This window comes from Solanum stenotomum, chromosome 1 (assembly GCF_019186545.1).
Source record: "Solanum stenotomum isolate F172 chromosome 1, ASM1918654v1, whole genome shotgun sequence".
In the NCBI taxonomy this organism is placed as follows: domain Eukaryota; kingdom Viridiplantae; phylum Streptophyta; class Magnoliopsida; order Solanales; family Solanaceae; genus Solanum; species Solanum stenotomum.
The window spans coordinates 97881905-98026083 of NC_064282.1; the positions used below are offsets into that span (position 1 = coordinate 97881905).

The following is a 144179-nucleotide window of genomic DNA, read 5'->3' on the forward strand; positions in this document are numbered from 1 at the left end:
ACATTGATATACAGTAGGTGTATACAAAAACGGGATTGGGTTAAAACCCAAAAACTTCCAGCGAAATTGGCCAAAAGGAGGCCCAAATTCAATTTCTCCCTTACTCTTTAATTATTTAATTTTGATTACTTATTGTTTGTTGTTTAACTCTAATTTTAAAATTGTTAGTTAACTTAATTAAATCCCCCAAAAGACGAACTATTTCTCTGTGTTGTTTTGTTTTTAACAAGTCTCATTATATCAACTCTTGTATTTTCATTTATAATCTTTAATCAAAACTTTTTTTATTAGTTTTCATATTTTGATTAACCAAAAAATGATACAAATAAAAAAACCAATTAATTTAGTTTCGTTAAAATTCTAATTACCTGTCTCTAATTCAAATGTTTCAATTAAGGTCCTATTTTCTTTAAAAAAATTTAATAATTATAATAAAAATCGCTCTTTGTTAAACTATTTTCTCAAAGTTAATCTAATAATATAAATTATTATTATAATACTTACTGAGCCATTTGCTCAAAAGGTTAGTCAAAACTTTTATTCTTTAATTAATTTAAAAATGATTTTCATGCTTTAATATATTAAATTGGTTTAAATTATTATTTTAAAACGAATTAAATAAATTCTAATTAGTCTAGTTTTATTAATTTTCTAATCACTTGTAATTTAATTAAAATGTTTCATTTTTGGGATCCCTTTTCTCTGAATAATAAAATAATATAAAATGCATAATTTATTTAATTATTTTCTCAAAGTTAATCAAATATTGTAAGTTATTATTATTTATGTTAAATCGTTATTTTCCTAAAAATAGTCAAATATATTTTAGTCAAGTCGCAGGTCAACCGCATGTTAGCGGGCACTTCGAATGCTTAAACCCTTCTCGAAGTGTAAATTGAACCCCGAACCTTCTTTGGTATTTTCAAATGATTTTTTCTGTTTAAATCTTTGAAAATTATAAGTTTTCTTAATTTCTTTAAAAAATTAAGTGGCGACTCTTTTCTAAGTATTTTTTTTAAATTGTTTTATACTTAGAACATTTCAAAAAGGTGATTTTTCTAGAGATAGTAAATTCACGGCACAACACTTATCATCCGAGCAACTCATTATTATCGTAAGACATAAATAAGGCTAAAACAATCAGATATCCCTCCTAGTTAATGTTTTCTTAAAGGACGTGTAATGATAAACACGATAATTATTTTGAGACGGAGGGAATACTAATGACTATGTAGAACAAGGACATTCTGGTCTTTGTATTAAAGTAGGGATATTTATGTCTTTGCACAAAATATAAATTTATAGAAATTAATTCTCATCAAATATCTGATGGGCCTTTGGGCTTGGGCTCAGAGTTGATTAAGTTTACTCTTTTGGGCTTCTATTTCATGATTTGGGTTTTATGCAAACTAAATAGATTAGACAATTTTGGGATTATATTGTGACGATCCAAAACGAGTCATGAATGATACCCACATTTAACCTCCTAGGTGGACGAATCAATGAATTCAACCCTAACTTATATTAATTATCCAACTTACGAAATACAAACATAATGCGGAAGCTCAAAATTTACTAATGTGAGAAACAAAATCCACTAGAGTCTATTGTATATTATACTCAAAACTTGAAAGTCATCACATCAAGGACATCTAAAACCCAAATACTAAGTCTACGAGTATCAACGACACCAAAATAAATAAATAAATAAAGTAGTTTGCGTACAAAAACTAAGGTCATAATTACTTGACCGAGAGAATCCAACACGAGCTCGAATGAATAGCTCATTTAAAGCCATAGCTATCGTGTATCTAGTTTGCAAATTTAGCTACTTCGGAACCCACTTCAGATATACACGATAAAGCTACAAAAAATTGTGTTTGATGTTTGGTATCAAAGTTTCGATATTCTTATCAGAATATATTTTTGCCTATTATGAAATTTCACTTTTATAAGATTCGATTTTTTTTTATATCGTAATGTTTGTTTAAAGTCTAACTCTCCAAAACACTATCCTTATTGTACATGTTTGGAGTTTGAACTTATAAATATTATTTTGATGTACCTTAAGTGAAATAGCCTTTATTCAACTCATATTACATATTTCATTTTTTGCATCTAAGAAAATAATTATTTAACATTATTTCACTTATATCTAGAAAAGAAACATTATTATTTCATTCTAATATTACAAATTAAAGTCAACAAATTATGGAGTTTGATGTGACATTGTTGAATAAAAATATGATAATTATAGATCCAAATCATGTGGGGAATATATGTTACTAATTAAATATTAATGAATGATGATTCTAAAAAAATATTAAATTACCTTTATTTCTGTTTAATATATAGTAAGACACGTGAATATCATAAAGTTAATGAGTCATGTGATAAAGTTTCTTATTCTTCCATTCGAACTCACTTTTTACCCCTTTTTGTCCCTTTAGCTCTATGTTTGTTGATAGTCGATATTTATAGTGGAGCTTGATAAAATTTAAATTTCTATTAGGAAGTTTTATATTGAAGGTAAAGTGTTTCTTAATAGAGATGACTATGTACTGTTAAAGATGAATGAATACTTACCACTCTATCACAATCTTTGTTGATCACTTTTTACCTATTTATTTAATTTGTCTTAACATGTTTCAATTTCGTTTTTCGTATTTAATTTTAGAATTTTTTGAAATATTCTTTTTAGTTTGTTATTTGGTGTTCGATGCTATATTGAAACTTGATTAGTTTAGATTCACATATTGTATGACTTAGTTTCTAAACATATATTTTTCATCTGAATTTAAATTCTGGACATTTAGTTGAGGATGAAGTTCATTCCACCAGGTTATTGAGATATTTATTCAAAAAAATTAACCTAACTTGGTTACTGATTTGATCGATTTATATTCCAGTCAAGCAAGGAATGATGTGTTTGTAATTGTTTGCGAAACTTTATAGCTCAGCAGTTTAATTATCTGATTTTTTTATATTGTTGATTAGAGTTCAATCTCCACCTTATAATCTCATTCTCCCATTTTCTCTTTCCTTACGCTTGATATATAATAATAATAATTAAAAAAAAAATTCAAATCTCAGATCTCAAATATAAAATGCATATCCTAGTTTGGCACCAATCAATTAAAGGTTTCTCTTAGAGACATTTCATAAATTCTTTGTTAATTATAACCAAGAAAAATTAATACACAATTAAATATTGTGAAGAGTTTAATAATCTTTTATTGAAAAAGAAAGCGTCAAAAATTAAGAAAATAAGTTGAAGCGAATTTATCATACCACTATCCAAGAATTCCAATATTTGAATCGAGGTTTCAAATGAAATTAAATGTGAAATCTTATCAAGTAATTTGTAGGGAAAAGAGTCTGAAAAATACTCTAATTTTGGTCGAAATTATTGTTACGATATGTTAAATGTTTGGCTCATCTATGTCATCCGTTAAATGTTTGGCTCATCTATGTCATTTCAGTTTGAGAAAAGACGCATTCATGTCATTATTTGTTAATGAAAATGGCCTAGATGAGCCAAACTTTTAACAGATGACATAGATGAGCTTTCTCAAAGTTCAATGGCATATCTGAGTTTTTTTTCTTTTAAATAATAATTTAATTAATGACGCGGTCGAATCATAATTGACCACGTGTGAAAAATGATTTTGCAAAATCAAACTATTTTCCGTTAACAAATAATGACATGGATGAGCCTTTTCTCGAACAAAAATGACATAGATGAGCCAAACTTTTAACGGATGACATAGATGAGCCTTTTCTCAAAGTTCGATGACATATTTGAGTCTTTTCCATTTTAATATATCTTTGGTTCTTCCTATTATTATTCGAAATAATGAACGATGTGTCAACAATTATTAAATAGTGCAGGGGGGTAAAAGGTCCTTTTCAAAGTTTGGTATCGTAACAACAACTTCGGTCAAAGTTCGGATATATTTCAAACCCTTTTTCCTAATTTTTATGATATTATTAAGGATCTTATCAATAACCTACAATAGCTTGTCAAATTAAATTTTAACAAAGAGATGATTAAACACGACATAGTGCGATTTTAACTCATCAAAATTATGACCTTAGATATGAAGACCGTAGTGCAATTTCAACTCATCAAAGTTATGACCTTAGATATGAAGACCGCATCGCGATTTCAATTCATCAAAGTTATGACCTTAGATATGAAGATTACAGAGTAAGATAAAAGCTTAGTAAGTACTAATATTAGTTTTTAGACAAAACATTGAGTATATTGTAATATTAGTTTTATACATATATTTTCCTTTCAATTATCACATTTTTATGTTGCAATTACTATTTCTTTTCTTTATAGGCTCTATGCGAACGACCTTCTTTATTAATTGACACATTTATTGTCGTATTTTTTTTTCTTTATATGCTTTGCACTACCTTTCTTATTGATCGACACGTTTTACTTTTTGTCACAATCCAGACCATCGTGATTGGCATCCAAACTAATTCTCCGGTGGGAGAACCACTACTACAACTCAAACCAGGCAACTAAACCAAAAATAAGGCATTTAAGTTACGAAATCAAGTTAAATGCTAAGGAAATAAATAGGGAGTTCTCATAAACTCCAACAAAAGTCTAACAAGAACTAACAATGCGGAAGTATAACCTAGAACTTGAAAGTCAATGTACCAAAACATCTAACAATGAACCAAGTCTAAACAAGAAGGGATGCAACCCCAATCAAATGAACTAATACACTAACTAGAACAAATGTCTAAGTCCGAAAATGGTGGACATAGACAAAAAAGAACCCATGGCTGCCAGGAAGAATTTGGCTCACCCTTGAATTCGAACGATCACTGGTCTTCTAAGTGAGGTTTGTCAATAGCCGGCAGAAGATGCCCTGTACTCAACAAAAATAAGAGCAAGTGCAGTATCAGTACACAACCATAGTGTACTGGTAGGATCACGCGGCTACCCCACTAAGTGCAACATAAACAAGTCAAGACAACATTATAATCACATGCATATATATCAACATATATAATATTATCAACATTAACGATCAACGAACAACTTCACATTTTATATCAAATCATTGATCCTCTCATGGAACCCAAACCCAAACAGTTATCATACTGGAACGTGGTACCCGATCCCAATGTTATGCCGAAACGTGGTAACTTATCCCATATTTATGTCAGAACGTGAAAACTGATCCAAGTTAGTTATGTCGGAACGTGGCAACCGATCCCATTCGCACACCATAATCACAAGTATATCCTTAAGATCATACATTTAAGTCATGATTTCATGGCAATCATCATTCATCTATTTCATTTACAATAAGTGTGATCAACATTGCAACATTCATACATATACAAGTATCATAATGAAGCAAGAACAAACATACATCACACAATCATAGAATCACAACCATCACCTACCTCGAAACAAGCTTGAAACCCTAAGAAACTTGATCCTTCCCTTTTCGGATTCGTTCCACTTGTTCTTGGTCTACAAACAATCAATAAAATACGGGAATCAATAAACAATCACTAATTACTCGAATTACTGACAATTCTATGAACCCTAGTTCAAACCCATGGTCCCAATTATCCAAATTAAGGTTGTTTCCACCATAGAATCTATAGCAAAACCCTCCCCCATCAATATTTACTCATTCTATTACGTTGTACAGATCAAAAAATGGATTTAGGGAGTGAAAAGTTTATCTTAAGCCTCAAGAATGGTGGAAAAACGAGTAGGAGTTGCCTAAGGTTTGTTCTGTTGCTCTAAAAGTCGAAAAGTGCATAATAAGGTCGTTTAGGGATTTATTAACGACCTTAAGTCGCGTCATGCCCGCCACAGCGGCCCTCACCTCGCTATAGCAGGCCTGCCAGAGCGGTAAAATCCAGCGCCAAAGCGGCTGGAACGAAACAGAGAGCTAATTTGAGGATTTCAAAATTCTCATTTCACAACACACCTCTAACCAACGACGCTCAGAAAATATCCTTAGCGCTAAGATCGATTCTGGGAGTTCTACTCACCCGAATTCAATTGCGTAAAGTCGTACGAATCCCTTAACGAGTTATCTAACTACTCATGCAATCAAAATCATAAATGATTCACCTAATTGTTACCAGATTTTCCTACACCTCAAAGACTTCAATTTCGTCCAAATCTGGACTAGGTTGGAAAAATCCAAATACTACGAAAAAGTTTTCCGGGCCTAAATTTTCCCCCATTGGCTTTTCTATAACGACGGGAACAGATCGTTACACTTTTATATTTTTTTCGCATATACTTTGATTTGACACATTCTATTATTGTATTTTTTTTCTTTATATATTTTGCACTACTTTTCTTATTGATTGACACATTTCACTTTTATATTCTCTTTTCACATATACTTTGATTTATTGTATTTTTATTAAAATAAAAATTATATAGATATATATATATATATATATATCTATCTAATTTTTAATTTATTATTTCTAAATTTCACTTATAAAATTACACTTATTATATCATTGTAATAATACCTTCTTCTTTTTTTCTTCATATTTCAAGAGTCCAAGTGTTTGTGTACCACGTGAATGAGATGTGAACTTTTAATTATAATAATATTTATTGTACCTAGTGAAAATGTGGAATAACATGCATTATTGTCCTTTTTTGTGAACAAATTTATATTATTATCACGTGGAATATCAATTATTTATTTTCACCACCTACTACCATTATTGCTTCTTCCCCCACCTACCAACCAAACCTTTTATATATTATAAAGATCTTTTTGAAATACGAGAAAATTGTTTATATTTGTTATATCGATTTAAAATTCATTTTCGTAAAGAATTTGGCCTTTTTTTTTCAGCTGACCTATTAAGTAAGTCGGTTAGAAATCGAAACGGGATACGAAAGAGATTACACTTCTAAATGTAAAACTGTATGAAAGGATATTTTATTTCAATATCTATAATTTGTATTTTTATTGATGCAAACTTAATGAAAGATACAATGAAAAGAAATTTATATATAGAAAAATATCTACTAGTTGAAAATATATTGTTATAGAAATTTTAGTATTGATTATCAGAGTTATGGTTATTTTATATATATATTAAACTTTTATTATGTAAAATGATGATAGATATGAAATAAATTTAAAAGAAAAAGTAGATTTAGATATAGGTCCTAATTTATTTGGGGTTATGGCAAAATTATTGTTATTGTTAATTTATTCTATAATTTAAATTTTAACTTGAAAATAATAATTAAAGTTTAAAAAACAGACTTAGAAGTATTTTAAGTTTTCATTCATAAAATTTCATTATTTTTCATGTTCATTCCATGGCTATAATCCGTAACTATAGATTAAATTGACTTTAAATATTTGAAAATAATGTGTCATTTACTACTACTTTTTTGTTAGATTTACGTAATTCTTTGGCTAATTTATTTTTCATTGAAATTTGTAAAATTCAATTAATTAAGAAAATGTTTTTTTTTTAAACATAACTTGTTCTAACATTGTTTGTCTGGATAATTTTTAATTGTTACAACAAAATGTTTCTAATATAAAAATATATATATATTATACTGAATAATATGAAAAATCAATTCTTAAAAAAGGTAACTATTATAGTGAAATTGTTGTGGATAATAGTTCTTTTTTTTTAATATATATATATATGCAATAATTTTAAAAATAATATGTACTTTATTGAAAAAAGATCAGACATGATCCATTAGGAATGGACTTAATTAGTCATTTTTTGAAGAAATAATATTTTATGCAAGTGGATCTATATGACATTGAATTATCTCAACTAACGCTAAAAAATTATTTTTGTATATATATAGATGGTTGATATCTCTTCATAGTACAAACACTTAATTAGTGAAAAATGGCAATTATGAAGATGCTCATGATGTTAGTGGTGGCTGCAATTTTATTTTGCAGCCACCACCAAGTGACCATGGCGAAAGAAGTCGCCTTGGTTGATGAGGGAAGTGAGTCACTAGGCTCATCCCCATTTGATTTTCTATGTCAACATTTGTCGTGGCCGTATCCTTGGCCACAACCATGCACTCATCCAAGGCCAAGGCCACGACCACGACCTAGACCACAACCGTGCTCACCACCACCTCCACCACCGAGATCGCCACCACCTCCACCACCAAGATCACCACCACCACCCGCCCCGGCAACGACTTGCTCGGCTAGTGACCAACAACAAGTGAAGACATGCATGTTCGAGACAACTTCAATCGATGCATGTTGCCCAATATTCAGGAAGATACTCGGGACTAGTTGTCCTTGCTATAAGTATGCTGAGGATTTGGACAATCAAATCTTGATCACTCTCGAAGCTTATTGTGATGTCAGTACCCCCTGCAAGGGTGTGCAAGTAAGTCATCGTCAATCATTTTTATCTATCGTTTAAGATTTTGATCCACTCTTTTATTTATGAACACATTCCTAATGTTGTATTATGTTAATTAATTTCAGGTGATTAAGCTATCCAAGAATGAGTCAAGATGAAATTTTTGATGCTTAATTGTTTCAGATCTTGTTTTAGTTTCTCTTTAAGTTGAAAAGTCTCAAGCTAATTAATTATATGTTATAATACTTTGAATTTCTAAGGGTACACTTGTAATTGCGCATGAGCAATTTTAGTAGTACAAATAAAGGTTTTTTTTTGGTTGACTTGAGTGACTAAAGATTTTAATATTGAAAATTGAATTATTAAAAATAAGTTAATAAATAATTTATATTTTTGCGATTTCACTCAAAATATTAGTTTTTCTTTCTAAGGAAATTAAAAGTCACTTTTTTGTAGTTATTTTACCCAAAAGGTCATTCATATCGAAAAATGATATATTAAATTACTTTTTAATGATGTAAGCACATCTGATTTTTAAGTAAAACATTAAATCAAACCTATTTTAATTAAAATTGAATAAATACCCTATCATTAAAATACGTTAATATGCTGAGTAAATTCTTTTTCTCTATCAACAAATAATAATTTTTTAGCAAAATGAACACGCCACGTCTTGATTTCGTGACCTAATTTTGGATCATAAAGAGTCGGAAATGAAATTTTTGATTAAAATGAATAACTTTTTTATTCTTTAATTAAAAAACCAAGTGTCAAATGTCAATATCATTAAACAATCCACACAATTCATTGCGTGCTATCCACTTTCTGCACTCTCTTAGGAGAAAAAATAAACTCCTCTAAATCAAAGGTGCTATACTCTAAAGATTTCTTCCCTTTCGCCAAATAAGCGAATTTTTTTTTATACAAAAGTAAAAACGAAAAATCAAATTTCATTCACCTATTTTCAATAATGGAATTAACAATTAAAACAATGAACTCTTGAATTGGATACGAAAATAATATGTTCAAACACAATCAGTAAAAATAGTCCATGTGATTTGAAATATTTTACATTTGTCATGGGGATTTATGCCATTTCTTTTAAAATTTGATTAATTTAAATTTACACCTAAAAGTTAGGTTAAAATTCTATAATATAAAATAAATAAATATGCCTAATCGTTTGCACGTGATAAGCCAGTACAATGTCCCTATCAAATAAATCAAATGAAAATGAGACTATGCAATAGAATTTCATGATCAAATGATCATAATAATAATGAAAAAAAATAACGAGTTTAACAATGTAAAAAGAAAATTTTAAAATGTAGAATATCAAGATTTAAATTTAATCTGTTTGACATTATAAATTTAATATTGAAGATCATATGTTGATTCGATACATTCACTTATAATTAAATAGCAAAAAAATTCAAACCAGATTTTATCATTATTATATTTTAGTTTGTCGTTATAGTAAATTAGCTGTCTTATTTTTAATATTAATAATAGCAAAAAACATGGTAAGAAAAGTAGCCAAGTGTCATTTTCTTAGCTATCTTAGTTTCAAGCGCTTACTTGAGCTTACAAGACTGTGAAAGATTAGTGAGTTAGTTGTTGAGTGCCGCACGAAACTTTAGAGAGACTCTAAGTTGGTGACACAAGACTTACCAATCTTCAAAAAGGGGGAAATAAAGTAGTTTGAAGGATATGGTTAGTTTGTTAAAAGTTACAAATAGTGGCAAAGTTAGAGTGCTGAATATGAGTTCGATCGAATTCAATAATTTAATTTAAATCTCTCTTGTATATCCAATTGATGTCTCTATGTTGAGAAATTTGAAAATAAATAGGAGAGGATTTGAGCAAAAATGAATAGAAAAAGTTAAGCTCAAATTGGAAAGAAGACCTTGCTAAGAAGATTAAGAGACCGTAGTGTGTCGGTGGAAGAGAGTAGCAAATTACATTTTAGAATAATGTTGAGTATCATGGATATCCTCTTCATTGTGACTTGATTATTTTCCGGTATTAAATTGAGAGACTTAATAATAGGTGTGCTATTACACGTAGCCTTCTTGAAGAGTATCTGTAACACCTCGGTCATAGAAAGAGCTAATTTTAGAAAAAACTAAATTCAAAAGAGCTAATTTGAGATTGGTGCAAGTTAGACTTCAATAGTGAGTTTTGGGTCAACTTCAAACGACCATAACTTCCAGCACAAGATGAGTTAGGTGGCCCAAGAGATATCAAATGAAAGATCTTTGAGTCCTCTTTCCAACACCACCGATTTGCTAAATTTTGATTTCGAATGAGGAAGATATGCCTGTTTTAGTTTAGCCTGTTCGATTAAGGAAATTAATCCAAAATAAGGAGGGGTATTTTGGTCTTTTTCTTACCCCATTAGCTTTAAATGTTTTGGTTACCCAAATAGGGGTCTAAACTGATTGAGATCAGTTTTCACAATTCCTAAACACGCTTAGGGTTTCAAAGAGAAGTTCAAGAGGAGGAAAAAGAGAAGTTCAAGCATTCATTCAAGATTCTTGTGATCTTCGAGAAATTTTGCCAAGGATTTGATCCTTATGAGGTATGTAAGCTTTCAGAGTGATGGGTTCGTTCACCCTCACACCAGTCATGAGTTTCTTGATTTAATTTTGTCCATGAAATTTGTGTATTGAAGTTTGATGAAGTGTAACTCTATCAAAGATACTTCATCCAATACTAAGCATCAACAATCGTTCAATCGTAATATAACCCAACTAGTGAGTTGGGGTCGAGTCCCAAGGGAGTGGTTCGTACTCAAGAATCAATAAAAAAGTAAGAATATGCTCTAGTCAATCATAGCTAAAAACATTTACGAATAAAAGTATGGTTTAAATTTTAGGTGACACAAGTGTCAAATATTAATAGGGGGCTTGTTCGTATTATTAACTAAAACAACAAATAACACGAAAATACGAATATGGAGACGAGATTCTTGGGATGTGATTGGATTATGGGCTAAGGTAAACAACCGGGTAATTGAAATTAATAGTAAACAACTGCAAATTAGTGAATAAGCTAGACTTTAGTGGGCGTAAACTTTCTCTCGAACAATTTACCCCGAATCAAATTGGTTTCTCTCGAACACCAATAAGTAGCAATGAAGCACAACCTTCGCTTTAGTCCATTCACTCTGTCGAGCTGAACCTATGACAACCCAATACCCATAGACCATCGATTCAGTAATTTTGGTTTTAAAACCTCTCTCTCGAGCAAGCCAAAAACACAAAGTTAAGATTGTCTTTGCAACTACAACCCATTAAATTCAACCACAATTCCTGAACGAAATCACTTTTAAACAACAAATAAACTATCAATTAACAATACCCAACAGTTAAATCAACCCATAATCACACCCCAAGAATTGGGGTTTTAGCTAGACATAGTAAAAAGGTAAAAATCGTTATTAAGTTGTGTTTCCATCAACTGGGTAGGATTGATACAGTCTTTACAAAGGTCTAAGATGAAGAATCTTCAACACCCACTTCCAATTTCTTAGAAATGGAAATCTTCAAAATTAAGGAAATATTGTCTCTCTATTCAGTTCTAAGCTCTCAACTTCAAAAACTGAAAAATATTATGATTCCCTAAAAGATCAGATACTACGCTAAAAATTTAAACAAGTATTTATAGTTGTCAAAAAGTGTGTTGCGGAGGTTCAGTCAGCACAGTTAGTCGGGATCTCCTATCCAATCGACGATCAACCCTTTGGTCATTTTCATCGCCGTTTTACTTTTGCATTCAGCATCTTCAGGTTCTGTAACTTTGGGTGATATGACACTGCATCGCGGAACCATTCGGCGACACGTCGACTGTTTCTTTCTCTCGTCGACTAGATTATCTCCTTCACGGCTTGGCACTATGGAACATTAGGCGAGACCCTGGCCGTTCGGCGACTCGCCTAATGGGTTAGACGATCCTCAGACCTTCTTTCCTTCGTTCTTTTAGCTGTCTTGTTCCTTTTTGCTCAATAGTGTCCATGTTTTATTCCTCAATCCAAATACCAGAAATTCAGGGATTTACATCAGTTATTGGTACAAAATATGCATTTGAGGACACCAAATCTATTAAAATAAAGTCCTAAATGAGTCCAAATCGTGGACTCATCAACACCCCCAACTTAAACTTTTGCTTGTCCTCAAGTAAAACTCAAGTTCAGCAGTTCAAAAAGGATGTCTCAAACAGTGCTACACAAGACTCAATCATGAATGCACACAAAAGACTCAACTTACTCATGCAAGGATCAAATGTGCACTCAAAGTTTCAAGTTGTGACTCACCATTATCAAAGAATCTCAAGCTCGCTTCAAATGCAAGTTGAAGCTCAACAAAGGTAATCAAATGCCATCGCACAAAGAATGATTTCATATTCACACACAATGGTTCACAATTTAAGCCTCTGGAATCGAATGCAACTCTCACACTCACAAAGATGAACACAATGCAGGACTTCACCCATAGGTTTGGCCGTATTTTCCAATCAACACTTGCATCAACTCACTCAAGATCAAAAAGGTTTTTTCAAGGCTTGTAACGGGGCTGAGTGCAAAGGTATGGTCATTTAGGCTCAATGACTATAGTCCTCATGAAATGTGGTGTGAACAACACTTCATTTTCTTTCTTTATCATTTGTCATTCGTGCTCACAAGTCATCCCATTATTCACTTTCCATAGACTGTTGGATACCCCATTTCTAATTACATTTTCACAACTCTTTCTTTCTTTTTATTTTTCACTCTTTTCTTCTTTTTCATTCATTTTTTTTGTATGGAAGGGTTCATTTTTCTCAAGGTATGGGTAAAAGGGGACTTTCTTGCACTTCTTGATTTACCTTGTCTTTTCACCACACCCTTGGCCTAAGTTGGCTATTCAAACTAACCACAATTCATGAGGATTATGGGTAATGGATAAAGAAAGGTCACGATTTCATCAAGTTTCTTCTAAGAAAAGGTCAAGGATCAATGGGTGTTCAAGCAAGGGTCACACACTCACAAGGTAAGCTACAAAAGAGGTATATGTCAAATTGTTTCACACTCTTCAAAGTTGCCTAAGATCATATCAAGAGATTGCATCACTTAGTCAACCAGACTAATGGGGCAATTCTAGGTGTCATCATTAATGGTTCACAGTAAGCTCATCACACAAGGCATTGACACAAATTACAAACAAAACTCCACACTTTCGCTAGTGTGCAATGTTCATCACAAGAGATTCAATTTGATACTCGACTAGTCATAACGAGATGAAAAAAGTTTACATATTGCCTATGCATCTTCATTTGGCCTTATCATAGCCGCACACTCATGTTTGTTCGATTGAGAGCACTATTCAAGTCATCGGTATTGATCAAAACTGACACTCAAATTTGTAAAAGAACAACCACATTCAACACAAACAAGATGTGGCAAAAATTTTCGGGAGGGTAAAAAAACATTTAGAATTTAAAAAACACGGAGCCACAAGCTCAAACATCCACAAAAACAGTATAAAATCACAATTATGGCTCAAAACCCAAATGTATAAACAAAACCAGAGAGTCACAAAAATATTATGATTCCCTAAACGATTAGATACTAAGCTAAAATTTTAAACAAGTATTTATAGTTATCAAAAATGTGGTGCAGAGGTTCAGTCGGCTTAGTTACTCGGGATCGCCGATCCAATCGGCGATCCGCCCTTTGGTCATTTTCATTGCCCTTTTTCTTTTGCCTTCAGCATCTTCATATTTTGTAACTTTGGGCGATATGGCATTGCATCGCAGAATCGTTCGGCGACACGCCAACTGCTTCTTTCTCTCGCCGACTAGATTATCTCCTTCACAGCTTAGCACTCTGGAACATTAGGCGAGACTCTGGCCGTTCGGCGACTCACCTAATGGGTTAGGTGATCCTCAGGCCTTATTTCCTTCGTTCTTTCAGCTGCCTTGTTCCTTTTTGCTGAATAGTGTCCATGTTTTGTTCCTCAATCCAAATACCTGAAATTCAAGGATTTACAAAAGTTATTGGTATAAAATATGCATTTGAGAGCACTATATCTATTAAGATAAAGTTCTAAATGAGTCCAAATCGTGGACTCATCAAAGTTCTTGATGAGTTTTGTTGAAAGATTCTTTCCTCAATCTTTATTATTGGAGTTTAATGAGTTCTTGAGGCGAGGGTTTGAGTATGAGGGTTGTTTTTTAGAAGATTTTGAGTAAGTTTTCATTTACTTATGTTGTGTATACTAATCAAAGAGAGATTGGAAGAAATCAATCGATTCTAGGAGAATTAGGGCAAAAAATTGAGAAGAAAAATCCATCAGATTATTCTGGGGGAGGGTGGCATTATCCGCCAGGGAGGCTGGAGCACCACGCCTGCAGTGCGCTTGAAATGGGTTGCAGTCGAGCTGGGGCTGGTGCCTTGCGCCCGGAATGCGCCAAGGTCATCTGCCCCTGTCCATTTTTTGTCGTTTGTTTTGTCTAAGTTTTTTTTAAAACATTCTTTGCTCTCTTCCTGATTTTAACTATCCAAACTACATCTAATCAATAAGAAATCATATATAACCAAATCATAATTCTTGAATTCACATTTCAAATGCAAGATAGAGTTAATAGTAAAGTTCGAGGGAGTTCTTTTGAGTCATTTTGAGAAGTCTTTTGCAAACTTTTAAAATTTGTTTTAAGACTTGATCACTTGAGTATGAGGATGAGGAGAGTTGAGTTTCGTTTTTCAAAATGAATATATGGGAACTAAGTATTCCTAAGAGTAAATGTTATACATTTAAAATGAGAAAGAAACCTTGATTTCCAAATGAATTCATGTGGAGTTTTGATCACTAATCTCTTTTAAGAGAACCTTTTAAGTAATAATCTCAAAGTTTGAGGATGAGGAAATATTTATAAGCATATAAGAATGAGTTATATTATTGGGAGTAGTATTGATCACCGATATGAAGATGAGTTCAGACAACTTAAAGTCCTAATAAACCATGTATGCCAACGTGGGTAAAAAGGGTCATACTTCTTAGATGATTCCTTATTGATTTTAAGCACAACTTAGTGGATCCACTTAGTTGAGGATGTCTTGTACTTCGGCAAGGTATATGACAGTTCTGGCAGCGTGGGGAGACGTTGTATGATCACATAGCTCATAGTCGTGGTTGTTAGTTAGAGAATCTCCCAAATAAGAGTAAAAGAGTCACTACAACAAATGTGATATTTAGCTACGAAATTTTTAGGTATGACAAAATTTCGTCACTAATTATTCAGTTTTTGTGACAAAAATTACATTTTGTATTTAAATGCACAAGCAACATATTTTTAGTGACGAAACATATAATTTCGTACTAAAATATTGTCCACTAAAGTTTTCCACCAAAAAAATAATTTGGCGCCATATATTAAGTACCGTTAGTGACAAATTTTAAATTATCAGTGACACAATATTTTATCACTAATAATTTATTCATTTTGTGACAGACTATAATTTGTCTTAAAAAAGTTATAATTTTGGTCACGAAAAAGTTTTGTCACAAAAAATAAATTATTGTAATTGTGACAAATCAGAGTTCGTAGTTAAATATTGTAAGCTTTTGCTACAAAATTTTATATTAAATTGCGACCCAAGTGTATGTCACTAATAATATAAGCAATTAGTGACGATTATTTTGTTGTCTCTGTTTAACCTACGAATTAGTGACAATATAGTTTTGTCACAAAATTTGCAATGTTTAAATAGTGACGGTTTAAATTTTGTGGCTAAATAATTTAACTATTTCTATGAAAAACATTCGTAGCTCAATATAAAATTATCTTTGATTGTGTAATAATCCATATGATCGTTTTGTTTCTTTAAACTCATTTTTTCAATTTTAAAATTTTCATAGCTTCATTGTGTTGTTTATGACTTGCGTAAATGAGTGACATGATTTTTGAGGTGATCAAATCATAATTGGTTAAAATTTCCATTATTGAAAATTTGAAAAGTTTGACCAAAGTCAACATTTCAAATTAATGTGGTCAGTTTCGTGATCTAATAGTTTACAAAAGTGTGGAGTGTTTATACGAATTTTAATTAACTATTTCCCACTAACGTCAAAAAATTAAACATAGTAAAATGAACGCACCCATTTTGAAAGAAATTAATGACTAGGATTTCAATATATTACAATAAGGCAATGTAGTGGTAAAGTATTATTCATGCTCGAATATGTGCGTGGACAGTACAGTCTCGGTACCTAATCCTTAGATAGTGTAATGATTTGTATGGTTGTTTTGTTCCTTTAAACTCAATTTTTCAATTAGAGCATTTTTATAGCTTTATTGTGTTGGTTATGACTTGCAAAAACGAGTAACACAAATTTCGAGATGATTAAATCATCACTGGTTGAGATTTTCAGTTTTAAAATTTGAAAAGTTTGACCAAAGTCAACATTTTAGATAAACGAGGTCAGTTTGTGTTCTAATACTTTTGTTAGGTCCAAAAGGTTATTTTCAACTGGTTGGATGATTATTACGGGTCCCAAGGTGTTTACGAGTGACTTGGGCCTTTGATTATGATTTTGAGTTTTCAGAAAATTAAGTTTGACCATGATCAACGTTTGGTCAATACAACATCGTTGGATGATTTGATTATTCCAACAAGTTTGAAACTTATGATATATTTGCAATATTGACTTGCATCTAGGGGCTTTCAAATGAGTTTTGGGTGCTAGTTTGAAGATTGTGTTTTAATGTAATGAACATTTAATGTACCATATGAATCAAATGAGCTTCAAATGGTGTTTGATTGGACCATTCGATTTGTAGCATAACTTTGGAACTTTAGCAAAATAAATTATTGTATTTTAAATTTGTATAAGAAATGTTGACACTCAATTTTGACCGACCTATAACCCTTTCCAAATTGTTATTTGATTAAATACGTATTTTAAAATCTGTTTCTTTTATTACATGTTTAAATTTATATTTAAATGATTATATAGTTTAATATTCATTATTGACAAAATTATTATTATTATATTTATCATTTGCTAAATTTGAAATAATTAATTGTTTATCTATTTAATTTATAATATTAAGTATGTTTATTTTATATGAATTTTATTATTATGTGTAGGATATTATTAATTAAGTAGTGAGTCATTTAATCTTCCTCCAAATTATTGTGCAGCTTATGGTATTAATTAAGTTATTAATCGAATGGAGTTTATGGTATCTTTGAGCAATCTCTTTTCTTGCCCTCTTGATTTTGGCCAAAAGATAGTATGATTTTGTGCTTAATTGAATCCTTGTTTTTACTTGATTCTTTCCTTTTATTTTTGGCCAAAAGATAGTATGATTAGTACTAATTTACCCTCTTTCGATTAAGAAAATATGGTAGTGCTAGATGTCTGTATTACTCTCTTTTGTGATATATAGATGTATTACTTATTTATTTCTTAGTAATATTTTTTAGATTGAATGAGCTGAATATGTCAGCTAAGGAAAAATCTTTTATTAAATGACTTGTAGTAGTAGTAGTCTTTGTGATGTTGTTGTTGTTGTTGTTATTGCCCAATTTGGAGAAGGTGCCTAAGTTTATGTTGCTACTACGTCCATATAAATATTGGTTGTTGTTCATGCCAAGGGTGTTCATCAAGGAGTTTGGTGAAAGGATATTTCTTGCAATTTCTTGAACCAATGCATCACAAAAGGTTCTATGTGTGATGAAGTTGTCGCGCCTGTGTAAACACGACAAAAATAATATATACGAGGTTAATTAGTTATGTACACTGACAGTATATAAGAAATATGTGTATATATGATGTAAGAAAAAAAGGAGAGTGTAAGGTGTTCATGTGTATAAATTTAATTCCAAAAATAATACAAAAAACTCAAGCTAAAAAAAAGAGGAGAATTATAGTTGTTCGATTAGTCGGTTACTCTTGAACATCTTCTAGGTGGGGGTTTGATTCCCACCTTGTAATCCTCTTTCTCCACGGATAAATTTAGTATAGAAATTAATCAAATTATGGTGCACGTGAACCTATGGTCTATATATATCTGCTAAACTTGTACATAGTTCCTAAAATTGGGTTAATATTATCAACTGACATTCATACTTCAGAAGGGTTGAATAATGCACATGATTAAACGCTAAGTTATTTATCCAAAAAAGCAACGATCTATTCCCACTAAATACATTTTTTTTTTTGTAATACACCCATATTTTAAAAATTCTAGTTCCATTTCTACTCTCCCCTCCAATTCCCCTTCTTCTCCCCAAACTATGATTTTAAAAAGGGTAAAAAGAAATAAGAAAAACAATAGATACAATTTAGATGAAGTACTTGAAATTGCAATGACCAATAAATAATTAAGAATCCAATTAAGACCCTCATGTTCAATCCAAATAAAGATAATTACACAAAATCGTTAATAATCAATGAGATTAATAACTAGAAAAATAAGATAAGTTAAAATATAGTACTAAGTTACATCCAATTCAAAATTGTCTTACACTACTATGACAATGACAATAGTATATATTTAGGACTAAAATTAACAAATTAGAGACGGTTGTAACAACAATTATACAAGAATATTGTCTTTAGCTAGTCTAAGTAAAAACTTTTTACATACTATATAATTATTCTACAATTAAATTTACCTAAACTAGACAAAGAAATTGACTTGAAAATGACTCAAATGGTCCCATTCTAGAAAAGAAAACTTGGATATAAAAAGTTAAAATGCATTTACAATATTCAATAAATTAAAATTAGTTTTTTGGCCATGTCATTATCAAATTAATGTTGTAGGGAAAATAACAAAATATACAATAAATTTCTATATATAAGGAAGATACTTTAAGTAACATTAAAATATATGATTTGTAATTATAAAAATAAAATAAATTACATATTATAAAAAGTAAAGATAAGTTGTTATAAAAATTTCTTTTCTCTTGGTCACCTTAACAAAAAAAATAGGAATTGGTTATGGAATTCGTCACTAAATAGATCGTAGCTAATAAGATTTTTCGATGATTTAATGTTAATTTGTCATTAAATAGAATTAGCTAATAATTTTTATTGTATTGTCGCGTCTATGTTGATTCTTTTTTTTTTTTGAAGTAGGGAAGTCGTCTATCTATCTTTTTAACGACTAAATTTCTGGGTGGTATCGACTTTTAGGCACAAATATTAGAATTTAGGAACCATTTTTTTCTTAAATGTTGTAATCAGTCAAACTACGTCATATAAATAACATAAGAAGGAGCATTTTTCGTTAAGTGCTCAATATTGTTTTTTTCTCAGATTTTCGATTGTGTCCTAATTAGTTTGGTAGTGTGACTGATCATCTTTTCGAACCAACTATTTATTATTTGAAATTGAATTTTGGATTTTATTACGGAAGATAAGCACAATTATATTCCAGAGAAGTCGTGAATCTAAAAGTAGAAAAGATTTTTTAACTTGTGGATCTGAACAAGCCACGTAGTAAAAAGAAGTACAAAATATCTAGGTTTGCTAAAACAATTTACCCTCAAAAATGAACAAATTTATGATATTACCCGTGGTCGTCCTATCACTTTGCTTTTCTATATAGTAGATAGAAATATTCTATATATTAATAATTTCTTGGGTTCGAGTCTTGGTTATGAAAAAAAAAACTAATAGGAAATATTTTTCTTCGAATAAAGTCCTACGTGACACGAATTTAAAATAATCAAACTTTTATGTATATATAAAACATCAAGTGAGAAATAAAAAAAAAAAGAAATCAATAATTATTACTATTGTTTTTCAAAGCACGTTTATCATGATGCTAAATTAATCATCAACTACACCTTCTATTAAAGCCACACCTACCATAATGTATCTCAAAAAAAAAAAAAAACTCTCTCTCATTTTACCTTGACATAAAATTTTAAAAAATAATAGAAGATTTAATTTTATATTATAGTCTTAGATATACCATATAGAGAGAATTAAAATTAATAATTTGACAAAAAATGAAAGAGAATTTTTTTTAAACGGATTAAAAAAGTAACACAAATAAATTAAAAGAAAGAGAGTATTATATATAGTCTATAGATACTCCATAATTTTAAATAATTACTCTCTCAAAATTTTATTATATGTTGTTTTTAGCTTTTATATTTGATCCAAAATAATTAATATATTTTTTTTACCATTATTATATAAATGATTTTTTTTACTTAACAAACAAACTATTTAATTAAGAGTAATTTAGTGAAATACATCTTACTTTATAGGTATAGATGTATTTCTTAAGAGCTACGTCCAAACTAAAGGCATCATATAATATGAACCAAATAAAATATCTAATTACTTTTCTCTCTAGCCACATAAATTTATTGTGTCATTTAAAGAAGTTATTTATTTTTTCTAGATATTAATGTGAGTTTACCTACCACTCCAACTAATTTATTTCAACAACTCTACTAGTACTACTATGCAATAATGCTGTAACACCCTAGAAATTTTTTGAGCTAAGACCCGAATCTTTCATCGTAGTGCGTGAGACTTTTGCAAGGAATGAAAAATTTCTTAATTGTTAAGGTCATTAGATGTAGCACCTTGAGTTCCAAAAAGAATTAAATTGGAAATAGCAAAATCTAAAATTTTGCAAGTTAAGCTAAGTATGAGTTTTGGGTCGACTTCAAACGACCATAACTCATAACTCAGGATGAGTTAGGTGTACTACCATATACCATAGGGAAGATATTTGAATTATCTTTCCAACGCCACCGAGTTTGCTAAGTTTCGAGGTCGGATGAGTGAGATATGGCCTTTTGAAGTTAGGCTGCCCAGTTAAGGGAAGTCAAAACCGGAAATAGTAAGGGGTATCTTGGTCTTTTCCTTATCCAAACAGATTTGATTCGTTTTTAGTAATATTTTAGAGGTCTAATCTGATTAGGTTCAGGTTTATAATCCTAGTTTACGCCTAGGGTTTTAGTTGAGAGTTCAAGAAGAGAAAAGAAGAAGAGAAAAGAGGAGAAAAGAGGAGAGGATCAAAGCGTTCGTCGAGAGTCTTGTGTTTTGTTACGGATTTTCGCCATGGGTTAATCCCTAAGAGATATGTAAGCTTCCATAGTGTTGGGTTCTTTCACCCACACTCCAATCATAATTTATTCAGCGTAATTTCGTTCTTGAAATTTAAGGATTTATGTTCTTGATGAGTTCTTGATAAGTGTTCTTGAAGTTTCATTAAGTTTTGATGTAAGATTCTACTTGGGTCAACTTCAAACGACCATATATCTTATAATATAAAGAGTTACGTGAGCCATAACCTATCCAATTAAAGGTATTTGAATCTACTTTCCAACGCCACCAATTTTGCGTCAATTCAATTTCTGAGTAAAAAGTTATGACTATTTTAGTAACCTATACAGTGCTGTTACGAATTAGCCGACGCGAAAATATTAAAAAGAGTCGTTTTTGTCTTTTTACCTCCAAGAAAACCATAAACGAATTTCTTGACTAATAAAAGGCTCAAAACAATTAGATTTTCATCTTCACTAATGAAAATCATAATTCTTGGCCATAGAGATTTCAAGAAACTAATTCAAGAATCTCAAGAAAGGTTTTCTTGATTGTTTACCTTCAAGCTAGGGTTTCAAGGCTTCTAATCAAGTTATTCTTCAAGATTCTTCAAGAATCTTGTTCTTCTAGGTATGTAAGGCTATCATAGTGTTGGACTAGTTCGTCCTCACGCCTTACATCTACTTTCATATCAGTAAAAGAGTAATCTAGGATACTTTCCCTAGATTTGAGTATTCTTGAGATAAGTTGATTTTGAGTTCTTGAATTCATGTTCCTTTTAAAAGTTCTATTCCTAATTATCAAATAGTTATATTGTTATTGAGATTTTTCATAGCATGAACCATAACTCTTGAATTCATAATTCACATTCAAGAGAGATTTAAAAGTAGAGTTCAAGAAAGTTTTGAGTTCAATTGTGAATCCTTTGAGATCCATTATCGATTTGAACTAAGTTTTGAGGAAGTAAGTCAGAGAATGAGAAGAGTCACATACATGAGTTTCATAATGTTATGTAGACCTACGAGTCAAGTCGTTCATGCCCATAAATTCCGTATGAACTCCAGAAGTTGAGTATCTTTGAGAGAAGTAGTATCTTCAAGTTCTAAGTCTTGAGTATTGAGTTCCTAATCCCCTTTGAGATTATATTTCTAAGCATGGGACTATTACATGTTACCCATAAAGTCTTTGAGTTGACTTGTTCATGCCCATAATTCCGCATGAATCCTATAAGTCGAGCAGTCTTGAGAAGAGAAGTATCTTTGAGTCCTTGAGTTGAGTCGTTCATGCTCATAATTCCGCATGAACCCTCTGAGTTGAGCATTCTTGAAATGAGTAGTATCATTGAAGTTCTTAAGTTCCAAGTATTGAGTTGTATCTATGGTTATTGAAAGCCTTGTATTGGGTCGTTTATGTTCATAATTCGGCATGAACCATATCTTAAGAAGTCTTTTACAAATGTTTAAACTTTGTTTTAAGAGTTAAAGCTTTGAGTTCAGTAAAGAGTAAAGAGTAAAGTTTGAAGTCCTTTTCTTCAAAAGTATATGGGGACTAAGTATTCCCAAAGAGTTTATAAATGTTTTCACATTTAAATAAGAACGAAAACTAAGATTTTCAAAGAGCTTTCGGGCTAGTTTTTAGAAAAGAGTAATCGCTTTCTAAATGCAGCAAGAGAGGAAACTGAGATTTCCAAGATAGCCTTTAAGCTAAGTTTTTAAGCAATTATCTCAAATCAGCAGAAAGAAGTATGTTTTTAAAACATAAGAGCTAGTATATTTTTGGGAGAAATATTGAGCACCGATATGGGGGAGAGTTCAGACAACTCACAGCCCCCATAAACCATGTAGCCATCATGAGTAGAAAAGGGTCATACTTTTTAGATGAACCTTTTTCACATAGACTAGTGGATCCATTAGTAGTTCAGGTCCTATACCTTTGGCCGGGTATAGGATGCGCTGGCAGCGTGAGGTAGATCGTTGTATCATCACTATAGCTCTTATGTGATGGTTGTCGGTTAGAGAAACTCCCACAGAAGTTATTGTATTTTTATATACATCGGTTTATTTGTATTTTTACATACATTTCAGAGTTATGTTGTATCCTTGCATACACACAGAGTTGACAACATATTTTTAAACAGTTTGTTTATTTATATTGCACTTGTTTTAAACTGTTTTATAATGAAATGAGTTCAGTTAAGTATTCATGAGTTGAGAATTCAGAGTTGAGTATTTCAATTCGAGTATCATATCTTTGAAATTGAGTATCTAATCCTTGAGTTGAGTATCTACTCTCTGAGTTGAGTATCTTATCCTTGAGTACTTCTGAGTTGAGTAAGTTTGAGTAGTTTTGAATACGCTTGAATATTCCTTGAGTTGAGTAAGTTTGAGAAGAGGTAAGTATGTTTCATTTCTATCAAGTTTCAAGCTTATGTTTATGTTTTAGAATTCCTCTTGCATGCTCGTACATTCCACGTACTGAGCCATTTGGCCTGCATCTTCTCATGATGCAGACACAGGTATTCAGGATCATCAAAACAGGAGCTTCGTTGATACATTCGAGAGTTTAAGTTAGCTATGGTGAGCCTTCTTGCTTCTGGAGTATTTCATTTACCTTTCAGTTATATCAGTTGTTAGGATGTTGTGGGTCTTGTCCCGACTTTTATCTTTATCAGCTAGAGGCTTCATAGATAGTCAGTATAGTTGAGAAGTCTGTATCATTTATTTTATTAAATGTTTTAAAGATTAAAGTTGCCTTTTTATGGCGAGTTGTATATATTTTATTATACAGAGTTTTCTTTGGACTTAAAGTTTGTATTTAAGTTTTATGAACTTTTATTTCAGTTTTTAAGCTTTGTATGCTTGAATTAGTTTTCTGCTTGTAGTCAGCCAGGACGAGGGTTCGCTTGGGACCAACAATGGTCTTCTAGTGCCGGCCACGTCCAGGGTGTAGGCTCGGGTCGTGACAAATGCAAATCATAGAGTTTACCAATTAATGTTGATTGATTTTTTTTTCAAATTTAAAAATTAAGGGGACATAATTATTTGGGATCCACATCCTATTAAAATACTCTCTCTGGCCCCACATCTTAAAGAAATAATAAATAATAAAATTAGTATTACTATATTACCGTTTAAATATATTATATTTAATATTTTGAGAAATGTAATACTTACTCCGTTTCAAAAAGAGTGACATGGTTTGACTTGGCACGGAGTTTTAGAAAATAAAAAGGACTTTTGAATCTTGTGGTCCTAAATTAAAGTTATGTCAAATGTACTAAATTGTTCTTCAATCTTGTGGCTTTAAATATTACACGTGAAAAGCTGAAATTAAAACAATACCAAAAAAGGAAAGAGGTTATTCTTTTTTAAACAGACTAAAAAGGAAGGATATCATTCTTTTTTAAACAGATGAAGTATTAGATATTGAAGGGTAATTAAAATAAACATAAAAAAATAAATTATTTCTCGATTTTTTAAACTGAACAAGTATCATAGAACAACTTTAATGTGGCTGCATAAAGAAGTACTAAAATATTACAACATCTTTAATGTGGTGCATAAAATAATAAGTGTTATTTCAAAAAGAAGTACTATCAAACAAGACCAATAAATGATGGCTGTTTTTTATATTAAATTGAAAGCATACCTACCACATGTTAATTAACCTTAATAATTTGATAGTATATATAGATGTGTTATATCTATCTTCACTATATCACACAAATCACTCACAATATGGCAACTATGAAGATGTTTATGATGTTAGTGGTGGCTGCAATTATGTTTTGCAGCCACCATCAAGCGGTCGTGGCAAGAGAAGTCGTTGTGGAAGTGGACGCGGTCGAGAATGGGAACAAGTTAAAATTATGGCCATGGGAAATTCCATGTTATTTACCATGGCCATTTCCCTTTCCACGACCATATCCATGCCCTCCTCCAAAACCACGACCAAGTCCACCACCTCCACCACCACGATCACCACCACCTCCACCACCAAGCCCTCCCCCTCCCCCTCCCGCCCCGGCAACAACTTGTTCGCCAGGTGACAAAGCAAAGGTGAAGAAGTGCATGTTCAACACAACTTCAATTGATGAATGTTGTCCAACATTCCAAAGCATACTTGGCACTAGTTGCCCTTGTTATAAGTATGCTGAGGATTTGGACAATCAAGTCTTGATCACTCTCGAAGCTTATTGTGATGTTGTTACCCCTTGTAGGGTAAGTTATCATCTTTATCTATATCATTAAAAAAATTATTTTAATATGATTATTTCTTTTTAAATAGTAAGGATAGAATTCAAGAATTAATAAAATTAAGGGAAAAGGGTCTGAAAAATACTTCAACTTTGGCCGAAATTGTTGTAACGATACCAAACTTTATGGAGGACATTTTACCTCCTGCACTATTTAATAGTGTATTAAAAAGGTATATATGTTCCCACGTGACCACATTACTATTTAAAATGATGAAATATTTATGATGTCCACATAGGCACATATATACCTTTAAAATACACTATTAAATAGTACAGGGGTAAAAGGTCCTTTCCAAAGTTTGGTATCGTAACAACAATTTCGATCAAAGTTGAAGTAATTTTCATATCCTTTTCTCTAAAATTAATATTTCTATTTTTTAAAATTCTAATTAAAAATTATTTTTCGAAGTAGTAAAATGATTCTTTCATTTATAAATACAGAGCCCACCCCCAAAACCGAGTTGCCCGGCAAGTGACCAAGAAAAAGTGAAGACTTGCATGTTCAACACAACTTCAATTGATGAATGTTGCCCCACATTTAATAGCATACTTGGCACTAGTTGCCCTTGCTATAAGTATGCTGAGGATTTAGATAATCAAGTCCTCATCACTCTCGAATCTTATTGTGACGTTAATAATCCTTGCAACAGTGTGCAAGTAAGTTACCATTTTTATATTTATTAGAAAAAATTACTATTCAAGATTATGAATAATATACATGTCTAATATTGCATTATTTTAATTAATAATTTCAGGTGATTAAGCTATCCAAGGATGATGAGTGAAGATGAATTGTTTTTAATGCTTAATTTCAGATCTTGTAATATTGTGTTTTTAGCAATAAAATTTTGACATTTTTGTCAAAAAGAAATTACATGGACTTGATAATCTTGAGAAAGGATGAGAAAAATTTGGAACATAAAAATTGGAAATCTCAATTGGATTTGGGTAGGTATACTATAAATTCACTCGTATTATTCAGTGGCGGATCCAAGATTTTCACTAAAAAAAAATTAAAAACTTAATATAATATTAAAACCTTAAGATGATTTTTAAATTCGCTTGACTCTACTCTTGTATATAAAATTATCTTATATATTTTCAAGTTTATTTATCGAGGAGGTTGGATAAACACATTCACGATTCCTAGATCCACCTTTGATTTTTTTTGGAACTCTGATTAAATTCAAATTGCACACTACTGAATTTATTCAGGGTGACGTTTCCAACAGAATATTTTTCATACCTAAGGCTCGAACCCGATATATCTAAGCAAGAGTGAAACAGTTTCACCACTACTCTACCCTCAATTTTATTATTGGCCACAACCTCAGATATTATTTTTTTCATAAAAAGACAACTCATAGGAGGAAGGCAAAAAAGTTTCTTGTATTAAACAATAGTAACTTGACAATGACAAGAAGGCAATGACTTTTTTATTTACAAGACAATGATTTTTTATCTTTATCTTTGTGGTTGAGGAATAAAAATCACTTTTAATAAACAGGATTTTATTCCTAAAGTAAAAATTTAAAATTCAAATCGAATTCAAAAGCGAATATTAAATAGTGGGAAAAAAAAGTAGCTAAATTGAAAGCCTTAATTATATGTGAGGATATTGAAGAAGGATTTAAAAGCAACCAATATAACTATAGGAAACGTTCGGCCAACGTTAACACATGGTATATCTACACATTATATGTGAGGATATTGAAGAAGGATAAAAAAAAATGCACGAATGCTCCTATTTTGAGATGGTCTTTAATTTTTATATTTATTTAATAAAAATTTATTGATCAAAGTATCTAAGTTTGCTCCGCATAAATTTAAAGACTTTTGCCCTTAGGAACTATATATATCCCTTACAGACATAATTTGTGGCTTGTGAAGTGAACTTTTGTTTTGATCGACATAGCTTTTATAGAAATCAAGAGGCATGACTTGTGTTATATTATCGTATATATATATATAAAAACTAATGTCAAGCAAAATATTATTTTAGCGTCAATCATAATTTTGATACTTATTTTTTACTTAATAAAGTTATAAAGAACAAAATTTTAAGACAATCAAATTTGAGAAAATAAATTAATGACCTCTCAAAATAGAAATATTTGTATTAATGATAAACTAATGAACTAACAAACTAATCAATCATCTATTTTCAATGTAGTCAAAAAAGTACCTTTTTTTTTATGTCTCTACATGTGTATCATGTGATATTGAAAAGTACCTCTTTTTATGTCTATATGTGTATCGTGTGGTATTGAATTAAGAAAAAATGAATAAATATACTTCTCAATTTTATAATTTAGAATAGATATATATTTCATTTAAAATATATACAAGTTTGATATAAATTAAATTATCCATTCTTTTATTCAGTCATCTGGTTAATGATTGAATAAAAGAAGAATCGAATTTTTTTTAGTTGGTCGGGTTTGAGGAGCAGGTAAAAAAAATGAGTGATGTAATATTCTAAAGTCGGGTGATATGTTTAAAATTAAAATGTCCTTTTAGGAATATATTTTTTTTTTAATCTAGTAATTATATATATCAATTAATGAAAAGAGTAAATCTACTTCGTTTGTCCGGTAATTAAATGAGTATATATATGCACTACTTTTTAATGATGAATATATTAGCTCTAAATAGTAAAAGCATAAAAATTAAATGCTACTTTTTTCTCAACTACCCCTTTGTTAAAGCCACACCTACCACATGAGTAATTTCAAAAAATTTACATATATATAGATTGGTCATATCTCTTTATTATAGGGCACAAATCATTTAATCACTCAAAAATAAGTAGAATCATGAAGATGTTTATAATGTTAATGGTGGCTACAATTTTATTTTGTAGTCTCCATCAAGTGGTCATGGCAAGAGAAGTAGTTGTGAACATGAACGATAACATGAACGACTTAATTCCATGTTGGCCAATCCAATGGCCGTGGTGCCCGTCACCGCCCCAACCACCAACCCCATCCCCTCCGCCCTCACCAACAAGTTGCTCGGCTAGTGACCAAGAAAAGATAAAGACGTGCATGTTTAACACAACTTCAATTGATGAATGTTGTCCCATATTCAAGAGTACACTAGGGACTAGTTGCCCTTGCTATAATTATGCTGACGGTTTGGATAATCAAGTCTTGATCACTCTTGATGCATATTGTGACATCGATAGCCCTTGCAAGAGTGTGCAAGTAAGTTATCATTTTTACATACCTATCATTTAAAATTTTGATAAAATTCAAGTTATCATTTTTACTTACTTATCGTTTAAAATTTTGATAAACTCCTTCACAATTTACTATCTAAAATAATTTTTATAAAGTGTATTATTATTTGAGTTATGATCATATATCTAGTTTCTTAATTTTATTAAAATGATAAATATTTTGAAACGATTTTTTTAGCTAAATAATGTGACCATTAAAAAATGACTATTTACAAATTAAGAGATGTTAATCTTAATCATTAACTTTGTATCAATTGAATGATTGTTATCGATTTTTCTATTTATTATATAAATATATATATACTACTAGTTTATAAATACATTATTTAGATAGTCATTCTGATAAAAAAAATTTATATATATATATTTCTTTTTATGAAATTTTAATTAAAATTATTTTTTTCGAATTAGTGAAAATAATTCTTGTATTTATAAATTCAGAGCTCGGCCCCTCCCGCCTTAAAATCGAGCTGCCCGGTTAGTGACCAAGAAAAGTTGAAGAAGTGCTTTTTCGAAACAACTTTACTTGACGATAGTTGTCCGATATTCATGAGCATAGTCAATACTAATTGCGCTTGCTATAAGTATGCTGAGGATTTGGACGATCAGATCTTTCTCACTCTTAATGCTTATTGCGGTATCTATAATGATTGTGACGACGTGCAAGTAAGTTATCATTTTTATCTATCGTTTAAGATTTTGACACATTTATCCAAAAAAAAAAAATTAATAATAATGATGTTTTTATTTTAATTAATAATTTCAGGTGATTAAGCTATCCAAGGAGGAGTAAAATTGAAATGTTTAATTAAGCTGCTTAATTTCATATCTTGTACAAAATAATTTGATGCTAATTAGTAATTACTCTTTATAAGAGTACACTAATTAAGTGTAATGTTGGGTTTTAGTACTACTAATATATTTGGCATATCTGTCAAAGTCTTAATCTATTATTCTATTGTTTTATTTCAATTTACGTGATATTATTTCTTTATTAGTTTATTTCAAAAGGTGGTATATTTTTTTTTATATTAAAAATAATTAACTTTAAGCTTTCTAAGACACCCCTAATGAAAAAAAATTACAATAAGACAAAAATTATAACATATTATTGAAAAAACTACTTGTTTTAATTTGAATAAATCGTTTTCAAATTTCATGCTAAATCAAATAATGGAATTGAGACGGGTATATATAATTTTCTCTTGTGTAATTCGTTAGGTTGTCCTAAATATTTAATATTATTTTCTTTCTTAAATAAATAAATATGTCTAATCGTTTGCACGTGATAAGTACGATGTCCGTATCAAATAAATCACAGATTGAAAATGAGACTATACAATAGAATTTCATGATCAAATGATCATAATAATAATGAAAAAAAAAATAATAATAATAATAATAATAATGAGTTTAACAATGTAAAAAGAATTTTTTTAAATGTAGAATATCAAGATTTAAATTTAATCTGTTTCACATGATAAATTTAATATTGAAGATCATATTTTGATTCGATACATTCACTTACAATTAAATAGCAAAAAAAATCAAACCAGCTTTTATCATTATTATATTTTAATTTGTTGTTATAGTAAATTATTTGTCTTATTTTTACTATTAATAATAGCAAAAAACATGGTAAAAAAGTAGCCAAGTGTCATTCTCTTAACGATCTTAGTTTCAAAGGCTTACTTGAGCTTATAAGACTGTAAAAAATTCGTGAGTACTGTCGAGTGTCGCACGAAGCTTTAGAGAGACTCCAAGTTGGTGACACAAGACTTAAGGGCATCTCCAACCCAATCCTCTATTTTACTCTCCAAATATAGAGTTCTCTATTTTTTCAGACAACCAACTCCAACCCAATTCTATACTTTACTCTCTAAAAAAAAATATTTTTCTCTCTCTTCAATATTATATTATTATTTCTATTTCATTCTTATTTTCTTATTTCATAATATAAATCCTTTATTTCTTTTTTCCCAAATAATTACTTTATATAATTTTTAATGTGATATGAAATTATATTTTATTCTAAATTTTTAAATAACATAAATTGCAAGAAAATATAATATAATACATAAATTAGGGAACAAATTCAAATAAAAGTGACATACAATTACATAAAAACTCAATTTTCAAAATTATTACGTTGCTCCCATAAATGATCTATTAATGCATTACGGAGTTCAAAATGAGCATTTTTGTCCTTAATTTTTTTATGTCTAGCTAAAAATTGTTCAAATCGGAGATTTTCATCTACCACCATTTCTATAGTTGGAGTTGGAGCCTCTACGCCATCTTGAATTGGTGCATTGAGATCACATTCATCCTCAATTATCATGTTGTGCAGTATAATACATGTAGTCATTATAGCATATAGCACTTCCTTTCTCCAAAAATGTGACGGTCCTATAATAATTGCAAAACGTGATAGCAAAAAGTTCGAGGACAAGGCTCTACTTTACAATCATCGGAGTCAAAGACGAAACTAAAATTTTAATGAAAAATTTAGAAACTATTAGTGATCCAAATGTTCGTGATTACCTGCAACAAGAACAACAACGAATACTTGAAAAAAGAAATCGACAATCACAACCGCAGTCACAACCGCAATCACAACCACAATCGCAACAATTCTCGGAATCATATCCTATTTTTTTTCGAATAGTGTTAAATCTGGAAACGACCTACCGGATTTCTAAATTATTGTTGTGATCAATTAATTATTATGTCATGTATTGTATTTTATCTTGTATTTTAATTATTATGTTATGTATTATATTGTATTGTTATCTTGTATTTAAATTATTATGTTATGTATTGTATTGGTATCTTGTATTTAATTATCATATCATGTATTGTATTTTTAAATTTATTTTTTTTCATCTTGCCATTTTAATTTTGCGTATTCTTTATAAATAAAATAAAATTTTATTATTCACGAAAATTAGAAAAAAAATACTATTAATTAGAAATTAAAATAGTATATATTAAATAATATTTTTTTAAAATATTATATTACATTTTAAAAAGAATTAGGAATATTAGATATTTAATTAATGGAATTATATGTAAAATAATATGTTAATTAGAAAGTAATAGAAATAATAATAAAATAATGAAAAAAATGAAATAGAGAGTGTGAATAGTAGTTCTCCAAATTTGGAGAACTACTATTCAACTCTCTAAATTTGAAGAATAGAGGGTGATTTGGAGGTGGGTTGGAGTACCCATTCTCTATTTTACTCTCCAAATGTAGAGAATGGAGAGTAAAATAAAGATGGATTGGAGATGGTCTTACCAATCTTCAAAAAGGGGAAATAAAGTAGTTTGAAGGAAATGATTAGTTTGTTAAAAGTTACAAATAGTGGCAAAGTTAGAGTGCAGTTCGATCGAATTCAATAATTTAATTTAAATTTTATATTTATTTGTCAAATTAGGTAAAAAAAATTAAAATAAATGAAGATAAATTAGTTGAATACCTCTTATTTAATACTCTTTATAAAAGAATATCCTATATATTAATAATTTCTTGAGTTTGAATTTTGGTTATGAAAAAAAAATTAATAGAAAATATTTTTCTTCGAATGGAGTTCTACGTGACACAAATTTGAAATAATCGAACTTTTATATATATATAAAACACTGAGTAAGAGACAAAAAAAAAAAAGAAATCAATAATTATTACTATTTTTTTTTTCAAAGCACGTTTATCATGATGCTAAATTAATAATCAAACTACACCTTTTATTAAAGCCACACCTACCATAATGTACCTCAAAAAAAAAAAAAACTCTCTCTCATTTTACCTTGACATAAATTTTAAAAAATAATAGAAGATTTAATTTTATAATATAGTCTTAGATATACCATATAGAGAGAATTAAAATTAATAATTTGCCAAAAAATAAAAGAGATATTTTTCTTAAACGGAAAAAAGTAAGACAAATAAATTAAAAGAAAGAGAGTATTATATATAGTCTATAGATACTCCATAATTTTAAATAATTACTCTCTCAAAATTTTATTATATGTTGTTTTTAGCTTTTATATTTGATCCAAAATAATTTTTAAAAAAAATTTACCATTATTGTATAAATGATTTTTTTACTCAACAGACAAACTATTTAATTAAGAGTAATTTAGTGAAATACATCTTACTTTATAGGTATAGATGTATTTCTTAAGAGCTACGTCCAAACTAAAGACATCATATATAATATGAACCAAATAAAATATCTAATTATTTTTCTCTCTAGCCACATAAATTTATTGTGTCATTTAAAGAAGTTTTTTATTTTTTCTAGATATTAATGTGAGTTTACCTACTACTCCAATTAATTTATTTCAACAACTCTACTAGTACTACTATGCAATAATGCAAATCATAGAGTTTACTAATTAATGTTAATTGATTTTTTTTCAAAATTTAAAAATTAAGGGGACATAATTGTTTGGGATCCACATCCTATTATTATACTCTCTCTGCCCCACATCTTAAAGAAATATTAAATAATAAAATTAGTATTATTATATTACCGTTTAAATATATTATATTTAATATTTAATATTTTGAGAAATGTAATACTCTCTCCGTTTCAAAAAGAGTGGCTTGATTTGACTAGGCACGGAGTTTTAGAAAATAAAAAAGACTTTTGAATCTTATGATCCTAAATTAAAGTTATGTCAAATGTACTAAATTGCCCTTCAATCTTGTGGCTTTAAACATTCCATGTGGAAAAATGAAATTAAAATGTCACCAAAAAAGGAAAGAGGTCATTCTTTTTTAAACAGACTAAAAATGAAAGGATGTCATTTTTTTTAAATGGAGGGAATATTAGATATTGAAGGATAATTAAAATAGATATAAAAAGATAAATTATTTCTCGATTTTCTAAACTGAACAAGTGTCATAGAACAACTTTAATGTGGTTGCATAAAGAAATATAATATTACAACATCTTTAATGTGGTGCATAAAATAATAAGTATTATGTCAAAAAGAAGAACTATCAAACAAGACCAATAAATGATGGCTATTTTTTATATTAAATTGAAAGCATACCTACCAAATGTTAATCATAATTATTTGATAGTATATATAGATGTGTTATATCTATCTTCACTATATCACACAAATCACTCACAATATGGCAACTATGAAGATGTTTATGATGTTAGTGGTGGCTGCAATTATGTTTTGCAGCCACCACCAAGTGGTCGTGGCAAGAGAAGTCGTTGTGGACGTGGACGTGGTCGAGGATGGGAATAAGTTAAAATTATGGCCATGGGAAATTCCATGTTATTTACCATGGCCATTTCCCTTTCCACGACCATATCCATGCCCTCCTCCAAAACCACGACCAAGTCCACCACCTCCACCACCACGATCACCACCACCTCCACCACCAAGCCCTCCCCCTCCCCCTCCCGCCCCGGCAACAACTTGTTCGCCAGGTGACAAAGCAAAGGTGAAGAAGTGCATGTTCAACACAACTTCAATTGATGAATGTTGTCCAACATTCCAAAGCATACTTGGCACTAGTTGCCCTTGTTATAAGTATGCTGAGGATTTGGACAATCAAGTCTTGATCACTCTCGAAGCTTATTGTGATGTTGTTACCCCTTGTAGGGTAAGTTATCATCTTTATCTATATCATTAAAAAAATTATTTTAGTATGATTATAACTTTTTAAATAGTAAGGATGGAATTCAAGAAATAATAAAATTAATATTTCTATTTTTTAAAAGGCATAATATATATGTGCCCTTTAATTTGACCTCATTTTACGTTTATGTCCTTCAACTTTGAGTATGCACAACTGGGCACTTAAACTTGTATAAAGTTGAACAAGTAGACACATGAGTCCTGCATGGCATAATATATGTAGGACACCACATAGGATAAAAAATGACATGTAGGATGTTATGTAGGACATGTGTGTCTATTTGTTCCACTTTATACAAATTTAAGTGTCTACTTGTGCACACTGAAAGTTGAAGGGCATAAATGTGATTTGAAGCCAAGTTAAAGGGCATATTTACGTACTATGCATTTTTAAAATTCTAATTAAAATTATTCTTTGAAGTAGTAAAATGATTCTTTCATTTATAAATACAGAGCCCACCCCCAAAACCGAGTTGCCCGGCAAGTGACCAAGAAAAAGTGAAGACTTGCATGTTCAACACAACTTCAATTGATGAATGTTGCCCCACATTTAATAGCATACTTGGCACTAGTTGCCCTTGCTATAAGTATGCTGAGGATTTAGATAATCAAGTCCTCATCACTCTCGAATCTTATTGTGACGTTAATAATCCTTGCAACAGTGTGCAAGTAAGTTATCATTTTTATATTTATTAGAAAAAATTACTATTCAAGATTATGAATAATATACATGTCTAATATTGCATTATTTTAATTAATAATTTCAGGTGATTAAGCTATCCAAGGATGATGAGTGAAGATGAAGTGTTTTTAATGCTTAATTTCAGATCTTGTAATATTGTGTTTTTAGCAATAAAATATTGACATTTTTGTCAAAAAAATTACATGGACTTGATAATCTTGTGAAAGGATGAGAAAATTTTGGAACATAAAAATTGGAAATCCCAATTGGATTTGGGTAGGTATACTATAAAATTCACTCGTATTATTCAGTGGCGGATCCAAGATTTTCACTAAAAAAAAATTAAAAACTTAATATAATATTAAAACCTTAAGATGATTTTTAAATTCGCTTGACTCTACTCTTGTATATAAAATTATCTTATATATTTTCAAGTTTATTTATCGAGGAGGTTGGATAAACACATTCACGACCCCTAGATCCACCTTTGGTTTTTTTTGGAACTCTGATTAAATTCAAATTGTGCACTGCAGGATTTATTCAGGGTGCTTCCAATAGAATATTTTTCATACCTAAAGCTCGAACCCGATATATTTAATCAAAAGTGAAATAGTTTCATCACTACACCACCCTCGGTTTTATTATTGGCCACAACCTCAGATATTATTTTTATTCATAAAAAGACAACTCACAGAAGGAAGACAAAAAAGTTTCTCCTATTAAACAACAATAGTAGCTTGACAATCACAAGAAGGCAATGAACTTCTTTTTTTTTTTACAAGACAATGATTTTTTATCTTTATCTTTGTGGTTGAGGAATAAAAATCACTTTTAATATAGAACGTTTTATTCCTAAAGTAAAAATTTTAAATTCAAATTAATCGAATTCAAAAGCGAATATTAAATATTGAAATTTTTTTTAGCTAAATTGAAAGCCTTCATCTTTTTTACTCGTGTGATTTAAAAGCAGCCAATATAACTATAGGAAGTGTTTGATCATAAAACGTTTTCATATTTTTTGGAGTCAAATTTCGGAAAATATATTTGATTTTAATCATAAATTTTGGAATTTAACTTTTTTTATTTTAGAGAAAGGAAAAATGGGTGAGGAAATTATAAGATGAATCGAGTTCTCGTTAACAAGGTGATGCATTAAAAAAAATTGCACCAATTACTCTTATTTTGAGATGGTCTTTAATTTTTATATTTATTATATATTTAATAAAAAAATATTGATTAAAGTACTTTTATCTGAGTTTGCCCCGCATAAATTGAAAAACTTTTGCCTTGTCCATTATTATAGTTTGGAATAAATTAAGTTATTCACTTTTTACCTAATTTGACAGAAATTCTTAAGAATTATATATATATATCCCTTTCACGATATAATTTGTGGGTTGTGAAATGAACTTTTATTTTGATCGATATAGCTTTCATAGAAATCAAGAGGCGTGACTGGTGTTATATTATCATACATATATATATAAACTAATGTCAGGCAAATATTATTTTAACGTCAATCATAATTTTAATATTTATTTTTTACTTAATAAAGTTATAAAGAACAAAATTTTAAGACGATCAAATTTGAGAACATAAATTAATAACCTCTCAAAATAGAGATATTTGTATGAATAATAAACTAATGAACTAACAAACTAATTTATGATCTATTTTCAACGTAGTAAAAAAAGTACCTTTTTTTTTTTGTCTACATGTGTATCATGTGATATTGAAAAGTACCTTTTTTTATGTCTCTATATGTGTATCACGTGATATTGAATTGAGAAAAATGAATAAATATACTTCTCAATTTTATAATTTTGAATAGATATATTCGTTAAAAAAGAAGTGTATAATATAACTTTGTCGTCTAATAAATTGTGTCTATTTATATTTTTTGTTAACAAATTCATATTTATTGAATTTTTTAAAAAAATCTTATAATTGATTTATTAATTTAAAAATCACGTGACTTAAAAATTATTTCACTCATTTTTTTACTCTCAAGACCCGACCCCGTTAGATTATTCTCAACTCCTCTTTTGTTCAGTATCACCCCATGTTCTTGATATTGTTTAGTCAAACGGGCATTTTATGTCTAAGTCATCTGGTTAATGACCGAATAAAAGAAGAATTGAGTTTCTTATAGTTGGTCAGGTTTGGGGAGCTAGTAAAAAAATGAGTGATGTAATTTTTTTAAGTCATATGATATGTTTAAAATTAAAATGTTATTTTTGGAATATGTTTTTTTAATCTAGTATATATATATATGTGTGTGTTAATGAAAAGAGTAAATCCGCTTTGTTTGTTAAACGATAAATAAGTATATATGCACTACTTTTTAATGATGAATATATTCGCTCTAAATAGTAAAAACATGAAAATTATATGCTACTTTTTCTCAACTACCCCTTTGTTAAAGCCACACCTACCACATGAGTAATTTCAAAAAAATTGCATATATATAGATTGGTCATATCTCTTTATTATAGGACACAAATCATTTAATCGCTCAAAAATAAGTAAAATCATGAAGATGTTTATGATGTTAATGGTGGCTACAATATTATTTTGATAAAATTCAAGTTATCATTTTTACCTACGTTTAAAATCATTTTTATAAAGTGTATTACTATTTGAGTTATGATCATATATTTAGTTTTTTAATTTTATTAAATTGATAAATATTTTGAAACGATTTTTTTAGCTAAATAATGTGACCAATAAAATATGACTATTTACAAATTAAGAAATGTTAATATTAACCATTAACTTTGTATCAATTGAATGATTGTTATCGAATTTTCTATTTATTTCTATTATATAGAAGAGCCATGAGAACGACGATCAATGACATTTTAGTAATTTTAACATCATTTAAGGGCAAAATAATAATTGTATAATTTATAGCCAAAAAAAAATTCTAGAAGAATCTATACCTGTCTTAACTTTTGGTATGGGTCCATAAGGATATTATTGTAATTTTATTAAAATGAAGAGTTTCTATTAGTTATTAACTTCTTATAAACAATAATAAATGTTAAGCTTGTTTTGACATATTTTAGAAAGAAAATTTTGAACTAATTAAAAAAAATGTGTTTCAGTCGTTAATATTTTGTTTCTAGAAATACTTTAAAGGATTATTGTGTAAACATATTTTTAATATTATGTTACATAATATGACCACTAAATTTGTATCTTGATTATTAAAATAGTCTTTAAAATGATGTATCAATATTTTTTAATTAATTTTTAAAAAAATATCAAATTTCATGACTAAAATAATGAACAACGTTTGACTATCAAGAAATTAATAATTTGATAATCTATTCATCGAAAGATTAAAAAATATAAATTTTCATTTCTATATAGGATATTTTCTTAATATCAAATATGATAAACTATATAACAGAGAAAATTTGACAAGGAAAAAGTTTAACATTCAAACTCTAATGAATATTAAAATACAAACTAAAGAAAAATGAGTAGTTAAAAAATAAAGAAGAACAACAAAAGAAAATGTCAATAGAAAAAGACTTTATTGAGAAATATAGAGAAAGAAAAAAACTTAAAAATAAATAAATTAGGAAAAACAACCTGAAAAAAAAAAGTATATTGGTTATTTTGTGAGGGTAAGATTTAGAGTTTTCTTTACGGCATGATATTAAGAGTGTAGTATCAAAGAAAATTAATTAATGTAATTTAGAATGTAACATTGCGATAATTGTTATTGTATATATAAATAAAATTGCTGTCATGATTGTTTTTATTGTTGTGGAGTTACAAATTAAATTTTCAATAAATACTTTCAACATTTAGAATATAACATTACAATAATTGTTATTGTATATAGAAATAAAGTTGCTTTCATGATTGTTTTTATTGTTGTGAAGTTAGAAATCAATTTTTTAAGTATTTCTATTTATCGAAGACAGTAATAAAATGTATCACAAAATTTATCGACAAAGACAATTACAAACACAATATACTTAAGTTGAAGCAATAGAGATTTGAAAGACTTTAAATCGATCTTTACGAATTGGTTGATCAATGATTAGTATTTTATCAGATGCAAAGTTTATGGTGCAAATATTACAAAATGAAATAATAACATTGTGGAAAATAGATACCACTTGTGAATATATATGAAGATCGGTGAACTTTTTCAAAGAGATCAACATTTTATATATTCCTCGAACACGAAATGTTTTAACTCATAATCTAACGCAATTCTCTATTTCCTTGCCTGCATAGAATTGTTTAGAATACAACTTTCTCAATTTAGGTTGTAAACGACACATTTATGTCGTATGAACATTTGAAATAGATTATAAATTAATATATTGAAGTTGTTTACTAAAGAAAAAAATAGTATAAAGTACAGAAATCTCATATATTTGGAGGCTAATTACATCATATCTGGAAAGTTTCCTCAATTAAAAAAATCTCAAATTTTTCATTACTCTCAAATACATTCCTTGGTTGTCCAATACATTGCAAATGACATATTACTTCAGGGGAGGGATGTATTCGAGAGGGGATAGGTATGTATCCGAGAGGGAATAGATGTATCCGAGAGAGGATTATAATATCTTAAGTTGTGAATTTGTGTAAATTTTCCAACAAAATATGTGAAATTATATTGAGCCCGCATCACGGACCTTAAATTATCTAGTTATATAAATATATATACTACTAGCTTATAAATACATTATTTGGATAGCCGTTCTGATAATTTTTTTTATACATTTCTTTCTATTTATTCGATAGTTGTCCGATATTCATTAGCGTAGTCAATATTAATTGCGCTTGCTATAAGTACAACAACAACAACAACATACCCAGTGAAAATCCCACTGAGTGGGGTCTGGGGAGGGTATAGTGTACGCAGACCTTACCACTACCTCGTGGAGGTAGAGAGGCTGTTTCCGGAGGACCCTCAGCTCAAGTACAACAACCCAAGAAAAGTAAGAGGAAACATTATATATGACATAGTATCCAATAAGAGAAAAGTGCATAGTCAACAAAGGAGACAATAACATCAAGAAAATAATGTGAAAGGTGAAACTCAGTAAACGACAAAAGACTATATGATCACAGACAAGAACTACAAGATCAAGGCTAGGACTACTACAAACGCTACCCACCAAAACCCTCGCACGGGAAGACAACACGCTAGCCCTACTAACCTTCAACCTTAATACGTGACCTCCACTCCTTCCTATCTAGAGTCATGTCCTCGGTAATGCGAAGCTGAGCTAAGTCCTGTCTAATCACCTCTCCCCAATACTTCTTAGGCCTACCTCTACCCCTCCGCGTACCCTCTACAACCAGCCCCTCGCACCTCCTCACTGGGGCGTCTGTGCACCGTCTCTTCACATGCCCAAACCATCTCAGTCTCACTTCCCTCAGCTTGTCCACCACAGAGGCCACTCCCACCTTCTCACGGATAACCTCATTCCTAATCTTATCGCTCCTAGTGTGCCCACACATCCATCTCAACATCCTCATCTCCGCAACATGCAGTTTTTGAACATGTGAGTTCCTGACTGGCCAACACTCCGCTCCATACAACAAGGCCGGTCTAACTACCACTCTGTAGAACTTACCTTTAAGTTTCGGTGGAACTTTCTTATCACACAAGACGCGCTTGCTATAAGTATCCTGAGAATTTGGACAATCAGATCTTTCTCACTCTTAATGCTTATTGCGGTATCTATAACGATTGTGACAATGTGCGAGTAAGTTATCATTTTTATCTATCGTTTAAGATTTTGACACATTTATCCAAAGAAAAATTAATACTAATGATGTTTTTATTTTAATTAATAATTTCAGGTGATTAAGCTATCCAAGGAGGAGTAAAATTGAAGTGTTTAATTACGCTGCTTAATTTCATATCTTGTACTAAATAATTTGATGTTAATTAGTAATTTATCTTTATAAGAGTACACTAATTAAGTGTAATGTTGGGTTTTAGTACTACTAATATATTTGGCAGATCTGTCAAAGTCTTAATATATTATTCTATGTGATATTATTTATTTATTAGTTTATTTCAAAAGAACGGTATATTTTTATATTCAGAAATATTTAACTTTAAACTTTCTATGACACTCCTAATGAAAACAAATTTATAATCACACAGAAGTTATAACATATTATTCAAAACTCCTTTTTACTTAATCAAACTATAGAATTAAGACAGAGGGGTATATATAATTTTCCTAAATGTTTTATATTATTTTCTTCTTAAATTTCGTATAAAAAATTATATCACAAATTAGAAGGAATAAAAATAATATACACTCATGTGATTGTTAGGTCACACTCTCGAATGCAACATATATGTTTTTCATTATTTTTCCACTTCTATTTCAAGATAAAAAGGAAAAAACAATAAATAAAAAAGGAAGAAAAATGTTGTTACTTCGTTCATTTCACTATATTCGTCATATTTTAACTTGACGCAAAATTTAAAAAGCTTTTGAAATGTCGTGAAAGAAGCACATTGAACTGATGTTCTTCAGTCGTATCTCCAAAGAACAATTTAATGTAGATATCATGAACGTGAGGTGCAGAATATCAGGTTAAAAACTCAACAACCATAAGGGGGGCCTCGACCTGGAAAGAGGAGTGTTGCCGAGTAAAATGTACTAAAATGTCATTTAGTCTTTAATTTGAAATATATCATGTGGAAAGTTATTACATTAACAAATTATTCAAAATAAAAAATATTATTTTTTAAATGACTTAAAAAAAAATTTAAATGACTTAAAAAATAAGACTAATAAATTAAAACGAATATTGATTATTTCACAATAGTACTTGACAAGGACAAGAAGACAATGACTTCTTTGGGTCACAAGATAATGAGTTGTTATTTTCTTGGCAAGTTCAATGAATACAAAATATTACAGTAAGTTGATTGACAAAGTTCAAACTCGGAAAATAAATATTATCTTTGATAACAAGTGTTTTACCTCTCAAAATCAAACTTTTAAAATTCAAATTAACTAAATTCTAAAGTGAATAACGAACACCGAATATAAGAGCACAAAATAAAAGTAGAACTAAACATAGTAAACTGAGTTATCTAACAAAAATCTGTCTCCAAAAATATTGATATACTCGTTTTAGATTATATAATAATGTATTATTTTTGAAGAATTTGACACTACTCATGTAACATCTCTCTAATTGAAAGAACTAGAAAGATATAGAATTGGGAATAGTCATTTTAGGATAGAATGAAAAATCTAGAAAATTGGTTAAGTTTGAGTTTTTGGTCAACTTCAAACGACCATAACTCCTAGCTCAGGATGAGTTAGGTGTGCTTCCAGATACTGTAGGAAAGATCTTGGAATTATATTTCCAACGCCACCAAGTTTGCGCGATTCTGAGTTCGTATGAGTGAGGTATGACCATTTGAAATTGGGTTGTTCAAATAAGGAAAGTCTAATCCGGATTTTGGAAGGGTACTTTAGTCTTTTCCTTACCCAATTAATTTATTTTGATTTTAGGAGTTTAATTGGGGTCTAATCAAAATTAGATCAGTTTAGACAATTGGAATTTCACGCTAGGGCTTGAAGAAAAGAGAAAAGAGGAGAAAGGAGAAAAAAGTCAAGATTCGTCGATTTCTTGGAGAATTTCATGTGGATTTCGCCAAGGGTTAATCCCTACGAGGTATGTGAGATCACATAGCGTTGGGTTAGTTCACCCACGCGCCAATCATGATTCAATTCAGCAAAATTATATTGTTTTGAAAGCAAATCTTATGAGTTTTTGGTGATAATTCGTTTGAAATCTTGTGGGTTCTTGTTGTTGAAGTTTCTTGAGATTGATTCACAAATTTAGGTGTGTTTTCGAGTAGAATCTTACGTATTTTGAACATATAGTCGATTCTAAGTGTTTGGGAAAAGAACCAAGTGAAATTAGAGGGTTTAGAGTTGAAAAACGAAAGAGGAATTTCGTCGAAAATCTAGGGAACGCGCCGCGCCAGAGCGCCCCAAGTCATTCTCTGAAATTTTAGGGTTGGCGCCATGCGCCTCTCAGAGCGCCAGGGACGCTAGTTCTTCCACTTTTTCCCCTTCTTTTCGTACTAGTTCCTTAGCAATGTACCTATGTTTTTTAGTCGATTTCTATACTCTAAGGTACATCTAAACATCATGAAAACATCCATAAACATGAGATCATGAACCTTGAATCCATAATTCAATTCAAGGAAAGTTAAGAGTCAAGTCAAGAGGTTAAGAATTAAGTCAAGATAAGTTCATAGAGTTTTTCGAAAGTTTTTCACAAACGTTTTAACTTTGTTTTAAGACTTAAGCCTTGAGTTGAGTAAAAAGTAAGAGTAAAGTTGATTTCTTCAAAGATTATACGGGAACTAAGTAATCCCAAGAGTTAAAATGTTCTTCACGTTTGAGCAAGAAATGAAACACTGATTTCCAAGAGAACCTTTGAGCTAGTTGTTGAGTAATTATCTCAAATCATAGAAAGAGTTTTGTTTTTAAAACATATGAACTGAGTATATTTTGGGAGTAGTATTGAGCATCGATATGGGGACGCGAATTCATAATAACTCAAGTCTCCATAAACCATGTAGCCATCATGGGTAGAAAGGATCAAACTTTTTAGATGATTCCTTAGTGCTTTTTAGCATAGACTAGTGGATCCACTTAGTTAAGGCGTTCTATATGACGGCAAAGTATAGGATAGTTTTGGCAGCGTGGGCGAGACGTTGTATCATCACTTAGGCTCATAGTGGTGGTTGTCGGTTAGAGAAACTTCCACAGTATTATATTACTTTGCATGTAAACTGAGTTGTTATTGCATTTCTTTAACAAATTGAGTTGCTATCTCCTGTTTTAAATGCTTTGTATAATTGCACCATTATTGTTGTTTACTTTGCATTTGAGTTGAGTTATTCATGAATTGAGTGAAGCCAAGGTTCTTTTCAAATTCCTTTCAAGCTTATGTCTTGTTTAGTATTCCCCTCGCATACTCGTACATTCAATGTACTGATATCATTTAGCCTACATCGTTTCATGATCCAGACACAGGTAACCAGGATCAGCCTTCAGCACCTCGTTGATCCAGTTGAACACTCAGAGTCAGTTGGTGAGCCTCCTTGCTTTCTGGATGGCTCCTTTTACATTGCTTTAGTACTTTAGTTGTTAGAATGATCGGGGGTCTTGTCCCGACATCCCTCTTTGTTTTAGAGGCTTCATAGACAGTTAGTAGTTCAATTGTCTTTACATTGTTATTTCTTATGTTAAGACTTGAGTTGCCATTTTTGGCTATTTGAATGTTTTATCCTTAAACGTTCTGGAGTTTAATTTGAGACAGTTGTTTAATAAGTGCATTTGATAATTGTAATAATGCTTAGAGTCTTCCGTTGAGAGTCTAGCCAGGCTAAGGGTTCGCTTGGGGCCAGAAATGGTTCTCGAGTGACAATCCCGTCCAGGGTGTAGGCTCGGGGCGTGACAACTCAGTGACATTTTTAAAGAGTCGTATCAATATTCTTAAGAATAAATAATTTTTGGACGATCTGATATACAACTAATAACATTTTTTGAGATATTATTCTTTTAGAACAAACTTACTTAATTACATGTTTGAAGTATATTTGTCAAATTGAGTAATTTTATTAATTGTTAAAAATTGAGAGGTATAAATCATATTTAGAAAACTTACATTCAAATTTTAAATATGTGATGAAATCTTACTATTAAAGTGTCTTACATTTCTCTTTTTTGAAATACTAATTAAAATTATTTTTTAAAACAATGAAGTACTTATTTCATTTATTAATACAATGCCTATTAAAAAAAATTGTTAATTAAAAATTTCAGGTGATTAAACTATCCATGGAGGAGGAGTAAAAAAAATGAATTGTTTAAATGCTTAATTCCAGATCTTGTATTAAGATAATTTGTTGTTAATTACCATTGTAATGTTGTGTTTAGCAATAATAAATTTGACATATCTGTCAAAATCTTAGTACTTGTAAAAGAATATTATAGTACTCTACTTTTACTTATTATTTTTATTATAGTAATTATATTTGGATCAACTTATATATAGTTTAACTAGTATTTTGTCACACATAAACTTTATATTTATCCTTACATAACAATAATTTTAATCTTTGAAAGTCTTATAACATTACAGACAATTTCAACAAAAATAAATTGTTTCTTATATTTTGATATTGGATCAAATTATATCATGAAAAAATAATACTGAGAAAGTACAATTTCATTAGTGTTATTTAGGGGCAGAACTAGCATTGTGGTTATCGATAACTCATAAATTAAAAAAAAAATTATGATTCAAAACTCAAAAGTAAAAAATTCCGACACTATTAAAAACAAAGGGTTTTTCCACCACAGATCAATGAGAAATTGTGCTATAAAACATGATTTTTTTTATTCATTTTTCATCGAACCAGTTCATTGAAAAAATGCATAATGAAAAATCGTTTCTAATTGAAATAGTAATAAACTTTCTAATTATCCATATAAAAACATTACAATTTTTTGTGCACCCCCGGGATTAGTCGGGGCTCAAAGAGACTCGGACACCCGGTGCAAATCAAAAAAAAAAAAAAAAACATTACAATTTTTTAAAAGTTTTCTCACTAATTTAATCAAAATATATGTGAAAATAACCCTCAAACATCTTTTAGTGAAAAAATTAGTTTTTTTGAAAAGGTGATTTTTTAATGATGTGACTCTGACTATGATATTATTGTTAGGTCCACATCCTCCTCAAATGCTTTGTACTCTTTTTCTATTATTTCTTATTATAATATAAGATAAGATTAAAAGATGATTCATAGAAAAAAAGTTCTATGTTTTTTCTAGTACTGGACATTAATACTTGACAACTATAAGAAAATGTTTATTTTTTCTTTTGACAAGTCAATATAATGAATACTATAAAAGATTATAATATTCATACAGTTAGATTCAGAATTCGTAATCTAGACAATTCGTGTGACTAGGTTTTGAATTCGAATTCTGAAAATAGAAAAAATTATGATAAGGAATGGTTCCTCCTTAGATGGACATGTGTGGCATAAATCTAAACTACTCGAGTTCAAAAACGAATATCAAATGGAAGCAAGGAGAAAAAAAACAGCAAGTACACTGAAATCCTTCATCTTATCTATTCACGTGATTTACAGAGCAGTTTGATGCACAAAATATCTGCACTCATGTGGGGTCACACTGCAAGGAGGTATAATGTAGAAAGGCTACTCTAAGACAACCATTAGTCGTTGATTTTACGACTTCAACCTGTTACCTATAAATGGAGCAGAAACAACTTTACCGTTCCTCCACGGAACAATAAATAATGGAGCAGTTTGGTGCACAAAAAAATGAATTGTTTAAATGCTTAATTCCAGATCTTGTATTAAGATAATTTGTTGTTAATTACCATTGTAATGTTGTGTTTAGCAATAATAAATTTGACATATCTGTCAAAATCTTGGTAGTGTAAAAGAATATTATAGTACTCTACTTTTACTTCTTATTATTTTTATCATAGTAATTATATTTGGATCAACTTATATATAGTTTAACTAGTATTTTGTCACACATAAACTTTACGGAAAAGGGTCAAAATTGCCCCTGAACTATGCGAAATAGACCACTTATACCCTCCGTTACATTTTGAGATCAAAAATACCCCCGTTATTATCCCTAGAGACCACAAATACCCCTCAAAAGTTAACAATCCAAATTGTTAATGACATGGCAAGCCATGTGGGACTGATCTCGCCACCTAAGCTGCCAACTAGGATTTCCAACAATTAGAAATCCTTCTAAAATTAGAAATAAATCTTTTATTTTTAATTACATAAAAAGTATTTATATTTTTAATTAAAAACCTTTTATTTTTAATTACGTAAATATTTACCACTCTTTATTAATATTTATATTTATTGCCGTTAAAAGTTATTTTTTCATCATAGTTTAACTATTAACCAAGTTTATTTCCACTTCATAAATAACTAATATATAATATATCTAACTTGATAGGATGATTTTTTGTATAACATACCTGTATCTTCTGTATGTATGAGGGAAAATTTACGGCTCGATAATATTAACTTTGTTCTTGTTTTTTTTTGTTGGATTAATACAATTTTAGGAGATTTAGATTTTTTTAAAAAGTTAGTGGTAATCCTAGTTGGCAGCTTAGGTGGAAGGATCAGTCACACATGGCTTGCCATGTCATTAAAAATTTGGGTTGTTAACTTTTGAGGGATATTTGTGGTCTCTAGAGATAAGAGTGAGGGTATTTTTGAGCTCAAAATGTAACAGAGGGTATAAGTGGTCTATTTCACATAGTTCAGGGGTAATTTTGACCCTTTTCCGTAAACTTTATATTTATCCTTACGTAACAATAATTTTAACCTTTGAAAGTCTTGTAACAATACAGACAATTTCAACAAAAATAAATTATTTCTTATATTTTGATATTGGATCAAATTATACCATGAAAATATAATACTGAGAAAGTACAATTTCATTTGTGTTATTTAGGAGCAGAACTAGCATGGTTCGATAAAAAATGAATAAAAAAATTCATGTTTTATAGCACAATTTCTCATTGATCTGTGGTGGAAAAAACCCTTTGTTTTTAATAGTGGACCAACAAAATCCTCAGCTATCATCATCAATAAGACCCTACATTCTAAGAGCAAAGATCTCAGAATCAAATAGATAGAAATCAACAAATGTGAGGTAAAAAATGCCATGTGGTTGGGACTTTTCGAAAATTATCACATCTGTGTCATAATCCTCCAAAAATGCACTACTTCTAAGGATTTGACACGCATGCATCCAATGCGACATATTTGAAGAGTCATGTTGAATTCTCTAAAAATACAGTACTTTCCGAAAATCCAACACACATCAAATGACATTTTTGAAGAGTCTGAGTAACATAGGTTAGAAACCATTTTAAGAATCACATATTCTCTTACTTCCTAACAAAACAAACTTGAGAGCATCATTGCCACACTATACCAAAACCCTTCGAGAAAAGTTGTCTTTGATGTGCCTTTTTTTGTTTTGAACATTAAATGGTCCCTAATAATTTCAAACATGAAAGTGACATTGGGTAAAGCCAGCTAGGGAGGACACATACTTGACAAAATTATGAGATATTGGGAGGTGGCAGGTATCCCATAGAATTACTCAAGGTGCGCGAAAGTTGATCTAGATACCACAGTCATAAAAAAAAATGAAAAAATAACCAAAAAATAATATATATATATATATTGGGATTGTTCGGAGGACGGAAGTCATATTTTGGTGTTTGATTATCATAACACAATTTTCATCAAAATGGGGAAAATAACTTTCCTCGCTTATATGGGCGAAAATCATTTTTTACAACAATCTTAAATTTTCACTTTGTATTACTTACTTTAACTCTTATTTTGATATGTTTTACTTGAGCTAAGGATTTATCGGAAACAACTTCTCTACCTTCACAAGGTATGAGGTAAGACTGCGTACACATCACCTTCCCCAGATCCCACTTGTGAGATTAGAAAGTGTATGTTGTTGTATTACTGTCTTCCTGAACTTTTGACTGAAGTCAACCATTCAAGTTTTAAAGGCTCCAAAACACAGAAACTTACACAAAACTCAAATGAACGACCTGACGACCGAACTGTTAGTCCCAGCAAGTCATGTTGTTGTTGTATTACTTACTTTAACTAACCCTTAGACATTACAATTAATCTTTAGTACTCAAAATTTCGTCTTAACGCTCTTCGATTGTTAATGTTGTTATTAATTTTAATACTATGTATTTTTTGAGAAAATATTTTCCAGTCACAAACAAAACACTAAAAAACATTTTTCATGGAAAATGGCTTCCTTCATACCGAAGACATACCTATTCTTGAAAAGCTTTTCCCATAGTATAATGTAGAAAAAGTTCCTAGCTTTAGGCTAAACTATCCAGAAACTAAACTTCGTATCAGCTAAACAACATCTATATCGTTCCAATTTTATCGGATGTCCTCGAAGGGATATCTAAACAACAATATGTTGCTACAATCTAAAGATATTAAACAGAAGCTCGGAACGAAAAGGACTAACCTTGAATTTTGCTGAAATTGAGTAGACACATTGAAGCTAAAACCTTATGCTCAATCAGATCACCATGTTGTAAGCATTCTATCAGCTGAGTGATAACAGCTAAAAATGCAGATAGCTCAAATTCCGAGTCGTTCAGTAAAGCAAGTGCTGAGCTCAGCCACGCGACCGTTGTTAGACAGATTCGGACCATTTCCGAGTTTCCTGAACCTAAGCACTTTGAGAGAGCCTCCACAAATGACTTCTTGCCACTGCCAATGAGTAAAGCTGATGCATCTAACAACCACTTTTCCCTGGCTTCTTGTTCTTCATCCTCCATCTGATAATTTATTGTGTTTTAGTCATGTACACTTTAGACATGGAAAAACAGTATGTAAAGTTCATAATGGTTACAGAATGAGTGAAAATGTAATGAGAATTAGAGTATTATGTGACGACTATAAGTGCAATAAAAGAAAGGTTCATATTGCAGGACATTGGCACACTTGGAAACGAACGAAAGAAAGCAGTATCGTGATGACGAGATGTTTCCTAAACTGACTGAAGCAAAGGCTCATTTTGTTCCTCACAAGATGTGGTATTGAGTATTTTGGGTGGTCCGTCAAGTTTTTGCTAATATTAGTATACACACCGGTTTGACACAGGTATGTCAAGGTAATGATGAATCTGTGTAACAGTCTTGGGTTAAGACATGACGGAAGAGCCGTGTCTTGCTAGACAGAAGCTGGGCTTTTCATTGATGAGGAAGACTGTTTGCACCATGAATGACATGCTTTACACTAGCTAGATTGCGTTCTACGCCATGATCATGCATTGCTAGTAACTATGTTTGACTTCTTGCGTCACAGCTCTAAATTTGCTTCCATTTCCAAGAAAAAAGAAAATTTATTTCCTATGTGAATCCAGGTTTGAGCTTGGTCGACTGAGTTTGGGACGGTTAATGTCATCACAGATGTTATTAGCAGTGATGGACACAGGATTTTCACCAATGGGGTTCATCTACTACGTATACATAAAAAAAATTGATATTGCTTCTCCTGGAAGGTCTGAAGGGACATTCCAAGGGGCTTTTTGATGTCAAAAGTTGCTACAGTATGGTGGAATTAAGCAAATAACAGGGAGATACTGCCTTGGGAAAAAATCTCATTCAATTTGGCACTTTTTAAGGTCTCTTGCCTCTCGTGGATTGTGGCTAGGGAGGCATGTCTCACGGTCTCACCCAAACCAACCTCCAGGAAATGAAATTCATGCAAGTTTGCAACAACAACCACACCTCAATCCCAACCGAGTTAGGGTTGCCTATATAATTTTGCATTCCAATAAAGTCACTTCTTATATGAATTCAGTCAGGACAAAAGACGAACACGTACTTTCATAACAGTTGCATCAGCAAGCACATTATTCTGCTCCTCAACGGTATATTCTACTCCAAAGCCTTCAAGAAACCCTGCTTGCTTTAGGATCCAATCCTCTGTCATAATCTTACCCGAGAACGAAAAATGCCCTCCCAGAATAAGGAGTGCTTTGCAACATATTTCTCTGCTCCTTCCATCTGATAAGCTTCTTTCCAAGGCCAAAGTCATAGCATCAACAGCATCATCTCTGTATGTGCTGGGCATATCTGTTTCGGCCTGAAAGATTCAAATCCTGTCATAAACTTGCTTGAAATAACAGTGACCTTAAATGGTATGCATGCCTCTTAAGCAAGTAACAAAAGCTACAACAACTATTCCTCGATCACGAACATAGTAATTATCGGCTATATGATATTAGGTTCAAGCTTTCCCAAGCCCCTTCTCATCAATGGACTCCTGACATATACAAAGGAGTGTGGTTCATTTGAGAAATTTCTACCTCTTCATCTATCTTTGAGATGTTTGGATTTTTCAAAACTCCATGGACGTGCAGAAGAGAAATGATATCCCCATGCGGACCATTTAATTGTTCAAATAGCAACTAAAGTGAAGCAAGGTCAGGAACGGCGCATTCTTTATGATAAACAGACCCATTTCGCAAGTTTGTTATTACGGGGATTTCCTACAAAAGGATCAGACGAATGACGTGTATAATACATCTCAATGTAGATGCTACATAGTTGGTTCTCATCCTTCAAAGACTACGAGTGTAATAAGAGTATCATCACCCTAAGAATTTCATCACGTGGCTATTGGGAACGAATTATAATCTATATCCATTGAACTTTATTCAAACAAATTTCAGTCCAGTACTGGTACATAGTTTTTTTTTTAATGATAAAATATGAGCTCTCTAAAACTAGTGATTCCCCGTATCTCATGTTTATCCCTATACGGACCTAACGTAAATTATAAGAACAACAATTAAGGCATGAGGTCAGCAATTAAAAGTAACTTCATGGGAGATAAGCAGCACTGTGGACGAACCATGAAAAAGTTCATGAACTTTCTTTAGAGAAAACTTCAAATTTGAAACCTACCAGAAGATTGAAGTGCAAGAGCAGCAGAGCAACCATGATTTTCTGTTCACATGGACAATCCTGGAGATACATCTGCAAATCATGCATCGCTTTGACTATGTTATCTTTATGAAGACTTTTAAGGAAGAACTTTGCATCTTTTCTCCTGAAATATGGGAGCACGGCTCAGAGTTAATGAAAATATCATTAACCCCTAAAACTGCATCATAATCCAGCAAATATAGAATATTTCGGCATCTTAATTGCAAAGCAAGCTTCATCTCGATATAAAAAGGGTAGTCTAGTGCACAAAGCACCCCACATTCACGCAGGGTCTACGGGAGGGCCACACCCAGAGGGAGTGTAATGTGTACAGCCTACCCTGACACAAGCATCAGTGGCTATTTCACTGCTCGGACCTGTAACTTGGATTCATTTGGATACATGAATCCAAATAAGCTAATATTCAATTTTCCGAAAAAGAAGTAACAGTTTTCTTGTGAAGTGTATATAGTGACTACATTTCCACTCATGCCATTGCAAAAAAGAAGCATCAGAATATATTCAAATGTGTTTGTTGACAAAGTAGGCAGATCGTTTCATTTTAACAAAGAATGTAAAACATATTAGTGATCATGCTCGATGTGAGGACATTAACAAGTAAAAGAATCACTTTTTCTTTAAAAGNCACCACGGTTAATTCAGGTTTTACCCAGTCCGATGGCCCTCAGAAATTGTTTGCACCTAGTGGGTTTCATCAGAATATATTCAAATGTGTTTGTTGACAAAGTAGCCAGATCATTTCATTTTAACAAAGACTGTAAAACATATTAGTGATCATGCTCGATGCGAGGACATTAACAAGTAAAAGAATCACTTTTTCTTTAAAAGTAAAATCTGCATATCACATTGTTTAGATTTTTCACTGTGCATCTGCTAAAAAGAGCTCTTGAGCTTCAACTTGATGTGCTCTAAATCTCTATTGATGGACTTCGAATTTCTCCATGCAAATTCGCCTGACCAAATATGAAAGTTCAGAACTAATTTTTTATCTTTCAGTGACGTATGACTTACTCAGCTGCTTTTCTATTTTTTGCCAAAATAGAACATACTATGCATGCCACAAGGCGAATAAATGAGAATCCAGTGTGTAATAGAGAATACATTTGAAAAAACAAGTACCTGTTAAGGCATATGAGTTCAGTCAGGAGTAAAAAGGCGTTTCTCCTTAATACCAACTCTTCTCTTTGAAGAAGACTAAGCAGCCGTATCTTATCAACATTTCTAGCAACTACATTTCTGCAATTAGTGTCAGCTTCAATGCAAGAGCAAAGTAATACAGAAACACATATCTTCTCCCTTGCGTTTCCACGATTAAATCTCTCGATGAGAAACTGTAAGCTTCCGAGGGATAGAAGCTGCACTAAAGCTGCTTTTCTTTGATCCTGATTTAAAGCATTAAGTAGTTGTTCCAACACGGAAACGGCTATTTCGTTCTTCAACCAACCGTGTCCCCCTGAATTTCCAGCTAACTTAGAGAAATAAGCCAGAAGTTGCCTCCAATGTTCTGACTTCCAATTGGTGATGACACGCTTCAAAATGAAGTTACTGCAGGGCACATTTTGACATTCTAACGATCTTCGTGTTACTGGGCATGTTTTGTTTCCTTTCGAAATCCAGCTTTTAATAGATGCTCTCTCAAAGGTTTGGCCAGTTTCAAGGGTAACTGGATCTTCAAAAATAAGTCCAGTCAAAGGGCAGATAAATTCCTGTGGAATGTTTGTGGAAGTTCTTCCCACATAATTGACTCCTACACATTTTCAAAACATCATCATAACTAATTGATTACTCAACAAAAAGGGAAGTAGGGAACACTCTCAAAGATGACTTTCACCTACCTTGAGCAGGAAGCACTACCTCCTCAGTCTCCTGCTCAAGAGCTGCTTTTGTTATCCTGATGAATATGAACTTGGTCAGATCTGCAGGTGCAAATGAATCCAGTATGTTGGTCTTTAATGGAGCTGTTTCCTTCATATCAGAGTTTCCAAATATTTCCATGAAAAATTTTTCTTCTGGAGAATCAATTCCAAATACCCCCGCCGCATCCCAAGCGGTTGATGCACCATACTACACATCAGAACGCCCCCAGGATGTAACTTGTCTTATGTAATGCAAAATCTGAAGAGGGAATAATAATGTTTGCAAGCATAGATCCTAACTCACTAGATTTAGAGCTGCATAGAGTACTAGTACAGAGATTTGACAAGTTTTATTTACTTTCTTCATCGTAAACACTATTTAAAAAGTACAATCAAGCTGCATGTCTTAATTCGGTAACTCCAACTTCAAAAGAAAAGGCACATATGTTCAACTCTGCAAGCTTCTCATCAGTGTTGTCAAAGGCAAAAAGCTTTTAGTGCTATAGGTCTATTGGGGCTTTAAGCAAAAGGTACAAAGGAAGTGTGAGCTTTTAGTGAAAAAAAGGCCTACGGAGAAAAAAAGAAGTAAAAATATATATGTAATGCAAGAAAAAAGTAACAAATTCATTCAAAATATCAACAATTAATTTATCTCTTGTTGACTATATTTATAGTTCAGGCTTGACTCAAGTAGGACTTACGGGCAATGAGGCGCACACCTTAATGCCTTGCATACCGTGAAACACAGCTTAAGCAAGGCGAGGCGCCCTCCCTGATCATTTGGGCATAAAAGCGCCTTTGACAAGACTGCTTATCATCCATTTCAAGTTAAATGACACTGTCGTAGTGACTTCATAAGAGCTTAAGTTATGAGGTACAGCCATACCTAAACGGAGCATTTAAGAAATAACATCAACAGCTGAAAGAACAATGACATGCAGGTGACTGAAATTTAAAAGTATTCACAAAAGTACAAGTTGGTTTACAAAATAGATTTTGAAGAATCCAGGGGTAAGTTGGAATACAGGAGCTAAAGTATCTAGATCCTTCAAACATCCCCTATTTATCGTCTAAAATGGACCATGTAGAATTTCATTTGCTTCAAATCTCACCAGCCAAAATGTTGCAGAAACTTAGCCAGGATTTTAACCAACAATTTACACATACTGATCCATGTTCTTTGAAGTAATGTATTCAACACTTACTGAATCAACTGTAGCACCAGGCACAGCATCTTGATCTATACACTTAATCACTTCAGCGGAGTATGTCAATGCTACCAGATTTTTAGCAGCAAACCTAGCAGGCTTCCTCACACTAATTTCATAGCTTTCTTCCTGGAGCTCTTCTGATTCAGCTCCTAGTTTATGTGAACGACGGAATACTTCATCATACAACTTTTTGCTGACAACAGGCTGAGGTGAGAAACCGCCAACACCACTACTTAAGTGGGAAGAGTTGCTAAAGGAACCTTCACGCGAAACAGATATTGGAGGAATTTGAATATAAGGAACTAAAGGAATCTCAGCCCCTTCGGTTAGCCAATCCTTGTAGTAAACTGAAAACTGATAAGTACCTTTGTCCAGATTTTCACTGTATAATTTGTCAAGCAGCTTCAGTTTCCTTGACTTATTACGTAGGTCACCAAGAAAATTAGCTTCTGAATCATGCCAGACCTTCAAATGTGAAAGCTGAGGAAGAAACATGCGATCCCACAAATCAGGCAACAAACTAGTCCTTGCTTGAAAGGGTGAATCGCAGAAAACTTGCAGGAGGTGTTTTGCAGCGATACGGTCCTTCTTCTGTATCTTATATATGACACTGAGATACAGATGTGCACAAGCTGCCAATTTAGAATTGGGAATTCCGGACGTAAATCGATCCCGTAACTCGTCTGAATTCAACCCTGTGATTACACTAAGCTGCAGTGAGGCTTTCTTAAGCTCTTTCTCATTTGCACAATCCTCTGCAGCTCTTTCTACTATTTCTATAGCTTGTTCAAGAGTGGCTATGATCTTGCTTTCAGTATTCAGACCTTCTTCAAATCCAATAAAATTTAACGAAGCGAAGCTATTGTGACGAAGTGATGTCCTAAAATCCTCATCTAGGAGAAAATGTTTTATATGCCCGCTCAAGATAGAGATTACAGCCTGAATAGCAAGTTCATCAAGAGCAGGAATAGCTGCGGTGTGCTCAATCTCAGCTTTCCTTAGGCTTGTAGTTGCATCGGAACTTTTGTTGGTTACTGAACTTCTAGTTGATCTGCTGTTTGAGGTCTCGGGTTGTTCCATATGTTTCTGATAACCATCTTTAAAGCTTGGATGTTCTAAAACCTTTTTACTAGATTTATTGAGACATTTTGCTGTAGCTTGTGTATCTTTTCCGAAGGATTGTCTCTTTGATTCTGTGTCCTCAGAACTTCTGGTACCAGACCTACCTTCACCACTCTCATTTCTGTAAGTTCGATTTGAGTATATACGGTTGTATCTTGAATCATTTCTCTCTCCGACCTCAACTATCTCATTGTTTGGAGAAGCCTCGGCAGATAAAAATTCATCAAAAGAACTAATGCTTGTTCTCTTAACATCTGATGATATATCGCAAGAACCCATTCTGTGCTTACTTTTCAAGTCATGGCATGGAATATCAGATTTTGTCCTCTCCGGCTTTTTTGTGCCAGATGAAGCAACAAACTTATGAGGATCTTGAAGTCGATAAATAGGGCCACTTCTTCCCTTTGTTCCCGATGAAGCTCTAGGCATCGTTTTTGACATCCTCTTATTGAATCCTTCCTTCGCGAGGAGGTCCTCCAGTGACATGGCCATCTTCTCTCAGATTAGAATATCAGACCACCTAAATGAAATCCAAGAAAAGAGATTGTTCAATGCCAGTTAATATCAGAAGGCTGATTCTGCCACAACCAATACTTTGCATGCTCCCGAAAAAAGAAGAAACAAACACATAACAACTATTATTATTACTACGTCTCGGATTCAATTAAGTTGGAGTCGGCTAAATGAATCCTCAATATTCATTTTTCTCCCCTAACGTACACATCCAAAACATATAGGGGAAACGGAAACTGCAAATCTTAATAAACTAGTAGCTGCCTAGGTGCTTGAGTGTACCTATGCTCTAGCTTCCGATCAAGTATTTCAACAAAAAAGGGTAACTAAAGGAGATCGGAACCTTATATGTGAATAAAAACTTAAGTTTCCCAAAACGAGCATTGACAACATAATATCTGCTCCACCAAAAGAGATCAAACACAAGGCAAAACGAAATAAAAAACCGAACCTGTTAACATTAGAACATTGAAAACATCAACTTTATCATTCTTCCAACAAAAAACCGACTTTCCAAAGTAAATACTCTAATTATGCAACCTATCAACCAAGAACAAAAACAGAAGTACTCAAGAAACATAAACATACGCAAACCATAAACAGAGGTGGATCTGCAGTATAATTTGTGGGTTCACGTGAACTCAGTAGTTTTTGCACAAACCCTGTATATGTGTAAAGAAATCCTCTAAATATCTATAAATATTTTACTGTAAATCTAGCTATATTATATATTAACTTGAGTTTGTTGTAGGAACCCATAAACTTCAAATTATGATCGGCCTCTGACCATTAACAAGAAAAATGAAAAAAGTACCTTTATTTCAGCTTGTTTTATCTTCTATCAAGAGAACCCATAAAGTCAAACCTAAAAGAAAAGTCACATAACACCTCATCAAGAACCAATTATTTTCTTTGATCTTCATAGATGACATTGGGATACGGTAAACTTTAAAAAAGTTAATTTCATCTATGTTCTAATCAAATTCCAAAATTCCGAGTTGAATATCTTCAACTACGCAACACTCTCCAAGAACAAAAAGGACATTATCAAGAAACACAATTATAAGCAAAAATTGAAGTACAACTGTGAAAAAGGTAGTACCTTTCATTTAGTTTTATGTTCCAACAAGAGAATCCATAAATCAAACAAGAAAAACACATAAAACTCACTAAGAACCAATGAATTTCTTTGATCTTCATAGATGAAATTCGGATAGAAGAAACTTTTAAAATGTAAAAGCATATCTCTTCCAACCAAAACCCAATAATCCTAAGTCAATACTCCAACTATGCAATGCACCCAAGGGTGTGGCCTAGTGGTTTAGCGGTCAATGACGTGAATTGAAAACCATGAGGTCTCACGTTCAATTCTCAAACGCTAGGTTATTTTTTCCCATCTGTCCAAGCCTTGTGTACATAGTTAATCGGCACCTATGCTAGTTAGAGATCGCAGATGCCAGTGGAAATCGCGCAAACTAGCCAGAACATCACGATTATCCAAAAAAGAAAAATGACTTCAACTACACAACATACACTCCAAGAACAAAAAGGAGATAATCAAAAAACACAACTATGATCAAACCTTATAAGTCATTTGGTACGCGAGATGAGATAAGCAAGGATATCCCACGGGATTATTTGAGTAGAAATGGTGGAATAAAATAATCCCGCGATTAGCTAATACCTCAAACCAAAAATGACATTAAGTTAATCCCAAATTTTATCCCGCGATTATCCTTATCCCACATACCAAACGACCCTTTAAAGAATAACTGTGAAAAGAAGTACATTTCAGCATTTTTTAATCTTCCACCCCATAAACCAAACAGGAAGTTACATAAAATCCACCAAGAACATCATTAGACACACAAATAAGCAAAACCTTAATAAACAACTGTAAAAGGAAGTACCTTTCAGCGTGTTTTATCTTCCATCCCATAAACCAAACAAAAAAGTTACATAAAACCCACCAAGAACATTATTAGACACACAAATATGAGCAAAACCTTAAAGAACAACTGTAAAAGGAAGTACCTTTCAGCTTGTTTTATCTTCCACCCCATAAACCAAACAAGAAAAATACATAAAACCCACCAAATACATAATCAAGAAACACAAATATGACCAAAACCTTAAAGAACAACTGAGATAAAGGAAGTACCTTTCAGCCTTTTTTATGTTCCATCAAGAGACCCCATAAACCAAACAAGAAAACACACAAAAAACCCACCAAGTACATAATCAAGAAACACAATATGAGCAAAACCTTAAAGAATAACTGAGCAAAAAGGGAGTACCTTTCAGCTTGTTTTATCTTCCACCCCATAAACCAAACAAGAAAAATACATAAAACCCACCAAATACATAATCAAGAAACACAAATATGAGCAAAACCTTAAAGCATAACTGTGAAAAAGGAAGTACCTTTCAGCCTTTTTTATGTTCCATCAAGAGACTCCATAAACCAAACAAGAAAAACACATAAAACCCACCAAGTACATAATCAAGAAACACAAATATGAGCAAAACCTTAAAGCATAACTGTGAAAAGGGAAGTACCTTTCAGCATTTTTTATGTTCCATCAAGAGACCCCATAAACCAAACAAGAAAAACACACAAAACCCACCAAGAATCTCTAATTTTCTTTGATTTTTCCTGATTAGGACTTTGGATTTAGGAATACAAACAAAGGGGAATAGAATTTTCCCACATAAAACCAAAAAAAACTCAGATGCCATGAAATTAATAAGCAGAGGAATATAAATTTGCTGAAGGTTACACTAGGCAGCAAATGGAGAGAAAGGAGTGAATGAAGAGAAGACAAATAGAAGCTGACAAATAGTCATTTTCAGTCTACAAGGTACAACAATATTAGCACTTTGTACTACACCTATGATGCAAATTGCAAATGTTTATCTGGAAATAAGGCTTTGTTTGGCTGAAGTAACATTTGTTTATTTGTTTTGGCAGGCCAAAAGCTTTTACTGTTTCAACTGCCTCTTGCCTCCATTGCTTTCAAAAAAATTCTTATAGAAAAAAATGTTCAGTGTTCAAACAAAGTCTAAAAATTTGAATATTCTTAATGGTGTGAGATTTTTAAGGAAAATTCTTTGAGCTCGACCAAAAATGGGCATTTATAACCATATGTCACACTAGCACTAGAGCACGAGTCATCCAAACATGTTAAGAAAGTGTTGAAATTCATTGCTCTTAAAAGTGACATTTAAGTTGTTTGAGAAGTATCGACACATATTCAATTCTCGTATCATTTTTTATGTGAATGTCCTCTAAACACGTGCTATAATTGGGAGCCCTTTCATCTTTCAAATTTTCAAGTTTTTGTGAAACTTCTCTAAATACATTAGTATTTAAATCATGAGTTTATATATGTTAATCGAGAAAAAAAAGGTTCATTGACCATTAATATGAACATGTACAAATGTATGAATCGTGAATTTTCGATTTAGCTATGTATAAAAATGTGCAAACTCCAAACTACTTAAGCGTCATGTATGACTCTGAGTCAATGACATTAGAGCACAAGTCATCCAAACATGTGGAAAAATTGTTGTTCATTTTATTATTTGTGTGTGCTTATGAAATTCATCATTTTTTAAAGGTGATTTTTGAGTTGTTTGAGAAGTAATGACACCTCTCAATTCACTTGTTCTGTTCAATTGTTATGTAAGTGTCCTCTTACCATACTTAGCATGTTAGGATCGAGGAATCTATTCATTCTTTAGCTTCTTAAAACCTTGTAAAACTCATCAAAGACGACATGTTAGTATTTATTACAATTCACCAAAGCAAATGGCAATTCACTCCAACATCCAAATAAGTAATAATTTTTTAAAATAAACAATTCTAACACGAAAAAAATAAGATATCAAATTAGACAATATATACTATGACGATATTTATCCATCTTTAATTACATATTTCTTATTCGATTCCTCGTACTTCTTGGTTCGAAGCGACTTACCTCTCTTAATGAATCTATCCAACACGAATTTGGTAATATGTTGTTACATTCAATTTTGTATATAGAATGCCTATTGAGAGGAAATACTAGTTGTATATCTATTTCTTTGGGCCTTTGTTCAAATTCTTGTAATGGGCCAGACTAATATTTAAAGGACCAAGTCCACAAAATAGCCATTCTTACTCGAGAAATTACACCAAATGATTTCGAAAAAATGGGCGGTCTTGAATTTTTTATCTCCACTTGCTTTGTAAAGAAATTATTTTGAAAGTCAAAAACTTGTTATACCAAAAATTTTGTCCATAAAGCAAACGAGGTCAAAAGTTTGAAATTATCCACCTTTAAGGTTATTCTTGTAAATAACCCATTTTTAGGACATATATTTAAAAAACAGCCAAAATTTACAAAGTCTTTAAAGTTTAGCCGCGTCATAATTAACTTTAGATATATAGGTTTTATCAGTACTTTGTGAAAATAGAGAAGTCGTTTTTCATAGATTATCGACTTAAGTAAAACCATATAAAAATCAAATATGTAAAGCCAATACAATAGCAAACAACAAATAATACTAAATTGAAAAAGCAATAGAGTAGTGAAGTAATAATAGCAGTACTTTGTTAAGGAAACTAAACAACGTTCGACTACTTACTAACAACACTCTACCATAATCCTCGAACTTTTTATTTTTTTATCCATAATTATATCCTCGAGATGTGTCATATCTTATCTAATCATCTTTCTTCAAAACTACTTTGATCTATCTCTACCTCTCCTTGTTCTCACAGCTCCTCACTGATATATTTGTGCATCTTCTTCGCATATCTGAAGTATCTCAATCATCATTTTTCTCATCTTATCCATCACAAAAGTTATTTTCATCTTATTTTGAATAGCTTCGTTTATAATCCTATTTCTCCTTAACATACTATATATTCATCTTAACATACTTATTTTCGCTACTCGTGTCTTTCGAACATATAATTTTTTGATTAACCAACACTTCACTTTGTGACGGGATTTATAATTTTGAATTGGTACCTTATGAGAGTAAGAGCCTGTTTGGATGGGCTTTTAAGCTGGTCAAACTGGCTTAAAAGCCAGTTTTTGACTTATTAGACTGTTTGGCAATTATCAAAATGACTTATTTTAAGTAAAAAATGACTTATTTTAAGCCAAAAGCTAAAAGCTAGGGGGGGGAGCTTTTCTTTTTTTAACTTAAAAGCACTTTTATGTTGACCAAGTATATTACCTTTTTGCCCTNCAACTTCAAACTCTGAGCTACTGATCGAAAACATATTTAAGTCTATTTTTCATTTTTTCGCTAGTAAAATCTTAACTTTGTTTTTTGGGAAAAATGACAAACATACTCCAAACTTATCATAAATGGTATGCACTATACCCTCCGTCATACTTTAGGGACATTGATTCCCCTGCCGTCCAAAAACTAGAGCATATATGTCATTCACTCTAACGGAACACTAATAGGGACATGTGGTGCAATCTTATCCGTCAATTCGATATTTAATAAATGTCGGGTCGGTGAATAAGATTATGACACGTGTATGTCCGTTAGTATAAAGGGTATATATGCTCTAGTTTTTTGACGACATGGGCACTAATGTCCTAAAAGTATAACGAATGGTATCTGCATATTATTTATGATAGTTCCAGGGTATATTTGACATTTTTCCTTTGTTTTTTTCCATATCTATCTAAATATGACTTCAACTAATTTCAAATACTTTTTTAACGACTTGATTTCAATTTTTTTTTCTTTCAAATCTCAATCATTTAATTTTTTTTAAAAAATATTTGATGTCTGATTTTTAATTCGTACTCGTAAAATCTTAACGTTAATTTTTTCATATTTAAACATGACTTTAACTTTTATATACTCTTTTATCAACTTAATGTCAAACACTTTTTTATTTCAAATCTATTGGATTTCTTTTTTATTTACTTGGAAAAAAGGTGGGTGAAATTATGTGGATCAAGTGAGGCGCATAATGGTCCAAGGATTTTATTTAGAAAAGGTTTAGAAAATGACTTGGATATTTTGCTAATCTACCTATTTGTTAGGTAAAAGATAATTCACCTTTTTTGAATTTTTGAAGAGAAGAGTTTGATTGAAATGGCCCATGTTTTTTTACTTTATTACATAAATAGCCTCAATAATTAGTTTCTTCTTTTTCTATTTATCTCCTTGTTGGGCTGTTTAATTTTTTTTCACTTATCTTTTATTGTTTGAATAATAAAAAAATTAGATAAATATAAATAGTGAAATGAATATATCGTTTGAAGATAAATATAAATGGTTGAATCACCTTTGATAAGAAACATTTAATATTCAAAATAAGACTTCTCAATATGAAACCAAACAAATCAAGATCTGAACGAACACCATATATCGAATAAAAAAGAAATCATATTTTTACTTGCCATTTAAATTATCCTATTAACCACGTGATTAAAGTTTCTAATGTTGATTAAGACAACTCAACCAATACTATTTGTAGTCAACAAATATTTCATGAAAAATATAGTAATAATTTGTAACACTTTAATTTCTAAATTGAAGATATATACAATGACTTGGCATAGATTCAATCTACAACTTACATTCATCATCATCTAATCAATATATTATTATTTTAGTATATATATAAGCAAAAGATATAGCAACTTTTGACTTTAAAAAAGAGTATACAACAAAGATTTTTTTTTTCTTTTTCCTTTTTGCACCAAGATTCTAATAAAGTGATTTAAAGAAGAAAAAAAAAAATAATAGAGTGATTTAAAAATAAATTAAGTTGTTCATATTATGTTTATTCTTAAAAAAAAAAAGTTTGTTTCACGTCTAATTCTTTGTCATTTTGTTTTCTACCAAACTCCTCTTTTATAACAAGTGTTTCCTTAAGCTTATTGCCTTAAAATTGTGTATGTGATTATTCTATATGATAAAGAAATTTAAATAGTAATAATTTTAATTTGAAATTGAAAGCTTTTGTTAAATTTACAAAGTAGACCTAGAAACATGATAAGAGTGACAAAAAATATTTTAGATTTATGTCTAATGAAGATATAATGATATTTATATTTTCACTAAGAAAAATGATGAAAATTTAATGAGTAAGAATATGAGTACCTTTACTCACTTTTAAGAGTCAATAATTATTTATATAAGACAAAATCTACATGATCATGTAGATAAAAAGAACGATAAATTTGAATAAATATATAAAATTATGATTACAATACTTAGAACAATGAAAAATAAACCATCTCATAATTCACTTTATTTTATAACACATACTCTAAAAAGAGAGTTTCTCACCTAATAGTCTACAAGAGTGGGTAACCATATTGAAATAAACTTTACCTTTATAAGAAGACAATATAATAATAATTAGTTAGTAAATCTTAGATGTAAAAATACACATAACCATGAATTACATATTACCTCAAAGGGCGATAATCAATTAAGATATTTTTTTAATTTTAACTTTCATATTTCAAATATTATTTCAAGAGTTACTGGTTAAAAACATATATAAACTATCATTTTTTTCTCGAATTTTATACATTAGCTATTCATTGTTCTCTGTACCAATCTAAACTATCACTCTCGTTGTATTAAAATACACCTCGATCCCTTTATTGGCCAATTTTTTTTCTCAATCAACAACAAATTTATGTAGACCAACTCAACATTGAAATATATTTTAATATAAAATAGTGATATTTGAGATATGAAGTCACAAAAATACGATATTTTAAATAGGTAAATTGAACCATGAATAATTGACACGAAACTCACAAAATATATAATTTGTCTTTTTTATTTTTTATCCCGTTAACTCATATTTTGAATCTTATTCATTAAAGAAAAATAAATCCTTATTTCACCCTTTTTCACCTTGGGCAAATAATTCCAAGATAATGGCATATTAGTAAATACAACCAAAAAAATGGGCTTTTCCATAAACATACCTCGATATTTGAAAGAGGGCCCCACACTAAACCTCATGTCCCCTCTTTTTCATAGTTAAATTCCAAATTTTGATTTGCCCCCCCACCCTACCCCACCCCACCCCCACCAAATTCACTTTCATCACCATTCTTGCTTTCTTTCTTGCTAAGTAGCTTAAAGTTGCAGCCTCCCCAAAAACTCCCTTCTCTCTCTACTACTAGATACTACTACTAGGGTTTGTTTTGCTGGTTCCTCTTCCACTTTCCACCTTTTGCTTTTACACCATTCTTGAACTAACAATTAATGGTAAAATGCAGCTCTTTTGCTTGCTTAACTTTGCTGAAATCCCCTTTTTGTTGTTTGTTTGTTTGCTGAATGTAGATGCACATCTTGCTTTTTCTATGGATTGTCTTCTTTTTTTCTTATCATTCTTGAATCTTTATGCAAAATTTTACCTTTTTGGTTATGGGGTGTGTTTGGTTTTTGTACATTTCAGTTGGGTTTATGCTAATGTGCTGGTAAAAATGTAAGCTTTTTATTTATTTGAAATCTTGATCATCATATCAGTGGTAAATGCAGCTCTTTTGCTTGGTTAACTTTGCTTAAATCCCTTTTGTTGTTTGTTTCTTTGCTAAAGCTCTTTTGCTTGGTTAACTTTGCTTAAATCCCTTTTGTTGTTTGTTTCTTTGCTAAATGTAGATGCACATCTTGCTCTCTCTATGGACTGTCTTCTTTTGTCTGTCATTCTTGAATCTTTATGCAAAATTTCACCTTTTTTGTTATGTGGGTGTGTTTGGTTTTTGTACATTTCAGTTGGGTTTATGCTAATGTGTTGGTACAAAATGTAAGGTTTTTTTATTTATTTGAAATCTTGATCATCATATCATTGGAAAATGCAGCTCTTTTGCTTGCTTAGCTTTGCTAAAATCTAGATGCCCATCTTGCTCTCTCTGTGTACTGTTCTCCTTTTTCTGTCTGTCTTGAATCTTTTATGTAAAATTTCATCTTTTTGGTTATGTGGTTTGTTTGGTTTTTGTACATTCAGTTGGGTTTATGCTAATGTGCTGGTAAATATGTAATCTTTTTAATTTATTTGAAACCTTTATTACCATATCAATGGAAAATGCAACTCTTTTGCTTGCTTAACTTTGCTAAAATCCTTTTGTTGTTTGTTTCTTTGCTGAACTCTAGATGCCCATCTTGCTCTCTCTATGTACTGCTCTCTTTTTCCATCTTTCTTGAAACCTTATTCAAATTCACACTTTTATGTTCTGTGGGTGTGTTTGTTTGTCTTTTTGTACATTTTGTCAGTGTTATGCTGATGTGCTGTAAAATGTTTTTTTTTTCATTTATTTAAAATCATGATCACCATATCAATGGTAAATGCAGCTCTTCTTCTTGCCTAACTTTGTTAAATCTATTTGATCTTTTTTTCTTTGCTTGACACTAGATGCCCATATTGCTCCCTCTATGCACTGTCCTCTTTTATCTATCATTCTTCAATTCTTATGCAAAATCACACTTTTATGTTCTGTGGGTGTCTTTGTTCTGTTGTACATTTTGTTGGTTTGATGCTTATGTGTGGTAAAATGTATTGATCACCATATCAATGGTTAATGCAGCTCTTTTGCTTGCATAACTTTGCTTAAATCCATTTGTTCTTTGTTTCTTAACTTTTCTCATTTTCACTCAATGCACGTGAAGATCACTTGATGTAGTATTAGTTGCCTGTTTGTGTTCTTTTTTTTTAGGCTTTTAATCTTATTTTCCTGATGCTAATGTGATTGCACAATTAAGTTTATATTCAGACTTTTAAAGTGAAGATATAAAGGTGTGAAAGTTAAATATAATGGCGTCAAGAGGGGGACCGGAGCCGTCGCTGCAGCGGCGGATTACACGGACCCAAACGATGGGGAACATTGGGGAGTCGATGATTGACAGTGAAGTGGTGCCATCTTCTCTGGCGGAGATTGCTCCTATTCTTCGTGTTGCGAATGAAGTTGAGCCCAGTAACCCCCGTGTCGCATATCTATGTGAGTTTCTACGCCCATCTCTGTAGTTATTCATTGTTGAACCTTGTTATCGAGAAAGTTCAGTCATTTTGCTAACGTGATAACTGGAAGAGAATCAAGTAGCAGCTGTCATGCTCCCTTTAATACTCATTATAAGTTGATCTGAAAAAATAATTTTAAGATTAGATTTCTTCCTATCCAATTTAACGATTCAACTAACAAAGAGACATTCTTTGGTTCAATTACAATGCTTTTAAAGTTTAGAACTCACAGATTTCTTAATCAAAAAATTGAACTTACAGATGGACAAATGTGTTTCAGTGTCAAGGTCATCAAGATGGACGAAAACTGTCCTTACAATTTTGTTTGAGATAGTTTGCTATGGAATTGCTGAGTTTTACTCTCGGATTTGATGACATCTATTGATGTCTAATTATATGCCCTCATTGTGGCCATCTCATCTAAAAGTTAAAGCTTAAGCTAGTAGAGGGAACACACTTTTTATTTTATTAATTATATCTTCACTATGTCCCCCTAACGTGCAGGCTTAATTCTTTTTCTTCAGCCGAAGTACTATTTGATAACGGGTGGCGGGGAGACTCAAACCCAAAATCTGTGTTTGCTTTGATACCAAGTTGAATTTGTGTAACCATCTCATCTTAAAAGTTGAAGCTATTAGAGAGCACACCTTTTATTTTGTGTCACTTACTATGTCATAAGAATGGAATTTTTGGCCTTCAATTGGTAGATTTGGTCGTGCAGGAGACAGCATCAACCCTACCTTGTGAGTGTTTGGACTAATCAAGCTTCAAATTAGATTAGGAGTATGTGGACTAGTCAAGCTTGAAGTTAGACTAGGAGTATTTGGACTAACCAAGCATCAAATTAGACTAGGAGGGCATCATGGTTTTGCTTTTACTCTTCCCTCCGAATTAGGCAACCACCTTCTATTGGCGTTAATATGGAGTTCTTGAGTTACATGATACATATAAATAATATATCTGAAATACAATGAAATGAGGTAATTTGTAATTGAAGGTGATTGTATTTTAGTATTAGCAGGTAGAAGATTTGATTTGAGTGAAGGCTTTCAAATTGCAAACAACTAAAAAGGAAAATGGGTTTAGTGGATTTGGACAATGTGAACTTTCTATGATAGATTCTGTTCATCTTGTTATTGACAGTTTCCGTACTTGGATTTGATCTTATATAAATATGCTTTCTAGTTTTCTGTTCTAACATTCAGACATCATTCCTTTTGTAGGTCGGTTTTATGCTTTTGAGAAAGCTCATCGATTAGATCCCACTTCAAGTGGACGTGGTGTTCGACAATTTAAAACTTCCCTCCTGCAGCGACTTGAAAGGGTAAGTGGCAAATCATGGATTTTTCTCTCCCTAATAATATGTCAATGACATGCTCAAAGAATGGTTGGCTCAGTATGTTCTGTTAAACGTGTTTCTTAGTGACATTTTCTTTGCGATGTCCATTTGTTCCATGTCCTTATAGTTCTCACGAGTTAACAGTTTATTCCTGTAGACACTTTTTTCAGAAGGTCCTTTAGATGATACTTAGGAATCCAACTAAAAAGGTCATGTGCCTGTCATGTCCTTTAGTTGTCCAATATTTTCTTATCTATCTACTGCTTTTCATTTTCTTTTTCCAGTGCTGTTTCGTGCCTTCATCTTTGGGTGTGGTCATCAATCAAAATTGATTGAAGATCTCTGATATGTTTGTGCACAATTGTAATTCGTGTAAGTGTGTAACAAATTTATTTTCAGGAAAATGATCCAACTTTGATTGGAAGGGTTAAAAAAAGTGATGCACGTGAAATGCAGAGCTTTTACCAGCATTACTACAAGAAGTACATTCAAGCTTTGCAAAATGCTGCTGAGAAAGCAGATCGGTGGGTATAGTGGTCTCTTTCTTGCTTTCAGTTTAAACTGAACATACTTAATCTCATATTTTTTAATTTTCCAGTGCACAACTTACCAAGGCATACCAAACTGCAAATGTACTCTTTGAGGTTTTGAAAGCAGTTAATCAGACTCAAGCAGTAGAAGTTGATCGTGAGGTGAAGTATTTTTCATTGACAAGTCATTTCAAACCCTTCTTTTTCTGCTGGCTTTTCAGGCTCCAGCTTCGACTTACAATAAGTCTACTGCCTATCCTTGTTTATAACATTGTTTTCTTTGTGTGTGGTGGATTATTGGTTGTCCATTAACCAGATTTTGGAAGCTCATGATAAAGTTGCTGAGAAGACACAGATCTTAGTCCCTTATAATATTCTTCCTCTGGATCCTGATAGTGTAAATCAGGCAATTATGAGATTTCCTGAGGTTTGTATTCTCGCACACAGGCTTTCCAACTTTAGGCATTTCTTTACCTTTGCATTTCTTTTTCACATTTATTGCTTTAATAAATTCTCCTGTTTCCTCCATTTACAGGTTCAGGCTGCTGTTTACGCTCTCCGAAATACTAGAGGTCTTCCATGGCCCAAGGATTACAAGAAGAAGAAAGATGAAGATATTCTTGACTGGCTTCAAGCTATGTTTGGGTTTCAGGTAGAGTAATTCATTTTTGATACACTGTTAATTTTGACATGCTATTTCGTACTTATTCTGAGGTTAGAAGAAAGTTTATTTCGGCTAGGATGAAAATCAATATGCGTTGTTGAGATCATTTCTTTTGTCAATTGCTTCTCAGAAAGATAGTGTTGCAAATCAAAGGGAGCATCTCATTTTGCTACTAGCCAATGTACACATACGCCAGTATCCAAAGCCTGACCAACAACCCAAGGTGTGAGACATGATACTGCTTTTTGTTATTGATGAGTGAACAATATTTTCCCTCAACTGCTAAAACATGTTTTTAGTTGAAAGGATTGTCATACTTTGTGAAAAAAATGAATGTCATTATTCAATATTTAATAGGATTGGTTGAATTGTTGAATATGCTGGCTAGCTGATAGTTGGGGACTACTTGCTGTCTGGCAAAGTAACTCTCAATGAGGCCTCTGAGACTGTTAAAAAGATATTGTATTTTTGAGTTCCTACTCTCACTAAAGCTCAAAGAGTGTATTTCTACTTGGTTGATGTTTGTTATATTCTTATTTTGCAACATATGTTCTTTGTCATTCTGATTGTAGTTTTTCTGAAGAAATATGTACTTGCTTAAAAAGACGGGAAGGGAACTGTCTTTTTCATATTGAAAAAGTAAGTTCATTGAGAGTAGATATCTGCTGTGTAGTTATCTCCTTGCTCTCAGTTTCTTAATGCCCATAGCACCATGACTATCAGATTTTGAACTTCGTCTTTTAGTATCCATCTTTCAAACTTTTGGAGGAATTATCTTCTCTAGAAGGCCAGTATCCTCATTTGGGCCTCAAAACAACAATACTTGGTTGCTGCAGTTATGCTAGTCTTTGTTGAAGTGAATGAGAACTGTAATGCATAATTCCATAATTCCAGTGTGTAGTAAATCCTTTATACACATGCGACCTTTAAAAAAAAAAAAAATCATTTATACACAGCAAAATGGAATTGTCAAGTGTTTCTATTAATGCAGACGCTGAGATGATACATTTAATATGATGAATTAAAGGACTAATTCTGTAACAAGAATATGCATAAATATCTTTGGTTTTGAAATTTTTGATTGATCGGTCTGCTTTGATTGGTGTGTGGGGGAAGCTTTCAATGATGGGGTTTTCATGTTCATTGTGTTGTTTCATGTAGTTGGATGAGCGTGCTTTGAATGAAGTTATGAAGAAGCTTTTCAAAAACTACAAGAAATGGTGCAAGTACTTGGACAGGAAAAGCAGTTTATGGTGAGGGGCTTCTCTTTAAGTTTTAAATAGTTATGTCCTGCTGCCTTCAGACATTACTGCTTGAAATGGAATTCGGCTTTGTAAGGAAACAACTAATATACCTCAAACTTTCATTGAAGGTCTTTTCTTGATTGTTATCTATTAAAGTAGATAGAATAGAAGTCTCTGCTCTGGTGCTTTGTACTTCAGAAGAGTATAATAAGTGCCTATGGATTCCCTTAGTATCTATTGTGGATGTGTTAGTCTGTAGGAAAGAACCGAATATGTTGCAATTTAAGTTCATGTTTAGCTTGTATATGTTGATTTTTCTGATTGTCAAAATCTGCAGGCTGCCAACGATACAACAGGAAGTGCAGCAGCGTAAGTTATTATATATGGGATTGTATCTTCTCATATGGGGGGAAGCTGCAAATTTAAGATTCATGCCGGAATGCCTATGCTATATTTACCATCACGTAAGGTTTTAAAATGTTTATGTTTTACGAATTTAATGGATGTCTGAAACAATGTTTTGAAGAACATATTATTATCTTATCTTTTGTATTTATGACAAAAAAAATGATAAAGTCAACATTGATGTAATAGTGGGATTCTTTGTTGCTGGATTTCTTGGATGAGAGCAAACTTGTAAATTGTTTTTAGTTACATGGTGATTTGGTTTATCAAATTGTCCTCGGACATGTTAAAACTTTCTTTGGCTGACAGTTGAAATAATTTTTCGTACTCTTCGATATTGTTTAAGGTTGCTGCTTGGTGATACGAAAATAGTCAAAGTAGAAAAAGTAAGATTAAATAATGATTGTAAATCTAGAAAAAAGATTTTTTTTTTCATAAAGTAGCCGTGACTCTACCTATTGAGAGAATTAAATACGCTTCTCAGCTGAGAATATGCTGCAGTCATCTGTGGGATACTCAGCTGCTGTGGTGCGTTATTTATATTTTTAACAATTTACCCTTTTTAATATGCTTCAGATATTTCTTGTTTAGTTAAATCATTTGGATCTCACACATTGGTCTCTCATGTAGATGGCATTCGAACTCTATGGCATGCTAGCTGGCAATGTTAGTCCCATGACAGGTGAAAATGTTAAGCCAGCGTATGGAGGGGAAGAGGAGGCTTTCTTGAGAAAAGTTGTTACTCCTATTTATGAAGTGATTGCACGGGTATTGTGTGCATTTTAGTACTATCTGTTTTCTCCAATCTATTGTATTGAATTTTTATTTTTCTTTAGAACTTGAAGAAAAAACTTTCTTACATCCTTTTCTGTCATTTCAGGAAGCTGCAAGAAGCAGAAGAGGAAAAGCAAAGCATTCCCAGTGGAGGAACTATGATGATTTAAATGAATACTTTTGGTAGTCAATCTTTCCCTTTTCTGTACCTTTCTTCTGGTTCGCTTATCCAATATTTTGTTTATCTCTGACTTTATGCGTAAAACTGTAGGTCAGTGGACTGCTTCAGATTAGGTTGGCCCATGCGCGCTGATGCTGATTTCTTTTGCCTCCCTGTAGATGTAGAGCAAGCTGACAGAAATGGGGTAAAACTTTTAGCTGCTGAAGTCTTCTTAATTATACATTATCTTCTGGTTGATTATCTATTGTCTTTGAGTTTCTTAATTTGAATTAAGTTTTGAAGGATAAAAGTTGCGTCTGCTCTTTCAGGTCCTCTAGTTTGAAAGGACTAATTGCGCTTTAAGAGGGATTACATAGCTATGGAACAAATATAAGGTTCTGACTTGTTAGTTAGTATGTGGACTTATTTTCGTAGGAAAATAGGGCATTGCACTGACAATATGAGGGTCCCTTTTCTCCATCCACTGCATAGACGATAACTTAAAATGTGCTATACAGAGGACCTAGGATTTTGGTGTATTAGGCAATAGCACTGACAGTATGAAGGAACATATCTTTTCTGTTCCCTGTCTAAATGCACTCAGAACCTTTTCTTTAATGCACATAATTAAACTTCAACGTGCAATAAGAGGACCTTTTATTAGTTCAATAGGCATAGTTGTAGCTGAAGACATTTTTAACTTCGTGTGTTCCCTGTCTTAATGCAGCTGCGAATTTTCTTGCAACTACCTAGTTGTTTGGCTATATTCCTGCCCATTTGCACCATTTGTCTGTGGTTATTGTTTATACAACTCACCATATAACAAGGGTGTTGTTTCTAATCATTTAGAGTTGGGGTTTGGTTTAACAAAATTGTGAGCTTTGTTAAAGGAACTCTGCTTTCGGTGACTCTCCGATATATATCAACTACCTTTTCCTTTTGATACTAGCCATTTAACTCATGGTATACTGTTTGTAATCCTGGTGACATGGTATGTGGATTTGTCTGTTTGCCTGCCATTGACAATTCATTTAGCGTTTATGCTTCCGTCCCTTTGAAACTGTAATTTTCTTTATTTTGTGATGTTACAGAACTGATGTCCATATGCTCTCTCTCATTAGCTTACGAGATTAATGCATCAGAGTATCTACTGTTTTTTGTATGTTCAGTGAAACTTTATCCTTGATGAATGAACTCATGAACTAATTAGATCAAGTTATTATGAAATCTAGGACAACAAGGCTTTAAGTGATCGCTGGCTGGGGAAAGTTAATTTTGTTGAGATACGATCATATTTGCACATCTTTAGGAGCTTTGACAGAATGTGGAGCTTCTTCATATTGTGTTTACAGGTACTTTCTTCTTTTGGAAACCATGTTTGGATTGTCCTTTATCTTTATGTAATTGACAATGTAATTTAGATAAGGAAGTGTTGATTGTGTGTAGGCAATGATAATTATTGCTTGGAATGGTTCGGGAGACCTGAGCATGGTTTTCACTTCAAATGTTTTCAAGAAAGTATTGAGTGTGTTTATAACAGCTGCAGTTTTGAAGCTTGGGCAAGGTTTGTAAAATTATTTTCTCTTCTTTATAAAATTATTTGTTATGGTTGATGCAATTTTCATGGATGACAATGCTGGAAGTTTTCAGTGAGTGATTGGATAATACATGAAATTGATAATTTTTAGTAAGTGATTGGATATACATGAAGGATTATTTTTCTTTTCTTTTTTACTTTTAAGGTAAATGTTTTATGTGTCCCTTTTGATACAGCTAAAATACGATGACCTACTAACAGCGATTTGTTGAACAGAATTTACAATAAAAGTTATTTAGAGGTGAGTGTAGGTTAATTCTTTCCATTTGCTTAAGCGTAATCTGTTAGCTGTGGTAGTGGGAGTTGAAAGGTATCCAGTAAATTAATCTGTGGGAAAGCTGTCCGGACAACACTGTCATTAAAAGAAAAAGTTATTTAGCATTTGATGTTCCGCAATATTAGAATATACATGTCCTTGAAGTTCAATGAAATCATAATCGTTGAGATAAATACAGTTTGATTGCACACAGGCAGTCACAAGTGACAAAAAGCATACTGGAGAAGTTACTTTATTTAAATGGACATGCATCATTTTTGGTGATCCCTTCATCAGTGCTCTGATTTGTGTTGCCACACTATTTTGATATCTTACATTTAAACTGTTGCAGCCACTCTTGATGTGATGCTTAATTGGAAAGCTAGGCGAAGCATGTCATTCTATGTTAAACTGCGATACATATTGAAGGTCATATCTGCAGCTGCTTGGGTGATCATTTTACCTGTTACATATGCTTATACATGGGAAAATCCTCCTCCATTTGCCCAAGCCATTAGAAATTGGTTTGGCAGCAACTCAGATTCTCCTTCACTGTTTATACTGGCTGTGGTAATCTACTTGTCACCCAATATGCTCGCTGCTCTGCTCTTTCTTTTTCCCTTCGTTCGCCGATTCCTAGAGAGATCACACTACAAAATTGTGATGCTGATGATGTGGTGGTCACAGGTAATATGTTTTCTGACATGTTTGTGCATTTGTAAGAGCTCTTATTCGTCTGTTCAGAAATCTGATAAATTTTTTTTATCAATTGCAGCCTCGTCTTTATGTTGGTAGAGGAATGCATGAGAGCACTTTTTCATTGTTCAAGTACGACACACTTAGTCGAAGCTTTTAAACATTCATATTGATGGTTCCACTTTATATCTTATTAGTTTTTATTCTAAATTTCAGATACACTATGTTCTGGGTACTTCTAATTGCGACAAAACTAGCATTCAGTTTTTATGTGGAGGTAATGCCTTTTCTGATGTCAACTTTTACCTTTCAGTCTTCAAAGCAAGCCATATAATCTAGAAGCATGTTGTTTTGTTTATTGATTTCTGTTTAGGTGTATTGGAAGGACAATGTCACTTACATATTAGGGTTGACTTGTAATATGCATCAACTATCAACGTGCTAGCCAATAGCTATTATTGTCTTATTTTAGAGACATTTTGTCCTACTCTAGTGTTCTATGAATTGGCAATGCCTTTGGGGTGCTGTCCTTCCCTGTATCCTACTAACGCGGGATGTTTTGTGCATCAAGCTGCTATTTTCTTTTACTAAGTGTTAATGAAATAGACCTTGAATCTTACTCAACCCAAAAAACTAGCTCAAGAGGTGAGGATAACCCAAGACCATATACAGAGACCAAGTACCCTTATCCCACCCAATGTGGACTCCAACATCCCACACGCGTAGGACTGGACATCTGGAGTGTGAACTGTATAAGATGGGGGCCCAACATCGGGTACATAATGAATTGGGTTGGGCTTGACTATAATACCATGTTAACTCAAGAAGTGAGGATTGTCCAAGACCATATTGTAAAGAGTCCCACATCTGTCCTTTAAGGGATGAGTGGCTTCTTTGGTATGACTTTGGCAATCCTCATCTCTTGAGCTAGCTTTTAAGGTTAAGTTAGGCTGAAGGTCCATAACATACAGAGTAGAGCCCATCCCAATTCTCATTTCCGATGTTGGGTCCATATTAAAATGCCCATGCTTCAAATGTCGGCCCTGGGCGTGGGTGTGTGTGAAGAGTCCCACATGGGTCCTTTAAGGATGGGTGGTCTCTTTAATATGACTTGGGAAATCCTTACCTCGTGAGCTAGCTTTTGAGGTTGAGTTTGGCTAAGGTCCATGACACATAAAGTGACCAAGTACCCTTAACCCACCCGATGTGTGACTCCAATTCTAAGTACAAATATATACTTTTCTGTTGTCAAGTTCCACATTGGTTAAGCCCAAGAGCCAAACCCATTAGTCTCTTTTTTGTATTTTTCCATGTTGGACCCCATGTTATGTTATTCACACTTGAGTTGTCTAGTCCTGGGGGCGTGTAAAATTCCACATTAGTTGATGAAATGAGTTGTGGTCTTCTTCTATGGTCTTGGGCAATCCTGTCCTCATGATCTCATTTTTGGGTTGAGTTAAACACAAGGGTCATATCTTCACATTGCAAAATTATGTGTGCTCTTATCACCATTAACTTGAACATGAATTTGATGAGTCTTTGATTCATTAGAATAAGCATTTCTCCTGAAAATTATTTGCTCTCTTTGAAGGATTTCTTGCAAATAATAGAAATGTTTTTTTTGAGGTAAAGGTAACTATTTAATATATCACAAAAGGTAAAGGTAACTATTTAATATATCACAAAAATCCATCACCCAAAGGATTATAGGGATTAGAGAGGGGATTTACAGTCCAAAAGGCGCTAGGGTGAGTAAAAAGCTGAAAAACAAAAGACTTACCACTTCTCCTATGAAACTATGAAACTGCTAAATCTTCTATTATAACCCCATTAGTTCCTGTTTACACCAAAACCAAAAGAGACCGAGACAGTTTATCTTGATTTTCTGGATGTGATTGCTTCTATCTCCAGAATGCTTTGAGTTTCTTTATTTCCACACAGTCCACCATATGCATGCTGGGATGTATTTTCACCAATCCTCCTCTGTCCTTCTTCCCACTCCTTTCCAACTGTTCAGCATCTCAAAAGTCAAAAGTTGATTTAGGTATTGTCCAGTTCACTCCAAGGATACAAAAGAACATGTACCCCAAATTTACAGTTGTCTTGCAGTGCAAGAACAAATATTCATTTGTCTCTTTGTCAAGACCACATAGTAGACGTCTTGAGTTAATCTGTAAACCTCTTCTTTGTAGGGTTTCATGAGTTAAGCATGCTCTTCTAATAATAGAAATGTTGTAGTGTAATACTTACAGTTATAATTTTTTTTGAAATGTTAGACCAGATTTCTGGTTTATTAAGATAAGCATTAACAGGAGATTACTGCTGAATGTGACAACTGACAAGGAGTACACGCTAAAAGGGAAAAATGACCCAGTTCCTCACATTGTTTTCCTTATTTACATATTAATATAATATGTTCGTAAAAGTCGCCTGCTTTATGAGTTATACTGACACTGAAAAGTTGTTTGCTGCAGATAAAGCCTTTAGTGGAACCAACAAAAAAAATTATGCATGTCCACATTACCACTTACCAGTGGCATGAATTTTTCCCCCATGGTAATGAACTTGACTTGAACTTTATGCTATTCGATATTATGCTCCTCTCCTCGTGGTCCTAATGTGGCTATTTTAATTTGCAGCAAGCAGCAACATTGGTGTTGTTATCGCTCTTTGGGCTCCAGTTATCCTTGTAGGATTCTCCTCCTCATTTGGATAATCTTTAACAGAGGCGTGGTATAATACTAGAGTTTATTCCAGTTTAGCTAAAACACTGGTCATATTTATTTTATTGTAGGTTTATTTCATGGATGCTCAGATATGGTATGCCATATTCTCCACAATATTTGGTGGTATTTATGGAGCATTTCGCAGGCTTGGAGAGGTTGGTGGTTAACTGCTTCACTTCTGTGGTCTTTTTGTCTGTCTTAACCTTGGATTTTTTATGGGTAATGATTTTTTTTTATGGGTAGTAGTCTTGGATTCTAATTGAAAAATGAACATAATATAGATTGCTTAGTTTTAAGTAAAAGCTGTTTCTGCAAATTCTAACAAAAGAAGATGAGAAGCTAATATATTTAGATGTGATCTTTATGTTTCGGGTTGACTTTGATATGAGCTTGGTGTTTTCTAGCCTGATTGACTTAAGTGCTAGTAAGAAAAATTCATATTTAAATGCTGAATATGTCACCAATTTATGTGTGTTTCTTCTTAACCTATGTAAGGAACAATATGCTTGGTTTAACTTATGTGTATTCAGTAGCTTAGAATCTCTTCAGTGTTCGTTCTTATCTGCCATATCATGGTAAAGTTTAGGGGCTCATCCAACTGCTGTTGTTTCTGAAAAAAATGTGATTTGAACCTCAGTAGTAGCTATATTTGCAGACTCGCACTTTGATGGATTGATTGCTCCCAGCAAACATTTTAGGTTTCTTTATTGGCCTCTAATTTCTCGTCTTGCTTTCAGATTCGAACTTTAGGCATGCTGAGGTCCAGGTTCCAGTCTTTGCCTGGTGCTTTTAATGCTTGTTTGATACCAGAAGAGAAGAGTGAGCAACCTAAAAAGAAAGGACTAAAAGCAACATTCTCTCGAAATTTCGCCAGGGTTAGGTTCCTTTTTCCTTGTCATTGGCTTCTAATATCTGTATTTGTTTAAGCTTAGAAATAGTGAGAAGGAAGTGATCAGGAAATTTTAACTTGTGAACTTTATAAAATGTCATCATATATTAGGTGCCATCCAACAAGGAAAAGGAAGCTGCAAGGTTTGCTCAATTGTGGAACAAAATAATCACAAGTTTTAGAGAGGAAGATCTTATTAGTAATCGGTAAGTTCTGAAATGTCACACATCATTTTGGCCCTTCCATCATCCTTATTACAACAACAACAACAATCCAGTGATCCAACATCCTTCTTTGTCAATCTAAATTATGCATTTACTTACGACTGTTATGCTTGCATGGATTTTCAGTGAGATGGATCTTCTGCTTGTTCCTTACTGGGCTGATCGTGAGTTGGATCTCGTGCAATGGCCACCATTTTTGCTTGCTAGCAAGGTTCTTCTCTTCTCTTTTTAGGTTTTTTTTTTTAGTTTCTAGTCTCATACTTGCTGCATCTCAGTAAAAGATTTTACTTCTTAAATAATTTTGCACGAAAAGAAAAATTTATTTCCCAGTGTTGGTAAATGATTGTGCATTCCATTTGACTAGACTGGATTTGTTTGGTCATTTTAATATTTGATGTATTGTGTATTTTGAATGATTCCTGTCTTCATCCAAAAATCAGTAGCTGATGGCATATTTGTTTCACTTGATTTCTGATGCACTCAAATTGTATGAATAGATTCCAATAGCAGTGGATATGGCTAAGGATAGCAACGGAAAGGACCGTGAGCTGAAAAAGAGGATTGAGGCTGACCCATATATGTCATCTGCTGTTTGTGAGTGCTATGCTTCATTTCGCAATGTGATAAAAGTGTTGGTTTCAGGTCCTCGTGAGAAGGAGTAAGTTTCTGCAAGAATATAGTGATTAATGCTGCTTTTCCTTTGCTCAGAATATGCTTTCTCATGTTGTGACTTCTCAATTTGTGTGTTATTTAGGGTTATAGAGTATATCTTCTCAGAAGTTGACAAGCATATTGAGGCTGGTAATTTAATTAGTGAGTACAAGATGAGTGCTCTTCCCAGTCTCTATGATCTGTTTGTTAAGCTCATAAAATTCTTGGTAAGTTTTCAAAGTCCAGTCCTGTCGAATTTTTTTCATTGTCACTTTATGGATATCTTTACCCATCCAATTTTTGTTGCTGATGAATTGGGAAATATTGAACTGAAATTGATTTTTCTGAAATTTAACAGCTGGAAAATAGGCAGGAGGACAGGGATCAAGTTGTACTTCTATTCCAAGACATGCTAGAAGTTGTTACGCGAGATATAATGATGGAAGATCAACTATCAAGGTTTTTCTTTGGCCTATAATCATTAATCATGCAGGTTATTCATGAATTTGGTGAATGGTGATAAATTCTGTTTGGGCATTTTTCTTTTCAATCAAACAGCTTGGTAGATTCCATCCATGGAGCCCCAGGGTATGAAGGAATGATCCCTCTTGATCAGCAATATCAGTTATTTGCTTCTGCTGGAGCTATCAAATTCCCCCCTCCTGAATCAGAAGCTTGGAAAGAGAAGGTAGGTCAAGTTGAGGGAAATATGTTTGCAGTTAGTGTTCATGTTCCTTTTCTAAACGATGTTATTTTTCCACAGATCAAAAGATTGTATTTGCTGCTTACAGTAAAGGAGTCTGCAATGGATGTACCATCCAACTTAGAAGCTAGGAGGCGAATATCCTTCTTCTCCAATTCATTGTTCATGGATATGCCCACAGCACCAAAAGTCCGCAATATGCTTTCTTTCTCGTAAGTCCTCGGGCCTTGTTTATTGATGGTCTTTCTCCTTTCCTGTTATCAATTGGTGCATTGCATGATAACATGTTTTCATGGTAATTTGCACAAATTACTTTTGGCTAGTGATTGTTGCTGAAGATGGAGTGATTATAGGTAGTATTGATAATATTATTATCTCCAATTGCATTTTCCAATATTGTGCCCCATAATATTGTGTCTACACTCCAATTGGAAGACCCGGATCTGTGAGGAGGTGTTAGGTTGTCCCGCATTGGTTAAGGGAGGGGTTGTTTGTCTCCTTACATGATCTTGGGCAATATTCGCTTCATGAGCTAGCTTTTGAGGTTGAGTTAGGGCCAATGTTCATTTCTTAACATCGCGTTATAGTGCATATGAAGTCAACTAAACATGAACTCATCATTAGGGAAAAAAGGCAGAGTAAATGAGGTATCATGATGTGCCTATAGTTTTATAGTGGACAGATCGTCCTTATATTTACGTACTGGGCGTTTTAAGGGGAAAATTGCTTGTCCAGAAAATCATAGAGAATATTGAATATTGCGGAAAATGAGGAAATGGGTAGTAAGTTGTAACGTAAAAGCATTTTTCTTAATTAATTTGGTTGACATGCTGAGCCACTCACATACCGCCATTGAAAATTCTAAATACTGTAAATGTAGCATTTGGATAATGAGGGATGAAAAATATTTGTTGTAGAGGAAAATGCAAATAAAAACCTTACTTTAGACATTCTCATTTTGGACTACTCAATAGCCCCAATCATACCGAGTATGAGTAGTTGGATATAGTTATTGTATTTTTTGTTTGTTTCCATATAAAACATCTACTATGTGTGATACATAAAAATATTCTGTCAAATCAGCATTTAAGGGTGTGTCAGGTGGTCAACTAAGTGGATTGACAACCATGAATTTTGTCAGGTGGGTCAATTAAGTGGATTGACAGTTATTTATCCTCAAATAATTTAAGTGAAAAAAAAAAAGTAAACATGACAACAAAATTGTTCTTCTCATAGTTAGTCAGAAGGCCATAAAAAATAATATTTGTCTGGCAATTTTTTACCTTAACCCAATTACATAATAATTCAAGGGTATAATTGGAAATATGTTTTTTATAAAGTTTTAATCCAAACACAAGATGAGGTAGAAAATAATGAACCAAACACTTGATAAAAATAAATTCTGCATTACTAATCCCTGCACTATTAATTCCTGCATTACTAATCCCTGCATTATTATTCTTTGTACCAAACCACCCCTAAATGTCTTAATGATTGCAGCAGTCTTGGAATGTTACTGTGAATAAACAATAAACTTCAGTAAAAAGGGGAAGAATAAGCAGTTGTTGGACAATTCTAGTAGGATATTGATGGAGATATAATTAAGTAAATAAAAATGTGGTTTCTCTAACAGTTTAATAAAGTTTTAGATGAAGATGGTCACTCAATTTTAACATAGTATGCAGAGATCTTGGATTCAAGTTCACCACCATTCATTATCAAAAGGATGTTCACCTTCTCCCATGACAAAGAATCAGGGGACCGCGTTGAAGACATGATAAAAGGGCAGTGTGTCTAGAGAAATTTATCATCCCTGATAAGTAAAAGTGTGTTCTCTCTAATATATCAAGCTTTTACTAGGATCTTCACACAATTTCAACACTCACTACCTTAACTGAGTTTGTTTGTGTTATTCAAATTAACTTAAGTCCTGTAATGTCGAATGTAGTTTATTTTTGGAGATGTCAGTATTATCACAAGATGTAGATCATGCCTCGGGTAGTTCTTCTCATGTTTCTTCAACTGACGTGAAGCATAGGCGATTAGCTTATCAGTCTGACTTGTTTCTTGAACTTCCTTACTTTAGTGTCCTGACCCCATATTACACGGAGGAGGTGCTTTTCTCATCAGATGATTTGGATAAACAAAATGAAGATGGTGTTTCCATTCTGTTCTATTTGCAGAAAATTTATCCAGGTTTGTTTGTTAACCTTGGATTTCAAGATGTCTGTTGCACGATCTACTGCTAGTGATTTTTCCCCTTTGTCTGTTAAGTTTAAATGTAATTTTCTGATTCCTTCTCATTTTTCACTAAACTGATGATGGTGGCATACAGATGAATGGAACAATTTCCTTGAGCGTGCGGACTGTACAAGTGAAGACGACCTTAGGTTTAAATGGTCTCCTGAGTTAGAAGAAAACCTCCGTCATTGGGCTTCATATAGAGGACAGACTTTAACAAGGACTGGTATGGAGTTCATATTTGTTTGGTGCATATGAGGAGGCAATGTTCTTGCTGTTAATTTTATGCTGATGTTTTCTAGTTTATCCTCTTCCTCTTCTTAAATCCTCTTCTTACTCCATCTAAACTTGCGCTCCAGCAATTTATAGTAAGACTCCTTCACAATTTGTTGACACATCTGATACATTGATGCATTGTCTGATTTCTAGTGAGAGGGATGATGTATTACCGCAGAGCTCTAGAGCTTCAAGCTTTCCTTGATATGGCCCAGGATGATGGTAATTGACTACTACCAAAGAATCCCTGACTACCTTCTAACATTGTATTCACCAGAATTGAGAAGTCATTTACTTTTCCATTAACAGATTTGATGGAGGGGTATAAGGCTATCGAATTAAATGAGGATCAGATGAAGGGAGAACGGTCTCTGTGGGCGCAATGTCAAGCAGTTGCTGATATGAAATTTACATATGTTGTTTCATGCCAGCTATATGGTATTCACAAGCGATCTGGTGATCAACGTGCACAAGATATTCTGCGGCTTATGACAACGTATGTTTAAACACTTTTAGATGGTCATCTGATAAGGCAATTTGCTAACCTCTATATATTATCGTTAAAGGTACCCATCTATGCGTGTTGCTTATATTGATGAAATTGAAGAACCAAGCAAAGATAGGTCCAAGAAAGTTAATCCAAAGGCCTACTATTCCACTCTTGTCAAAGCTGCCCTGCCAAATTCACATTCTACTGAGCCTGGTCAAAACTTGGATCAGGTAAGAAGGAAGTGTGAAATAATCTCTCATAATTATTACTCACTTTGTTTCAATTTTTGTCCGTTTATAAAAGAACGCTTCTTTCCTTTTTTGACAACTTTTTAATTCTGACTTTCCACATGGCATGTTTAAGACCACAAGGTTTGCATTTCTTTAATTTAAGACCACAAGATTCAAAAGTCCTTTTTACTTTCTTAAACTCCGTGCCAAGTCAAAACTGGACAAACAAATTGAAACTGAAGGAGTACATATATTTCTTTCAGTAGGAAAAAGAGTCTAGATTTCTTGCCCTTCAAATGGAGCTACATGGTCAATGAGGAGTCATATAGCTAAACCCAACTGAGGCATATATTTTTATTTTTTTTTTTAAAAAAAACTGGTACTATTGTTGTTGTGGTTGTTTTATCTTTCCATATGGAAGTTACTTGTTAAATGCTGTTCCATTTACACTCATTTGAATCCCTTACCATGCCAGAATCTCTTCTTGGGAGATGTCAATATGCTTTGATTTCACAAGAGTGGCCTCCTTTTAGTTCTTAGCATCACTAATCACAACTTGAATGCATGTGAACTTGTTTAAATGTCTACTGAAATAGAAGACAATTTTTGGAATACCATTTAAAAAGCAGTCTAGACATTCTTGTGAAGTTACACTAGCCAGAACAATAGAGTTTTTTGTATAATACAATACCTTCTAATTTTAATCTGTCTTCTGCTTGTAGGTTATCTACCGCATAAAACTTCCAGGTCCTGCTATCTTGGGTGAGGGAAAGCCTGAAAACCAGAATCATGCTATTATATTCACTCGTGGAGAGGGGCTGCAGACTATAGATATGAATCAGGTAAGTCCTTATATTAATATAAGATGTTGATTTCAATCTCTCCAAGCTTGACATTTAATTTCCATTTCTAGGATAACTACATGGAGGAAGCCTTAAAAGTGAGGAATTTGCTCCAAGAATTTCTGAAGAAACATGATGGTGTGAGGTTCCCTACTATACTCGGGCTGAGAGAGCACATATTTACTGGAAGGTAACCCTTGTTACAATATTATTTCACTTATTCTGAGTTGGTATCTGTATTATTAGTATCTCTGTAAGTAGGCTATAGCTTAGTACATCTTCCTATATTCCCTTGTAAGTATGGACAGCTGCAGTTTTTATGCAGCAAATAGTTATACAAAATATGTTACATTCTCAAAAATAAGATAAATTGTTTAGTAATACTTATCGCTTGTTTGATCTGATGCAGTGTTTCTTCTCTCGCTTGGTTTATGTCAAATCAAGAGACAAGTTTTGTGACAATAGGCCAGAGACTATTGGCAAACCCTCTGAAGTAAGAATTTAAATTTCCAGTGTTCATCCTTGTTTCTGTTTCTAATTTAGTAAGCCCTTTAACAAATATTTAACAAGCTCTATAAAAGAGAACTGTGTTATCCATTTATATAAATACTAAATGTTGTCTTCTTAGCTGATTTTTATGTAGTGAGATCGGTGGATACAATCATTTAGATATCTGTTTTGTGGTGTTGCTACCTAATATAAATAAGGTTACTTATAGTCTCCTACCTCATTCCAACTTGGCGAGACCTCAAAGCTGTGCAAGATAAAGCTTAAAACTTAGTTGGGACCATGCAGGGCTGTTACTAAGTGTTTTAAGACATCTTAAAACTGAGGACTGCTGGAGTATACGTAGTTCATTCATAACAAGCAATTATGTGGAATTGTGGATTGTCTTATTTACAGTTAGAGATAGAATGAATACATCAGCTTTATGAAATAAATTGGCATTTGATAATCTAGCCCTCTTCAAATACTAGTCCACATTTGTCCTTGATCTGTGCTACAGTTAATTTACTATGTGCTTCTCTTTCATTTAAAATTTGCTTAGACTAGACTCTATTCATCCAAGTTCAAAGTTCTATACAGATGTTGGCTCTTTCTCCACTCTTATTTAATAACTTCCACTTTATATTTCTCCAGGGTTCGATTCCATTATGGCCACCCTGATATTTTTGACAGACTTTTCCATCTTACAAGGGGTGGGATTAGCAAAGCTTCTAAGATTATCAACTTAAGTGAGGACATATTTGCTGGTAGGTCCAAACTTTTTTAAATTTGAACATCTTTACCTTAATGTTTGTCTTTTTCATCTACTTGTGTAATTTGACTTGAGAAACTTAATTTCTTCATTTACGGTTTTTGTTTAGGCTTTAATTCTACACTTCGTGAAGGCAATGTTACTCACCATGAGTACATTCAAGTTGGTAAAGGGAGGGATGTGGGACTTAATCAAATTTCTATATTTGAGGCCAAAATAGCGAATGGCAATGGAGAACAGACTCTGAGTCGGGATTTATACAGGCTTGGACATCGTTTTGATTATTTCAGAATGTTATCATGTTATTTCACTACCATTGGTTTCTATTTCAGTACCTTGGTATGTAGCTCAAAATTCACTGTGTTGTAATGATTGTATTGTTTCCAAAAAAGTTAGTTTACCCCTGACTTTTTTCTGCTTGCCTCTGGCAGATTACAGTCCTCACCGTGTATGTGTTTCTCTATGGCCGCCTTTACCTTGTCCTTAGTGGACTTGAGGAAGGGCTCAGCAATGAACCAGCTATAAAAGACAACAAGCCTCTTCAAGTGGCTCTTGCTTCTCAGTCGTTTGTGCAAATTGGGTTTTTGATGGCCCTCCCTATGATGATGGAGATTGGGTTGGAGAAGGGATTCCGCACAGCACTCAGTGAATTTATACTGATGCAACTGCAGTTAGCGCCTGTATTCTTCACGTTTTCACTTGGTACTAAGACCCATTATTATGGAAGAACATTACTCCATGGAGGTGCAAAGTATAGGCCTACTGGTCGTGGTTTTGTGGTCTTTCATGCGAAGTTTGCTGATAACTATCGCTTCTACTCCCGTAGCCACTTTGTCAAGGGACTTGAGCTAATGATATTATTACTCGTGTATCAAATTTTTGGTCAGGAATACAGAGGAGCTGTTGCATATATCTTAATCACTGTCTCAATGTGGTTCATGGTGGGAACCTGGCTTTTTGCTCCCTTCCTCTTCAACCCCTCTGGTTTTGAATGGCAAAAGATAGTTGATGATTGGACTGATTGGAATAAGTGGATAAGTAACAGAGGAGGTATTGGTGTCCCCCCTGAGAAAAGTTGGGAATCATGGTGGGAGGAGGAACAAGAGCATCTTAGGCATTCTGGAATACGCGGTATTGTTGCTGAAATTCTGTTGTCTTTGCGCTTCTTTATCTATCAGTATGGGCTCGTCTATCACTTGAAGATCACTTTGAAAAATCAGAGTTTTCTGGTATGCCATGTATTTGACCCTTCTCTCTTTGCTCGTAAATAGATATCAGGCTATATTCTAATATTTATGCATGGATCGCAGGTTTATGGTGCATCATGGTTAGTAATAATTCTGGTACTATTTGTCATGAAGGTAAGACCAAATTCTTCATATAATTTGTTACAAGAATCTATACAGGATAAATTACAGAAGGCATAATACATAAATGTCTTTTAACTTGGCCGTTGCTGTCATCCATGCCTTCCAACTTTGGGTGTGCACAAGTAGACACATGTGTTATGTGTGGCGTAATACACGTAGGATTCCATGTAGGACACAAAAATGTCACGTAGGACGAATGCGTCTATTTGTTCAATTATATATAAATGTCTACTTGTGCACACCCAAAATAAGAGGGAATAGATGTCAGTTGAGGCCAAGTTAAATGACACGTTTATGTATTATGCCATTACAAAAATATAAAGAGCATTTTTCTCTGCCTGTGACATCCAATGTATATCCGAAGGGAATAGATGGATCTCTATACATTTCAAAGCTGTTTCCGAATCATGAGATGCTTTCAGATTGCTTACATGAAAAATATGGAATGCTCAAATGAAAAGGGATCAGATCATCAGACTTCTCTTTACTGTTGCTTTGACTCAAAAATGACCAACTGGAATTGTCAATAACCACCCCTTTAATATAATATGCCCTGACAAGTATTATTTATGCTGCTATCTTTTTCTGATTTATTTTCTATATTTTTTCAGACAATATCTGTTGGTCGACGAAAATTCAGCGCCAATCTCCAACTTGTGTTCCGTCTTATAAAGGGATTGATATTCTTAACATTTGTCGCAACCCTGGTGATTCTGATGACACTGCTCCATATGACTCCTAAAGATATGGTTGTGTGTATTCTCGCTTTCTTGCCAACTGGCTGGGGCATGCTTCTGGTTAGTCACAATCCTTATTATGCTCTTCATGTATTTCTTGTCCAGCTTTATACATTAAGATCTCATCTTGGTGGTGCTATAAAATTTCCCATACTCGGCGTATATATTATAAAATTCCAACAAGTATTCCTTGGTGATATTCTACTCAGAATTGTTGATTCCTTTATAATAACTGAACAGTGAGCATATACTAAGGATTAAAACATGACATTTTCTTGCAATGAACAGTAATTAACATGTGTTTTAGGAATTTATGCCCCAATTTTCTTGGGATTGAGGTGTAGTCATCATTGATCAAGGAAATCTTACGCCCTTTGTACTCCTTTGTTGGCTGCTTATATATATATCTCGTCTTGTCGATAAGAATTTTAGTAGTCAATATTAACAACTGCACAAACCCAGCTATCTGTACTATTATGGAGACAAGTAAATCCCCATGTACAAGGAGTGCAAGGGATCTAATCCGAGTTTGTGTGTTAATTTCCTTGTGTGTACATTTTATGTATTCAGATTGCTCAAGCATTGAAGCCTATTGTTCGGAGAGCTGGATTCTGGGGGTCAGTTCGAACTCTAGCTCGTGGCTATGAGATTGTGATGGGATTGCTTCTGTTCACACCGGTTGCTTTTCTGGCTTGGTTTCCATTTGTATCCGAGTTTCAAACCCGTATGCTGTTCAACCAAGCATTCAGTAGAGGTCTTCAGATTTCTCGTATTCTTGGTGGTCAACGCAAAGACCGTTCCTCTCGAAACAAGGACTAGAATTTTTTACATGAATAGGGCTACATTATTAACATTCAACCTTCTATGTTTGTAATTGTTGTTGATTCACATTGTAAGCTGCTGCCTTTGTAATTATCTAGTCGTAATAGCAGCATTTTTGGGCAATATCATATCCCTTTTTTTGTAAAAGCCATTGAAAAATATTCTCATTCCAAGTGTTTTTATAGATTATTCCAACTTGGCTGAGTTGTCTGCCAATATTACTTTACTGTTTGATGTTTTCCACTTGTTACCTTAGATATTAATGTTTTTTTTTAGTCTTAAATGTGTATTACCAAATCTTCTAACTCTCAACTATCTGCAACTTCCAAAGGTTAATTCAATTTTTATTGAGGTTAGTTCTAAATCAGAACTAGTTGGTGTTAAGATATGTTGATTCCGGAAAAGGTGATAAGCTTGTAGTCTAGTGGTATCAGGGTGCGAGTTTACTTAGTAGGTATGACTTATGAGTTTAATACAATAGAGATCGCCTTATATGTTAGTCAGTTAACAATTAGGTGAGTAAGTTGGTTGGTTGAGGCCGGAGATGATGTTGTTATAGAAGAAAGAAAATACATAATTACCCCATTAAACTAAGACCTATTTTTTAAAAAGACACTAAAACTTTGCGAGGGTCCTATTACCCCCTCTTCTTATGTAGAATGAATTTATCGTCCCATTACGTGCCTATGTGGCATGTGGAGTGTAGTTCACTCTCTGATAACGAGTGAGCTAAGCCAAACGTAAATATATATTTATTTGAGTATTTATTTAATTAGAAATGTTATTTTTTTTCTTTTCTTTATTTATTTTATTGTACTTTCTCCATTCTTTATTTATTTTTTTGCTATCTTCTTCTCCAAAACTCAAAAGAACCTACTACCTTTTCTCTATCTTCTTCAACTTGGAAGACCCATTTACTTCACTCATTTTTTTTCCTTGTCTTCTTGCTTCTCTTTGTTCCTTTTTCTTCTTTTGTCCCTTATTTTTTCAAAAATAATAATTATTGTGAACCTCCTTTGATAATATTATTTTTTCTTAAAAAAATAAAATAAATTATTATGTAGTTCTTTAGCATCGATTCGAGAGTATTATAGTATTTCATTACCTCCATCGTAATGGAGTTCCGCTGCATAATTGTTTTAATATTGAAAAGAAGAAGATAGATTAAAGGTGATTATTAATTTATAATTTATAATTAATTAGTAATTTTATTTTAATTTAATAATGATTCGATGATATTAATGGTGGAGATGAGTTATAATAATGGCGTGACGAAGGTTACTCCGTAGGATTGGCCAAGTCAAGGACTAGCAGTGATGTTGTCTATATGGAGGGCTGCATCGAAGAAGAAGAGTGATGAAAAAAGAAGAAGAAAGAGAAAAAAAAATGAAGCTAATAAAATAAAATAAAAAACAAAAATGAAAATAAAGATTAAAAATTAAAACTTAACACGTGGCAGATAATAATTGGTGCGTGATTGCACTTTTTTTTTTGCAATTTAGGGTGGCTGAAAAGTGGGATATTTATAACACTTCAATATTGTTTAAGGGGTAATAGGAATACCGTGTCTTTTTAAAAAACAGGTCTTAATTTAATGGGGTTATTATGCATTTTCTGTAGAAGAAATTGCAAATCACATGATTCATCCTCCACAATGAAACTACGATATACAGAGGCGGACTCACTCTATATGGTACGGGTGTAAGAATAAAGATTCTCTGTTGTATATTGTTGTACATCCGTTTCATGGAGAAGGAATATCCTTCCAGAGGATGGAAATTCCATCAATAAATATGGATATTCTTCAGTTCCTCCATGATTATGTTAGGGTATATACCCATAAATGTGATCAATGAATGGAATTGTACAAAGTCAACCTCAGAGAAAAATTTGATGAGTTGATCAGGGATCTGTTTGAGTCAAACACCAAATATGTGTTACTAAATGAATGTATGAAGCCTCTAAGTCAAAATATAGATAGAAATGCAGGCGACTTTTATTGGAAGGATATGGAGAAAAGTTGTATCATTAAAAAAGAAGGAGAAGTGTGAAATTTTAGATGATGGTATATATCTCGATGTTGTTCCCAGGGCTGCTAAATTCAAAAACCTAGTACTGTGTAAATTGATAAAGATAGAAAAGAAATATGCTTTTTGGGAATTCTGTAGTTTTCAAATCTTCCAATTTCTAGAGATTTGGTTTTGTGATTTTGGGGGATTTAATTTTCTGATTTGCGGTTTTCTGTTTTTCGATAAGCAATGTAGATCTAGCCAACGACAATCTATGAATATGTAGATGACAAAATCTTAGTTTTAATATCAATTTTTCTCCACTTTCAACGAATTTGTTGTATTAGGGTTAGGGTTTTCGGATTTGGAGATTACAAAGATGAAACAAAGATGAAACGAAGATGAAATATTTTACTTTTATGTCATTTTTTTCTCCAATTTCGACGGACTAGTTGTATTAGGGTTAGGGTTTTCGGATTTGGGATTACAAAAATGAAATGAAGATGTTAAGGTTAGGGTTTTCAGATTTCCTTAAAAAAATTTCATTGCCTTTTTTATTGCAATAATAAATTAAAAAAGAAAAAGAAAAATTAGAATATAGAAGAAAAAAAGATTTAAAAAGATTTATTCCAATAATGTTGCACCTTTTAAGCCCAATCTGCTCCTTTTAGTCCCCTTTGGAATCTTGGGCTTGAGGCCCAATTTCAAGTTTATTGGATGTAACACCCTGTATCCGAAATAGACCTAAAATGCAGATTTTGAGAAGTTGCAGGTGAAATCCACGGTTGCCATCCACGGACCGTAGGTCAAACCACGACCTATGCTAGTGGTCCGTGGTTCACCACTTTAACCCCTCCCCAAATCCAGCTCAGAAAATCGGCTAATTCTCGACCCACGGACAGACCCACGGTCCGTAGGTCAGACCATAGTCCGTGGATTGAGGCTCATTTACCCAGTCTCTGATGCAAACGACGGCCGACCAACACAGACCGTCGTTCGATCCACGATCCGTAGGTCAGACCATAGGTGAGGGTCAGCAGCCAATTAGAGGGAAATTGTTGATTAGGTCTACTTCAAATGTTCATAACTCTTAGCACAAAAGGAATTATGTGTCCAGTGACCTATGATATGATAGATAATTGAATCCTCTTTCCAACGCCACCGAGTTTGCTAAAATCCGACCTCCGAGTAAAAAGTTATGCTCATTTTAATGAAGCCCTGTCGGGCATACTGGACCTACGACCCCAATCTACGGACCGTAGATTGACCTACGGCCCGTAGGTGCTGTCCGTCGATCCCTCTGACATCAGTTAAGGCAGGGGTCTTTTGGTCTTTTCCTATTTCGTTGGACCCCTAAGCTACGTCATTTAGACCCTAAATTATGAGGTTTTAGTCAGTTTAAGCCTAGAAACATAACTAGAACTTACCTAAGTCAAATCATTAATCAAAACTTAGAAAATTAGAGCGTAAGAGGAGAAGAAAAGTCAAGAACCCTAGTTCAAGAACACATAAAGTTTTCTTCAGTTCCAGCCCAGAAATCAAAGGATTTCTCCGTGAAATTCATCACCAGGTATGTGGGATTTCACTAGTGGGTTCCTTTCACCCATTAGGTCCCTAGTTTTAAGTCAGTTTCTTGATTCCCTTATTATGACTAGACCTAGGGTTTTCTTGAATGGTAGAATTGTTGGGTTCTTAGCTGTTAGAATGATCCAAATCAGATTAGTAAGTTAATATTTAGTTTAATGCATGAATTCTAGAACCCTAGCTATGTATTTCTTTAGTTCTTGAATTACACTTGCTAGGTCAGATATTTTAGTTATTCAGTTATTAAACTTGTATAATATTCTCATTCCAAGTGTTTTTATAGATTATTCCAACTTGAGTTTAATTGTTGCATTCTCAGTTTGCATGTTCAGTTCGAGCTATCTAATAACTTATAGAAATTCAGTCATAATGTGTTAATTACTTAATCCATTGGGAGTATCATAATACCGAGTTGGACTAGGGTTCAGCGTACCCAAATAGTCCCAGAACTACTAGCCAGTTAGGTTGTAAGTCCCCTCTGTGGGCATCATTTCAGTGATCACGCCAACATGACTCTATACCTCTGGCAGGGTATATTGGGTCCTCCTGATGAGATTATATATCGGACTTTGCTCATGTGGTTTTATTAGCTGTTATTAGTAGCTCGCACAGTTCAGTCAAATTCTATTGCATTGACCATTTATCAGTATATCCAACATTCAGTTTCAGTATGTTATAAATTGGTCACTGCATTCAGTATCTTTATCATGTTCAGATTATATCATTGCTTATTTGCTTTGTATAGTTATATGTTATTTTAGTTGTATTTTATCCTGCATGCTCAGTACCTTTCAAGTACTGACGCATACTCTGCGCTACATCTTCTCGTGATGTAGTTTCAGGTTCTCAGCATCCAGATCACCCTTAGATCGTTTCTCGATCTCCAGTTCAGCAGAATCAGTGGTGAGTCCTCATTCTCTAAGGACAATAGTCATGAGTTTCTTTTCAGTACTTTTACTACTTTAGTTTCAGTTTTGCTAGACTTAGCTAAGGCCTGTCCCAGCATTTCTAGTCAGTTAGAGGCTATTTTCAGACATAGTAAGATTCAACTTAGTATTGAGTTAATATCTTCCTTGTATTAAACTCATCAGTTTTCATATATCTCAGTTATAGTATATGGGTATTCCCCCTCTTTTCATTTTGTTTATGATTATAGCTTCCGTATAGTTTCTATTATTCAATTTATTATATTTAGTATGACATGATCATGCCAGCAGTGTTAGCTTGGGATCACTTGTGGTCCTAAGTCCCATGTCCGCGTCTCGGGGGTAGCTCGGGGAGTGACATTGGAACTGTATACAATTTCTGTATATTGCTATATCTCATCTCTTGTTTCATGGAGGAGGAATATACCACTAGAGGAGAGGAATATACCACCAGAGGATGGAAATTCCATCCAACAGATATGGATATTCTCTAGTTCCTCCATGATTATGTTAGGGGTATAAATACCCACAAATGTGATCAATGAATTTAAACTGTATAAGGTCAACCTGAGAGAAAATTGATGAGTTGATCGGGGATTCGTCTGAGCCAAACACCAAATATGTGTTAGTAAATGTGTCAGGCCCTGAGCTACCCCGGAGACACGGACACGGGACCTAGGATCACAAGTGATCCCAAGCTAACTCTGTTGGCATGATCATCAACATACTAAAGATAATAAACTTATGCGGAAGCTAAATCATAAATAAAATGACAAGGATGGGAAATACCCATATACTTTAACTGAGATAAATGAAAACTGATGAGGTTAATACAAAGAAGATATTAACTCAATACTAAGTTGAATCTAACTATGTCTGAAAATAGCCTCTATTAACTCAAGCGCCGCCCCAACCTCTCCCCAGGCCAAGTTCCACGAATTTTGCCTCTCGTTTTCTGATCCTAAATCGCTTTTAATCGATTTACTTTCTCAAGTTTTCCTTAGATTTAATTACCCAACCTAAGTACACACCAATCCACTCAAAACAATCACTTTCATCTCAAGAAATCATAAAAACCCCAACAAAAGAAGATCTAGAAGGAACTTCAAGAACACATATCAAAAACTTAAATCCTTTAACCTTTGAGAATGAAATACGCCGAAAATAACATGTTTGGCGTGTGGGTGAACTAACCCAACACTATGGAAGCTTACATACCTCTTAGGGATCAAACCCATGGCGAAAATCCGCGACAAAACTCAAGAACCTCGATGAACTCCTTGATCCTTTCTCTTTTCCCCTATTTTCTTCTTTTCTTTTCTCTTCTTGAACTCTCAACTAAAACCCTAGGCGTATATTTGGATTATAAAACTGAACCTAATCAAATTAAACCCCTAAAGCATTACTAAAAACAGATTAAATCTGATTGGGTAAGGAAAAGGCCAAAATACCCCTTACTATTTCCGGTTTTTGACTTTCCTTATCTAGACAACCCAACTTCGAATGGACATATCTTCCTTATACAAATTCGAAACTAAGCAAACTCGGTGGCGTTGGAAACGGAATTTAAAGATATTTCCTACGGTATCTGACAACATTCCTAACTCATCCTTAGATAGGAGTTATGATCGTTTGAAGTCGACCCAAAACTCATACTTAAGCATAACTTGCAAAATTTCAGATTTTGCTATTTCCAATTTAGTTCTTTTTGGAACTCAAGGTGCTACATCTGGTGACTTGACCTTAATTTTTTTAATTTCCTCGGTAAAATCTTATTCACAACGAAGGACTGTTCGAGTCTCAGTTCGAATTTTTTTTCCTAGGGTATTACATTATGACTAAGAGAAAACATACAACATAAAAGGTTCAAATTGCAATTCCAAACAAAACTTCAACTTCAACTTCAACTTCAACTTCATCTCATAATTTCAAATAATGATTTCCTTGCATGGTTGAACGAGCCCTTAGTTTGTATTCATTCCAATATGTATGCCAAATGGATCTCTAGTTATTTAAGAAGTATATTTGTATCCATGTATTTTTTTCATGTTGTATTTTTCTTTTTTTTTCTTTTCAGAATCTTGTATCATTTCTTAAAATGTATTCATCCCAATATGTATTTTATATGTCAAATGATGATGTTACTATTTTGAACTTGAGAAAGATATTGCATGCAGATATGATTATCATGTAGATCTTTAGATCTGCTCTCTTCAGCCCCATTTAGGTGTATAAGTAGTATTTTTGGACTAGCTAAAGGTTGCTTAGCAATGCCCAAGCCCATCTAGCTTTTAGAAGCCTAATTGCATACCTAATTAGAAAAAAATATCTAAATACATATCTTATTTTATCATAATCACTTAAATTTCCGTCCATTTATTTATTTTTCAAAAATCCCCACTCGGATACATCATTCTCCTCTCGCTAATACATCAATATTCCCCTTTCGTATACATCCCTATCCCCCTTCTCAGATACAACCCTCACCTATGTATCCCTCTCGCAGATACATCTGTATCCCCTCTCGGATACATCCCTCCCCTATGTGATACATCCCTCCCTTATGTATCCCGATGTCTGTTGATGTATCCGAAAGTTCAGTTCGGATATGATATATGGATGTATAATAAAATTAGATTTGAACTAAATATGTAACTGAAATTGACTCATAAGACACCATTGTCAAAGTACTTTCGATCATATCCAATCCTACACTTCAAGTTCAGCTGTAGAATAGTCGTAGCAATAATAAACCTAACAAAGGTTGGAGTCGATTTCAAGAAGAAATGATGCTCTTCCAATCTTGTTAAACTTGTATAATATTCTCATTCCAAGTGTTTTTATAGATTATTCCAACTTGACTGAATTGTCTGCCAATATTACTCTACTTTTTGATGTTTTCCACTTATTACCTTAGATATTAATATTTTGTTTAGTCTTTAATGTGTATTACCAAATCTTCTAACTTGCAGATCAGACAGAGAACTATTTGGTCTCAACTATCTGCAACTTCCAAAATTTTTTTCAATTTTTACTGAGGTTAGTTCTAAATTACAACTAGTTGGTGTTAAGATTTGTTGATTTCGTGACAGTGATTTTAACATTTACTTTATATAAGAAAGGTGATAGGCTTGTAGTCTAGTGGTATCAGGGTGTGAGTCTTACTTAGTAGGTACGAGTTTAATACAATAGAGATCGCGTTATATGTTAGTCAGTTGACAATTATGTGAGTAAGTTGGTTGGTTGAGGCTGGAGATGATGTTGTTATAGAGGAAACTGCAAATCACATGATAATGAAACTACTATATATAGAGCGGACCCATCCTATAGGGTACGGGTGCACGTGCATCTGTTAACTTTGGAAAAAATTATATGTATATGTATATATCTTTATTGAGAAACTGATATAAATTAGGGCATAATTAATTGTGCATCCATAAGAAGTATATGTATGTCATTGTGTTGGTGGTACAAGCTAGAGGAACCACCCACGAGACCCGAGTTCGAATCCAGCTACACTCGAAGTCTTCAAATTCTGGGCACACCTCTGTTTATATAGCCTTGTGACTTTGTTAGAATCAAACATTATGTTGGTCAAATGTGTAAGCTGGTTCATGATTAGTTATGAAGATTGATTGATCGTGTCATAGTTTGTGTCTAGTCAATTTCTTTCATTGTTGTTTTATATTGTCAAATCTAACAAATAACTCACGATTCGCCTGAAGTTATCTCATCTTTTTTATGATAAGAGTAAGAATAATGTCCAAGATACAAAGTGTCATATAAAAAATAATGTTCATATGTCAATACTTTGAATTTAAATCTTGAATGCGATATGGGGCGATTTTCATATGTATACGATAAAGTAATTTCATTTGCACTCAATACAATCAAGTTTACATTTACTGTAAAATAGCTCAAAATTAACGATATATGTACGGGCAAAACAATTGTTTAAAAAAATGGTCATATACATATATAATGTATCAGTATTATATAAATAGTGTATACTCGTGGATAGATAATGTATAACTATATATCAAAGATGCATATACATATATATACATTGTTGATACAATAGAGTATACCTTTCAAATCGATTTTTTTCAATCCCAATCAATTCAAATCTCCTCTAAATAGTTTCAAAATTTAGATATGAGCTCTTGTCAAAATTTTGAATAATTTGATATATTATTAACTCAAAATGATTCACCTTTGCAGCATGTCGATTTTAAAATTTGAACTTTGAACATGAAAGAAAAAGAAAAAGGCAGAGGAGAAAAACAACGAAAAAATAAGGAATACGAAAAAGGGAGGAAGGAAGAGAAGAAGAAGTCATTAATGTCCGGAAGAAGAAGACCAAAGAAGACGAAGAAGAAAACGTGAATTGTACTTTGGCTTGCGATTAAAAAGTATCGAGTGATCTTTTTTGGTAAAAAATTATAATTGAGTTATTTTGAGAAAGGATTTATGGTCGAGAAGGTCATTTTGTTTAATTATTTTCACCGTTTATTAATAAAAGAAAATGACAAACAACATCAATTCCACTAGTTTAAGGACTAATTACTTATCTTCCTTTGAGTTTCCATATTATAACTGCTGTCATATTTCAGACACCACATGCATATATTTGGCGCATCCAGATACATGTATATCAGATAGATGATCATTGGATTAATCTAATTATGTGTATCTAAATATAAAATATAACTGAAAGACAATAATTTAGCAGCAAATCATGCATATAACTACTAGTAGAAGAAGAAAGAAAGAGAATTGAACATGGATTGGAGAATGGAGGGAGAGAGAGAGAGTCGACTGATTTGGAGTGAATATGTAAGTTAGAAAAATAATTAAGTGGATAGATAAATAAAAACTTTATTTTGGCAAATTTTACGAAGTGATATATCTCAATATATCCGACTCAAAATATGTTACATAATTATTAAATAGTGGAATAATAGATAATTATTTGAAAGTACAAACTTTAACGAGTCATATTACATAAAGTATGAACGTATGTCTAATTATGAAATTTTTCCAAAAAATAAAAATGAATTAATTTATAATAAATAAGTTATCGCCTTATCAAACTTACACGAGTCATATTTTCATAGACTAATTTTAACGTCCGCAATATTTTTGTCTTATTTTCGAAAAAACAAAGATTTATTTTTATGACAAAAATAAAGAAAAGTAGAAGAAAAGTAAAGAAAAGTATCTCCTTAATCATGAAGGTCTCATTTTCTTCTCCGCGTTTAGTATACACAAAAGATTCAAAACGACCGGTAAAATCCACCGGCTATACCCGGTCAATTTTCCTTGTAATTTCCTCTTATTTTCAATTTCATTTCAAAATCCACCCACAAATATCTCATTCTTTACACAATTAGTCCTTTTCCCATTTTCCTCCATTTTTCTTCAGCTCAAAAAATTTTCTAGGGTTTAATCTCTGTTTCTCCGGTGATTCTCCGGTGATTCTCCGGCGAGATCTCCAATCAGGTAAGCCGTTTACATTTTTGCCTTTTTTGTTCATATTGATTTTGATTTCATACGCGTTTAGTTTTCATGGATTTACGTCTGTATAGATTGCTGATACGTAGTTTTGTATGTTTTTACTTCGCCGCCATAGTTAAATTTATGAAATTTTAATGGTGTGTAGTACTTGCAATTTGTTTGTAAAATGTAATAATACTGCAAGGAGAAAAGTTATGCTTTTGCAGAGTTAATTTTTGAATTTGATTTCATTTTTAATGCTGCAAGGAATAAAAGTTATGTTTTTGCATAGTTAATTGTTGAATCTAATTTAATTTTTACTATGTATGCTTTTGTTTTCTTTTGTTCTAGTGTCATTTAGGAAAAAGATTACTTTTTTTCCAGTTAAAGAGGAAAATTTGATGCTTAATTCTACTTGATAATGTACAAAAAGTTGATGTCTTTGTTTTTTTATAACAATGTAGTCTGAGCGCAACTCTGAGTCTCGGGTAACTCTCGGGTAACTCTGTCCATCAAGGATTGAACAAAGATCACCTGTGTTTTTTGTCTTCTCTTGGATTTGAACTTGGAGAACTTGTAGTTATCAACCCACTTCAATAATGTAGAAAAATTTAATTCTCACAGTTTTTTTGATCAAGTAATGCTTTCATTAATAATAACATAAAGGGGATGGTGATTAGGTCTTAATCGAGCAAAGTGCAAAACAGTTAAAATAAAACAACAACAACAACGCAGTTCTCTTAAATAAATTTTGTTTGATAAATTTTTTACCCCCATCATCATATTTTAGGGTATGGACTGTATACTGAATTAGCTTTACTTGTGTGCTGGATAAATTTTGGCGAGAGAAAATATTAAATTAGTATTTGAGATGTATGTAACTGCAGTTGATGAAACAATTGTATCAAAATTTTAATTCAAGTTTGTTAAATGAGTCTATGTTGTGAAAGTTGTACAGAATAATAAGTGTTATTGGTGGGATGACATGTCAAGCATTTTGGATGCTCCAAAACAGGAAATATCATTAGAATTCAGGTGGAGGAAAATGGACAAGTAACGTTTGCGTTTATGTTTATCTGTTTCTATAATTGTAGCTGTTCACTTTCTTGGGTTTATGATGGGTTTCTCTTGGCAATGACAGATCATTTTTTAATTTAAAAATTCCCTAGTTTTGTTCTTCTGGTTCTTCACATTCTCCTTTTAATTTTATTTCCGTTTATTTTTGTTTTTGTACTTCTGCTATTTTATTCACCATTTTCCCATCTAATCTAGCTTTGTGTTTTCTTAATTGTTTAATATTCTTATTTGAGCTTTTCATCTGGCTGCTGGACAAAGGCAAATTGAAGCATCTGAAGATGTTTTGGATTAAGATGGATTTCTTTTAACCAATATTTTGATGATGGAGTTCATAGTTTTCATTATTTTGGGTGTTAAATTGTACTTGATTTCCTATTTGAATATTTTGATGTTGGATTTTACTCGATTCCTTCTCCATTTTCTCTCTGGTATGCTAGGTATTCTGGAAAAACTTCTCTGTACCCTCCCCCCATCCCTGTGATTTTAACTGGTACCAATGGTTTCCTTCTTGATTTTCTTTTGAGATTTTGTAGGAGATGTCTCGAGTGGAAGATTTATGGGAACGGTTGGTGCGAGCAGCACTACGTGGACATAGGGCTGCCTCTGGGAGACCGGCAGGAGGGATTGCTGCAAATGTCCCATCCTCGCTTGCGAATAACAGGGATATAGATGACATTCTAAGAGCTGCGGACGAGATTCAAGATGAGGCCCCTAATGTGTCCAGAATATGTAAGTGATCTCTTCTCATCGATCTTATTGGCTTTTCATGCCTGGGCACACAAGTATGTGCTGAGCTCATTTCTTGTTGCTCTGTTGAAATGAAATAGAAATATCCAGAACTTGATCATAGATGACAGGTATATTATAACGTCTAATTTTAGGGGGGAAACATGATCGAGATTCTCTCTTCTGTAACGGCATCGAAATATGACCGCTTTAACTTTTTTTTTTTTACCTGTAGAATTTATAATTTAAATAGTTTTGGTTTTGTCAGTTATCTTGGTATTGAGATTCAAGATATAGCGAAATGTGGCATGAAAAGCTTCAAAGTAATTAGGACCAAGTGTTTCTGCTTTCCCTTGTTGGACAAGTGAACGGTTGGTTATGTTAATTATTTTTCATGTTGACCGAGTCCCATTGTATAAGTGTTTAGATGGTAACAATGAGGTTCCAGTTCCTCATTTTTGAAAATGAAGACACATTTAGGGGTCGTTTGGTGTGAGGGATAAGAATAAATAGTCCTGGTATAAAAAAATAGTCTTGGGATAAAAATTTTGGTGTCTTGTTTGGTTGCCATGTTTGGGATAACTTATCCCACCATTGATACCATAGTGATGGGTTAAGTTATCCCATATACATGATGGGGTAAGTTATCCCAAGGAGAACTTGTTCCCAACCAAACGATCCCTTAGGGTTTGGTTGCCGGAGAAATTGAAAACTTTTAGGTCATTCAATGTGTTTTCTGTAGTGTATTTCTTTTCAATAAAGTGGAGCATTCTGTGGCTTATGACTCATCTCACCCTATGTTGGGTCCTCAAACTAAAATTGCCCATGCACCAGACCCTGGGCGTGAGATGGGGTGTTGAAGAATGAAAAAAGTTCCACATTGTGGTTAGAGAGATGGGTGGTCTCCTTATAAGGCTTGGACAATCCTCCTCCATTTGAGCTTCCTTTTGGGGTTGAATTAGAGAATGACTCATTTCACCCTATGTTGGGCCCCCAATTCAAATTTTCCCACGCACCAGATGTCCAGCACTAGGCGTGAAGTTGGGTGTTGAAGAATGAAAGGTTCCACATCGGTGGTGAATGAGATGGGTGGTCTTCTTATAAGGCTTGGACTATCCTCCTTCCTTTGTGTTAACCTTTTGGGGTGTGAGTTAGGAACTAGACCTAGTTTTACAAGATCCTTTTATGCATTTTCTTAAAAAACTTTATGCAAACTCAGTCTGTGTGAGCTTCACAAAGCATAGGAGGGTCCCAAGCACAGATAGGAGGGTTATGGTTGGTTTGTCAACCAAATGTAAGAATTGTCTAAATATGATGAATTCTCTGATTATTGAAATATGAATAGGGTGGAATGGCTACAAATGGCTAATATAGCTGACCTCATCTAAATTTGGATCGAGACATAGTTGATTGATTAATTTAGAAAGCTGATATGCAGTCTGTCGATGCTTGGACTAATAAACTTGCCTATCTGTTGGCAATTTGGTGAATATTCTGCAGTATGTGAGCATGCCTATTCCTTGGCTCAAAATTTGGATCCTAACAGTGAGGGGAGGGGCGTTTTGCAGTTCAAGACTGGTCTGATGTCTGTAATCAAGGTATGTGTGTGACTTTTTCCTTTGTGTACTCATGATATGCATCACTTTGTTAGAGGAATAGGAAAAATGGATTTTCATGAAGTATTCAAATATTTCTTGTGTTCGATATATGAAGTATTTGGTCCTTCTGAGTGCCAATATCGCTATTTGGATAGATTCACTGATTTTTGTATCAGGTAAATTTAGAGTTATGTGAAATCCTCTCTTTCTTCCATTTTGTATTGTTATCATTTCTGGTGTCAAGACTTCTATTCTTACAGATGTGCAGGAACTCCACTTAGCCTATGCATTGTAAATTAGTTCTGACAGTTGAATTTTAACATGTTTTATGGTGTGTTTACGATATTTTGGATATTGGTTCAGTTCTGATTTCCTTCCCATCTCTTGCCTAATCTTATAGCAAAAGCTTGCGAAGCGGGAGGGTGGGACAATTGATAGAAGCCAGGATATTACTCTCTTACAAGAATTCTACAAACAATACAGAGAAAGGCATAATGTGGATAAATTACGAGAGGAGGAACTGAAATTGAGGGAATCTGGTGTCTTCAGTGGTAATCTGGGAGAGTAAGTGATGTTACTCTCAGCATTCTCTTATTCAGTTGTTATCCTCTAGAAGACCTCTGTGATTTTCTTTTTGTAGGTTCTTTACCTTTTGGTATACCACTTGTATATGGCCTTTTTTTGGCCTTGTGATCAATGAAATGTTTACATGATTTTAAAAAAGGATCTTTGTGGTTGTATTCTCCTAATTGCATAGCTGCCTGAATTACATTTTTTACTTTATTGTTCTCTATGGTGTCATGTCTGCTTGGTGCTTATCTTCTTGCTCTGAAATGAAATTTCTGTTTCCCCTAAATACTATTTGTTGCTTCTAGGTTGAAAAGCAATGGAACATTTTTTAGTTTGCAGGACGTGATAGTTTCCCTGTATCTTTTGTAGTCTGTCCATACTCAACGAAGAATAAAGAATCCGTGATAGAAGTACAGGGATCTCTTTTCTCCTGTCTGATCAAACCATAATGATTTTTGTTTCTCCTCCCCCCTTTCAATATACATGGTTGGGAAAGGCTTCAGGGATCACAAACAACTCCAAATTCATTTGTTCTATGGGGAGAGGGGCTGATTTTCAGCAATCAGACCGGTCACAACTGATTCTTGGTACTGACAATGACAATTTAGGCGCATAGGGAGCTAATGTGAGGCATTTAGCCAACATTGAAGATGGAAGAAAATTTATGAGATGGGTGGGAGAGAAATTCCTTAGGTCTGGGGAATTTTTCGGAGTGTCGTTTGAAGGGGAGGAGGTTAAGGTGTTAGAATTACTTATAGACATAGTTTACGATGCAAAAGGGGTAGAGTGCACAAGTTCTTTATTGTAGGGAGGGAGGGGGAATAAGTTTGGGGAAGGAAAAAGAGTGTACGAGGGGCATATGTGATATGTATTCAAGAAACAAAAATGGAGATATTGTTGGATACTGGGAGTGGGTGGTGTATGACTATTCCGGTTCAGAGAAGTGCAGGAGGAGTACTTATACTTTGGGATGATAGAAATTGGAGTCCATGGAGGTTAACAAGGGTGCGGTTCAAAAACATTGGCAATAGAATTGGGTGGAGCTTTAAGGGGATTTATGGACCTGTGTGGGAGTGGTCAAAGGACACTTGGTTAGCCACCTTTCAATGTTGTGAGAAATATAGGAGAAGAATATTATTGAGTTGTTGTTGTGTCTTAGACACTAGAATACAATCCTTTACCAAGTAGGATACTATTTACTATTTCTATTCCTATTCCTATTCCTATTCCTATTCTAAATAGGATTGTATAAACCTATTCCTATTCTAATAGGATTTTGTAAACCTATTCCTATTCTAATAGGATTGTGTAAACCTATTCCTATTCTAACACTCCCCCTCAAGCTAGTGCATACAATTCATGTACCTAGTTTGTTACATATGTAATTAATACGAGGACCAATGAGGGGCTTGGTGAGATATCTGCAAGTTGATTAGTCGACTTCACAAAATTGACAGTCAATCTCAATGTGCTTGTCTTCTCATGGATTTGATGCATAATGTCAGTCAATCTCAATGTGCTTAATCTTCTCATGAAATACTGAATTTGATGCATAATGCCGATATAACACAGAGTGATAAAATCACAGTATTGAACTTTCCAAACCAAACTTGCAAAGACTTTTACAGGCCATAGAGACTCACATAATCGACATACAAGGCTACTAAACTCCCCCTGAGTAACAAAGTGCTCAAAATCTAGTATAAAGTATATGGATCATGTTGGAATCAATAGATGAGTTGATATTAAACAAGTCACCGAAAAACTGGCCGGAACATGCTCATATGCCGGAGTATTAGATTTGATGGCCTAAAGTGGTCACTATTTTAAAAATAAAATTATTTGGATAGGGCTGGAATGATGGCATGACCCAACTGGAAAATAAAAATTATAAAGGAAAGGTCGGATTGACATCACGACCCTATTGAAAAAGAAAAAAAATATGGATAGGGTCGGAACGTGCTCATATGCCGGAGTATTAGATTTGATGGCCTAAAGTGGTCACAATTTAAAAAATAAAATTATTTGGATAGGGCTGGAATGATGGCATGACCCAACTGGAAAATAAAAATTATAAAGGAAAGGTCAGATTGACACCACGACCCTATTGAAAAAGAAAAGTAATATGGATAGGGTCGGAATGATGACACAACCCTATGCAAATTAGATTTGAGGAGTCACCGAAAAGACGAATGGAACTATGCAAATCAAATCTGAGGAGTCACCGAAAAGACATACGGTGCTATGCTACTCAGATATGAGAAAGTAGTTCGAAAAAAATCCACGGTACTACACAAATTATATATGAGAAGTCTGTAGAGATGCACGGTGCTACACAAATAAGATAATGCAAAAACAGGTAGTCACCGGAAGGATGGCACGGTGCTACATAAATTAAATATGAAAAGTAGTCACCGGAATGATGGCACAGTGCTACACAAATTAAATATGAAAAGTAGTCACCGGAATGATGGCATGGTGCTACACAAATTAGATATAAGAAAGTAGTCACCGGAATGATGACACGGTGCTACACAAATTAGATATGAGAAAATAGTCACCGGAAAGATACACGGCGACCCAACTTTTGCTAACATAATTGTTGGTCGGACCGGCGGCATATATGGATAATAGCCGCCTGTGGGCAGTGGAAGCTCTTTGATTGTTNGCTACATAAATTAAATATGAAAAGTAGTCACCGGAATGATGGCACAGTGCTACACAAATTAAATATGAAAAGTAGTCACCGGAATGATGGCATGGTGCTACACAAATTAGATATAAGAAAGTAGTCATCGGAATGATGACACGGTGCTACACAAATTAGATATGAGAAAATAGTCACCGGGAAGATACACGGCGACCCAACTTTTGCTAACATAATCGTTGGTCGGACCGGCGGCATATATGGATAATAGCCGCCCATGGGCAGTGGAAGCTCTTTGATTGTTTACCAAGATCGTAGAGGCTCTGATACCATGTGAGAAATATAGGAGAAGAATATTATTGAGTGTTGTTGTACACTAGAATACAATCCTTTACCAAGTAGGATACTATTTACTATTCCTATTCCTATTTGTATTCCTATTCCTATTCTAAATAGGATTGTATAAACCTATTTCTATTCTAATAGGATTGTGTAAACCTATTCCTATTTTAACAAGATTGTATAAACCTATTCCTAGTCTAACAAATGTCATGTAGTTTCATGGGAGGTCATAGTCCTTCTTGAATGAATTTTTCAGGTAGATATAATTGCGAAGAATGAGGACAGATTCAAACTCATCTTAGATACAGGGGCGGGGGGACTGGGACCGAGAGTGCAATTTACTTGTGTTTGGACCCATTTGATTAGTTTCTTTTAGTAGATCTTAGAAATAATTTGTCCTTTTGTAACTGCTGGTGTACTGGAGATTTTTCTATTTTTAATAAAATCACTCACCTTATAATTAAAAAAAAATAAAATTTGTCCTTTTGCTGAGATGTTATTTTAGTTGGTTGATTTGTTGTGTTTCTATTTTTTCTAAAAAATAGGTTGGAGCGTAAGACTGTCCAAAGGAAAAAGGTTTTAGCGACTCTTAAGGTTTTGGGAAATGTCCTTGAACAGTTGACTAAGGAGGTTTCCCCTGAAGAGGCGGATCGCTTAATACCCGAGGAGGTTTGGTCTCTTATTACCTGTACTTCTTATTGAAGTGTGCAAGTCCTTGCTTTTGATGTTCGAGCAGTCTTTTGTATGTGTAAATAGCTGGTTGTGTACTCTTCTTTGATTTGTTGATTTCTCGCTATGATCCTTTTCATTGAAAGGTCTTCCAACCTTTTGAGTTTTGTAAGAGAACTTCTCTTCAAATAGAAGTCACATTTTGCAGCATGCAATTGCTATGAATAGCCTTGTCATTACCAATCAAAGGAAAAATCACTCAATCGATGGAGCTACTTATGTTATGTTAGCAAGAAACGTTAGATGACTTGACATAGGGGCTGCATCTGTTTCCTTACGTGCTCTGTTCCAGTTAGATAAATGTCTGTCATCCCAATCTTCTCTTAGATAACTTCACGCCCACATTTCCTTAACATCTTTTGGTAACTATAACCCTGGAAAAAAGTAACCAAAAAAAAAAAAGGGAACATCTACTTTAGTATAATCCATAGTCAGCACCCCTAAACTCAAATCTGTTACCTTTTTTGATATTAACTCATCACAACTTACATGTGCTGCACCTATATCACTTGTTAACAATTACAAATTTCAAGTTTCAAGCTTCCTCATTAAGATTCAATTGTTTATTTTTCTTTTCTTTCTCCTGGTTTCCACCAATAATCTCTAATGGTACTTCATTACGATTCACTATTCCCATTTGTATTCCTTCCCGATTAGTGTGTTAGAAATTTCTAGAATAATCATATAAACATTAATACATAAAGAAAAATAAGCAATTAGTTTGACTGCGTGAATAAATATATAAAGGTAGTTCTATGCATACGGATATGAAATATATATTCCAGGGAGTAACTTCCTTCCTGTATGTTTCTTTACTTAATCTGATTCTAGATTCTCATACAAATGCTATATTGCTACCGTAATTCATACTAACAAGTAACATCCGTTGCTGATAACTTGTTATAAAGATATGGTGTTAATGGGTGTTTGGATTGGACATATATTTAATGGCTTTTGACTTTTAAGCTATTTTTTTTGTTTTGGAAGTGTTTGGATAACACAAAGTGTTTTTAAGCACTTTTTTAAAGCTGAAAAAGTACAAAAAAAAGCCAAAAGTCAAAAGTTGGGTGTTCCTAATTTTGGCTTTTAACTTATAAGCCTTTTAAAAAAAGCCAATCCAAACACCCCCTTAATCTAGTGAAACCTAAATTGAAAAAGACATGCATGCTATTCTTATTATCCAACATCATCATTCTTATATATATATATATATAAATTTTTTCGCCCTCTTTTAAAAGTAGGTTTAACGTTGACATAATGAACCATAAATACAATAACAATAAATAACTTGTAAAGCGGAAAATTAATTTTAAAAAATACAATTTCTTTTCAAAAGATGATTAAATAAATCAAATTGAAACCATCTCGAGTCATAGTTTACCACAAAAAAACTCAAACAAAGAATTATATTTTGAGAATACAGATTACAGAATACATGATTTGCGTAAAACTCACATGATGTTCCTGTTGTTACTTGATTGCTTAAATATTAATTAAAGCAGTTTCTTGTTGCCCATGATTTTGATGAAACTGACACGCAGGACTTCCCCAAGGAGAATACTATTAGAGATGAAAGCCCGACAAAATCATGGAATTTTATTGTTTTATTAAGAGGAAGTTGAATACAATTTTTTCCAAAAGATGCAACCTTTCTGGAGTTGTATCTTTTTAATATTGAGCAACTCTCTTCTCCAATAAACATGACTTTTTAAATAGATGCTACTATCAATTTACTCTTTTGTCCCAATTTGTATGACACACCTTCCATTTTTGTCTCTCTAAAAAGTAATGCCTTCTTATATTAAGAAATAATCGAACTTTAATTTTCCTATTTTACTTGCAATCGAGATAACTTATAATTACACAGATATCTATGGCTTGTTGTTGACCACAAGTTCCAAACGTCTTTACTCCCCTCTTTTTCAACTTTGTGTCCAGTCAAAGTGCATTCCACAAATCTGGACGGAGGGAGTATATCTTTTTTTCGGACCAACAAATCTATATCTATTTGTATATTTAAGATAACTTTCTCTTACATAGAGTTGTATCCTTCCAATAAAATGACTAGCCCTTTGAAAAGTTCTTTCCTAGTGCCAAATAGTTTCACTAAAAATTAGTCAATAATGAACGAACACAACTATTTAGTGAAGGCACAACTGAAATCAATATTTTTCAGTTTTTATTTAATTGCTACTCCCTCTATTTCAATTTGCTTGACCTACTTTCCTTTCTAGTCCGTTTAAAAAAGAATGCCCCTTTCCCTTTTTAGCAACTCTTTAATTCCAACTTTCCACATGACATGTTTAAGACCACAAGATTAAAGGATATTTTGGTTTATTTGACATATCTTTAATTTAGGACCGCACTATTCAAAAGTTTTTTTTTGATGACCGTGGTGTCTGGGTCAGCTTTCCTGCACCTCGACTAATTCCACAGGATACCTGCCACTTTCCACCAAGGGGCAAATGGAAAGAATCACCTAGTATTTTTGTCTCTGCTAAGATTTGAACCTGATAACTCTCAACCACTTCATTGGCCACTAGCCCACACCCTTGGGTGCAAGAGAGTCGGTATGCTAATTCCTCATTTGCAAATCAGCCCTACCTGTAGGTTCTTTTCTGAAAGAATAAAGAATTGGAGGAGGAAAATCTTGATAGAATTTGAAAAAAAACAAACGGCAAGTTGAAGGCAGTAAACTAGTAAAATGTGTTTATTTTTCATATTTCTAAGCTAAAGATTAAACAAAAGGATCTTAGAGTGTCTTGGGTTGGGCCTAGAGGGTCTCTTAACGCCTTCTTTTTTCTTCTTATTGGTCTTATTTCACAAAGACTTGCTAGGGTGAGGAAGAAGGGGGAACAAGCACACTTGGAGAATTCAAGCGACTAGCCCTTTGAAAAGTTCTTTCCTAGTGGCCAAATAGCTTCATTTAAATTTTGTTAATGATGAATGAACACAACCATTTAGTGAAAGCACAACAGAAATCAATATTTTTCAGTTTTTATTTAATTGCTACTCCCTTTGTTTCAATTTGTTTGACCTATTTTCTTTTCTTAGCAACTCTTTAATTCCAACTTTTCACCTAAGATGTTTAAGATCACAAGATTAAAGAACATTTTGGTACAAATGACATATCTTTAATTAAGACAACAAGATTCAAAAGTCTTTTTTTTTTGGANAATGATGAATGAACACAACCATTTAGTGAAAGCACAACATAAATCAATATTTTTCAGTTTTTATTTAATTGCTACCCCCTTTGTTTCAATTTGTTTGACCTATTTTCTTTTCTTAGCAACTCTTTAATTCCAACTTTTCACCTAGGATGTTTAAGATCACAAGATTAAAGAACATTTTGGTACATTTGACATATCTTTAATTAAGACAACAAGATTCAAAAGTCTTTTTTTTGGATAACCATGGTGCCAGGGTCAACTTTCGCATACCTTGACTGATACCATAGGAAACCTGCCACTTTCCATCAACAACAAGTATCAAGTAACTCTGTCCACTAAGGCTAGGACAGATGAGAAGAATCACTTAGTATTTTTGTCTCCCCTGAGATTTGAACCCGAGACCTCATGACTCTCAACCACTCCATTGACCACTAGGCCACACCCTTGGGAGCAAGATTCAAAAGTCTTTCTTATTTTATTCAACTCCGTGCCAAGTCATAACAGGTCAATCAATTTGAGATCGAGGGAGTATTATTAAATATAAAACTATAGATTATAATAAGGATATTTTGATCTTTTACTTTTAACTTAGGGCTTCCTACTTTTATAATAATATACATTTAGATTTTTGTTTGATTATAGTTGCTATTAAATATAAATACATTACTAAAAGGGTATTTTGGTCGTCCAAACTTTTAGTTTAGGGCTTTCTACTTCTGTAGTAGCTAGACAGATTAGTCACTCCAAGCTTGTGTGGGAAATACTAATATTTTGATCTAAGTAAAGATTGTATTTGTTTTCTCTGATATGGCAATCAATTTAATAAGTTTGATGTTCTCATACCATAAGCTGTTTTTTTAATAACCGTACCATAAGCTGGCTTTTGAGCTTTTTCAGCTACTTGTATATCATCTGTTTGTTCTAATGCCTCTGAGTTGGATAGGTTCTGCATTCAATTGTGTTCCTCCTTTTTTTCTGGGGGTAAAAGTTTCCTTCTTTTTTGTTGTTCAATATGTTCAATTTTTTGTTGTTTCCGCTGCACGATAGTGGTCTTTCACTTGTGCCGGGCATTTATTTTTCTTCCTATTCCTAGTAGCAAGTTGCTAACAGTCCTCATCCTACAAATGGGTGTAAAATAAAAAAATCTCGAGGTAGCTTATTTATTATTTTTGGTCAATGTTTGTAGTTTTTTAAGATTCCTGCCGTACATGAACGACAATTGACGTGGTAAAGACTAAAGAGCACATGCTGAAACTTCTTATGAAATGAAATGTCCTTGGGCCGATTCATGAAATGTTTCTATGTGCTGGTGCAGTTCCACATGCATGTGCGTTCAAATAGTTTCAATACTTGGTCTTGCTCCTGATGCATGTGCAGTCATTCATTTTCTTGATTCTTTTTGCATCTGAAATGCTCTTTTGGTGCTGTGTTGTTGCTTGCAGCTAAAACGAATGATGGAATCAGATGCTGCTATGACTGAGGACGTTGCTTACAATATTATTCCCCTTGATACCACTTCAACTACAAATGCTATCGTGTCCTTCAGCGAGGTTGATAATCTTTCCCCTATCACTTTTAAAAGCTCTTTGCATATTTGTTCTGATGTAATTCAGCAAAATGTCAGGTACGTGCAGCAGTATCAGCTCTGAAGTACTTCAGAGGCCTACCAAAATTGCCTGGAGATTTTTCTTTACCATCAACAAGGAGCATCGATTTGTTTGATTTTCTGCATTACTCTTTTGGATTTCAGGTTCGTATACTGACTTCTTTTGAACTTCAATTGTTGTCTCAAAGTGTGTTTCTGTATGCTCCATAATACACACTCCTTTCTGATTAACAAGTGAAATTTTCATATTGCGGTATTGTTAATCATAATTCTTGACTGTATACAATCACAAGAACAACTGCGCCTCAATCTCAAATAAGTTGGTTCGGCTATGTGGTATCTTCTCTCATCTTGTTGTGTATTTTGACTCATCTCAAGACCAATATTGTATAAAGTAGAAGTGCTATATATTTCTTTTTTTTTTTTGAAACTGGTAAGGTTGAATTCTTTAGCATTAAGGGTATGCTGGCTACCTCCAAAAAGGGATAATTACAGATTTCCTATCAAATCTATAATCTGGTCTATATCATCTATACAAATCTGGTTACACCAAAAAAGTAGAGATATTATTCCATTTAACTTTGTGGATGGAATTGGATCTATCTTCAAAACATCTTCCATTTCTTTCTTTCCAGACTGACCACCATGATGGTATTAACTTCCACCATCTCTTTTGACTCTTACTGCCTCCCCTCCTAATCCTGCAGCTCAACAGATCTGATGTATGTTCTGGCATTGTCCAGTTCATGCTTGTGATGTTGAGAAACAAGTTCCAAATTTGAGCAGTAAACTTACAATGCAGGAAGAGATGGTTATTTGTTTCCCCTGTCAAGTTGCACAAAAAACACCTAGGGACCAGTTGTCTGCCTTTCTTTTGTTGGCATATAAAACCTCAAACAAGATTACAAGTTTCCTAGATAACATAGGATTTAAAGCAAACTTACTAATATGAGTAAAACATAATTCCAACTAATTGGCATCGGACAACAAGGCTTTGGTCTAGTGGTAACAGCACAACTTGTGATGTTAGGTTATGAACACATCACGAGTTCGGACGATACTGCAGACAAAAACCTGTTATTTAAGTGGAAAGTGGTAGAAGGGGTGGAGCCATTGTTCTCTTGAGTTTTGAACCATGATGGATTTTACTCCTTTTTCATATCCTTCCTTATCAATGAAAATGTTCTTTATAATTTGAAATGTTACTGGCATAGAAAATGAGCAATTAATTTTTTCAATATCAAGATTGAAGTTGCTTCAATGGGGATGGTTAAAGTTAAAGGGTAAGTCATTAATTCTAGTTTGAGATAAGAAATGTCTGTAGTGACAATTATTATTGCATAATGATTCTTGAAATCTTGAAACTTACAAAATGTATAGAGGTAGGAAAGTGTTAAATTATCCGTCTCGTAGAGAGTTAAATAAAGATTAGCAGGTCGATACAAGATGGTAGGATGGCACACAGGAGATCATAGGACGGTACAAGAGATGTTTATCCCAAGGTGGAAGGTGATATTTGATTTTTTCTTGATCAAGTAAACAAATTTCATTTATAAACATGGCCAAAAATCTGGCCATTACGAGGGTTATACCAAAAGGTAAAGAATCTACAAAAGGACACGATTCTTTACAAACTCACCCATTCTTTTATTTATACAACAAGTAACTTCATGGGTGCACCAAAAAAAGTGACTGGATACGTATAAGTTGGACGATTCCCAGTTCCACTTTAGAACTCTTAAACTGTTGGAATTTGGAAGAGTGTGGGGAGGAGAAATAGTGAAGAAGACTGGTGGATGATCATTCCAGCTGTTGTATGGCGGACAACTTGGAAAGAAAGAAACTCAAGATTTTTTGAAGGCACTAGCAACTCCATTCAGAAAATCAGGACGAACTGTCTTAGCTTCTCTTTTTTTGGTGTAAACAAAATTTGGCGGGGGAAGTGGGGGATTTGGTAGAATTAATTAGAAATGTATAAGTTTAAGTTTTTGAGTAAAAAAATTCTCAGCTCAGTACAAAAGGTCTCCAGGTGACTAATACAAATACTCAATGCAAGTGGAACTATTTCTGGAAAAGAAGCATTCCTACCAAAGTTAAGTGCTTCACTTGGTTGGTTATCAAAAGGGCCTGTCTAACTCAAGAAGTGCTATGAAGGAAGGGAAGACAACTGGTTCCCAGGTGTTTTCTGTGTATGGTGACCGTGGAGACAAACAAGCACCTTTTTTTGCATTGCAAGTAACAGCTCATCTGTGGAATTTGTTTCTCAACACCACTGGCTATTGCTGGTCCATGCCTGAGCATACAACAGACCTTCTTTGTTGCTGGATTAGAAGAGGGGGAAGTAAGAGCCAAAAGAGATGGTGGAGATTGATTCCTTCATGTATTATGTATATGGTGGTTGGTATGGAGTGAGAGAAATGCCAGATGTTTTGAAGATAGGTCCAATTCCATTCATAAAGTCAGATGGAATTGTATTGTATCTCTACTTTTTTGGTGTAAACAGCCATGTAAGAAGATACTGAACAGATTATAGATATGATAGGGAGTCCGTAGTATAACGTTTTGGTGGTGGCCAGCATATCCTTAATGCCGAAGAATACAAACATACCAGTTTTTAAAAAAACAAAACAAACTTTTTGGTTCTGAGCTTTATCATCTATACAATGTTACCTTTATAAAAAAATTCCCTACAAAGTATTATATTGTAGGGGCTTTGTGAATCGGATTGCAATGTCTAAGCTAACTATATCATTTTAGCAAGTTGATGTCTTCTTAATTCTGGGTATGTTGTTGTTGTATGCCTTCTTAATTCTTGCCTCAAGTTTAAGTAGTTGTCTTAGTTTCTCTTCTCTATTTTGTTTGACAAGTAAACCTTTCATATTGAAGAAAATATACTTATTTACTCAACAATAATTTCTTTGAGCTAATGACGTGTGCGCTTGATTTTGTGGTGCGAACTTTCTTGCTTCTTCTTTCTCTTTGTTTTCTTCCATTCAAAGTACAAACATGTTAATCTTTGTTTTTCTTTTGTCTCATCTTTTATCTTGCAATTTCCGTATGTTGCTTGTTTCATTTTCATCGGTTTCAATTATGGCTTTGGTGATCATATTACTGTTGATTTGGCAGCAAGGCAATGTTTCCAATCAGCGAGAACATATTGTCCACCTCCTCGCAAATGAGCAGACCCGGCTTCGTATTCCTGAAGAACCTGAACCGGTAGGTTTTATATCGTCTTTTACCTTCAAGTAGATGTTATATTGAACGTGCAGCTAGTGTTTTTGCTTTCTCTTGTTGTACAACCTTATATCAGCAAGCAGTTTTATTCTTCATCCATTAAAGAAAATCATTTGTCTAAAAGGAAAGATGTAATGCACTTTTGAAAATTGGAGCTTCTATCGTATCCTATGTTGCTTATACTTCTTTTAGCTTAGTTGAGAAATCTTGATTGTTGTATTTGGTCAATGAGTTATAGCTGTGAGAAACCATAGTGTTGTTTGGTTGTAGTGTAGCTTAAGAACATTTTATCATCCACTTTTTGCATATCATAGATGGGACATCTGTGCATTTTTCTAGCTAACATCAACGAGGTGCTAGTTATTTGTTTCTTAAAGTTGTTTCCTTGATGATCTAATGAGATTGGTTAATTTTGTTCCATTAATTTGCTTTCATTCAGTTTAGGCCTTCTTTTCCCAGCTTATGCACTTTCATCTTATTTAAAGACCTGGAAACATAGATACTGTGAGACTTGGTAGTTTTACTGTCTTGGTTCAGCTGCTGTTACCAAATGTTGGCACTCTAACAGACCACGATATCTGGGTTAAACTTTTATTCAAGATGAATGAAAATACTTTTACTTGATACAAAAAAAAGATATCTTGAACTGGCCATGTGTAGAAATCTTGTCAATTATTCTGTCTCTTAGAAAAGAATTGTAGAAATAAGAATATCTCCCGTCTCTTATCGATTACCTTCATTAGTTTATTTATAAGTCCATATTTGTATATCTTTGACTTCTAGATATTGGATGAGGCTGCTGTACAGAAGGTCTTCTCAAAATCCCTTGATAACTATATCAAGTGGTGCACCTATTTGGGCATCCCACCTGTGTGGAGCAAGTAAGATTTGTGTCCAGTGTGTTTTGAGCTTGAACCATAAAATCATTTCGTCTTAAATGCAGTGAGAACTGCTATACATTTTCTACTTGCAAAAATCCTTTCATCTTAGCATAGTCAATAACTATCATTGACACTGTTGGTTTGGTGCTCTGAGTTTCTGATACTTTGCTTCTGTTTTTGCAGTTTGGATGTAGTTAGCAAGGAGAAGAAGTTGTTATTCATTTCTTTGTATTTCTTAATCTGGGGTGAAGCCGCTAACATCCGATTCATTCCTGAATGCCTGTGCTACATATTTCATCATGTAGGTTAATTTTGTGTGCCTTTTGTCTCTTGACCATTTGGGAAGTCTTGCTGCTAAGTTATTCACTCACGTACTTTTAATTTCCAAAGAGAGTACATCCTTTTGATTTTATGATCTCCATTTCTCCTGTGTTTTCTTCTTGTGATAATTGAAGTACACTCAGGTTTGCCTATCAATATTTCAAGTTAGTTCCATAAGTGTTATTTCCCGTCTCAAGGGTGTTAACTTTGGTGGGAGGGTATGTGGGACTGTGGGCTAAGAGGGTGAGCTATACATTTTTAAAATGAAAGGTGAAAGGTGAAAGGAGAGAAGCTATTATTGTGATTAGGTCATCGCAAGTTTTGTTTTCTTACTTATGCTTTGCTTGGAACAATCAATTTCATGACAGATGGGAAGGGAGCTGGAGGAGTTACTACGACAACAGGTTGCACAGCCGGCTAAGAGCTGCATGTCTGATAATGGCGTGTCATTTCTTGATCAAGTTATATGTCCTGTTTATGATGCCATTGCAGCGGTATGTTTTTGTTTCTTTCCCTGTTGTAACCTAGTTTTCTGTCTCTAAAGATTCTTGATTGAGACACTTACATATATGTAAAATATTTCTAAATATGTGTCTGCATATTCATACTTGTCAAATCTGCTTTTGATTTTGGAATTACTATTATAATATGTGGTGACATTATTGTCAGTATACATATTAAGGCCTCTCAGTATTCTTGACTGTGTGAAGTTTTATCATCCCTACTCGTTTTTAACCATTGTTGCAAATTGGTTAAAACTATTACCTACCTTTACTACAACTATCTCTTGCAGTCCCTTCCACTTCCACTGGTTTCTTTCTCCTTTTTTTTTCGCTATTAGAAGATGCTGTTGGAAGTGAAACAAGCTATAAATCTTCAGATTTGATCTTTCGCCATGTTCAGTTGCTTTTTACGCTTTCTAGCTGTATGTTGAAGAATATAATCATGAAGCACCTCCCGGAATAACAGATCTATTGCTGACATGTCATGTTTGTAAGCTTCATATTACTATGAAATTCTTAAGGCTTAAATCTTCCCTCGTGTAGATTAACAACCCATAACCAGTTAAGTATTAACTATTAACCTTCAATATTCACAATCTTAGTCTTGTTTTCCTTTTTATTCTGCTGGAATTGCTGGTGTTGGGGGTGTGAAAGGGTTGAAATAATGCAATGCAATGCAATATCCATTCCCTTTGGGATGCTTTTTGATTTGTTAGCTTACAGGAGGCTGGAAACAATGAGAATGGCCGAGCACCTCATTCTGCGTGGAGAAACTATGATGATTTTAATGAGTATTTCTGGTAAGCTTTATTCCCAAGGGTGTAGGACTCCCATTGCTACAATTTTCTCATCGACCCTCCCACTGCTCTGCAGGTCCCGTCATTGCTTCAAGCTTAGCTGGCCATGGCGGACAAATTCTTCTTTCTTTCTAAAGCCAACACCCAGATCAAAGGTTTGAGACTTGCTCTTGGTAGCGTTATGCATGTTAAGCATTGATATCTATTTTTATTAGATATTGCTGTAGGTATACTTGTATCATTTTGCAGGTTATAACATGAAAATAAAGAGCTTCCTGTCCACCATTTAAAATTGTAGCATCCCTTCTGCCATAAAGAAATATAGTTTGTCCTTGAAAGGAAGTAAGATTGCTCCACAAGAATATTTATACCAGGGAGGTAGATTTACAACCTTTCACTGAAAAGGAAATATTCTTACCCAAAATAAAGAGCTTCCTGTCCACCATTTAAAATTGTAGTGTCCCTTCTGCCGTAAAGAAATATAGTTTGTCCTTCTTGAAAGGAAATAAGATTGCTCCACAAGAATATTTGTACTAGGGAGTTAGATTTACAACCTTTCACTGAAAAGGAAATATTCTTACCCTCCTTTTTTTTTTTTTTGGTTAACCATAGTGGCCATCTTGTATGTTTTGTACACTGTTTTCCTCCCCTTTAACTTGGATTTGTTGTACTTGAGCTGAGGGTCTTTCGGAAACAGCCTCTCTACCTCCACGAGGTAGTGACAAGGTCTGCGTACACTCTACCCTCCCCAGACCCCACCTAGTGGGATTTCACTGNTTTCACTGAAAAGGAAATATTCTTACCCAAAATAAAGAGCTTCCTGTCCACCATTTAAAATTGTAGTGTCCCTTCTGCCGTAAAGAAATATAGTTTGTCCTTCTTGAAAGGAAATAAGATTGCTCCACAAGAATATTTGTACTAGGGAGTTAGATTTGCAACCTTTCACTGAAAAGGAAATATTCTTACCCCCCTTCTTTTTTTTTGGTTAACCATAGTGGCCAGCTTGCTCGACTAAAAAACACGGAGTACCTGCTACCTTCCATCAGCACAGGTACCGGGTAACTTTGTCCACCAAGGATTGGTCAGAGAATAGTATTTTTGGGCTCTGTTGGGATTTTAACCTAAACCCCTTTTTAAGATTGTTTAAGATTGTTCTGGTATCTTTTAGCTTGTGTGGGCAAATATTTGACCACAATCTTCAGATGTGCGGGGTGTTTGCATAATTTTTCATTATCCTCTTAGCTTTATGGGTACTCAGCATTAGTTGGTTTTATATCTAGGTGGCCAGGGATAATTTAGTTTCAATATAGACACCGTGAATTTCTTAGATTGTACAAGCTGGTAGACTTAAAGCATGTGTTCATTACTGATTTTCATATGCTCTAGTGTGAAACATTTTTTCGTTATTAATATACTTAGAAACATAGTTCTCTTGTATCTTGCTAATTTCTGCTTTATAATTTTCTAGGTTTCAAAATTTTTAGCTTGTGATTACCTTTTTCTACCTGCTGCAGAACATTCTTAAATCTGGAGGTGGCAAGCGCCGAGGAAAAACTTCCTTTGTTGAGCACAGGACTTTTCTCCATCTTTATCACAGTTTTCATCGCCTTTGGATGTTTCTTTTCATGTTTTTTCAGGTCTGGTACTCGTCACTGATAGTGATGATATTTCCGTTTTTCTCTTAATCTGCTGTTTCTTGTAATTTTTCGTCTCATCCTTCATATGTTGGAGGATTAAGAATACATTTTATCATTTTCTTCAATTACTTTTTTCTTTTGCATCTTTTTGTCATGTTGTGAGAAATTGTCTTACTCTCTTTGCTTGATTTATGAGAGCAAAGAATTTAAGTTTGCTCTACATCAGTTTGATTGCTTGAGGGGTGTTTGTTTCTTGTCATTTCTTTGTTTTCAAGAAATTATCTTCAGTTTGTTTGCCGCTCCTTTCCCATATCCACAGGGATTGACCATCCTTGCTTTCAATAATGAGCGATTCGACTCGAAAACACTGAGGGAAGTTTTGAGTCTTGGACCTACGTATGTTGTGATGAAGTTTCTTGAGAGTATGTTTCTCTGGCTTCTCTTTTCTCCAAAGGTGCTCCTTATTTACCAGTATAGAACTCTAATTGTACCTGAATCATTTACCTATTGTAGGTGTTCTGGATGTTATCATGATGTATGGTGCATACTCTACATCAAGACGTGTAGCTGTCAGTCGGATTTTCCTTCGTTTTGTTTGGTTCAGCATAGCTTCTGTGTTCATATGTTTCCTTTATGTGTATGTAGCTTCTTTTTCTTTATGGGCTTCACAAAGTTTCTTACTTTGATTCTTCCTTCGCCTTTTTCGTTCTTTTCTTCTTTTTGTGGCAACCCACCCCTTTTGTATTGTGGAATAACATTTGGTCATGTTTCCTGTGACAGGAAAGCGCTTGAAGACAGTAGCAACCAAAATTCCAACTCTACTCTCTTCAGAATCTATGTTGTTGTTCTTGCAATCTATGCTGGAGTTCAGTTTTTTGTCAGCTTTCTGCTGCGGATTCCAGCTTGTCATAGTTTGACAAGTCGATGTGACAATTGGTCTGTGGTCCGTTTAATCAAGTGGATGCACCAGGTCTCACATTTTTTATCAGATTTTTTTGAAGGATGATCACTCTTTTGTGCCCTTGGTTTGAGATGTTCTATTAATAAATTTCTATCATTTTCTTGTCTGAAGGAACACTATTACGTTGGTCGGGGCATGTACGAGAAAACTACTGACTTCATCAAGTAATTCTTTTATCTTTGCTGCCTTCTGTATAGATCCTATGTTGTGTTATGTACTTCTAATGATGCGGGTCTTTCATTTTCCGATAATAAGTCTCAAGAGATAGAGAGAAATGACGAAAAAAAGAAGATCCTGGGATCTCTCTGTCATTTGTTACTTTTTTATGCTGAATGTAGTTTTACCTTAAGCAAGACAAACTTTATGTTTCTGAATCAGGGATCTCTTGTCCCTTTCGACTTGCCTCAAGTCTTGACACCTACTTTGAGTGTTAAGGGGGTAAGTACTGTTCAGAAGGAACGGTGGTTGATCTCCAGCCTTTGGCCTTCATAGGAGGGGAAAGTTGTATGTCCCAATGGGCTGAAGAAAAATATCTTAATTTTTGGAAGTTTTTGGGGGTGTCATTTTTAGGGATGAGGAGAAAGTTATTGAGCTCTTGAATAGCATCGAGCTAGAGGCTAGAGGGGATGCAGAGTTGGTGACTGAGGACTTGATGGAAAATAAGTCAACGGTGGAGGTACAGAAAACGGTGGAGGTACAGATTGTGGGATATTTTCTGTAAAGAGTGCCTATACAAGAGGTCTCCAGGTGACTAATACAAATACTCAATGCAAGTGGAACTATTTCTGGAAAAGCAGCTTTCGTACCAAAGTTAAGTGCTTCACTTGGTTGGTTATCAAAAGGGCCTGCCTAACTCAAGAAGTGCTACAGAGGAAGGGAAGACAACTGGTTCCTAGGTGTTTTCTGACCGAGGAGACAAACAAGCACCTTTTTTTGCATTACAAGTACACTGCTCAGCTGTGGAATTTGTTTCTCAACATCACGGGCTATAGCTGGTCCATGCCTGAGCATACAACAGACTTCTAAGTTGCTGGACTGCAAGAGGGGAAAGAGCCAAAAGAGATGGTAGAGATTGATTCCCTCATGTATATGGTGGTCAGTATGGAGGGAGAGAAATGCCAGATGTTTCGAAGATAGGTCCAATTCTATTCATAAAGTCAAATAGAATTGTATTGCATCTTTACGTTTTTTGTGTAAACAGCTATGTATAGAAGATATTGAACAGATTATAGATCTATCTGTAATTTAACTTTTTGGTGGTGGCCAACATATCCTTAATGCTGAAGAATACAAACTTACCAGTTCCAAAAAAAAAAGTGGTGTATGGTAGAAGAAACAAGACGGTGAGTGGGGATGTTGGAGGGGCTAGGGAGCCTGGAGGGGGGGGGGGAATTAGTTGTACAGATCATCAAAGTAAGGCTTGGGGAATGGAGATATGTATCCATGAAACAAAAATTGGAATTTCCATCAGATAGCATTCTTCAAAGTGTGTGGGGTGGGTATGGTTATATTCCAACCTAGGGAAGTGTGTTGACTCTCTCGCTCAGGTTTTGAATTGCTGGGTTGGGCCCCTAGTGATTACTTATCTCAGTTTGCCGTTGGGTGCTTCGACCAAGAATTTATAGTGAGGAGTCCGATTCTCCAAAGGGTTGAAAAGAAATTAGCAGGATGCCAAAAGAAATTATTGGTCCAAAGGTGGAAAATTAGTGCGCTTTAAGATTACACTTTCAAGCATTCCTAAATTACATGTCTTTGTTTCATGCTCCAACTTGAGACTCTGGAAAGTTGGAAAAGATCCCGAGACATTTTTTTGGGATGCTGCGGATGGGGCAAGGAAGTTTCACTTGGGTAAAGCGGGAGACAATCACTTCTCCTAAAATATGGGGAGGGCTTGACAATAAAGGCTTAAATGTGTTTAACAAAGCTTTACTGGACAAATGGCTTTAGAGGTTTAGGGTGGAGGTTAGTGCTCTCTGGAGAGGGGTGATAGTTGATAAATACGGGGCTATGGTAGGGGACTGGGGATCTAGAGATGTGACTATGCTTTTGGTTGCGGCATGAAGGGATGGGATGATTTCAAAGTAAACGTCTCATTTAAGGCAGGAGATTGGAGGAGAGTAAAATTTTGTGTCGTGGGTGGTGTGGAGACAATTTATTGAAATATTACTTCTTGAGCCCATACAAAATTTCATGCCAAATAGACTTGACAATACAACAAATTAGGGGGACACAAAGTGGAGTGACTTTTGGGACTTGAGATCTAGGAGGGTCTTCCATGACTGGGAGGTGACTAAGTTTCAAAGATTGCTGGACTTACTCCATAAATAAGTCACAAAAGTAGATAATCGTGATGCTTTTGGTGGGATATGGGGAATATGGTATGTTCTCGGTCAAGTCTTATATAAGAAACTTCTGGTTACAGAGGAGAATGTTTTTCCTCGGAACGTTAGTTGGATACCAATGGTACCGAGGAAGGTGTGTTTTTTCACTTGCCTAGCTACTAGAGGGGTGATCTTAAAGGCAGATAATCTTAGAAAGCGAAAGGCTCTTTGCACTGGCTGGTGTTTATGTGCAAGGAAGTGGGTGAGGACGTGGAGCATCTTCTTCTTCATTGCGATTTTACCATGAGGTTATGGTGGAGTATGTTTAGGTGCTTTGGTACTTCATGGGCAATGGCAAGAACTATGAAAGAATTGATGTTTAGTTGGAAGAGTGGGAGAAGGAGGAGAAGATGCAGGACATGGAACGTGATTCTACTCGCGTTAATGTGGGTGGTATGGAGATAGAGAAATAAGAGAGCTTTGAGGGGTAGAGGTGAGCAATCCTCAATTGAGGAGTAGCCTCTGGTCCCTCATTTCCTTTTGGTGCACCCATAAAATTCCAAATTGTTTAGGAGATTGGGGGAGTTTGTAGAGAATTATTTATTATTGTAGATCACTTGCCTTTTGGTATACCCCTTATATATAGCCAACTTTTTGGCCTTGTTTATGAATGGAAGTATGTTTACCTGATCAAGTAAAAAAATTCTGAATCAGGGTGGCCATCTGAATGGAACCAGCACTTCTGGATTTCTGCTTTTATGTAGAGTAGTGAAGTGTAAAATTATCTCAATGTTTCACTTTCGCCAAGTTGGCCCTTGAAGTTCATGAATCTGACCGGGGGTCCCTTTGGTTCTTTGGTTATATGAGCTAATTTTGTATGTAACTTGGTATCCAATTAGTTCCTTTTTTTCTTGTGGTATCATGAGAATCAATGCATGCATTGTTCTCCACTCCTATCCCCTGGGTGAGAGTTATATTTTTGTTATCCGGTATCATAGAACTTTTACTTGTATAATTATATGCCATTCCTTTTTATGCATTTGTTACGATCAGGCGACCCTCTCATTTATGCAAGTTGACTCTTTTTTGATGTGAATCTTGGTTGTTAGTTAGAATGCTGTGGTCTTTTTTTTGACAAAGGTAAATGCTGTGGTCTTTTTTCTTAAAAAAATTTATCCAAGACTATTACCCTGTTAAAATGTTGTGCTCTAGTTATTATGTTTTGATAGGGTAACTGTATTTCATTCATAAATATGGCCAAGCTAGCCGTAGACAAGGGAACCACCAAAAGGTAAAGAATCTACAATATATGGTTCTCTACAAAATCCACCCATTCTTCTATATAACAAGGAACAGGAGAAGCATTTTAACGATTTAGCTCCAGTTATTATTCTCTATGTTGTTTGGTGGATAACTATTTAGCTGGTTTATCCCATTTATGAGATGGTAGAAGAGTCAGTTTTTGGGAAGATAAATGGTATGGAAACATATTGCTAAAAAATGAGTTTCCGTGTATGTATAAGGTTTCTTGTCAAAGAGAGTCCAGCTTATAAGGGGGACACAAGGGGAAAATATGTTTTGGAATTTGAGGTTCAGGAGGGATTTCCAAGATTGGGAGGTGGACGAGTTTCAAAGGATGCTAGTTCTGCATCAGCATTGTGAACCAGTTGATAGACCCGATTCGATGAGGTGGAGTGTGGGGAACAATTGCTGTCAAGTCCTTTTATGTGAAGCTTCTGGCGAGGGCGGAGGAAGCTTTTCCTGTAAAGCCGATTTGGATTCCAAAGGTTCCGAGGAGGTGTTTTTTTTTACATGGTTAGATGATAGATGGGTGATCCTGATGGCGGACAATCTTAGGAAAAAAAGGTTGTTTGCATCAACTAGTGTTACTTATGCAAGGAGGCGGATGAGGATATTGATCTTCTGCTTCTAGCCTTCTACATTACTGTGGTGGGATATGTTTAGCTGGCTTAGTAGGGTGATACCGAGATCTATGAAGGACCTATTGTTTTGCTGGTAAGCTGGGAAAAGCAGGAGAAGGTGCAAGGGATGGAATGTTGTTCCTATGGCATTGATGTGGATCCTCTGGAGAGAAAGAAACATGAGGGCTTTCAAAGGGATAGAAGCGAGTTTTGGTCAGTTGAGGAATAGCCTCTGATCCCTTATTTATTTTTGGTGCATCCATGTAGTTCTGGGTTGTTTAGAGGATTGGGTGTCTTTAGTAGAGGATCATGTCTTTTTGTAGGTTCTCTTTTTTTTTTGGGCGTACTTCTTGTATACGGTTGAGTGCTGGCTTTGGCCTTGTGATTAATGAACTGTTTTACCTGATCAAAAAATAAAATCAGCTAGTGCTGAAATCTCATCTGATGAATTTCATTGGTGTAGGTATATGGTTTTTTGGCTTGTTGTCTTGGGAGGAAAATTTGCTTTTGCCTATTTTCTACTGGTATGTGTCAGTTTTTATTTTGACATTGATCAATAGCTTTTATTGGTGATTTATTGTTTTAACTTTGATTTCATATTGCAGATTAGGCCGTTGGTGAAGCCGACAAGACAGATAGTGGCAATGGATATTCGGCAGTACTCTTGGCACGATTTTGTTTCTAAAAGTAGGTCACTCTTTTGTAGCAGGCGTGTATGATTGAACTGAAATTCTTTCAGAATCTCTGTTGATAGAAGTATTTATGTATATCCTTACATCCTGTGCCATCTTTGTGTTATAGTCAAGGTTTATTGTGAGTATAATATCTGGATCTCAGTTTCCATTAAATGCAAGTTACTCTTTTGGCAGATAACCATAATGCACTGACAGTTGCGAGCTTATGGGCACCAGTTTTTATTGTAAGTTTTTAATCTCTTCTGATGTGTAAATGCAGATCAGACACCTTTCATGCTTTCTTGTTGTTGATGTTACAACATTTGGTGTACTTATAACTGACTAATTTTCTTAGGCAATAGAATAGGTATTTCTGCACCAAGCAGTGGAATCCCAATGATCTAAAAGTGGGGATATCTTGTTTACCTTTTCTCTGCTTTTTTGGATATTGCTTACTGTGTTTCTTGTCATTCAACTTGTGAAAAAAAGGTTGGGAGCTTATTAAAGTTAAAAAAAGGGAGGTTGGACGTATGCTTGTTTGCCTCAGACGATTCATTTGAGGGAGGTTGGACGTATGCTTGTTTGTCTCTGATGATTCATCTGACTGGTTTTTTATTTTTGGGCACCTAAAGGGTAGTAGTATCTTCATGTTAAGAGGATGTTAATGGAAAATCCTATGAGGGGCAGTAGGGACTATCTGAATCAACTAGCCAAATTAGCCTTAAGAAATTTAGGTAAGGAGATTTTCCACAATTATGCTTTGTCTTATACTTGTTAGAAATGGGTAAGCAGTGCTAGTTTGTACTGTAGTTTCGACATTTGTTGGGGTTCTTCATTGGCTCACTGGTTTTGGCCACCAGTAAAAAAGGTAGTATCTTCTTTTGGCATGAGAACAGGTAAGTATGCCAATAATTGAAAATATTTGTCTACCTTTGGTGAATAAAGCATAAGGTGCTAATCTTTCAGCTTGATTGTCAATCCTCAAGTGCTTTTTCCTGTAGTGTTGCACCCCATGCCTTCAATAATGGCATGGTATAGGCACCCAAGGGTGTGGCCTAGTGGTCAATGAAGTGGTTGAGAATCCTGAGGTCTCTGGTTGAAAACTCGGTTCAAAACTCAGTGGAGACCAAAAAAACACTGGGTGATTCTTCCCATCTGCCTTTGCCTTGGTGGACAAAGTTACCTGGTATTTGTTGCTTGTGGGAGGTGGCAGGTATCCCGTGGAATTAGTCGAGGTGCGCAAAAGCTGGCCCAGACACCACAATCATAAAAAAAATAAAAAAATAATGGCATGGTATAGGGATAGTTTCAAAAAAATAATGGCATGTTATAGGTACTTATTCAAATCATGGACTTTATAGGGGGTAAAATTGCATCCTGCCAATGCTGGGTGAAGTTGCACGTGGTATATTTGGATTGTGCGCGAATAGGACGGACTAGGATTTCTTTGGTTGATTACTGGAACTTGTATCCTCGGATGAATTCTATGTTTTTGGATATATCACTTCACTGGCTGGGAATGGTTGTGAAGGGGATGTTCCTGCAAGTAAATTAGATGAATAAACGTACTACCAAAATGTAATCTTGAGAAAATCACGGCCTAATACCTTTGGGCCATCTAGTTTACCGTATATGTACACAGTGTATAGTTAGTGTATACTTTAGACTAACATACATATAATATACATATCTACATATAGGTCCATGTAATATACATATCTATACAAATAATATACATGTGTACACAACATATACACACCATATGCAACCGAGTGTATATTTAGTGTATACTTCGGCCATGTTTGGTAAACTAGATGTCCAAATGATATATATTGGTAACTATCCTTGTAGTCTTCAAACAAAGAAAGTGCTTTCTGTGCTGTACCTTTGACATCACTTTCCGCCTAGTAATTCATAGAGTGTTTGAGCTAAGATTATTGAGCTTTTATGACATATATGGCCTGTCTGTTGGTCATGTGACTTCTTTACACTTACGATTGAGTCACTGATAATTGCCAATTGGTGATCAACTAGATAACGTTTCGGGTACAAAAGGTGCTTGTTGAATAGTTTTTGCCTTTTTCGATCACCATCTTATTGTTGCTATTATTTAATGCAGATATACCTTTTCGATACTCATCTATTTTACACAGTTATATCGGCTGTATGGGGCTTTCTTCTTGGAGCACGAGATCGCCTTGGGGAGGCAAGCAATTTTTAAATCTATTTAATGTGCTTATTGTTCTCTTTTATAATTGTTGATTCCCACATTGGTGGGTGGGGAGGCAAATTTGTTCACTTATATGGTCTTAGGCAATTATCTTCATAAGCTAGCTTTTTAGGTTTAATTAGGCCAAGGTCCAATTCTTTATCATGTTATTGGAGCCATGCGCACCCAGTTCTTGTTTCACCCAATGTTGGTGCCCATCTAATTTTGTCCACACTTCATATGTACAGTCCCGGGCGTGTGGGGGGTGATGAGTCCCACATCGGTGGGAGGGGAGGCAAATTTTGCTCCTTGTATGGTCTTGTGCAATTCTTCCCTCATGAGCTAGTTTTTGGGGTTGAGTTAGGCCCAAAATCCATTTCTTTATCAGTAATGAATGGAACAATTCAAATCCTTGGTTCATTGTAAGACCATATGTGGATGCATTCTAGATGTCAGCCTCTAACTATATTTTTGACAATGATATTCAGATAAGATCATTGGATGCTATGCATAAACGTTTTGAGAGATTTCCCGAGGCTTTTATGAATAGTCTTCATGTGCCTCTTCAAACCAGGTATCTCCATTTATTTTCCCCAATTAATCATTTGTGATTGACCAAGTTAATTGATTCACATATCTTTTCCTCATTGGGTCTAAATGCCATATCTGTTTTGTAGGGCGTCACTCCTGTCTTCTGGTCTGGTGAGTTTATTGATTTTCCGTTTCGCATTGATCTTTGTCCTTACTGTTGTCTGATGCTGACACTTGGTTAAGTTACTGTTTAATAAATGGATAACTGTTCATGTGGTGAATTTGCAATAGTTGCAATTAGTATCCTGTTCGCTTTGCTCACCATTTTATTGGTACTTGTACTGTATGCTTTGATAAGGTTAAAGTATACTCTCCTCACTCTCTCCAAGATGTTTTGATTAAGATTTACAGGGATGGTCCCAAAAAACTGATTATCCTGCCATGTGGAAATCTCACCAAATATTTGACATTTTAATTTGGGTTTTGCCAAAGCTCCTTTGCCTTCTAATCAATTATTTAGTGAAACTTAACGTTTGTTTTTATGTCACAGATGGAAGCTTCTTTCTTGCTTTTGATCATTTGATGTATACAATTACTTCTATAACGTACTTTTCTGATATTGTGCAAAATACATAGACAGTTTCTGTTTCTGGATTATTCTGTCTTATATTTATGGTTATGATATTACTTTATACTACCACAACGTACTCAGTGTGATCCCACAAGTGGAGTGAGAGGTTAGGGTGTATAACCTTATCCCTACTTTGTGTGCGGTAGAGAGGTTGTTTCCGATAAGACTCAAGTAAGATGTTCCCAAAATTGGTTTGACAAATACAATATTTAAAGGCTAAAAGTTATGGAAAATACTACAGACAAGAAAAGTATTGACAACAAAATAGTTAAGATGAACCAAGTAAAAAAAACAACAATATTAATACTATTGAAGAATATGATAATAATATAATAATAATAACTATACTGATAAGTAGATTAGGGAGCAAACAAGGTGCTCTAAGCTAGAATCATGCTCCCCCAAAGGAAAGAGAGAAATCGCTCGACTACCTACTAACCCTCTAACCTAATCCTCGACTTTCTTGCTTTCCTATCTAAGGTCATGTCTTCAACGGTGAGATGATGATATGCTATGTCATGTCTAATCGCCTTTCTTCGATTCTTTCTCGGTCTACCTCTAATTCTCCTTGGACCTATCATTGCCAATCTCTCCAACTCCTCATTGGGGCATTTGTGCATCTCCTCTTTTCATGCTCGAATCATCTTAACCTTGCTTGCATCTAGTCCACTACTTAGGCCACTCTCTCCTTGCCCTGTACATCTTCAATCCTAATCTCATATCTCCTAGTGTGCCACACATCTTTCTTTTCATCTTCATCTCTGCTACATTCATCTTTTGAACGTATGAATTCTTGACTAGCCAACACTTTGCCCTATACACTGTAGTTGGTCTAACAACCACTCTATAGAATTTACTTTAGGACTCGGTGACACATTCTTATCACATAGTACATTGGATGCAAGCCTCCATTTCATTCACCCCACTCCAGTACGATGTATGACATCATCATTGATCTCCCTATTTTCTTGGATTATCGATCTCTAGTTGCTTTCCTAATACAATTAGCTGTCCTAGTCCACATCCTATTTGTGTCCCTACTAATCTCCCAAGCCCCCCATAGCCATCAACTTCTCCGCAACTCTTGAATTTTATAATTAGTCAAGCCCTCCCCTTAATCCTTGAATGACTGTCATATAAAGCCTCATCCTCCTCTTCTTTCAATCTCTAGATTCATTACCAAGAGCTTATGTTGGGTTGTATCACTTGGGATGACCTTACTATTCTTACATAAAACCTCTATCACTTTTCCTAGGGAATAGGTAATGGATTTGAGTCCTAGCCACCATACTACAAAAGTTGATCAACTGCTCCTCCTCCTTCTGAAAACTCAAGTTAGCCATTACCAAATCAAAATGTTATGCTTAGAAATATGTATTATGGATTAAGTAGTAAGTAGTGTGTGAAGTGGGCTTTACTAATGGACATATATTTGAATCATTCCATTCAGGATCTTTACATCTGTCAAAATGTTGGATTTCTAAACTTATATAAGGTCCTCCTGGAATTCTCGTTGAGTGAAGCATGATATTTTTTGTGGGATTAGGGTTGTGAGAAATATAGGAAAAGAATATTATTGAATTGTTGTTGTCTACATTTTTACCGGAGAGACCCTATTTATAGACACTACAATAGACACCTTTTCCAACTAGGACACTGCAATACAATCCTTTTCTAAGTAGGACACTATATGTTATTCATATTACTATTACTATTACTATTTCTTTTCTAAGTAGGATTGTATATACCTATTACTATTCCAACACTCCTCCTCAAGCTAGTGCATACAAATCATATGTATCTAGCTTGTTACAAATATAATTAATACAAGGATTGATGAGGAGGTTGGTGAGATATCTGCAAGTTGGTCGCTCGACTTAACAAAATTGACATTCAATCTCAATGTGCTTAGTTTTCTCATGAAATACCGGATTTGATGCATAATGCCGATAAAATACAGAGTGATAAATTACAGTGTTGAACTTCACAAACCAAGCTTGCACAGGCTATTTCAGACCATAGAGTGACTAACACAATCGACATACAAGACTACTAAACTCCCTTGAGCAACAAAATTAGGTGGTTGCTCCATATAGACTTCTTCACAATGCAACGGTCGTCGGAAGTGCTCAAAATCTAGTATAAAGTGTATGGATCATGTTGGAATCAGTAGATGAGTTGATATTAAACAAGAAAGTCACTGAAAAATTGGATGAAACATGCTCATACGCCAGAGTATTAGATTTGATGGCTGAAAGTGATCACAATCTAAGAAATAAAATCATATGGGTAGGGTCAGAATGATGGCACGACCCAACTAGAAAATAAAAATTATATAGGATAGTTCGAATTGATGGAACGACCCTATTGAAAAAGAGAAATAATATGGGTAGGGTCGGAATGATGGCATGACCCTATTGAAAAAGAAAAATTATACAGGTAGGGTTGGAATGATGGCACAACCCTACGCAAATCAGATTTGAGGAGTCACCGGAAAGATGAATGGAACTATGCAAATCAAATCTGAGGAGTCACTGAAAAGACAAATGATTCTATGCAACTCATATATGAGAAAATAGTTCGGAAAAATCCACGGTACTACACAAATTAAATATGAAAAGTAGTCACCGGAAAGATGGCACGGTGCTACAAGTTAGGTATAAGAAAGTAGTCATTGGAATGATGGCACGGTGCTTACATAAATCAAATATGAGAAAATAGTCACCGGAAAGATACACGGTGACCCAACTTTTGCTAACATAATTGTTGGCCAGACGGGCAACATATATAGGTAATGGCCACCCGCTGGCAACGGNAGATATAAGAAAGTAGTCATTGAAATGATGGCACAGTGCTTACATAAATCAAATATGAGAAAATAGTCACCGGAAAGATACACGGTGACCCAACTTTTGCTAGCATAATTGTTGGCCAGACGGGCAACATATATGGGTAATGGCCACCCACCGGCAGCGGAGGCTCTTTGATTTTCTACCAAGATCGTAGAGGCTCTGATACTATGTGAGAAATATAGGAAAAGAATATTATTGAATTGTTGTTGTCTACATTATTACCAGAGAGACCCTATTTATAGACACTACAATAGACACCTTTTCCAACTAGGACACTGCAATACAATCCTTTTCTAAGTAGGACACTATATATTATTCATATTCCTATTACTATTACTATTTCTATTCTAAGTAGGATTGTATATACCTATTACTATTCCAACAAGGGTAAAGGGGCAGGTCCATACTCCCTTGAGTTTCAAACTGGTGAGCACAATTGGGGTTGGGCTATCCAACTCAAAAATGATTTCTGGATTATTTTGAAAAAAATCTTGGAGCTTTTCTTGTTGACCATCTTCCGTGCTAGTTTATTCAGAAGTTTGTATTTTGTTTTTTAATATCATATTGTTGTAAAAAACAGGTTTTGGAGAGAAACAAAGCTGATGCTGCTCGATTTGCACCTTTCTGGAATGAAATCGTCAAGAATTTGAGGGAAGAAGATTACATTACTAATTTGTGAGTGACTGTTTTTGTTATTTTGCTAACCCAGTTTCAGTTTGCTACTACTAGATTGATATCCTTCAACCTCTTAATTTTGATGGATTGATTTTCAACCTACAGGGAGATGGAACAGCTTTTGATACCTAAGAATTCTGGGAGTCTGCCCTTGGTTCAGTGGCCTCTTTTCCTCTTAGCTAGCAAGGTTGAGCAGTTGTTAGAGTGCTGACAATTTCTTGTGTTTCCAGTTTTTCTGATGCAAAAGGTGATCTATGCGGTCAACTGTCATGTTGAAGGCTGTATATCTTTACATTTATGCTGAATGTGCAGATATTTCTTGCAAAAGATATAGCTGTGGAGAGTAAAGACTCACAAGATGAGTTATGGGATAGGATTTCAAGGGATGATTACATGATATATGCAGTTGAAGAGTGTTATTACGCCATCAAGTTTGTTCTTACATCCATATTAGATGATGAAGGAAATGATGAAGGAAAGAAGTGGTAAGATTTCAAACCCTTCCGAGTCGCTCTGTTTTTTATGAACTCACACAATTAACTGTTATTTAGAGTTATGCATAGTCAGTTTATATTCTTTGTTTTGTCTACTATATTAGGGTTGAACGTATATATGAGGATATTCGTGGGAGCATAACTAAAAGGAGTATTAATGTGGACGTTGATATGAATAAGCTGCCACTGGTGATTCAGAAAGTAACTGCACTAATGGGAATACTGGTACTTGTTCCTTTCAAGTTTGATAACTTTTATACTTAAGAACAGAAGGTCTGCTTCGTTCCTTTGGGATTTTCTATTTCCTGGTATCCTTACCATCACTAACACTGGAGACTAGGTAGTATTGAACTTCTGTTGGAACAAAGTTTGAAAATCAGTGATCGGCTTTAGCGCTAGCTAAGAGGCAGTCAAAGCTCTTGTTGACAGATTTAGCAAACATGTTCCCTTAGAATGGTCAAAAGACTCGAATCTAGGGTCTCCCCTTGTGCATGTTCTGTGACTTCCGAGTGTCTGCTGCTCTCATTAAGTCCTACCGCTGCACGTCAGGCCCCTCATCCCCTTGCGAACATCCTCTTTCTTCATTGTATTTAAGATGAAATTAATGAATTTGAACGCTCTCATATCCACATGTTTATGGTACGTCTTGTCATACACAGAGACCTTTCAATAGGTGATGCATACTTCTTCTTTCCAATTCCATATCAGAAAACTGCATTGGTCACATGCATTTTGTTTTCTTTACTGTCTTCTTTTGCATCCATTGTTCGGTGACCTCTTATTTCAGTTGAGAGGATCCCTCTTTCATTGTCGGTTTTTAAAAGGACTGAATGAATATTTATCTTCCTTCCTTTCTGTTTATGATCTGTTGAAATACTCTCACGTAGAAAAAGGAGCATACACCAGAGCTTGAAACTGGGGCTGTTAAAGCTATTCAAGATCTGTATGATGTTCTGCGACTTGATGTCCTTCGCTTCAACTTGGGGTATTTCATATAACTTATCATATTTCTGGGATTATTATACTCTTGAGTGTGGTGCATAATTACTATGATGTCATTTCAGAGCCCACATTGACACATGGAACACTTTGTTAAAAGCAAGGAATGAAGGCCGGTTGTTCTCAAAGTTAAAGTGGCCAAGAGATGCTGAGTTGGTAGGCTTGCATCTGGTTTCCTTTTCCATTCCGTTAGTTTTTTTCTGTCACCTCTCTGCTCCTTTTCCTTTGAGCTCACTAAGTTTTCTAAAAATGCACTAAATATATGCAGAAGGAACTGATTAAAAGACTTTATTCTCTCCTAACTATTAAAGAATCTGCTGCCAACATACCCAAGAATCTTGAAGCTAGGCGTCGGTTAGAGTTCTTCACCAATTCCCTTTTCATGGAGATGCCTGTAGCGCGACCTGTCCGTGAGATGCTATCCTTCAGGTATGTTCTTTCACATTCTCACAGTTTATTTAACTATCTTCAGACCCTTTGTGTGATAAATTTTTACTCTTGCAGTGTGTTCACCCCATATTATTCAGAAACTGTTCTTTACAGCATGCCAGAACTCCTTAAGAAAAATGAAGATGGAATTTCTATTCTGTTTTACCTCCAGAAAATATATCCAGGTAATCATTGTTTCTTTGTGCAAAGCATTAGGCAGAAATAGATGGTATTTTCCATTCACATCACTTGATCTTATTTCTCTGCTGTTCATTTAACGACTGAAAAAAAAAAATTGTGCTGAGATTTTAAACTATTGATAGAACTTATTTCTTTTGATCCCAAAAGTAGTGTTTCCCTTTCCCCCTTTCTAGTTTATTGGCACTGCTTAACTGATTGGTTTTTATCAATTTTTGTTCTTAGTGTCCTATATTTCCTTTTTTCTTTTGGTGAATTTTGTTCTTAGAGTTCATCTCACGTGTCTTCGTAGAGTATTTCAAAGTCAACTTTAAAATCACTAATTCTGAGATGAAAATGCAAACTGTATCGAGCTCCAAAATGTTAGAATAAATTGACTTGCATCTTTTCCTAGGAAAATTCTTATTTTACGGTTCTTTTATATCCTGCAATGTTAAGTTAGATTGAAACTATATTAGTTGGTATTTTGGTAGCTTTTGTTTGTCTGGATAAACACTTCTAGTGGTATATTTTAGGCCATGTAAGAAACCATATAGAAGGATAAAAGCATGTCCTAATGGTCTTTTATCTGAGTAATTTTCTTCGTTGAATCTTTGGGTCATGTTTGAACCTACATGGTCCATGACTCTGGTTTCTGTATCCTTTGCTGTGTGTAGGATATGCATTTTATTAGATGACTCTCCCTTTCTTTTCTGATTTGTCAGTATAGAGGAAATGTCTACAGCAACAATGACAACATTTTTCAAAACAGGTTTTGTCGAGGAAATGCCTGAGTAATGGAAATTGACATTCAACCTAATATCCTTACCAAAAAATATAAAATCTAATATCCATAATATGTCTCATTGATTCTATTCTCTTTCCTTTGAAGATCTAGCCATAAACAAGGGTTTTTGGCAGGGAATACTGTGTGACACTGTCTAAGGAACACTTGTATTAGCTCATTCGGTGTTTGCCTATGTCAAGGCAACACAGAATTGGGGAGAGGTGATTAGACATGACATGAAACATCTTCAGCTCACCAAGGACATGACCGTAGATAGGAAAACATAAAGTTCGATTAGGGTTGAGGGTTAGTAGGTAGTCGGGCAATTTCTCTCTTCCTGTGGGAGAGCATGGGTCTAACATAGAGTACCTTGGCCGTTCCCTCTTCTACTTAGCATTATCATCAGTATTATTCTATTATTATCTTATTCTTCAATTGTATTACTACTGTTATTTCCTTTACTTTGGTTATATTTACTATTCTTGCTGTCAAATGTTCTAATACTCTGCAGTATTTTCACCATAGTTTTTACTCTTGTATTTGTCAATTCTGTTTTAAAAATCGATTTCCTTGAGCCGAGGGTCTATCGGAAACAACCTCTCTACCTCACACAAGGTAGGGCTAAGGTCCGTATACACCCCATCCTCCGCAGACCCACTTGTGGGGTCACACTGGGCATTTTGTTATTGTTGTGGTGTTTGCCTATGTCCTTCCTGACATACTTTCCTTTTGTTGTTGGCTCTATGAAACTTTAGTATCCCTTATTATCATCTCTGGAAACAGAGAAGAAGTCGAACAATGCTGGTTGGTGATGTGTATTTAGGTGTTGTAAGCATACATCTTCAACTAATAATCTACTGCTAATTGTTGGTCAATCTCTGATGTAATTGTAATGTTGTCTTCAGGATGCTTTTAAGTGTCTTCAGGATGGTTTCATTGTAGGCGTTCCCTTTGTTTGAATACCACATTTTTGCTGCAGTTATGACAGTTTCTTGATTTAGTTGACTCATAGTCTTAGAAGTTACATTTGAATGATAGTCTCCTTGTTGTTGTCGTTTCACTGAGAGGAAAAAGAAATTGTTGGATGCAGATGAATGGAAAAACTTTCTTGCACGAATAGGTCGTGATGAGAACATCTCAGAGAAAGAACTTAATGATAATCCAAATGACATTCTTGAACTTAGGTTCTGGGCTTCATACCGTGGGCAAACATTGGCCAGAACTGGTACTTCTTATTTCTCTGCTCTCTTCTAAAATTTGTAGTGTATGCTGTATCCTTCAATGTTTAATACTACACCTGTGACTGCATCCTGTACCTGAGGAATGACGTTTAGGTGTTACATCAAATTGATTCTTACCTGTTTTAGGTTTGGGATAGATCATTTATTTTTACTTTGGATTTAAAATATCAAGGATCAATCTGTCTACTTGCTCTGTCTTACTCTTTGCAAGACTTCTACTTTGATGCTACTACTACAATAACTACGCATCAATCCCAAGCTAGTGTATTATGTGGATTCACCATGGATTGACAAGTTTACGTTGGCTGGCCCACTTTTTACCCGTCAATGGGATTTTTTTGCTCAAAACTCGGATTTGAGTAGTCATTTATTTGGCACCACTCAAGGGGTGGGAACTTCCACTCTAACTCTTCTTGGGGGATTCCATCCACTGTATGGGGCCTTTATTCAGGCTTGAGACCCCAAATGTAAGCAAGCACACACAGACCGAGTTGACAATCCCAAGCTCACTTGTAGTTCGATACATAAGATAAAATACCAGTATCCTTTATTACTCACACAAGTGTCCAGAACTCAAATTCATGAAAGATTTTCAGAAACCAACCCTGCCTCTCCCCCCAACCCACTTTCAGCCACTTATTCTCCTTACTCAGTGTTAGGGCACTATCATTTAATTCAATAATTTGGCCAAAAAAGATGATTACAGCCATCAGTTTTGTTGGTGGAAAGTTTTTCCTAGTCACAACTGGAATGGAAGAAAGAGGGAAACATGAAAGTAGGGATGTCATTGCCTGTATTTCTCTCACTGCGCTATTCTGAGTAAAAAACAAAACCTTGACACCCAGTAAAATGAAAGGAATGAATCTTTGACCTATACTTGTCTTATTGTGCTACTAGAGACGAAAATAAATATATGAAGAAATTTCAGTTGATTTTAGACGGAAGTCTTTTTACCTAAATCTTTCTGCAAAGGTATGGATGATACAAATTATGTAAATTATACTAGAAGTTCAAGATGATTTGAACAAATTGTTAACATTTTCAGTTTCATAGAAAAAAAGAAGAAAGAAGAAAGAAGATTAGAACAAATTGTTTAAAATAAAAGAAAGGATAAATTGAAGGTGTTCAATGAAGGGTGAGTATAAGATGATACTGTTTGAATTTATATGGAAAAAAGAGTGATCTTGCTTAAGAGATGAATGACTATGACATGATTAGGACCAGAGAAATCTTGAAAATATATTTACAATGTAAAATGGAAAACTTGGACCTGTTTGGCCATGACAATCATTCACTTTTTATCTGGATTTATGTCACTTAGTTTGAAAATTGGCGTTTGGTCATGAAAATCCTGAATCTAACTTGAAGTTGCATTTGAAATTTGAAGAGCACCCAAAACCTTGTTTTCACTTTCAGTTTTTACACTTTCACTATATTTTTCTTTTCAAATTTTACCTAAATCTTTCATTTTCTATAAAAATGGCTCTATTTAAATTATATTTCATGTTTTTTAGGACAACTTCGAACACCAAATATTATTTGCAAAAATTATAACTAAACACAATTCCAGTTTCAAAAATCCAAATAAAGGGAAAATATTTGTAATAGTATGTAGTAGCAATCTATGACCTTATGTGACTATCTATTTGGAGATATTACTCTTTTAGAGATGATTTGATTGTATGTTTCAGATAAGTTTTTCAAGTTGGGTGATTTTGCCAGCTTTTAGAAATGGGTGGGTGGGTTGTAAACCATATTAGAAGAAGTACATTCAAATTCTAAATATTCGTTGCAAAAAGTATGGCTTAATGCAACATCAACTTTAAAAACTTCAAATGAAGTGAATGATATTCAATTTTCATGGCCAAACGCCCACTTAAATTTCTGGTAAAGTATGTGAAGGGAGAGAGGGCTGCTCTTGAAGAAGAAGTTGAAAGTTGAATTTTCTGTCTCTTGTGATGGAAAAGTTAACCGATGGGCTGCTGAGGCAAACTTTTAGGATTGGAAGTTCAGTGTATTAGAAAAGACAAAAGCCCTAAAAATGGTAAATGATCACTAAAAATGTTTATAGGTACTTACTGGGCATATCCTGTGTGCGTGCTTGTGCTAGCCTGCTAGGTAGGTTCTCATGCTTTCCTTTCTTGGATAATGTTGCATACCTGCTTGTTTTTCTTATAAGATTCTTTCCCTTACACAACCTTTCTGGAGTTTTGCAGTTCGTGGAATGATGTACTACAGGAAAGCACTAATGCTTCAATCGTATTTGGAAGGGATGATTACTGGAGGTTTGCTTTTCTGAAAACCCAAAACAACAAATGATTTGGTTGATTTTCTCTTCCTTCACCAGTTCTCATCTTCTGTACTTTGTTAGATACTGAAGCAGGAACTACACCAAATGAAACTACGGATACTCAAGGATTTGACTTGTCTCCTGAATCAAGAGCACAGGCAGATCTGAAATTTACGTATGTTGTCACATGCCAGATATATGGGAAACAGAAAGAAGAGCAAAAACCCGAGGCTGCAGATATTGCGTTACTAATGCAAAGGTGATATTTGTTCATTTAGATTTTAATAAATGTAAAGGATAGATTCTATTTTTTCCTTAATTCAGAAAAAGAAGAAGAGTATATTCTGTTTTAGAGCTGATGTCAAAACCACTTACTTGACTTTGGGATCGACTTTCATTGTAGAAATGAGGCTCTTCGAGTTGCTTTCATTGATGAGGTTGAAACTCTTAAAGATGGGAAGGTGAATAAGGAATATATCTCAAAGCTTGTAAAGGCTGACATCAACGGCAAAGATAAGGTGCCATTCTTTTTCTGCTCTAAAATTGGCTTAAGGGCATCTATGTCATTACCATTATGCTTTTTCTATTTAGTCGTCACTTAAAAATTTGTTCTGTTTTTTTTTTCAGCATGTAATATGCGTAAATAGTGGTACAAAATATGCAACTTTTTGTGCTTTGGAGTTCAGTAAATTGCATAAGCTCTTTAGAATTTGAAGCATAATCTGAATGAAGTTGGGTCTTCTCTTACTGGTGCTGTTAGTGAGTTCTTTTCCTGTTAGGCTTTTGCTATATTTGCAATTACCCTACCTTGTGTTGAGGTTCTAAAATGTCAACATGGGGAAATGGCGCTGTGTTGCATCTCAAACTAAAAATGTCCTACATGCATGGGAAAAGGAAGTAAGTGGTTTTATACGTTGGGTCCTGGGGTTGATAGTCCTAGAGGTCCTTTTTGGGTTATTACAACTTTCTACATCCCTAGAAATGTGAATGAGTATATCTCGGCCTGTATCTGTTCAGTTCTTTAAGTTGTGTAATGAAAAAAAGGGTCTTTTAAGTATTGACTTGGACCTTTTCAACTCAAGCTATTCCAAACGGTAACAATAGTTGGAGTTTGTTGGAAGTGTACAAGCAACATATGTTGTCTCAAACCTTGTGGTCTCTAGTTGTTTTGGATGGCAAGTGGTAACATAAGTGGGCTAAATGAAATCTCATTGGTTAAGTCCTACATTTGCAAAGAATTAAATGGAAGCTTCCCATAGACACCACAGAAGCTTACAACTACAGTTCTCCATCACCTATTGGATCTACAACGAGGATATTCATCCTTTGAGGGTGAATTTCGGGTTCTAAACTAGACAAATTTGATATCCTTCGGGGTGGCCCAGTGGTTTGGACTTGGGACGTCCATGTTGGAGGTCTCAAGCTCGAAACCCCTTGCCAGCGAAAGCAAGAGGTTTGTCTTTTGGGTCAAGCTCGTCGCACCGGGCTTGCCTAGTGCAAGTTACCTCTCCTATGTGGTTTGCGAGCTATTGCATAGGAGTGGGGGTTTTACCCTGTGCGCACCCAAAGGATAGCGGCTGCGGGTTTTCCTTGTCATAAAAAAAAAAAAAAAAACTAGACAAATTTGATGCTAGTAGGAAAAGGGAAGCAAAATGAATCACTTGCATGGTCATTGACACTTGAGCATAAAAGTCTGTCTTTTTGGAACAAATGTTGGCTATGATAAATGGTCATAAAGTAATGATTGATGAACAAACAATAACATAAGAATGTGAATTGCAGTTGTAAGAGTTTGCTACAACTGTTGCCTTCTTAATTCTGGTAATAAAACAATCAAAAGTAGGATGAGAGGCAATGAGTAAGATGAGAGGTGCTGTTTTCTGATTGGTGCTTTCCTCAGCCATTTGCAGGAATTTTATGTAGAGTAATATAATATTCTTTTTCTGGAACTGTTTTGATTATAAAAAAAAATTAGTATAATGTTCTGAATTTGTATTTGATAAGATATCATTTTCAGTGTTCGGACTTTTGCCCTCTACATTAAAATTGTAACGCTTGTACTTGCTTGTTCTTTTCTACACGAGTGCAGGAAATCTACTCAATTAAATTGCCTGGAAATCCTAAACTTGGTGAAGGAAAACCTGAAAATCAAAATCATGCCATTGTCTTTACACGTGGAAATGCAGTGCAAACAATTGACATGAACCAGGTAGCCAAGCATTTAATGTTTTGTTGACTGTTAGTCTGTACCTTTTGGTATACCTCTTGTATACAGCCATTTTGGCCCTCTTGAGTTTTTTTTGGCTTCCAATTTTGGCCCTCTTGAGTTTTTAAATGTTGGATCATAAGGGGGGGTAGCAAGACTCAAAAGAAGTGGTGGAAGCTAATACCATCATGCATATGGTGGTCAGTGTGGAAGGAAAGAAATGGGAGATGTTTTGAAGATAGATCTAATTCTATTCACAAAGTAAAATGGAATTGTTTGGTATCTTTACTTTTTTGGTGTAAACAGCTCTGCATAGAAGATGTAGATCAAATTATAGAATTAATAGGGAGCTTGTAATTTTGGTTAGGGCTGTAAATTTTTGAAGGTGGCCAGCATGTCCTTAATGCTGCTGAATACAACTTTACCAATGTTCAAAAAAAATAAAAAATAAATAGGCGATGATCCCTGTTTACTAAGAAACTTTAGGGTGGATTCTAACAAAAGGGGGGTGTTCATATCTAAGTCCTACCTAGAGCCTAATCTTCTCCAGCAGGGTGGCCATAGTGAGATAGAGTGGTGAAACTGGGTTCCGAATAAAAAATAGAGCGAGTAGGGAAGGGAGATATGCTCCAATAATTCAGTGATATGTTGTTTATGTTGAAGAAAACCATTTCCACAGTGAGTATAGTGGTGAAATGAAGTGCGGAGTTCTTTTAATAGTTCTACAGAATAATTTTGTTATCAACTCTTTGAAGTACTTAGTTCATCCCTTTATCAACATCTGAGAACCATTTAATTTTCTACCTTCATTTTTTCTTTTAAAAAAATACATATTTAGAAGAAATGAACCTTTGACATAACACAGCCCCAAAAGCTAGCTCATGAGGTAAGTATTGCCTAAGACCATATAAGGAGACAAAGTTCGCCATCCCATACTGATGTGGGAATCTACCACCCTCGCACGCCAGTGCTAGCAACTAGAGCATGAACAACATAACATAGAGCCCAACATCGGGTGAGCAAAGAATTGGGTAGGATCTGATTCTGATATTGAGTCCCAACAATACAACAAAAATCAATCAGAAATAGGAAACTCTCCGGAAACAGTGAAACCTCTCCATGAAAGGTGACTGCCTGGTCGGAAAGTTGTATGTAGAGAAACCTGGATGGGTGATGTCGGAATGTGACTCACAAGTTACCTTTCTCAAAAAAAAAAATGTCAGAATGTGACTCAATTGTGTGAAGAGAGTGGCCATAAAAGACCACAGGTGTTGCCTCATGACATCAAAAGGTAGGTGCAGGTGGCAGTGCATGAGGTGCGTGAAGCACTTTCCGGTAGTAGGCTTTCTTGAGCTGGTTCACACAATTGTGAGGTGTCTCCCAGTGGTACTGGTTTGTGCACAATGCTGACAGAGAGTGACAAACTGGCAGGAAAAATTGTGTGACAGCGATGCTTCTCTCTTATAAATATGTTGCTGGTAGCTGCACAATAAGTAATTTTTTTTTTTTTTGATAAAGGTAACATTACTTCTATATATCCACAGGTATACTACATCAAAGTGTAGTCCCCCTCCAAAAAGTTTTACTTACATCATTCCTAGGATCTTCTAGTTACAACTAGTCAATAATATTAAACACATTTTCAGCATCTTCTATCACTACTTGCTTACACCAAAAATAATAAAGCCCTAGGCAATTAGTCTTTATCTTCTGGATATTGTTCTGTTTTCCTTCAAAGCATCTTTGATTCCTTTCCTTCCAAATTGTCCACCAAATGCAAGCTGGGACAATCCTCCATCTCTTCTCATTTTTTCTTGCATTTCCATCCCCGTTCCAGCATTGTAGGACTTCTATAATACTCCCAGGCTTTGTCCACTTAATCTTTCTCTTTTGGATAAACATCTGCCACAATTGATCAGTCCATTTTCTCACCTACAAATTATAGTAATTTTCTCACCTACAAATTATAGTAGTTATATCAAGTCCTCGTCCACTCACTTATGTTGGAATCTAGCACATTTCCTATTCCCTTCCAAGGGCAAGGAGGGGTCTAATCAACAGCGATAAATGCTAGGATTCCCCGACGATTTTGTTACGTGATGGTCTAGGTTTTCTGCGAATACATGAGTGGTATCTGTTATCATGGAAACTTTTGGCAGTATTTTAGCTAACTTCTGGTGCATGTAACTTGCTTCTTGAGCTTTCCGCTGAGGAAATTACGCCCCTAGTGTCCCCCAAAGTGTTCGACCTTGAATTTTTGTCCCTGCTTAGTAAAATCTTTTAAGATATGACCTTAACTTGAAAAAAATTGTTTGGAAGAGTTTATGTTGCCCATCAGGCATAAGTTCTCACGTAAATATCCTGAACATTTGCCTTACGGCAAAGTTTAGAACTTATGCTTGATGGTAAACATACCTAGTTCTAACTTTTGCCTATAAGGCAGAACTTCTAGTCAATTGAGCAAGTACACTATCATAAAATGTCCTGAACGTCTGCCTTATGGGCAAAAGTTAGAAGTTATGCCTGATGGGCAACATACCTAAGTTTTAACTTTTGTTATAAGACTGAACTTCTTGTCAGCTGATACTTTGCTGCTAATTTTTTCTAGAGAATTAATCCCAAAATATGATAGAATTTCTACACAAACATGACATCTGGTTAAACATTTGGTAATTTCATAGAAACTACTGGATAAGCTGATACTATTGCTTTTGATGCTCCAAAACACTTGGCTAACTTAATTCCCTTCCCTATCCATATGTTAGGCTTATCAAAGTGGTTAGTAAAGATTCGAAACTGACCTAAAATTATTGCTAATAATTTTCAGAACTTGTATTCTGCCAGTTCTCTAGTTTCAATCTCTAAACTTGTAGAAGTATACAATGTTTTGTGCTACATACTCTGATCGTGTCCTTTTTTTTGGCCAAATATTTTATTACCTCACAGGGGAGGGGGAGGGGAATATTGAAGGGGATTACTATGAGATCGAACTTTCCACCTACCTGGTGGAAGGTGGGGAGTCACCAGTGAGCTCTCTTAGGTCATGTCAGTGTCTCGTAGATTTAAATTCTCGTGTAGTTGAACACGGTGAACTCACCATGTGAGCTGCCTTCCTACTCTTTGAACATGTCTTTGGTAACATGGTTGCTAATTTTTCTTCCCTTGACCAGCACTGGAAACTTTATCAAATCGTGCACATTCTGTTGTGAATCTTATTATATTTGAGGGAGAAAATTAGAACAATTCAAACTTTTACCTAAAATGGAAGACTACTTTTGGTCCTAAAAAATGCGTTGTTAAATAATCTTACCTCCAATTTGGATCTTTTCTGGGGTGGGAGAAGGGTTGTTATCTTAAGTACGACAGAAAACATGGAGAACTTTTGGTCTTGCTTCCATGTCCCATATTTGCTGGAGATGCTTGTTGATGACTAGTTTTCACCTAAAATTTGAGCACATACAATACACAACTTACAGATTAGATCTTGCTGATTTATCCTACAACAACTTCTTCCCAACAGCCCTACACACTGATTTCCTTGCTTTAGGACTTGTAATTTCACCCTTTGACCGCAGATCCTGGCCCCCTTACCCTCTGCTTGCCTCTCCACTTCCCATTTCTTAGTCTTCTAGTGTGCCCTCAGTACTTCAGCACCTTGGGCCATTTATTTATTCGTATTTTTACCTTTAATATATTAATGAGTATTCTAACTGACCCCAACTATCTTCATCCATGTGTTTCTATTTAGTCGCTTCTAATTACTCTGTACAGTCGTAATTAGAAACTTTTTCTTTTTTGACGACTATTTGAGTAATTTATTGTGATAATAACATCTTTTGTTTATGAATGTATTTATTGGATCAGCTTGTTGTACACCTCTTCAAATAGTCTCTCTATCTTGTTATTTGTCAAATGATTTTCGCACATTTTTTTCATTCATAGTATCTTCTTCGTGTTACAGCTTTATCTTGCTTTATTGTATTTTGTTTTGCAATTTGATTGCACCTTGATACTGCAATTTTGCAAATTTTGCGAGCAAGCTTTCTAGTTTCTTCTCTCTTTATTGCTTTTTATTATTTTGTATGTTTTAGTTGCTTCTCTTAGCCTTCATAGATTTTCCCAGTCACACAGATAAACAAACCAACCTTTCATCTTTGATTGTCTGAGGCGAGTTACATATTTATATTACCAATAACAGGACAAGTGAGACTCCATTTCATTTGATATACCCAATCTTACCTCGACCTCTCACTATGTTTTGATCTACCACAGGATAATTATTTTGAAGAGGCTCTGAAGGTGAGGAATCTTCTTGAGGAGTTCTTCCAAGATTATGGCATTCGTCTTCCTACAATTCTTGGTGTTAGGGAGCATGTGTTCACTGGCAGGTAATTTTGAATCTGATGAAATATGCTTGTGTCGTGTTTTCTGAACAGCCATCTTATATGGGTTTTATGTTTCAGTGTTTCTTCGTTGGCGTCCTTCATGTCTAACCAAGAAGCTAGCTTTGTGACAATGGGCCAACGTGTTCTGGCAAATCCTTTGAAGTGAGTAGGCATTTATTATGATGATATTTTTATTGCACAGGGAGTCAATTTGTGACAGATTGTGAAATTCTTCAGAGTTCGTATGCACTATGGACATCCAGACGTCTTTGACAGGATTTTCCATATTACTCGAGGTGGTATCAGCAAAGCATCACGTGTGATTAATATCAGTGAAGACATCTTTGCAGGTAACCGATTTGCTACTGAGCACTCCACTGGCATGCATGTTGTGCATCTCCATTTTATATCTTCTTGGTTAGAAGCTTTCTCACATAAGAGGATATCTCCTGGATTAGTGTAAATCGCTATAGCTTATAGGTTCATATGATTCTTCTCTGCTGCTAGCATACTTATTCTCAGCTTGTGTCGTCTTGTTTGAACTGCATCCGTACTTTTGGTTCATTTCTCTTAAATCTTCAACCAGCTACATGTTAGTCGTGTATTTAAATATAATTGTAAAGTAAATCTTTACAAGTCTTTTTCTTAACGTGACATTCAAAAGCACTATTTAGAAAGATTGGCCAAAAAACACCTCAAAATAAGCAGATTCTGGATGTTTGGCCAAACAGTCTAAATACTTTCAAGTATAAATGCAGGGTTTAATTCAACGCTACGGCAGGGA

General features: G+C 33.9%; 6 protein-coding genes across 10 annotated transcripts in view; 5 read left to right on the top strand and 1 right to left on the bottom strand.

Annotated features, from left to right (window-relative positions):
• The first annotated feature begins 7869 nt into the window (after nucleotides 1-7869).
• Nucleotides 7870-41222, top strand: LOC125853434 (uncharacterized). 4 transcript variants are annotated; one of them, XM_049533123.1, is made up of 3 exons: nucleotides 28490-28913; nucleotides 29390-29614; nucleotides 41139-41222. In XM_049533123.1, the coding sequence occupies exons 1-3, from the start codon at nucleotides 28524-28526 to the stop codon at nucleotides 41163-41165; spliced, it is 642 nt and encodes a 213-aa protein (XP_049389080.1). In that variant the 5' UTR covers nucleotides 28490-28523; the 3' UTR covers nucleotides 41166-41222. The 4 variants fall into 4 exon arrangements, with proteins under 4 accessions (XP_049389082.1, XP_049389081.1, XP_049389080.1 ...); XM_049533122.1 differs by lacking the exon at nucleotides 41139-41222 and adding an exon at nucleotides 29715-29912; XM_049533125.1 differs by lacking the exons at nucleotides 28490-28913; nucleotides 29390-29614 and adding an exon at nucleotides 7870-8409 and having other exon boundaries at nucleotides 41139-41178.
• LOC125853433 (formin-like protein 14) lies at nucleotides 25187-26587 on the top strand. Its single transcript, XM_049533121.1, has 3 exons — nucleotides 25187-25669; nucleotides 26149-26364; nucleotides 26463-26587. The coding sequence occupies exons 1-3, from the start codon at nucleotides 25187-25189 to the stop codon at nucleotides 26490-26492; spliced, it is 729 nt and encodes a 242-aa protein (XP_049389078.1). The 3' UTR covers nucleotides 26493-26587.
• On the top strand, nucleotides 34065-35505 carry LOC125853432 (uncharacterized). The gene is made up of 3 exons (XM_049533120.1): nucleotides 34065-34580; nucleotides 35069-35284; nucleotides 35383-35505. Exons 1-3 carry the CDS (start codon nucleotides 34098-34100, stop codon nucleotides 35410-35412), a joined length of 729 nt encoding a protein of 242 aa, XP_049389077.1. The 5' UTR covers nucleotides 34065-34097; the 3' UTR covers nucleotides 35413-35505.
• Nucleotides 41223-47958: 6736 nt separating the features above from the next.
• Nucleotides 47959-59500, bottom strand: LOC125853415 (uncharacterized). The gene is made up of 9 exons (XM_049533097.1): nucleotides 59185-59500; nucleotides 57440-57490; nucleotides 54985-56632; nucleotides 53759-53987; nucleotides 53043-53670; nucleotides 51882-52026; nucleotides 50797-51057; nucleotides 49430-49745; nucleotides 47959-48001 (listed from the first exon to the last, which is right to left on the bottom strand). Exons 3-9 carry the CDS (start codon nucleotides 56602-56604, stop codon nucleotides 47991-47993), a joined length of 3210 nt encoding a protein of 1069 aa, XP_049389054.1. The 5' UTR covers nucleotides 56605-56632; nucleotides 57440-57490; nucleotides 59185-59500; the 3' UTR covers nucleotides 47959-47990.
• Nucleotides 59501-64731: 5231 nt separating this feature from the next.
• On the top strand, nucleotides 64732-87916 carry LOC125853413 (callose synthase 3-like). 2 transcript variants are annotated; one of them, XM_049533095.1, is made up of 43 exons: nucleotides 64732-64884; nucleotides 66376-66611; nucleotides 67855-67955; nucleotides 68370-68494; nucleotides 68569-68662; nucleotides 68817-68927; nucleotides 69036-69152; nucleotides 69295-69387; nucleotides 70326-70417; nucleotides 70746-70872; nucleotides 71444-71581; nucleotides 71694-71770; nucleotides 71859-71952; nucleotides 72980-73099; nucleotides 73194-73311; nucleotides 73953-74287; nucleotides 74376-74428; nucleotides 74513-74573; nucleotides 76771-76852; nucleotides 76936-76985; nucleotides 77091-77177; nucleotides 77760-77897; nucleotides 78023-78117; nucleotides 78262-78346; nucleotides 78633-78793; nucleotides 78890-79013; nucleotides 79145-79245; nucleotides 79345-79474; nucleotides 79550-79701; nucleotides 81576-81685; nucleotides 81825-81956; nucleotides 82160-82228; nucleotides 82316-82502; nucleotides 82573-82726; nucleotides 83449-83568; nucleotides 83640-83758; nucleotides 83978-84061; nucleotides 84709-84821; nucleotides 84936-85165; nucleotides 85258-86055; nucleotides 86137-86187; nucleotides 86808-86993; nucleotides 87504-87916. In XM_049533095.1, the coding sequence occupies exons 2-43, from the start codon at nucleotides 66428-66430 to the stop codon at nucleotides 87750-87752; spliced, it is 5847 nt and encodes a 1948-aa protein (XP_049389052.1). In that variant the 5' UTR covers nucleotides 64732-64884; nucleotides 66376-66427; the 3' UTR covers nucleotides 87753-87916. The 2 variants fall into 2 exon arrangements, with proteins under 2 accessions (XP_049389052.1, XP_049389051.1); XM_049533094.1 differs by having other exon boundaries at nucleotides 64733-64884; nucleotides 66387-66611.
• A 9794-nt stretch (nucleotides 87917-97710) lies between these two features.
• The window catches only part of LOC125853414 (callose synthase 9), a 51690-nt gene continuing 5221 nt past the window's right edge, over nucleotides 97711-144179 (top strand). Inside the window, exons 1-41 of the mRNA XM_049533096.1 lie at nucleotides 97711-97776; nucleotides 99381-99576; nucleotides 101074-101171; nucleotides 101572-101735; nucleotides 105276-105399; nucleotides 110075-110182; nucleotides 110257-110382; nucleotides 113365-113454; nucleotides 114256-114353; nucleotides 114537-114654; nucleotides 115043-115168; nucleotides 115901-115977; nucleotides 116051-116129; nucleotides 117489-117611; nucleotides 117931-118033; nucleotides 118125-118248; nucleotides 118392-118581; nucleotides 118684-118736; nucleotides 123279-123339; nucleotides 123421-123502; nucleotides 123685-123734; nucleotides 125609-125695; nucleotides 126187-126272; nucleotides 126376-126400; nucleotides 130293-130387; nucleotides 130493-130574; nucleotides 130700-130872; nucleotides 130986-131106; nucleotides 131769-131866; nucleotides 131946-132036; nucleotides 132149-132309; nucleotides 132385-132494; nucleotides 134364-134498; nucleotides 136731-136799; nucleotides 136886-137063; nucleotides 137208-137322; nucleotides 138894-139013; nucleotides 143283-143398; nucleotides 143474-143557; nucleotides 143633-143745; nucleotides 144154-144179. The exon at nucleotides 144154-144179 is cut by the window's right edge and continues 27 nt beyond it. Coding sequence (XP_049389053.1) covers nucleotides 99384-99576; nucleotides 101074-101171; nucleotides 101572-101735; nucleotides 105276-105399; nucleotides 110075-110182; nucleotides 110257-110382; nucleotides 113365-113454; nucleotides 114256-114353; nucleotides 114537-114654; nucleotides 115043-115168; nucleotides 115901-115977; nucleotides 116051-116129; nucleotides 117489-117611; nucleotides 117931-118033; nucleotides 118125-118248; nucleotides 118392-118581; nucleotides 118684-118736; nucleotides 123279-123339; nucleotides 123421-123502; nucleotides 123685-123734; nucleotides 125609-125695; nucleotides 126187-126272; nucleotides 126376-126400; nucleotides 130293-130387; nucleotides 130493-130574; nucleotides 130700-130872; nucleotides 130986-131106; nucleotides 131769-131866; nucleotides 131946-132036; nucleotides 132149-132309; nucleotides 132385-132494; nucleotides 134364-134498; nucleotides 136731-136799; nucleotides 136886-137063; nucleotides 137208-137322; nucleotides 138894-139013; nucleotides 143283-143398; nucleotides 143474-143557; nucleotides 143633-143745; nucleotides 144154-144179 — 4272 coding nt within the window. The 5' untranslated portion in view covers nucleotides 97711-97776; nucleotides 99381-99383. The remainder of the gene's footprint in view (nucleotides 97777-99380; nucleotides 99577-101073; nucleotides 101172-101571; nucleotides 101736-105275; nucleotides 105400-110074; nucleotides 110183-110256; nucleotides 110383-113364; nucleotides 113455-114255; nucleotides 114354-114536; nucleotides 114655-115042; nucleotides 115169-115900; nucleotides 115978-116050; nucleotides 116130-117488; nucleotides 117612-117930; nucleotides 118034-118124; nucleotides 118249-118391; nucleotides 118582-118683; nucleotides 118737-123278; nucleotides 123340-123420; nucleotides 123503-123684; nucleotides 123735-125608; nucleotides 125696-126186; nucleotides 126273-126375; nucleotides 126401-130292; nucleotides 130388-130492; nucleotides 130575-130699; nucleotides 130873-130985; nucleotides 131107-131768; nucleotides 131867-131945; nucleotides 132037-132148; nucleotides 132310-132384; nucleotides 132495-134363; nucleotides 134499-136730; nucleotides 136800-136885; nucleotides 137064-137207; nucleotides 137323-138893; nucleotides 139014-143282; nucleotides 143399-143473; nucleotides 143558-143632; nucleotides 143746-144153) is intronic.

Bases quoted from the DNA above. Each gene is read 5' to 3' on its own strand.
- LOC125853433 (XM_049533121.1), top strand. From the start codon at position 25,187: ATGGCAACTATGAAGATGTTTATGATGTTAGTGGTGGCTGCAATTATG. The intron at 25,670-26,148 runs GTAAGTTATCAT...TTATAAATACAG, and splicing joins ATGTTGTTACCCCTTGTAGG to AGCCCACCCCCAAAACCGAG. The intron at 26,365-26,462 runs GTAAGTTACCAT...TAATAATTTCAG, and splicing joins ATCCTTGCAACAGTGTGCAA to GTGATTAAGCTATCCAAGGA.
- LOC125853434 (XM_049533123.1), top strand. From the start codon at position 28,524: ATGAAGATGTTTATAATGTTAATGGTGGCTACAATTTTATTTTGTAGT. The intron at 28,914-29,389 runs GTAAGTTATCAT...TTATAAATTCAG, and splicing joins GCCCTTGCAAGAGTGTGCAA to AGCTCGGCCCCTCCCGCCTT. The intron at 29,615-41,138 runs GTAAGTTATCAT...TAATAATTTCAG, and splicing joins ATGATTGTGACGACGTGCAA to GTGATTAAGCTATCCAAGGA.
- LOC125853432 (XM_049533120.1), top strand. From the start codon at position 34,098: ATGGCAACTATGAAGATGTTTATGATGTTAGTGGTGGCTGCAATTATG. The intron at 34,581-35,068 runs GTAAGTTATCAT...TTATAAATACAG, and splicing joins ATGTTGTTACCCCTTGTAGG to AGCCCACCCCCAAAACCGAG. The intron at 35,285-35,382 runs GTAAGTTATCAT...TAATAATTTCAG, and splicing joins ATCCTTGCAACAGTGTGCAA to GTGATTAAGCTATCCAAGGA.
- LOC125853415 (XM_049533097.1), bottom strand. From the start codon at position 56,604: ATGGCCATGTCACTGGAGGACCTCCTCGCGAAGGAAGGATTCAATAAG. The intron at 53,671-53,758 runs GTAGGTGAAAGT...GAAAATGTGTAG, and splicing joins GGTAGTGCTTCCTGCTCAAG to GAGTCAATTATGTGGGAAGA. The intron at 49,746-50,796 runs GTACGTGTTCGT...ATAAATTATCAG, and splicing joins CTGATGCAACTGTTATGAAA to ATGGAGGATGAAGAACAAGA.
- LOC125853413 (XM_049533095.1), top strand. From the start codon at position 66,428: ATGGCGTCAAGAGGGGGACCGGAGCCGTCGCTGCAGCGGCGGATTACA. The intron at 70,873-71,443 runs GTAAGGTTTTAA...TCTCTCATGTAG, and splicing joins TATGCTATATTTACCATCAC to ATGGCATTCGAACTCTATGG. The intron at 83,759-83,977 runs GTAACCCTTGTT...GATCTGATGCAG, and splicing joins GAGCACATATTTACTGGAAG to TGTTTCTTCTCTCGCTTGGT.